At 44.1% G+C, this 119,144-nt stretch overlaps 4 protein-coding genes across 4 annotated transcripts in view; all 4 read right to left on the reverse strand.

Moving 5' to 3' along the window:
* The window catches only part of Ubap1l (ubiquitin associated protein 1 like), a 12,069-nt gene extending 8,821 nt beyond the window's left edge, over positions 1–3,248 (reverse strand). Inside the window, exons 1-2 of the mRNA XM_042687677.1 lie at positions 3,129–3,248; positions 1–177 (exon numbers count right to left, since the gene is read on the reverse strand). The exon at positions 1–177 is cut by the window's left edge and continues 393 nt beyond it. Of these exons, the coding sequence (XP_042543611.1) occupies positions 1–177; positions 3,129–3,248 (297 nt within the window). The remainder of the gene's footprint in view (positions 178–3,128) is intronic.
* Positions 3,249–11,674: 8,426 nt separating this feature from the next.
* On the reverse strand, positions 11,675–21,929 carry Pdcd7 (programmed cell death 7). The gene is made up of 5 exons (XM_042688009.1): positions 21,021–21,929; positions 18,757–18,895; positions 13,645–13,881; positions 13,307–13,394; positions 11,675–12,751 (listed from the first exon to the last, which is right to left on the reverse strand). The coding sequence occupies exons 1-5, from the start codon at positions 21,888–21,890 to the stop codon at positions 12,628–12,630; spliced, it is 1,458 nt and encodes a 485-aa protein (XP_042543943.1). The 5' UTR covers positions 21,891–21,929; the 3' UTR covers positions 11,675–12,627.
* A 4,437-nt stretch (positions 21,930–26,366) lies between these two features.
* Clpx (caseinolytic mitochondrial matrix peptidase chaperone subunit X) lies at positions 26,367–72,063 on the reverse strand. The gene is made up of 14 exons (XM_042687541.1): positions 71,793–72,063; positions 58,901–59,061; positions 57,195–57,312; positions 48,826–48,980; positions 47,567–47,726; positions 46,064–46,105; positions 39,615–39,791; positions 39,053–39,217; positions 38,218–38,306; positions 36,862–37,026; positions 33,907–34,206; positions 32,297–32,389; positions 29,660–29,766; positions 26,367–28,065 (listed from the first exon to the last, which is right to left on the reverse strand). Exons 1-14 carry the CDS (start codon positions 71,872–71,874, stop codon positions 27,975–27,977), a joined length of 1,905 nt encoding a protein of 634 aa, XP_042543475.1. The 5' UTR covers positions 71,875–72,063; the 3' UTR covers positions 26,367–27,974.
* Positions 72,064–90,039: 17,976 nt separating this feature from the next.
* Positions 90,040–112,310, reverse strand: LOC122114702 (cartilage intermediate layer protein). Its single transcript, XM_042688029.1, has 9 exons — positions 112,226–112,310; positions 109,588–109,753; positions 105,667–105,759; positions 102,929–103,198; positions 100,611–100,790; positions 99,927–100,241; positions 98,429–98,537; positions 96,756–96,913; positions 90,040–92,484 (listed from the first exon to the last, which is right to left on the reverse strand). Exons 2-9 carry the CDS (start codon positions 109,646–109,648, stop codon positions 90,128–90,130), a joined length of 3,543 nt encoding a protein of 1,180 aa, XP_042543963.1. The 5' UTR covers positions 109,649–109,753; positions 112,226–112,310; the 3' UTR covers positions 90,040–90,127.
* Between the last annotated feature and the right edge of the window lie 6,834 nt (positions 112,311–119,144).

Here is a 119,144-nt window from a genome sequence, read left to right on the forward strand (position 1 = left end):
GGCCTCCAGGCTTTCCACCGGGGCTGGCACAGGTGCCAGCTCATATTCTGGGCTGACCAGCAGAAGCCAGGCTGGAGGGGCTGATGCTGTCCCCAGGTCACCACACTGCTGTGGGCTAGGTCCCTGGAGGGCAGCCTCTATCCAGAAGAGAGCTTTTCTTTCTAGACTGAAGTCATGCTGGGGAAGAGAACAGGATGTGAGGTCCAGCTGGGACAGGCCGGGATTCTGGGGGTGCTGTGCTAACCATACACCCAGGGAGGCTGTCAGACCAGACTTGCCAGGCTGAGCCAGTTTCTAAGCCAGGACTATAGTTATTTGTTTGTTTATTTGTTTTTGGCCAGTCTTGGGGCTTGAACTCAGGGCTTGGGCACTGTCCCTGAGCTTCTTTTGCTCAAGGCTAACACTCTACCCCTTCTGGCTTTTTCTGCATATGTGGTACTGAGGAATTGAACCCAGGGCTTCATGCATGCTAGGCAAGCACTCTACCACTAAGCCACATTCCCAGCCCCAGGACTATAGTTATTACAGGGGACTCCCTGCATTATGAACAGTAGTTTCAGGGCCAATTCTGGCTTGAGAGACAAAGGGAGAGATGAATTACAGGATGAAACGAGGTAAGATCTACTGTCTAAAACCCACGAGCCAGCTGCTGGTGGCTCATACCTGTAATCCCAACTATTTAAGAGATTGACATCTGAGGATCAAGTTTTGAGGCCAGCCCAAGCAGGAAAGTCTATGAGGTTCTTATCTCCAATGAGTCACTAAAAAGCCAGAAGTGGAGCTGTGGCTCAAGTGATAGTGGGTTAGCCTTGAACACAGGGACAGTGCTTAGGCACCCAGTGCAAGGATCAGCACACACACAAAACAAACAAATAAATGAGTGACTAAATGCCCTTCACATTCCCCATATAACAACAGCTAATTACCTTTTGGAGCTCTCCAAAAAAACATGCTCTCAGTCAAGAAGTTTTCCCTGGTCCCAGAGCCATCTTCCACTGAACAGTCAGCCCTAGAAGCCCCTCTGGCAGTCATCTCTCTTCAAGGAGGAGTAATATCTATCACCCCACACCCTGGCTGCCATCCATGGATACTCGGAGGCTCAGAAAATGTAATAATCTAATCATTGTTGAACTCTTCCTAGTAGGTTCAAGTGTTCTTTCTATTTCCAGATGACAGACATGAAGCTCAAGATTTTTTACTTTTTTGGCTGAGGGTAGATAGGTGGTGAATGGCTGTGCTTGTATTCCTGTCTGTCTGACTGCAGAGTATTCTCTGTTGCTGTCCTGCCTCCTCTAAAAGCAATCTGGTGCTGGCACCTATAAACCTAGATGCTCAGGAGGTTGAGATCTGGAAGACTGTGGTTCAAAGCCAGTCTGTGCAGAAAAGTTTGAGAGGCTCCATTTCTAATTGACCAATAAAAAGTCAGGCTAGAGGTGTGGCTCAAATGGTACAGCACCATCAGTGAACAAGAAAGTTGACAGAGTAAGAGGCTCCTGAATTCAAACCCTGGTAACAACAATAAATAAGATATACTCTATTCACCTTGTTCTTAAAACTTAAATATGGGGGCTGGGAATGTGCCCTAGTGGAGAGTGCTTGCCTAGCATGTATGAAGCACTGGGTTCTCCTCAGTGCCACATAAACAGAAAAAGCCAAAAGTGGCGCTGTGGCTCAAGTGGTAGAGTGATAGCCTTAAGTAAAAGAAGCTCAGGGACAGTGCCTAGGCCCTGAGTTTAAGCCCCAGGACTGGCAAAACAAAAACAACAACAAAAAAGTATGTATTTCCTAAAAGTACAGAAATATGATTTCCTGTAATCATAGTAGTTTTTAGCATTCGTATACTTAACATCAATACAATGGCTCTCTCATTTGATCCAATTAATATCCTTTACCAGGTTTTGGATTTTTTTTGTGTTAAATCAATATTGAATATCACCTTTTAATATTTAATTTGGAATATTTCCACGTCTTTTTTTTTTTTTGGAAGGAGGGGTCACTAATGGGGCTTGAACTTAGGGCACTGTCCTTTAGCTTTTTGGCTCAAAACTAGTGCTCTACCACATTAGCGACAAAGCTCTACTTCAGCTTTTTGGTGGTTAATTGGAGATAAGAATCTCTTGGATTTTTTTTTGCTTGGATTGGCTTTGAACCACTGTCCATTTTTAAATCTCATTCTCTCTGGGCTGGGAAGGTGGCTCAGTGGTAGAGCACTTGCCTTGCATGCATGAGGTCCTGGGTTCAATTCCTCAGCACCACATAAGCAAAAAAAGGAAAAAGCCGGAAGTGGCACTGTGGCTAAAGTGGTAGAGCGCTAGCCTTGACCTGAGGAGCTGAGGGACAGCGCCCAGTGTTCAGGCCACACGACCGGACCCCCCAAAAAAAAAAAAAAAAAATCTCAATCTCTCTGAGTAGCTAAGATTACAGGAGTAAGCCACTAGACAACTGTCTTTTTTTTTTTTTTGCCAGTCCTGGCCTTGAACTCTGGATGTGGGTGCTGTCCCTAAGCTCCTTTTGTTCAAGGCTAGCACTCTATTATTATACCCCATCCTATTGACAGTCTTATTTTATTATTTTTATTTTATTTTAATTCTGCTTTTCCAGTCCTGATGCTTGAACTCTGGGCCTGAGCAATGTCCATGAGCTGCTTTTAGCTCAAGGCTAGCACTCTACCACTTGAGCCACAGAGCTACTTCTGGCTTTTTCTGTTTATGTGGTACTGAGGGATTGAATCTAGGGCTTCATGAATGGGAGGCAAGCACTCTACCACTAAGCCGCATTCCTAGCTACTATTTTTATTTTGAAGTTCATGTGAATTTTGCATTCTACTCAACAATTTTACTATGTTTTCACGTACATGTGGTGGGGTTTTCCCTCTATATCTTCAGGTAAGGAGGAAGCGAAATCACTTTTATCTTGAGGTCACATGACTACCACAGCCTCCCAGCCAGAGTGCATTTAGCAGGGGCCAACTACCCTGAGCTCTTTGGGCACGCTTCCAAACTCCTGGGACAACTCAAGAACAGGCCAAACTGCCTTTTGCAATCAAGGGCCAGGCCCCATGGGGCGCAGCCCCAGACCTGAGCCCCACGGAGGAGGAACTAAAGAGACACACAGAGAAGTACACTTACCATAGATCCTAGCAGAAGCTCCCTGCAGGCGGGAACACTGAGCTCTGGCGCAGGGAGAGGCTGGGTGTCGATCACAAAACCCTTGGGCACTTTGAAAGGGACATTATCGAGGGCATTCATTCTGTCAGTGTGGAGATGGCTCCGTAGGGCTGGGCACGGCACCTGGTGGTAAGGGGGAGGACAGAGTTAAGGAACAGGCTTAGGAATAAAAGGGCCTCAGCTCTCCTGTGTGGTGGCTTAGCTGGGTGACATAGTGGAAAGGGAAAGGTGATGCAGTTAGCACTGTACAGGAGGAATTGAATAAAAACAAGAGCATTCAGATGGATGGTAACTGCCTGTTGCACACCTTAGTCGGGTGCTTCCAAAATATGATTTACAGCATCAATTCTCAAGCATCCCCTCTAAAGAGCTGTCACCCTAGCACTTAAAGAAGAAATAACAGAAACAGACACCAACTCCTACGAAGAAGAAATTGAGCAATACTTCCTAAACCATTCTGCTTTCAGAAAATTCTTGGTACCAAATTTGACAAGAAAATGAGAAGTTACTTTCTTCTGAATATAGCTGCAAAAATGTTAACAAAATTCAGTACAAAGCTGCTATCAGTGGCTCATGCCTGTGATCCTAGCTGCTTAGCAGACTGAGATCTGAAGGATTGAGATTTAAGCTACTCAGGGCAGAAAAATCCTCAAGACTCTATTTTCAATGAACAAGGGAAAATCCAGGCTGAAGGAGTGGCTTACGTGGTAGAAGAACAGCCATTAACAAGAAAACCAAGTGTGAGTGAGAGAGAGGTCCTCAGTTCAAGCCCTGGTACTGGCAAAAAAAAAAAAAAAATCACTATGAATAGAACAATATGGGCTGGGAATGTGGCTTAATGGTAGGTGTGTCTAGCAAGCATGAAGCCCTGAGTTCAATTCTTCAGTACCACATAAACAGAAAAAACTGGAAGGGGCATTATGGCTCAAGTGGTAAATTGCTAGCCTTGAGCAAAAGCAGCTCAGGGACAGTGCCCAAGCTCTGAGTTCAAGCCCAGGCCTGGCACTAAAACAAAAGTCATTTACAGCTGGGGGGAAGCTGGTGGCTCACTCCTGTAATCTTACTCAGGTGGCTGAGATAGGAGGATGGAAGTTCAAAGCCAGGCAGGAAAGTACGAGACTCCAGGGCTGGGAAGGTGGCTCAGTGGTAGAGCGCTTGCCTTGCATGCCTGAGGCCCTGGGTTCGATTCCTCAGCACCACATAAGCAAAAAGAAAAAAGCCGGGAGTGGCGCTGGGCTCAAGTGGTAGAGCGCTAGCCTTGAGCTGAAGAGCTGAGGGATAGCGCCCAGGCCCAGAGTTCAGGCCCCACGACTGGACCCCCCCCCCCCCCAAAAAAAAGAAAGTACGAGACTCCAATTAACCAGCAAAAAACAACAACAACAACAAAAAACTGTTAGTGGAGCTATGGCTCAAGTGGTAGAATGCTAGCTTTGAATGAAAAAAGCTCAGAGACAGTACCTAGGTCCTGAGTTCAAGCTATAGGACTGGCACACACACACACACACACACACACACACACACAAGCCACAGACTCATTTATATATTACTTCTTGGTCTTTAGAATGAGATCAATTGTACTCTGCCCTTGGTTTTATAATACAGGAGGCAGAAATTCAATATAATCTTGAACAAAAATTCAATTCATACTGAATTGAAGCTCTCCATTGCCATCCCCCCACACCTCCCTGCTGCCTGGCACATTGGGAACAACAGGGCTTACTAGAAAGCCTGAACTGGGGTATGTCTGTCTCAACATAAGCTGTCATCCCTGCTAGGATGACGCAAAGCCCTGCTGCCCGGGGTCACGGTGCGGTCATCCCGTCTCCTACAAGACAGCCTCAGGAAAAATGTGGGTACTCATTGTACACAGGTCAAATGAGGGCAGGGTGGCAAATCCCTTAATTCTCTCATCTCCCATCTGTCCATTCTGTGTGTCTTCTGTGCCATGTAGGACTTGCCCTCCCCTAGGAGCCAGAGTCCCTGTACCACAGCTGGAGATGCCTTTGTGTGTGTGTGTGTGTGTGTGTGTGAGTGTTAGTTGTGGTGCTTGAACTCAGGGCCTGGGCCTAGGCCTGGGCTCTGTCCCTAAGCTTCTGTTGAGCCACAGTGCCACTTCTGGCTTTTTCAGAATAGTTTATGGGAAATTTGAATCTCACTGACTCTCCTGCCTGAGATGGCTTTGAACCATGATCCTCAGATCTCAGCCTCCTGGGTAGCTAAGAGTACAGGGATACGATAGCAGCACCCAGCACCTCCCTCATTTTTTTCTTTCTTTCCAGTACTGGGACTTGAACTTTGGACCTGGGCATTGTCCATTAACTTCTTTCACTCAAGACTAGTGCATTATCATTTGAGTCACTGGTTAATTTAGTCATTGGTCAATTTGCTGGTTAGTTAGAGATTAGTCTCACAGACTTTCCTGCCCAGGCTGGCTTTGAACTATGATCCTCAGATTCCAGCCTCCTGAGTAGCTAGGATGACAGGCATTGGTCACTAGTTCCTGACGGGCAGCTTTTATGTTACCTCTAATGGGACAGGATCAGGCAGGTCCAGGTGCAATCAGCAAATTATCTGCTCTATCAGCACAATGACGTCACAGGAGACAAAAAAAATTGGGCAAGTTTTAATATTTTCAGATTTATCATTCACAATCTCAGCCACATCCTACTGAGACTGGAGTGTTAACTTAGCAGGTAGATAGAGAGCATCCTACACCCAGTTCTGCATCTTTTTTTTTTCTTCCAGTCTTGGGGCTTGAACTCAGGGCCTGGGCACTGTCCCTGAGCTGCTTTTGCTCAAGGCTAGAATCACAGTATCAACTTCTAGTTTTTTCTGTGTATGTGGTACTGAGGAATCAAACCCAGGGCTTCATGTATGCTAGGCAAGCACTCTACCACTAATTCACATTCCTAGTCCCAGATCTGCATCTTAATAGCTATTCTCTGCTCAGCCCTACACTTGCTTCTAGGGGGAATGAAGGGTTTATCTGGGAATATCATGAAGAATGGCAAAGACTACAGTATTAGATAAGATTTGGTTAGAGCGTATGCTAAAATGAGGATCACCTTGCTGAATACAAATGAGAGGTGTAGCTCATTAGGTAATGATATTAGGGTGACCTGGAGACACTGGACCCAGGAATACCTCTTGCAAGAGGTATGTCTAGGCTTTATGGGATTTGGGGAAGTTTTGGGAAACAGAAGAGTTTGACCTGTACTCTGGAAGGTGGGGATCAGCCTTTGGACAATTCAGTTACCCCCAGTGATAAACCATTTCCCCAGGTCTCTTCTGAAAAGCAAACTCAAAAAGCACTTTCCTTCAAGGCCCTACAGGCTGTCTCAGAACACAGCATGGCAAGTTGAGCTGTGGCTTCCCCTTGCCCAGCAGATCCTCCTCTCCAGGGCTTTGTCTTATGTGTGTAAACACTGACTCAAAGGTTGAAGATTCACCCCCTGCCCTTCCCTCTCCTTTACTACTGCCTATCTCAAATCCCAATTTCTGAAGTCCAGCCATTTCCAGCTGCTGTCCTGGAAATCCAAGCCCGTTCTTCTCACTTGCTAACAAGACAACTGGTTCTCCATGTGTCCTGTCATGCCCTATTGTAATTCTATTCCATCAGCATGGAAGCAAAAATGATTAACATATACTTAAAAAATGAATGACAGAAGTGAACAACAGGTCCTGTCTGGGGTGTGGGTACCAGTAGGAAAAGTGGACAGAGGGTGAATATGGTCAAAATACTTTCTGTACAGGTGTGAAAAATGGAGCAATGAATCTCGTTGAGATTTGTTTGGGAAGGTGGAGAGGTGAGGGGGTGAGTCTCATCAAGGCACACTGTACATGTATATGGACATGCCCACATGAAAGCCCTTCATATAATTGGTTGATGCTAATCAAAATGAGAGGAAAAGAAGGAATCATTTCAAAATGCAAAACTAAGCCATTGTCTTGCTTAAAACCTTCCCATAGTTCTCAGATGCTTTAAGAATAAAAATTCAAGTCCTCTTGAATCTTGGCAACATCTAGCCAGATTCCTTTCCTCTTCTACTTCAGATATGTGAGCCTTCAACAGCTAAACTCTTAACCCCAAACGCCATCAGGAATAGTGTATAGAGAGGTTCTGTGGCACAGAAACTTCTATGTGCTTCTCTCTCGCAACTACTTAAAAGCTACTCATTTTTCAGAACTCACCTGAAACAATTCCTGGAAAAAAGCTTCTCATGACCTAGACCTCGGTTAGGTCCACCTAGGACAGTGGCTTTCAAGGTTTTTTTTTCAAGCTATGACTCATAGCATACTTTGTGGTATATCATACGTATATGCAGATGGAATAATCGTTACTACCTTAACTACAAGACATTATTTTCTATTATTTTACCCATGTGAACCATGTTTGAAAAAAAAAAAAGCTGTACTTCATAATCTCCTATCACCAGGCCTTTCCTTCAAAGTTCTAAGCACATTTTATACACTTGATTAATAATACTTTCCTTATAATCTAAATTCTCTGTGAGACCAGGAAGTAGTTGGCATTTTGTTTAGCTTCAACAAACTCTTTACAACAATTATTTAGACAATGAAAACTAAATCAACAAGTCTCTATCCTTGTAACACTATCAGTTATAACAAATCACAAAGTATCTGCATGAGCTAATCAATTTCTTTAGATTCAAATTCCAGGAATGAAGGAATCCCAGTTGCTTCTTTGTGTCCATAGCATATAATGTAAAACCTGGAAAATGAGAAACAAATATTTCCCAAAGGGCACAGTTCAAATCCTAATACCCCGATTGTGGGAAGAAAGAATTGGTCAAGGCAAGAGAAGTAGGCTGCCCAGCACAGTTTTGCATTGTAATGCTACCTGCCTCAGACTTCCATCTCTGGCAGACAATGTTAGCAAGTTAATTCCAAAAGGTAAATGGAACCTGCTTGGGAAACAAAGTTATCATAATTAATTGGGATTTGGCAAATCAGGAACTACTGTGGGATTCACCAATATAAGCAGCTCATTATATGGAAATCATTTATTGGCTCTAAGCCTTAAAAAACTAAAATTAGTTGGAAATGTGTAATCTCTGCTCCCTAAAGTAAGTCACTACTGTTATCTCCTAGCATTCACATTCCTTTTACCAACAGCATGTTATAATTATTTAAATGGAATGAGATATATTTTGTGCTTACCTTGTAATTCCCAGGAGAGCTTCTCTGAGGACAAAACACACACGTGAACTTCTACAACAGATGGTGTAAGCCCCGCTAAGCTTCTTGTTCCAAAAGTCACATGGACACAGAAACATGAATAGATTTAGAATGATTACATTGGTTGGCTTGGAGCAGCAAATCCTTGGCTATCATAAAGAGTCTGTAAGACTCTTTATCTCAGCCACTTGGGCTGAATATTTAGTATTTAACTCATCTTTTTCTTCTAATTTTCTCAATCTTTTCTGTGTTTATGTAATTCCTTAAGATAAATATTTCTAGAGTTTTTCCAAAGTTGAGAGTCTCCTCTCCTAGGAAATGAAATATTATTCTTGCATATAGTATATGATAAATTAACAAATAGTGGTTAGTTTTCCAGTTAGTTGTGGAATGGTTTTATTTTTAATTAATTTTGCCAGTCCTGGGGCTTGAACTCAGGGCTTGGGTACTGTCCCTGAGCTTCTTTTGCTCAAAGCTAGCACTCTATCACTTGAACCACAGCGCCACTTCTGGCTTTTTCTGTGTATGTGGTACTAAGGAATTGAGCCCAGGGATTCATGAATGCTAGGCAAGCACTCTACCACTAGCCACATTCCTAGCTTTGGTTTTATTTTTAATTTTCATTTATACATTATATGGAGAATCTAAGTAACAGTAAAAAAAACAAAGACAGGATTTAAAAGGGCTGAAAGCTGGGGGCTGATGGCTTACACCTGTAATCCTAGCTACTCAGGAGGCTGAGATATGAGGATCACAGTTAAAAGCTAGTCAAAGCAGGAAAGGTCCTGTGCCTCTTATCTCCAATTAACCGTCAGAAAACCAGAAGTGGCTCCAAGTGATAGAGTGCTAGCCTTGAGCAAAAGAGGTCAGGGACAGCCCCCAAGCCCTAAATTCAAGCCCCACAACCAACAACAACAACAAAAAAGGTGCTAACGGCTTCACAGAATTGCAGTTCCTGTTGACTGAAAATAATAACAAAAAAGTAGTAACAAGGCAGTCACTCATACATGTAATCCTAGCTACTCAGGAGGCTGGTATCTGAGGATCAAGGCTCAAAGTCAACGTAGGCAGGAAAGTCTGGGATACTAGTTATCTCCAATTAACCAACAAAAAGACAGAACTGGAGGCATGGTTCAAGTGGCAGCCCGAGCAAAACAGCTAAGGATGATCATGAGGCCCCAAGTTCAAGCCCATGACCAGTACACACACACACACACACACACACACACACACACGCCAGCAAATATATCACAGAAAATTAGATCACAATTTTATGGGAACCCATGAGCTAGGATAGACTCCTACTCCACATCAATGGTACAATCAGTCATGATAAGAGTTGAAAAATATTTAGATCCAAGTTCATAATACTTGCAAACAAACCTCATTGGCCACCCATGAGGAACGGCAGGGGACCAACTTGGTATTCTGAAAATAAGCAAATCATTTTCTAGGCACTGGTGGCTCATGCCTATAATCCTAGCAACTCAGGAGACTGAGATCTGAGGATCATTGTCCAAAGCCAGCCAAAGGAGACTCTTATCTCCGATTAACCAACCCTGAGTTCAAGCCCTAATAATGGCACACACACACACACACACACACACACACACACACAAATTGGTTGAGAGTTATTTGAATGATGGATGATGGATACAGAGAAAAAACTGGTTGTACTATCATCTTTTTTTTTTTGGGTCCGGTCCTGGGGCCTGAACTCTGGGCCTGGGCACTGTCCCTCAGCTCTTCAGCTCAAGGTTAGCGCTCTACCACCTGAGCCACAGCACCAGTTCCGGCTTCTTTTTGCTTATGTGGTGCTGAGGAATCGAACCCAGGGCCTCAGGCATGCAAGGCAAGCGCTCTACCACTGAGCCACCTTCCCAGCCCGTACTATCATCTTTACATTGAGGTATATTTGAAAAAAAATTTTTTTTGGGGTGGGGGTCCGGTCGTGGGCCTGAATGCTGTCCCTCAGCTCTTCAGCTCAAGGCTAGATAGAGCTCTACCACTTGAGCCACAGCGCCACTTCTGGCTTTTTTCTTATGTGGTGCTGAGGAATCGAACCCAGGGCCTCATGCATGCAAGGCAAGCAATCTACCACTGAGCCACCTTCCCAGGCCCTATATTTGAAAATTTTCAGAAGTTAAAGAACAGTGGTTGTCGCTATCAGATAGGCAGTAACTTGGGAAAACTTATAAAAACTAAACAAAAATAATGTTCCCTTGATAAAACCTGCACAAGCCTAAGGAGAGAGATGGGTTCTTCTCCATCTGGGGCTAAAGGCCCCCCTATCAGGTTCTGTCACATCAAACTCCCTATCCCATCAACACTGCGGTATCAGGGGAGGGAAGGCTGTTCAGACTCTATGTCTTGTAAGATTTATCTTGTTATTTCTGCTCTTCCCACATCTTATCAGGCAGCAAATGGTGGAGATAATCAAACAAGAAAGCACACGAGACTGTGGGGTTAATCCTACCAGCCTTTAGGGTTTGTGAGCTCAGTGACACTTAGGGAAAGGGCAGTCCTCATTCCCTGTTAACTCTGCAAGCATAACCCATAAATTGAGTACAAACTCAACAGTAGAAAAGGCATTAGTGACAGGCACTGGTGGCTCACACTTATAATCCTAGCCATTCAAGAGGCTGAGACCTGAGGATCACAGTTTGAAGCCAACCCAGGCAGGAAAGTTAGATTCTTATCTCTAATTAACCACCTAAAAGCAGGAAGTAGAGCTGTGATTCAAAGTGGAAGTGTTCCAACCTTGAGCTAAAGGAGCCCAGGGACAGTGCTCAGGCCTAGAATTCAAGCCCCAGAATGGGTTAAAAAAAAAAAAAAAAAGTATCAATGCCTGGCACTGGTGGTGCATGCCTGTAATTGTAGCTAAGTAGGAGGCTGAGATCTGATAATCTTGGTTTAAATCCAAGCAGGATAGCCCACGAGACTCTTATCTCCAATAACCAGAAGTGTCACCGTGGCTCAAGGTGGCAGAGCACCAGCCTTGAGCAAAAAGAGCTCGGGGGATAGCACCCAGGCTGAGTTCAAACTCCATAACCCTCCCCCCCCCCAAAAAAAGGCATTAGTATCCTGTACATTAGTGCTTCCAATTATATAGCATTTCCAAAGTTAATGGTATACTTTATTATTTATCAAGAGTTAGAATTTTGCAAAATCTGGTGTTTATGATTCATTTTCCTATAGCAAATGTCTGTTTATTACATTTGAATTTTAGAGTAAAAATGACTCAGCAATGTGAAGGTGAAGTATGTTCAATGATTTGGGAGCCAACAAATTGGAACAAAGGCTCAAAGTAAAAAACTAAAAATGACATTTATTTAGTTTTTGAAAATTAAATAACAATTTAATTGGCAAAACTCAAAAAGAAAAGAGCTGACATGTTATATGACTGATCAGATCCAAGCACAACATTTATTAATGAATATGAAAAATTTTATTATTTGCTTTTCCCCCCAGTGTTTACTACATAGACATTTCTGGAAACCTGAGTTCCTAAGAAAATTCTACTGCTATACCAGCTCCTATGAGTGAGATTAAGGTCCTACCACCATAGAGAAATACGTTTCTATCCCTGGAGGTTTTGAACCACCAGATACCTAGAAACTTCAAAAACAAGTACTTTCATTAGGATGAGTGTGAGGAAAGTGCAGAACACTGTCCAGTGTGGGTAGGGTGCTCTTCAGGTTCTCTGAATTCTCCACGTGACTACAAGACCAGGCATCATCTTCTCTGGCAGTTCCTCCTGCAGCCACTGCCACGTTCCTAACTATAGCCAAAACATCCCAAAACTGGGATGAATAAAACTGAAGATCAAATTTTCGTCCTTTCACTTTTGGGAACTGAAGGGTCTCTGTGTAGGAAAGGAAGGAGGTTTTGCATGAAGTTTGCCTTCTATCCCGCAATATGAACTGAGTATGTTCGGTGTACTTACCATCAATGTACAAGGAAGCTAAAGAAAATAAACAAGTCACTCTGAACTAAGCCCCTCAAAACAGAGGCAAATTTGGTGAACTAAGGCCACTGCTTATGGTAAAACCACAGGTCACTGTGGTCCTTCGCTGAAGAACTGTGTTAATCTCCTGATTCAGGAGGAACCTCTGGTGAGGACAGAGAATAGAAAGAAAGCTTAACTTCAGGCGAGGCAACACCACATGGAGCATTAGAGTTGTAGTTCAGTCTACAGCATGACATGGAAGCATCACTGACAAGAGCTGGAACACACACACACACTCCTGGAACATCTTCCTTAATGCAGCTTAATGGCGGATGCCCAGATGTCATTGCTGGGGAGCGGAGGAAGGACCCATCCTTGGGGAACAGAATTGCCTTTGGGGTGATCCGATGGTACAAGGTACTGATCCCAATCATGCCTTAATAACAAAAGTATAGAACAACTGTTTATTTCTATTTTTTTTTCCAAGCAAGATGTTCAGCAACTAAATACTTTATTTCTAGGTCTAAGATTTCAAACAACTCATCTTAGTACAAATCTACTATATAACTTGATTACTAGGAATTATACACAAAGTTATTTAGTACTGAGTTTTCTATTGTGTCTCTGTTTATGTGGTACTGAGGAATCAAATCCAGGGCTCCTCAACTTGAGCCACAACCCAACACCTTTGTTTTTGAAGTAGATTTGCTACCCTACCTCAGCCTGGCCTTGAACTTGTAATCTTCTTGCCTTTGCCTTTGCCTCTGCAGTAGCACAGATTACAAGTGTGTTCCAACAGATTTGGCTAAAGACAATGTTTTAAATTAATTTAACAGTTATAGAAAAGGGCAAGTCACAGGCTGAGTTAGTTTCTTTACTGTTATAATGAGACACCTACTTCACAAGGATTAGTGAGGACTGTCAAATAAGACATACAAGGCTCAAAATTCGGTAACAATATAAACCCATAAAAACTTTCCTGCCCTCTGACCTTATCTGGATGAGCGCTGGCAGGGAATGCTCAGCCTGGAGATAATACTGTTGGAAAGGCTGCAGGAGGTGAGCAAGTGGGAACTCGTCTGAAAGAGAAGAGGCACAGGACTATGTCAGTACATGTATCAAGAACACTTCTAAGGCAGTGACTAGGCCTGTGATGACAATTGGTTCAAATGTGTTTCATTTGTAGATGTGGCTTTCACATTACAGCTTAGAATCTTAAATTGTCACCCATCTCTTGGCTGAAGTTGTGAATGAATGAATGCTTAATAATAAAGAGCTGTCAAAAAAGGAGAAATTTTCCTTTTCTGTACTACATATAGAGAAACTTACCTGGATCCCCAAATAGCTTATATTCAATTTCACGTTGCTGAAGTAACATTTTCTCCTTTTCTTTTCTCTGTTTCTTTTCCAATTCTCTTTTCCTCTCTTCCTCTTGTTCTCCCTCCAACATAACTCTGAGGGCTCTCTCTTCAGCTTCATACAATTCAGAACGTTTTTTAATGAGTTTTCTCAGCCGCTGAAGATGATGCTCAAAGGTCTCATCCGCTGACGCCGGAGGACAGACCCCTGAGCAACAACAAACACATGGCATTTCAGACACTTTTTCTTATTCCAGACACACTTTGTAGTGAGTAGACTCCAAGTTCTAACTATAACTATGAACCTGTTTAGAATCCGGAAATCCTACCTTCAATGCTTTTTTTTGGTCCAGTCGTGGGGCCTGAACTCTGGGCCTGGGCGCTGTCCCTTAGCTCTTCAGCTCAAGGCTAGCGCTCTACCATTTGAGCCACAGCACCACTTCCAGCTTTTTTCTTTTTGCTTATGTGGTGCTGAGGAATCAAACCCACGGCCTCATGCATGCAAGGCAAGCGTTCTACCACTGAGCCACCTTTCCAGCCCCCTTCAATGCTGTTCGATGTTTTTTTGTTTTTATTTATTTTGGGCGGGGGTGAAGGGGGTGGAGGGGGAAGGGAGTGAGGCAGGAAATTTTTCCTATCTCCATTTTTCCTAAAACAAATCCTTGCTAAACTTTCACCTTGTGAGACTCTTTTTGTGAAATACTCTGAAAAGCTTTTGATGAGTGGATCTCAAGGACCTATGAGTTTGTGTGGAAACTAAGGAGCAGATGGAAGCCTTCAGAGAAGATTGGGAAGAGGATGTGAATGAAGTAGTCAGGACTAGAGCAAATTAGATCCCAGGAGGCATACATTCAGATTACATTTTGCCTTTTCCAATGGTTTTACTGGGCTTACAACTCAGAGCCTTGCCCTTCTTGCTGGTCAGGTGCTCTAATACTTGAGCAATGGCTCCTGCACAAAATCATCCATTTTGACAAGAATTATAATCTTCACTTTTATGTACTGTGTACTTTTTACTTTAATTGGACATACCCATAGTGAACTTGATTGTGAACAATTCAAATAAGGCCATTCTACTTCTAATGCCTTTCCTCATATTAAAACAAGGGTCAGTGTCACTCACAAAGAAGAGATGATCTTAACACCAACTGAAGCTGCTATTGAAGACACGCAGAAGAAGACAGGTGTCAACATTTGCAACACATCAGGCTGCAACAGAACCTACAAATGATTTAGATGGTACCAAGGATCTATATGTATTACTGTGAATCAGAGACTTCCAAGAAGTTGCCCAGTTCCTCTGAAATACAGTGACTCAAAGCTCTTTGGACATAACAAAATGACTGCTTTAAAGATATTACTAAAAGGGGTGAAGATGCCTTAAGGAAAAATAAATAGTTTATTTGGGCCAGATCAAAAGAAACTAGAGAGAAACTCCTATAGCCTTAGAGGCTTTATAGCTACTGATGAAGAGCTGTACAAAGCAGTATTGCCTGTCACATCACACAGATCCCTTCAGCCAAATGAGTCTTCAGAACACGGATCTCTAAAACAAATGCATTTATTTTACTCATTTGAAAAGAGGCATGTATTCACCACTGACTGTGAAAATAAGATCTACTGAAAAACAGGACTTACATGCTAATTCTGGAGATTATTTTAAGTTATTTTAATGACTCAAAGGTACATTACCATAACTTTAAATTCTGTGTGTGGGGGGGACCTGGGGGGGAGGTGGTGGTAATAACAGTCCTGACCTGGATGCTATCCTTGAGCCTGTTTGCTCAATGCTAATCCTCTACCAATTGAGCCACAGCTGTACTTCTGGATTTTGGGGGAAGATAAGAGTCGCACCAACTTTCCTCCCCAGGCTGGCTTTAAACTGCAATCCTCAAATTTTAGCCTTCTGGGCAGCTAGTATTGTAGGTATGAGCCACTGTGTTGCTTTCTCATAATAAGACTTTGTGTATGTGTGTGTATGTGTGTTTCCTCCATTTCTTTTTGTCTTTCCATAAAGGGTCAGAGAAAGTAATGTTTTGGTTCCTAACAGTCTCTATTGCTACTACTAAACCTGCCGGTTAAGCAAAAATGATACGTTCCACCATCCCAGGATCGTCTCCAGTTCACAGGAACTGTGCAGCCTGCTCCCACCCCAGGCTGCCAGGTCTGGGCGACCCACCCACAGCTCCTTAACCACTCAATGACCACTCCTTAGTGAACGTGACACAGTCCCTAGAAAATGGCACTCTTTACCCAGTATTCATGTAATCAACAAGTATTGGCACCACCTCATTTCTCTGCCTGTTTACTATAAGCTTCCTCATTCTTACAGATCCCAAACACCAATGCTCTGCCTATATTCCTCCCTCTCAGCAATATACACCCTGGGGCCTGGTCCAGTCTTTGAGATCTTGACATGATCAGAAAAAAACTTGCCAGCTCTCAAGTGTAAGCCTGATTATTAACTTAAGACTTCAAGTTTCTTCTAAAGACTGTTAGCTTCACTGGAGCTTCCAGACCTACATATCAGATTCTCTCTTTCTATTCTCCCTCTCCAAAACACATGCATACTTCAGGAAGCAAATTCCAGCAGTTCTATGCTCTCTGCTCAACCATCAGCTGCATATGACTCCTGGAAGAAGCCATGTGAATATGTGGCCAGGTGCCAGTACCTAGGTTTGTCCACTGGACCCATAATAATAGCTGTTACTTCAAAACTTCACTACTCTTCTCTCAGCAAGCCATCTAATCTACTTCCCAGAAAAAATGAACCAGCAAGCAGGAAATGCTCAACTCTCTGTCACCAGTTGCACTCACTTGCTCTATTATCTACACATCCTTGCCTCCTTCCTTTCCATGCCACAGGAAGATGGGCGCTTCTCCACTGGTAATTCTATCTGAGATCCAAATCACCCTACCTTCCAGGAGACGCTGAGCCACAATTATCTCCCCTGCTTCTTTCTTTGCCCCTTCCACTTGTACTCAATTTTTCCCTCAGCATTTAAACATGCTGCTTCCTGTAACACCCAACATACACACTAGGTCATTACCACCCACACCACACACTGCCAGATCCTGAGCTTGTGCTCTCATTTTCCATACAGGCAATCTTTAATAAGTTAATTCTGTTTGCGTTTATCTTTTATGTATTCTCCACTTAGGCGGTCCAGCTTCTACCCCCACCACACCATTGAAATGCTCTGGCATAGGTCTCTGGTGACCTGTTGGGCACTAATTCTCATGAATGTTTCTTTGCCTTTATAGTACTTGGTAATAAAGAGCCCTCTTGTTTGACCTTTCTAGTAATAAAAAGAGATGGTGCCAGGTACCAGTGGCTCATGCCTGTAATCCTAGCTACTCAGGAGGCTGAGATCTGAGGATCACGTCAAAGCTGGCCCAGGCAGTAAACCCAGGAAGATACTTATCTCTAATTAACTACGGGAAAAAAAAACAAACCCTAAAACAAAGAAACAAAAACAGCTGAAAATGGATCTGTGGCTCAAGTGGTAGAGCATTAGCCCTGAGCACAAAAGCTAAGGGACAGCACCCAGGCCCAGAGTTTAGACCCCAGAATCAGCACCAAAAAAAAAAAAAAAAAAAAAAAGCAGGAGGTTAATGCTTAGCACCAGTGGCTCATGTCTGTAATCCTAGCTACTGAAGATTTTGGTTCAAAGCCAGCTGGGGCAGGAAAATTCCAATTAAACACCAAAACTAGCCAGAAGTGGGGCTGTGGCTCAAGCTGTAAGAGCACTAGCCTTGAACAAAAAAAGCTCAAGGACACTACCCAGGAACTGTGTTCAGCTCCAAGATATCTCCCTGTGCCGCCCCCCCCCCCCCCAAGAGATGGTGTACTGTAGCAGATGCTAACTTACCCTGTCTTATAAATGCCCTAAAAGAACCATACTGGGGTCATTTGATTCTAAGGACTAGATGTGGATCAGCTACTCTAATCGCTGGATGCAGGAGGCAGTCACTTAGCTGTGAATGAGCCTGGATAAACGTACAATGGTCCCATCACAATAAAACTTTACTAAAGGTCTAAAAGATTCAGTTCCCATTTATATTTTAAACCACACAGGGGAAACTATTTGGTAAGATTGACACTTATTAGTTTGTGTATTCTGAAATATCCCTGGTGAAAGTGAATGTTTAAGGTCTACCACTCTCTACATTAGGCACAAGTGAGGAGCAGGAGAAACCTCAGTAAATCAGGAAGTATGGAGGAGGGTGCATCTGTACTTAGTTTTGAAGGAAAATGGGATCTTAAAATCGCTAAGGTGGGACTGAGTGCCTCCAGACCAATAGACTGACAAGAGCAAAGATTGAAACAGGCAAATGGAAAAGCACCACTACAGGTAACTCCAAAAACCCAGTATGACTGGGACCTACTTTTGTGAAAAGGCTTCACTGCTTGGCTAGGGTATGTGGTGCATCCTCCAGTGGTAACAGGAGACCGCTGAGGTCTTCTGAGTTCAAAAGTGACATGAAGAAAAACTAGGGACATCTAGACTCCCTGCCCTATTGAACCATTTGTATCTCTTCAAAAGGCAGTAATTCAGACCCGAAATGCATCTGAAGAACATGCTAAATACTTTTTTGAAACAGCAAGAAAGGGTAAGAAAGTTTTCAACTTGTTGGGGCTGGGAAGGTAGCTCAGTGCTTGCCTTGCATGCATGAGGCCCTGGGTTCGATTCCTCAGCACCCCATAAGCAGAAAAAGCCAGAAGTAGTGCTGTAGCTCAAGTGGTAGAGCACTAGCCTTAAGCTGAAAAGCTGAGGAACAAGCACCCAGGCCCAGAGTTCAAGCCCATGACCACCAACAACAACAACAAAAGGAAGTTTTTAACTTGTTGTGTAGACATGTTACGGGTAGAAATAAGGAAGTAAGGGAAAACAGTCAGTAGATTCTCACACCTGCCTTTCTTCTCAACTGGCTGCTTCAAAAGATCTGAGCTACTGCTGACAAGCCCACTTACTTCAGGAATAAAAAGAATGAAATGCAATTATTTTTCTTTAAAAGATAGTTGGAGAGGCACTAGGGTAAAAGGGGAGGAATCCAAGTGGAAATGCAAAGCCATAATTACCTTTCCTTGCTGCAGCCTCTTTCCTCAGTTTCCTCAGTTTCTCCAGAGCTCGAAGAATGTCCACCATTCTTTTGGTGTCACCTTGCTTTTTTCTTACTTCAGATAAGACACCATCAGCAGCAGCTTTGAGTTCTTGTTCCTGGAAGGAAAAAAGAGCCCACAAGATCTTGTATTAGGAACAACTTTCTAGCATAAGTTCCTCTTTAGAGGATCAGTCCCTCAGTGAAGATAGATTCTCTTCTATGTCCCCATTTCTTAGACCTGGTACAACTCTCCTATACAATGGCTCCACCAAGGAATTATCTTCTTCCAGTGATCACACAACCTTCTGTTTTGTTTTTTTGAGGCAAGTTCTCACTGCAGCCCAGGCTAGCCTGGAACTGTCAAGCTTCCAGCTTCAGCCTCCCAAGTAGTGGCATTAATTGGCACATACACCACACCTGGACAATTGTACAACTTTTTTTTTTCCCTTATTTTTTTTTTTTGTGCCAGTCCTGTGGCTTGACCTAGGGGCCTGGGCACTGTCCCTGAACTTTTGTGCTCAAAGCTAGTGCTCTACCACTTTGAGCTACAGCTCCACTTCCAGCTATTTGGGTGATTAATTGGAGATAGTCTCATTGATTTTCTGGTCCAGCCTGACTTTGTACTGTGATCCTCAGATTTCAGCCTACTGAGTAGCTAGGATTACAGGCATCCAGATTGTACAACCTTGCTAAAGGTTCTTCTGCTTGGATTACTCCTTGTGTCTGGAACCCCATCTGCTGCTCTTACTTGGTTTTGACATTTCTCTCCAGGTTCTGCTGAGATGTTCTATCTGGGAAGCCTTTTCTCGAAAGGTTTACATACCCTTCTCTGGGCCCCTTATCACACCTACAGGTGAAATCCTAACACACAACACAGTATACTGTCATGATTCCCCATGAGGATGCAGGCTTTGAGGGACAAGGTCTAGGTCCTATTCATCTTTATTCCTGGTAACACACAGGACCTAAAGGGTCCACATTATATTTCTGCTGAATTGATCCTTATTTCCTCCAGTTTAAGTGTTGCCTCTCCAGCAATGATAGTTCTATGGGTACGAAGACAAAGCTCAACATCAATATATTCAATGGTGAAGTCCTATCAGTATCTTGGGTAGTAGCAGATGCTACTGGACTGTGGACAGAATGGGGGTAGAGGAAACCCCAGAGGCACTCAAAGGAAATAAGAATGCCTTAAATATTTGCCCAATTTCCAGTTTCACCCTGGTCCTGCTCAGAGCTTGAGATGGGTAGGCCTTTTTTGGGGGGGGGGGGGGGGGAAGCATTAATCTGAGACATCAACTCAAGGTCTGGGCACTCTTCCTGAGCTATTTTGCTCAGGGCTAATGTTTTACCACTTGACACAGCCCCACTCTGGCTTTCTGGTGGTTAATTAGAGATGAATCTCAAGTTTTTCCACTGGGCTGACTTCAAACTGTAATTCTCACGTCAGCCTTCTCAGTAGCTACGATTACATATATGAACTACCAGTGCCCAGCTTTTTTTTTTTTTTTAATTTGAAAGTAAAAGGAATTCCAAAAAGTAGCAAGACTCTGTATTCTGAGAGGGGACACCAAATCCCTACACAGGATCTGAAATCAGACACCATGGGTTTAAATCAGAAATATAACTAGTGAAGTGGTTGTGTGATTGTTGGCAAGTTAATCTTTCTATACCTTAATTTCCTACTCTGTAAAGTTTGAATAATTCCTATTTCTCAGGGCTGTTATGAAGATTCAGCACCTCATGTATGAAAGTCAGTCCTCCAAATCGCTGATTTTGTAGGTTATATGGCTTAAAGTAACAAATGGATCTTGTGGATCACTTTTGCTCCTTTAGCCATTTAGGATTTAGGTTGCTTGAGGCAGAGCACCAAGTTCCCAATATTTTGTACAGAGGGCAGGTCAAGTCCTGTCTTCCCAACAATACAATGGTTAATTCTATTTGTGTAATTTGTGCTTACAGGGTTCACTGTACATCCAGAGCTTTTGCTTTCTGTGTATCATTAGTTAGCCAACCGTCCCCAATCCTATCATTTGTGTTCCAAGGACTTCACAGTGCGTCCAGATCTTTTGTTTTGTGTGTGTCATCAACACGCAATTAATACAGAGGTAAGAGGTGTTAAGACGATCCTTCAAGCTATGCTAACCCCTGGCAACCAGTAGCTAAAGCCTCACGCTGCTTCAGCTTCCAACCATCCCAACAACCACCCCAACTCTACATCCAGAGCGTCACGGCTCTCACCCGCTTCTTCTCCTCCACCTCCTGCACGCACTTGACCCTCCAGCGGTCAATCTCTATTTCGCGATCCGCTGCCCGCGCGGCCTCCGCTTCCCGCTCGGTCTCACGTTCCCGGGCTCTCTCACGAAGCCTTAGTCGACGGCGCCGGACCCTCTCCAGCCTCCGCCGCGCCTCACCCACATAGGCGGCCTGGGACAGCGGCTGCAGACGCTCGGCCAGTTCGGCGCGCAGCGGCGCGGCCTGCGCGTGCAGCCGGGCCCAGGCCGCTCCATCAGCCTCGGCCTCGCGTAAGGCCTGCCCCAGGTCGCGCAACCGCCGCACCAGACGCAGGGCCCCGCGCAACCGCGCACGCACTTCGCCCAGGCTGGGCCCGGGAGGTGTGCGCGGGGGCCCCGGGCCGCCCGCCCGCCGGGGGTTCCCGAACACCGCCTCCAGCCACTGCCGGTCGCGCAGGCGCTGCAGGGCCGCGTCCCCGAGCACGTCGGGTGGCGGCGGCCCCTCAGCCCAGCGCGGGCTCCAGGGCGGCCCCGGGCCTGGAGGCGGTGGCCGCGGACGCTCGCCGGAGTCGGTCCCCGGGAAGGCCCGACACTGGGGCGGCGGCGGAGGTAAGGGCGGCGGCGGCACCGGGTAGAAGGCGCTGCCGCCGCCGCCGCCGCCCCGGGAGGCTTCTGCGGGGCCCCGGGGCTGCAGAGTCAGTGGAGGCTGGAGGAAGGGGGCAGAGGCCCCCGGAAAAGGCCCGGGCCGCTGGGGAAGAGGCGGCGGGAAAGCCGGGGAGGGAAGCGGTGGTGGCGGGCAGCCGAAGGGAGTCGGAGGCGGCGGCTGTGGGGGCGGCAGACCCGGGCGACCCGGGGCGAAGAAGGGCGGCAGGGCCATGTCCGCGGCGCGCTCGCAAGCCACGGAAACTCCCGGGCGCTCCTGACAGGCTCCTGGACGGAAATGACGTCTTAGGACGCGCGACAACCGTCCTGATGCTCAGGAAGAAGCGTGGAAGAGTGACGTCATGCCAGGAAGCATAATCCTAAATGGGCATTGGTTCGGCTCTCTGAGCGCTGGGCGCGTGGGAAAGTGTAACAAGTACCTTAGCCAGGTATCGGCGGTGACTCACGTCTGAAGTCCCAGCTAGTCTCCGGGGGGCTGAGATCAAAGGATCGCGGTTCAGAGCCAACCCAGCCCGGAAAGTCAGTGAGACTCTTATCTCCAACTGAACCACAAAAAGCCACAAGTGGAGTTGTGGCTTCAATGGCAGAGTCCTAGCCTAAAGATAGCGCCTAGGCCAAGTTCCAGGACACACACACACACACACACACACACACATTAATCAAGTAATCCTCAATCATATCTAGAAGTAATGATGAGCGTTTGGCTCTAAGAGTTTGAGAACAAAGTTGGTTTAAGGATTTAAGGCTTCAGTCCAAATCTGAAGGCAAAAACAGGAGTTAAAGAAGAGCAGCACAGATCAGATGGTAACAGTGCTAGCAAGTAGCAGTTGCCAGTATTTATGGAGCTCAAAAACCATTAAGTTGAGTCTGGTGATTTTGGGGAGATAGAACTTACAATATTCAATATCTTTTTTCCCCCCAGCACATGTCAATCCTAATTAATGTAAAACAGAACATAAATAGCATCGGGGGGCTGGGAAGGTGGCTCAGTGGTAGAGCGCTTGCCTTGCATGCCTGAGGCCCTGGGTTCGATTCCTCAGCACCACATAAGCAAAAAGAAAAAAAAGCCGCAAGTGGCGCTGTGGCTCAAGTGGTAGAGTGCTAGCCTTGAGCTGAAGAGCTGAGGGACAGTGCCCAGGCCCAGAGTTCAGGCCCCACAACCGGACCCAAAAAAAAAAAAAAAAGAAGAAGAGCAGCACAAATCAGATGGTAACAGTGCTAGCAAGTAGCAGTTGCCAGTATTTATGGAGCTCAAAAACCATTAAGTTGAGTCTGGTGATTTTGGGGAGATAGAACTTATAATATTCAATATCTTTTTTCCCCCCAGCACATGTCAATCCTAATTAATGTAAAACAGAACATAAATAGCATCAAGGACAAAAACCATGTGGCTTTCTCAATAGATGCAGAAAAAAACTACAAAATTCAACATCTCTTCCTAACAAAAGGCCCTGAACCAGCTAGTAATAAGCTGGGCCCTAGGTGGCTCCCAACTCACAACCTTGGTAAGAACAGAACAAAAGAAGTAAGCATGAAAGCCCAGAATTCAGCCCCAGTACTGGGACACACACACATATAAACTACACATGCTAGACATTAACTAGCTAGTTGAAACAGTCCCTCCCCCATTTTTTTCAGTTTAGCAGCACTGGAAAAAGTATCTGGACTTAAATCCTGGTAGTTATTAGTTGTAAGAAGCAACTGAAAAGATTGTTTTGCTGATGGGGCTGGGAAGGTGGCGAGTGGTAGAGCGCTTGCCTTGCATGCATGAGGCCCTGAGTTCGATTCCTTAGCATCACATAACCAGAAAAAAAAAGCCGGAAGTGGTGCTATGGCTCAAGTGGTAGAGTGCTAGCCTTGAGCTGAAGAGCTGAGGGACAGCGCGCAGGCCCAGAGTTCAGGCCCATGACCGGACCAAAAAAAAAGAAAAGATTCTTTTGCTGAGTCCTGTCACTAGAAGTCCATCAACTTGGTTATCTGTGCCCTTCCATCTATTTTCTACTGCAGTTCCTTTACAATCATCCATTTGCAGAAGATTCAATAACCACCTTGTGTTGAAGGCAAATTGAACTTCCAACAGACCTGCCTCTCCTTATTATCTTAAAAACAAACAGCCCAAGGGCTGGGAATGTGGCTTAGTGGTAGAGTGCTTGAAACCCTGGATTTGATTCCTCAGTACCACATAAACAGAAAAAGCTGGAAGTGGTGTTGTGGCTCAAATGGTAGAGTGCTAGCCTTGAGATAAAGAAGCTCAAGGACAGTGCCTTGAGTTCAAGCCCCAGGACTGGCAAAAACAAACAAACAAAACCAAAACAAAACAAAAAAACCAGCCTCTAACTCAGGAGACCACATTACCTTGTTCCTGTTCTGTTCCAGTAATAAAGTGACATCTGGAACTCCTCCAGAGACAAAAGCCGTTAGCTTATACCCATTTTCATTATACATCTTTCTCAAGCAGTACCCCCAGTTCTCCCTATTTAACCTGAAGACAATTTATACCTCTGAAAACAGCTGAAGATATACTATCTTACTGAAGTGCTATCTTCCCATGGCTGCTTTGTAATAAATCTTTCTCTGCCATTCACCATGTCTCTTTATTTGTTATATGGGGGCAAGTGGCTAGACCTAACATACTCCAGGACTTTGGACCTGGTGACTAAAGTACATCCAAGGGATTGTCTTGCCTGTCTTTATTTGGTATTTTTATTGGAATATTAAATTTATAATTTAGGAGAAAGCATTTTTACATTGTGCATTCAAGACCACGGGATAACTCTTGGACTAGTTTGCAAAAGTAACTGCCCATCATATACCACTTCCTCATCGTGGTCCACACATCATCATCTTTACCGTGTGTGTGTGTGTGTGTGTGTGTGTGTGTGTGTGTGTGTGTGTTTGATCTTTTCTGCTTTTACTTAAGGCTATTGCTCTATCACTTAAGCCAAGGCTCCACTTCTAGCTTTTTTGTTGTTAATTGAGAGATGAGTCTCAAGGACTTTCCTCCAAGAGCTGGCTTTGAACTGCAATCCTTAGATCTCAGCCTCCTGAGTACCTAGGATTATAAATGTGAGCCACTGTCACCTGGCAAAGGGCTACTTAAATTATGTGTGGACCACTAAACATATGCACAAAATATAAACAATATGGTAGGTTTGGTCTTCACCCTAATGGACTTACAGTATAGTTGGAAAGATAGCTTGGAGATTTGCTAAAGGACATGTATTTTTGTTGTTTTTGCTGGTCCTGGGGCTTGAACTCAGAGCCTGGGTGCTGTCCCTGAGCTTCTTTGCACTCAACAAGGCTAATGCTCTACCATTTGAGCCACAGTGCCAACTTCCTTTTTTTTTGGTGGTGGTGGGGGTCGGTCCTGGGGCTTGAACTCTGGGCTTGGGAGCTGTCCCTCAGCTACTCAGCTCAAGGCTAGACTCTACCACTTGAGCCACACTGTCACTTTCAGCTTTTTTTTGGTTTATGTGGTGCTGAGGAATCAAACCTAGAGCCTAATGCATGCGAGGCAAGCACTCTACCACTGAGCCACTTTCCCAGCGCCACCACCGCCCCCCCCCTTTTTTTAACCGAATACTTTATTGGAATAAGAGTGTCATGGACTTTTTTCCCCTAGGCTGGCTTCAAACCATGATCCTCAGATCTCGGCCACCTACTGAGTAGCTAGGATGGCAGGCATGAGCCACTGGCACTCAGCATATAGGACATGTTTTAAATGCTACTGAAGCACGGTGCTGGTGGCTCACGCCTGTAATCCTAGCTACTTAGAAGGCTGAGTTCTGAGGATTGTGGTTCAAAGCCAGCCTGGGCAGGAAAGTCTGTGAGGCTCGTATCTCCAATAAACTACCAGAAATCCAGAAGTAGTGGTGTGGCCCAAGTAGTAGAGTGCTAGCCTTGAGCTGAGGGACAGCGCCCAGTCCTAGAGTTCAAGCCCCATGACCAACAAGAACCAAAAGGAAAAAGAAGAAGAGGAGGAGGAGAAGGAGGAGGAGCTGCTGCTACTGGAGCAATTCACAAGACTTAGGTAATTTAATAAAGACGTTAACCAAAGAACTAAGGACCTTGAGAAAGGGAATGGAGGGAACCAGGGCATAAATAGAGTGATTGAGATCTGGTAACAGGGTCCTTCGGTTCTAAAATAGGGAGATTGCAGAATGAGCAGTTCCATCTGTTTCTCAGTGAAACATGAAATAGCATCACCCGGATGCAGGGGAAGAATATAAAAATGACAGTGAAAGCAAGTCACGGTTGTTACCTATTTGACAACTTTGAGTCTCCCTAGTTTTTCATACTGAGATTTTTGATTTCTCATTTTCCTGGAAAATTCCTATTTGTTCCAACCCATCTGCGTTATCAGAGGTACCTACCTTACCTTACTATAATGCACAGAAGGTTTGTTTGTTTCCCCTACAAAACTAGTAATGTTTTTGAAAAGTTTGGTCTGTGTTCCCATTATCAAGTTCTATGTGGGACATTTAAAAATTTTAATATAATCTTTAATAACACGTGGTAGAATCTATAATTAGGAGCACTTACTAGAGGGACACAGAAGTACCAAGGATTAACCAATTCCTAGCACAAAGCCGCTTTTTAAAACATTGCATGGCCCTGCTCTGGCTGGCCCAGCTACTGTTAACACACTGTACTCCTGATCTTTGCAGTATGGACACACTATCACAACAGCTTTCATTTAGCTTTGTTTTATTCAAATGTAAGTTCCAAGATACAAATTGTCGTTATACTCAATTTGTTTGGTTTAAAAACATCAATTAGGTCTTGTTAACAACTTCCAAAACCAAATGTAGTTATGACTAAAATGTCTCCCAGTCTATTTTTCAAAGATTGCTCTTTATTTAGAAACTACTCCAATTTTCACTCTACAAAAAGGAAAATGATGCCATGAGAACAAAGTTATAATCTGAAAGACCTCATGAGAAGAACTTGAACCATTACTAGAGAGAGCTACTATAGTAGTCAGGATTAAACACTGCACAAAGAAATTTCTGGTCCTACCCAGCCATAAAAGAAAGGTACCTCACATGCCTTTTAGCCTATCACAGAAAGTCAAAGTCTTCACCAAGATTTAGAATTTCTTAATAGCTTAAGGGTTTGTTTCCTTTTTTAAAAAATGTGGGCTAAAGGACTAAAGGAAAGCTCAAGACTCCAAAAGAAAAAAAGAAATATACAAAGATATTCTGATTCGAACAATTTCAAACAAGACTTATTGAGCTGAATGAAGAATGTAGAAACTGGTATTACAGAAGGAAAGAGAAATGCTTAAAGGGTACCTGAACAGTTCTTATGGAATCAGATGGTAAAAATTTAAGTTCACCCCCCATTTTTAGTTTTGCTATGTGATGAAGATTAGTGACTTATGTTAGTGTGAACACATTCATTCACTTTAGCTGATGTTAAAAGATTATTTAATGTTCTATGAAGCCAAAGGATTAGACAAATGTCTAGCACCAAGACAAAACAAAAACCAAATTCAATACTTTAGGAAAAGCACACACTATTAGGATATTTTATCTAGTTCTGCATATGGCTCTTGCTATGATCGATACAGCATGCTATTAAAAGAATTAGTTGTTTAGTCTTTTTTCTGAAGATTTCAAATTTTAAGTCCATCTACTCACCCATGGTACTAAAAATGGCTCAAAGTTGTTAATAAATCAGATTAGGTAAGCAAGAGAATGGCTTTTTTTTTCTTTTTTTAACAGGATCACTTGGGAAGTTCATGTCATGCATTTACCAAAGACTTAAGAATATAGGTAAGCAAATAATCAAAATATGGTTCAGGGCATTTTCCATAAAATATTTAAATATGGAACTTCCTGGTCTAATTTTTAAGAGAAATAAGATTCTAAATAGTTTCAGGAAATTAATATGGGTAGAAAAACATAGCACTAAAGAATGGTATATCTCAATATTCGATTTTAAAGAATTTATTTTCCCATTTGTAGAGTAACATTATTGTAAAATCCACAGTTATTGCAATACCTGCATTGCTTAAAGAACTCCTAAGAATTTTGATAAAGCATATTTCTTAAAAAACTGAACCAAGATAATATACATTTTATCTCTAAACATTGTTGTCATTCAAGTCCACGTAATGTCTTCTGTATAAATCAATGTGATGTTATAATATACATGATCTTATTCTTATCCTAAAGGCTTCTGACCATGTATGATATCCAAGATAGATTCAATGCCTTTAATGTCAGACTGTAGAAAGTTATGATCCTAAACAAAAGAAGGAAAAGCTTTATATACAGGACAGGAGTCTGACAGTTTAGCTGTTTGCAGCGTCTGCTTGGCGAGGCCAGCCGTCTTCCTCAACTCCAGAGTCATACTCCTCTTCAGATGATTCTTTTGCTGGAGTTCTAGAATGAAAAGATTATTTCATGTTTGTTTGTTTCTTAAATAAAAATTAGAAGCAAACATGATTTCTACATTCAAATAGTCAATTAATCCCTTAGCTAAACAGCCACCAAAAGAGGGGATATTGCCGGTTGCTGGTAGCTCATGCCTATAACCCTAACTACTCAGGAAGCTGAGATTTGAAGATCCCAGTTTCAAAGCCAGTCCAAGAAAGTCCATGAGACTCTTATCTCTACCAGAAATTCAGAAGTGGCACTGTGGCTCAAGTGGTAGAGTGCTAGCCTTGATCTGAAGAGCTCAGGGACATCGCCCAGGCCCAGAGTTCAAGACCCGCGAATGATGACCAAAAGAAAAAAAAAAAAAAAGATGTAAAAAATAGGGAAAACTAAGATCATTTGGGGTATTCAGATTACTTAGTGATAAAATATGGAGAACTACAGGACAGTGTTACAGGTACATTTCCCAACATTTTCCCTAATAATTTATTTATCAAATAAAATATAACCTACAAATCAAATTCAGTCCACTGTCTGTTTTTAATCAATGCTGATGACATGCTCATCTCCCTACATGTTTTCTGGGGCTGCTTTTGTGCTAAGAAGGATGTTTTTAGTAGTTGAAATAGACCATATGACCCTAATTTTTTTTTTTTTTTTTTTGTCGTGGGGCTCTTCATGTAAGTTTGTTGAGCCCTAGATTAGATAAGTAAAGCAGTGGGAAATAAGTAGAATTTGTTAACTGGTATGATAATATTGAGGAAAAAAATATGGTGAAAAGTTTTGAAAGCCATGAAAAATTCATTTATCAGAAAATTAGCAGCAAAGTTTATTTTATTTTAATGTCTTAATTTTGTGTGTTTGTGTTGGTACTCGGGTTTGAATCAGGATCTCAAGCTCTTACTCTGCTTGCTTGCTCATGGCTGGCACTTCACCACTTGAGCTATGCCTTTAGTTTGACATTTTGCTGGTTAATTGGAGATGGGAGCTGGAAGACTTTTCTGCCCAGGCTGGCTTTGAACTATGATTCTCTAGGTCAAAGCCTATTAAGTAGCTAGAATTACAGGTGTGAACCATGGGTGCTCAGCTTAGTCTATTATTCTATTTTTATGTCTCTTTTGACACTTTCACTTTACAGGAGAAAAACTGGAGGCTAATTTTAAAGATTGCTTTCCAGAAAGCCTCATAAAATACTATTTTTTTATGAACCCAAATTAGATTTTTTTCTATAGAAAATTCATGAGAGTATTACTACTCTTACAATATTATAATTATTATGTATTTTCAAAATGATAGGCCAGGAAACTCTAGTAAGAAGCAATAAGGATTTTGTTTTGTTTTTTTGTTTTTTGTGTCTGGCCGTGTGGCCTGAACTCTGGGCCTGGGCACTGTCCCTCAGCTCTTCAGCTCAAGGCTAGTGCTCTACCACTTGAGCCACAGCGCCACTTTTGGCTTTTTTCTTTTTGCTTATGTGGTGCTGAGGAATCGAACCCAGGGCCTCATGCATGCAAGGCAAGCGCTCTACCACTGAGCCACCTTCTCAGCCCCAGCAATAAGGATCTTAAATTTTAGATCTGTTCTTGCTAGAAATATACCTTACCGAATGTATCCTGGTTCCTTTTTCCCTTCTACTACATCTTTGTCAACTTCCACACACACAATATCAGAATTGGGAACTTCAAACATTGGTTCTAGTAACAGCTTTTCCTAAAAAGGTAAAAATAATCATTAACATGGGAAACACAAATACAAAATACAAAATAAATTTCTATAGGCCAAGAATATGTATTCATCAAGAAATACTGAGCCCGGCCCATGCCTGTAATCTTAGCTACTCAGGAGGCTGAGATCTGAGGATCACCATTTGAAGCCAGTTGAGGCAATAAACTCCATGGGACTCATTTCCAACAAACTACTCAAAAAAAAACAAAAAACAAACAAAACAAAACAACAACAACAAAAAAACTGGAAGAGCTGGGCGCCGATGGCTCAAGCCTATAATCCTAGCTACTCAGGAGGGTGAGGTCTGAGGAACGCTCAGGCAGGAAAGTACCTGAGACTCTATCTCCAATAAACTACTAGAAAACCGGAAGTGGCACTGTGGCTCAAGTGGTACAGTGGCTCAAGTGGTACAGTACTTGCCTTGAGCTGAAGAGCGGACAGTGCCCAAGCCCAGAGTCCAACTCCCACAAGGGGCGGGGAGCATTGTGACTCAAGTGGTAGAGTGCTTGCCTTAAGCAAAAGGGCTGGGAAGGTGGCTCAGTGGTAAAGTGCATGCCTTGCATGCATGAGGCCCTGGGTTCCGTTCATCAGCACTACACACACACAGAAAAAGCCAGAAGCGGTGCTGTGGTTCAAAGTGGTAGAGCACTAGCCTTGAGCTGAAGAGCTGAGGGACAGTGCCCAGGCCCTGAGTTCAGGCCCCATGACCAACCAAAACAAAAGAAAATGAAAACACCAATCGAACTCTAGACACCAATCACAGTCCCAACAGAGCTCTAGGGTTCCCACACAATCTGAGAAAGGGTTCTAGACTTAGTTCAAATCCCATGTAGAACTGCTGCAAATTTTCCTTCCAATGATCCTGATTTTCTCTTCTTGTGTGTTCCTAAAGTTCCTTTTTGTTTTTGATTTTATTTGGTGCTGAGAATTATACTTAGGTTTTTTTGTTTTTGTTTTTTGTTGGTTGTGGGGCTTGAACTCTGGGCTTGGGCGCTGTCCCTATGCTCTTCAGCTCAAGGTGAGCGCTCTACTGCTTGAGCCACAGCGTCACTTCCAGTTTTCTGGTAGCTCATTGGAGTTAAGAGTCTCACAGACTTCCTGCCCAGGCTGGCTTTGAACCACGAGATCCTCAGATCTCAGCCTCCTGAGTAACTAGGAATTCAGGCATGAACCACGGCACCCAGCTTGTACTCAGGTTTTAATGTATGTGAAGCACATTCTCACCATTTACCCACCAACTCTAGCTACAAAACACCTTTTAAAAAAAAAAAAAAAAAGGAAAAATAAAATCGGTGAGAATCCCTATGCCCCTTCACTACCACACCAAAAAAAAAAAAAAAAAAATCACAAAAATTAAAAAGCTTTAAGTCAACTATCTTTTTTCTTTTTGTCAGTTGTGGGGCCTGAACTCTGGGCCTGGGCGCTGTCCCTCAGCTCTTCAGCTCAAGGCAGGCACTCTGCCACTTGAGCCACAGAGCCACTTCCAGTTTTCTGGTAGTTAACTGGAGATAAGAGTCTCACAGACTTTTCTGCCCAGGCTGGCTTTGAAACAATCCTCTAATCTCAGCCTCGTGAGTAGCTAGGATTACAGGCATGAGCCACCGGGCGCCTGGCTTCATATTTCTAAAAGAAAAACAGGGCTGGGTGCAGGTGGCTCATCCCTATAATCCTAGCTACTAGGCAGTCTGAGGTCTGATGATCATGGGTCAGAGCCAACACAGGCAGGAAAGTAGATGAGATTCTTATTTCCAATTAATCACCCAAAAAGCCAGAAGTGGAAGTGTGTCTCAAGTGGTAAAGCACTCATCTAAGCACAAAAAGCTCAGGGACAGGGCCCAGGCCCTGAGTTTAAGCCCAGGACCAGCACGAAACAAAACAAAACCACCAAGGGAGCTTAATATTCTCAAAATTCACCCCAAGAAATAGCCTACTTCTGGGGAAGACTGATAGGAATACGTTGTACATGTGTAGAAATTTATCTACATGAATGAAATGAATGAAATCCCTCCTTGTACAGCTGAAACAGCATAGGTTTTGATTTTTGTTTTAAAAGAATAATGCCAGGAGCCGAGCGCCGGTGGCTCATGCCTGTAATCCTAACTACTCAGGAGGCTGAGATCTGAGGATCATGGTTCAAAGCCAGCCTAGGCAGGAAAGCCCGTGAAACTCTTACCTCCAATAAACCACTAGAAAACTGGAAGTGGTGCTGTGGCTCAAGCAGTAGAATGCTCACCTTGAGCTGAAGAGTGCAAGGATGGTGCCCAAACCTAGAGTTCAAGCCCCACAACCAACAAAAAAAAAGAAAAAGGGTAATGCCAGGGCTGGGAATGTGGCTCAGTGGCAGAGTGCTTGCCTCCCATGCATGAGGCTCTGGGTTCAATTCCTTAGCACCACATAAGTAGAAAAGGCTGGAAGTGGCCTTGAACTGATAAGTTGAGGGACAGTGCCCAGGCCCAGAGTTCAGGCCCCACAACTGACCTCCCCCACCAAAAAAAAGAAAGTAATGCCAACTTACCATTATGGACCGAAGGCCTCGTGCACCTGTTTTTCGTTCTAGTGCCAATTTAGCTATGGCTTTCAAAGCATCTTCAGTAACATTCAGTTCACACTACAGAGAGATTGAGAAGAAACTCAGATAATGCCTGATTATTTTCCTTATATAATCATACAACATCTACTAACTACAGCCACCTATCATCATCATTACTCCTCTTAGACACATAATTTTACAATTAAAATGTGGGGAAAAAGGCCCAACTTCACAGATAAGTTAGTTTAGAGTGTTAAAGTGATTCGGTGATTCTTGACACACAGGCAAGCCCAACATCTGTGTGTCTTGACTGGTCCTATGCTGTCTCTCTGTGGAGACAGAGTATCACTGACCTGGTACAACAAAGGTAAATTCAAGTAAGTCTCTCTTAATTACTACAAATTTCCAAACACTAGTGTTCAAATAGTAAGGTAATTATTTCTTATGATGTCTTAGAACCCTGCCTTCAAGAAACCTTCTTTTTTTAATCAATTAAACCATGACAGTACCAGTCTTATGAATCACAAGTTTGTTTGTAGTCTTTGAAGAGGTTTTCTGGGTTGAGATGTTCTTCTTTCAACATTTGCTGAACCCTTACATATTAAGAGCCCAGTGCATGCCCCTGGTGTCCAGGATCAGTGACGTGATTATCTAAGTAAGATTCAGAGCCACTGAAGGATTTTAAGCAAGAGAGTAAAAGAATCAGCCTGTGTAGATAGGCACTGGTGGCTCACTCCTGTAATCCTAGCTACTCAGGAGGCTGAGATCTGAAGATGATGGTTCAAAGCCAGACTGGGCAGGAAAGTTTGTGAGACTCTTATCTCCAATAAACCACCAGGAAACCAGAAGTGGTGCTGTGGCTCAAGTGGTAGAGTGCTTGCCTTGAGCCAAAGAGCTCAGGGACAGCACCCAGGGCCCAGAGTTCAAGACCCATGACCAACAAAACAAAAGAAAAAAAAAAAAGAATCAGCCTATGTACACTCATTGAATAAACATCAAGAACTTAATATGTGATCAATACTAAAAAATGATTCACTGTGAATGTATAGAAGGTAGTATTTTGGTGGTGGTGGTCAGAGACAGGCTTAAGAAGGGAAACTTATCAGGATAAAATGCATGGGCTGAGGTGAAAAATGATAAGATGAATAACTTGATGTAGTGGCAACAGAGAGAAGAAAACTGATATTTGAAGATGCTAACCCAAACGTGTTGTTTGGATGTGTTTACGAGGACAGAAATGTGGGAACTAATAAAACCTTAATTAGATGAAAGTGTATGAATGTGCACATAGTATGTCGCAGTAAAAGCATTTACAATACCAAGGTTCAAAGGACAATCCTGTGTATTGGGCATGGAGAGGAAGAGGTAAGTTAATGATTCCACGCATGCGCACATGCACACACACGTCCTTGCATTTTATGTTCTAATGATGATTTTAATTCAGAAAGCTCTCAAATGCTTAATGTAACATAGTATGCCTTTCTTGGTATTACAGATAAACAGGATTCTTTTAGGATTCTTTTTAATCTATGAAACTAATTTATGTAGCATTTCAACAGTGAGAAAAAACATAAATATGAAAAATGAAACCTAACCTTATCCATGCTGAATAAGGCCTGGTACTGAGGAATAACGGCATTCCGTGGCTCAGTTAGTATTTGTACAAGTGTTTTCTCATCTAGGCTATGCAAAGGAACCACCACGGGCAACCGTCCCACAAACTCAGGAATCATGCCAAACTCGATAAGATCTCTGGCTTCCACATGACGTAATAACCGATCTTTTTCTTCAATATCTTGATGAGTATTTGATTCCCCACTTCGATTAGCAAGGTCTGCAGCCGCTGCAGCCCTCCTGCCTTTTCCCAGATTAGATGGTGTTCCAAATCCAAGATACTGCCAAAGAAATGATGCATGTGATAAGGATGCTTATTATATATAGTAGAAGGAAGTTATATTACTTGAAGTACATATCTCATGTACGCTCTGCAAGAACTCTACAAGTTCCATTATAATTCACATTAGAAAAGCATAAAACAGTTCTTGAAGCTTAGTATATAAGCCCTGTTTGTTTTTTTTCCGGTCATGGGGTTTGAACTCTGGAACTGGGCGCTGTTCCTCAGCTCTTCAGCTCAAGGCTAGCGCTCTACCACTTGAGCCACAGCACCACTTCTGGCTTTTTTTGCTTATGTGGTGCTGAGGAATCGAACCCAGGGCCTCATGCATGCAAGGCAAGCACTCTACCACTTGAGCCACTGCAACACTTCCAGTTTTCTGAGTGGTTTATTGGAGATAAGGGTCTCATGAACTTTTCCTGCCTGGGCTGGCTTTGAACTGAGAACCTTAGTTCTCAGCCTTCTGAGTAGCTAGGATTATAGGCTTGAGCTACCTGCAACTGGCTCCTAACTACTTTAAGTAGCAAATCCAAGATCTGAACACTCAGGTCTGTCTGAGATTTATCACTATTTTTCATTAAGAAATTCACGGTTAAGTGGAGTGATTTAATTTCCATTAGATCAAAATTATGACTTTTCTTTTTTCTTTGGCTGTGGGGTCCGAACTCTGGACAGAGGCGCTATCCCTCAGCTCTTCAGCTCAAGGCTAGTGTTCTACCACTTGAGCCACAGTGCCACTTCCAGCTTTTTCTGCTTATGTGGTGCTGAGGAATCAATCCCAGGGCCTCATGCATGCAAGGCAAGCACTCTACCACTGAGCCACCTTCCCAGCCCTACTTTTCTTTTTTTTTTTATTTATTATTTTTGTTGGTCGTGGGGTTTGAACTCTGGGCCTGGGCACTGTCCCTCAGCTCTTCAGCGTGCTCTACCACTTGAGCTACAGTGCCACTTTCAGCTTTTTCTGTGTATGTGGTGCTGAGGAATCAAACCCAGGGCCTCATGCATACAAGGTAAGCACTCTACCATTGAACCACTTTTCCAGCCCTCTTTCTCTTTAAAAACAGTACTAGAAGCTGGGCATTGGTGGCTCACATCTGTAATCCTAGCTACTCAGGAGGCTGAGATCTGAGGGTCTTAGTTCAAAGCCAGCCCGGGCAGGAAAAGTCCATGAGACTCTTATCTCCAATAAACCACCAGAAAACTAGAAGTGGCGCTGTGGCTCAAGTGGTAGAGAGCTTGCCTTGAGCTCTCTACCCATAACCGACCAAAAAAACAAAACAAAAACAAAAAAACAAAACAGTACTAGAGATTGAACTCAGGAAACTGATCACTTTGCAAATGCTCTACCATGAACCACACCATCCAGCACCCAAATTTCCCTTCTATGCTACTGATTAATTCTCTTGTTCTTTAGGTTTCTAGTATCAACTCCTATTTGAAAGTATTAATTATAAATTAGTATCAGGGGGCTGGGAATGTGGCTTAAAGGTAGTGCTTGCCTAGCATGCATGAAGCCGTGGGTTCCATTGATTCCTCAGTACCACATAAACAGAAAAAAACAGAAGTGGTGCTGTGGCTCAAGTGGTAGAGTGCTAGCCTTGAACAAAAGAAGCTCAAGTACAGTGCCCAGGCCCTGAGTTCAAGCCCCAGGACTGGCAAAAATAAACTAATTTAATTTAAAAAATCAATGCTTATAGCTAGGCAGAGTAATAATGTAATCCTAGCTACTCAGGAGCCTGAGATCAAAAGAATTGAAGATCAAGGCCACCTAGGCAAAAAATTTTTTTGAGAATTCATCTTAATCAATAAAATCTGGGCATGATGGTGTGTGCCTATCATCCAGCTAAGTGAGAAACATAAAAATAGGAGGGCCACTGTCCAGAATAAAAGAGACCCTGAGTAAGAATCTATTAGAAAAATAAAAGTAAAAAGAGCTAGGGGCCAGGCAGCAGAGTACCTGTCTAACAAGTTCTAAGCCCTGAATTCAAACCAAAGTACCACCAGAAATATATCAGGGTTTGTTAGAATGCATAATGAAACGTAAGGAAAAGACTCCAGCCCTTCCTTCTACTCGTAAATGCTAGATATGATTTAAGACATAATCCAAGGCTATTTACTGAACTCTGTTGAAATGGGCAGACAGAATGAACAAGCCTGTGTGATAGCAATTTCAAATAACAAAACAGAACTTGTTAGACAAAATGTACAACTGATATATTTACACTTTAAGAATGTTCATACATGAAGACATTTTTAAATCCTTTAATTTACTGATCTAAAATGAAAACAACTAGGAATGTTTCTGATATGATCTAAGAAAATATAATGACTGGATGGGCACTGGTAGCTCATGCCTGAAATCCTAGCTACTCAGGAGGCTGAGGTCTGAGGATCGTGGATCAAAGCCAACCCAGGCATGAAAGTCCATGAGACTCTTATCTCCATTAAACTACCAAAAGAAGCCAGTATTGGAGCTGTGGCTCAAGTGATAGAGTGCTAGCATTGAACAAAAGAAGCTTACCAAGGCAGAGTTCAAGCCCCAAGACCAGCCAAGAAAAATTAATAAACAGATAATAATAATAATGACTGGATCCAAGAATAAAAGCTGAATATCCATTCTCTTTAAATGTTTTGCAAAAGCCCTCAGAAAATTTACCTTTTCATTTTTCCTTCTGCTGATAATTCTGTCTAAGCCATTGAAAGCACCAGATGCAACAAATAGGACATTTGTTGTGTCAACTTGAACTGTTTCGCCACGTAGCTTTCGGGAATTCTTTTCTGGAACATTGACTATTGTGCCTTCTAGTAGTTTTAATAAGCCCTGAATAAAGAATGAATAATTTGTTAACATCAGTATAAAAGTATATTAATTACCATACTTTAGGTAATGGGATTCAACGGGAGGAAGATAATATGTAGTTATGGTTAATAATATTTAATGGAAACTCCCGCATTTCTACAACTAACATGAAAATCAGATTCATTTAGCACATTAATAATTCATGAATTATTTGAAATATGAACTTATTTGAAATAATCTGATATATTGTAACCCAGGAAACAGTCTTAGAAGTGTTTTTGATGGTAAAATCCTAGTTCTGATGTAAAGACAGAATAAACATGACAAAAACATTCAAAATTTGGAAAAAAATATCTTTCACATAAAATTCTATCCTACTATGTTAAATTTTGAAAATATCTGTATTTTGAGATGCCTTCACAGAAAAATTTCCCAGCAAAATTTTTAAGTGTGATCACTTTTCTATGTCTGTCAAAAAAAATTGATGCAATTTTTTTCAGTCTTTAGTTTATCATAATTAGTTGCCATTAAAAGGTTAAGTTGGCCAAAAAGACCATTGTGACTTTAATTATGACTCTGCAGGGAGTGAAACACTGTTTTATATCCATCTTCTAACTAAATGGGAGGAGTGAGAAATAGGTATGGATCATTCATGTCTAGCTGGAATCAGAACTTCCTTCAAGAGTCTAGAAATGTTTACTGGGCCTTTGAGGAATAAAAACAACAAAGATGCCAAGAGCTGGTGGCTGTAATTCCAGCTACTTGGGAGGCTGACATCCAGAGGATGACAGTTCAAGGCCAACACAGGCAGAAAAATCTGTGAGACTGCATCTCCAAAATAACCAACAAAAAGTTGGGCTGGTGGCATGACTTAGTGATAGAATGCCAGCCAGGCAAGCAAGCCAATCAAGTTCAAGGCCCTGAGTTTTAATCCCAATACTGACAAACAAACAAACGAAAAACCCCAAGGATTAATTTTCACTTGTTCTGTTCTTTAAAACATTTTTAATTTCCTAAGAAAGGAAATTTGCTATTTAAAATCATCAATAATTTTCTTTGAGGATCTGAGCTACTTTACAACAGTATGTGAAGTTTAGGCTAGGAGAAATGAAGCAGAATCTAGCTGAATGTGAAACCAAACGTACAATATTTGGGAGGTTTGATGTATTCCCTTCCTTTTAGTGGGCTTGAACAAAATATTCAACTGCTTACTTGCTGAACGCCTTCTCCACCTACATCCCGTAACTGATGAATGCCTGGCACACTGCCAATCTTATCTACTTCATCCAGAAAGACAATTCCTATAATTTAAGGAGGATTCTATTTATAATATGAAAAAGGTAAGACACAAGATAGTCTCAGTTTTAAAACACTACTAGATGGCTACAGAGCAAGGTTATTCAGTTTTTCATACTTAACATATGCTTGATAGTTTTAAAATACTACTATTATCTCTTATGATTTTGTGCATCTAGTTATTCCATTCCATATCATTTGAGTATGATAACGAAAAATTTTGACAATAGTTATTTACCCTTCTAATGTATCCCTGTTTTTTTATTATGGGAAGCTAAGTAGAAGCATGAGGTATGAGGGGAATATATATTTCTGACACTAACAAAACTTTAGCTCACTTTTTCCCACCCATGTTCTTATGAAGAAATTTGGACAGAAAGTTGTTGAGCTCTTCACATAAGTAAGCACAGAGGACAGAGGAGAAATGCAGCACCCTGACTCATCCATTCTGCACTCTTCTATATTTACCACTCTCCACCCTTTCCCTAAACCCAGCATTAGGAGTCTAGAAGGGAGTTAGAACAAGCAAAGCAACAACAGCATTAAGGACATAATGGAATAGTAACTTGGTGTTTTCACTCTAGCAGCAGCCATCTTAGTCACAAGACAAAACAGACTTATGGCTCTCAGTTGGTATACTAAAAAAGTATGTGACAGACACTTTTATGTAACAATGGAATATCAGCCCTTGACTCAAAATACTTCTTTGCTAATAAAGTAAATCTGGGGACAAACCGCACTTAAGACATACCTTGTTGTGCTTTTTCCACATTATAGTTGGCATCTTGGAGCAGTTTGGCAATCACAGATTCAATATCTTCACCTACATATCCAGCCTGAGTCAATGTCGTACAGTCACAGATAGCAAAAGGAACATCAAGGCATTTAGCCAGCGTTTGTGCCAGCAGGGTTTTACCTACAAACAGTAATTAAAAGGTATATGATACATACTATTTTTACAAAAATGAAAAAAACAAGTGTGTACTGGACAAGTTAAATGTTGTATCTTTTCTCTATTATTATTCAGATCTAACTGTATCTTATTTATTTCACAATTCCTTCTAAGAATTTAGTTAATATATTGTCTTGTTAGGGATAGTCCTGAAGGGAAACACAGCAACGTTTCGAATTTACCTTGAGGTTAAACAGGGAACACTGACAATATATCCCATCTAAAACCATCAATCTTAAGATTTTTTTTCACTCCTTTATGAGTCACAACTCACATTTACAAGATATAAGCTACAGAACCATCAGAATCATTTATTGCTGTTTTTTTTAATGAGTTGTGAAATTCCCAGAAAGTTATTTACCTGACCCAGTTGGTCCAAGCAGCAAAATATTACTTTTTTCAAGTTTTATGTCATCATGAGAAGAATCCAATACTTCACCTCCTCGTTTTTCCTGAGGTATTTGTTGATTTACTTGTTGCTGCATGGATGCTCCTAAAGCATTACCATGAGGACTAATTCCAGCAATCTGAAGCAATTCTGAAAGAGTAACAAAAGAATTATTCTAGTTGTGCCCTGTAAAACCCTACATCTAAAACAAGCACCTCATTAGAGAAATCTGAATATTTAAATATTTCTTACCTAAAAAGAAAAGCATCAATTATCTAGTGACAAATTTATAACCTATGATTATAATACAAAGAACCTCAAGGAATGGGAGCCTCTTCACCCTCATCTATGTAATGTACAAGAATGAGGCTATGTCACACAGAGGCAGACAGCATGTTGGGAAGCTCAGCAGTAGGAGTCAGAAGCTCTAGCTATCTTTTGTTTCCAACTGAGCAAGTCATGTAATCTTTCTGATTCTATTTCCTAACCTATGAAATAGCAATACCACCTGTTCTATCAATTTCAAACACACAGCTAAAGTAGAAGGCTACTGATAAGGAGGTATTTTGAAAGATAAAAAAAACTATTACTTGTCTTTGGTACAAATAAAAAGGAGAGAAAGAGGAAAACAATGTCCTGAGAGAAGTTGAGTTCTAGTCCAGCATTGTTGCTTCCTGGTTATGGGGGCCAAGAAAGTCACAACTTTCTTGGAACTACTTCCTCACCTACAATGAAAACACTGAGATACGTGTCCTTTTCAGTCTCTTCCGCATCTATGAGTATGCCATGAAAGGCACGGGTGGTAAACCTTACCATTCCTAGTGCAATCTGAACCCCTGACTTTATTGGCTCTCAACTGGACTGCTCTAGCTCTTTCAATATAGACACAATGCCTAACTAGGTGGGATTGAATCTGCTGGCAAAGTACCAGTTTATCAGCTGGGTCCCCGCAAAAAAGCGTATACTTGCTTTATTGGCTAATTTTATCAGTGTTTTCTAATGACTATTTTAAATCCAATCAACAAAATAATGGTTCAGTAAATATACCTATTATTATAGTCCTAATTCCAACTAGATGTTTCTTTTACACTGTCTTCATACTTAAGTAAAGAGTTATTCTGATTAATAAAACTACCAGGTGTTCAACAAATAATACTTGAGTTTAAGTCATGCTCCACTTGAAAGTTAATGACAGGTGAATAATTCACTGTTATGCCTCATTATAATGCACATTAAATAAGGAAGCCCCATTTCCTATTGGAGTTCCATTAAGTTGTCACTAGCAAAGTAGTTTTTGTTTTTTTTAGGGGGGTGGTAGAAGGAGTTGTTTCCATTTTTAATTTCAGCAAAATCTAGTTAGAAATTATGATACCATGGGAATGGACCTGGCTTTAATTTACCTTTGATCCATGGGGAAAATAATTTAGATGAATCATCTGAACAAAATTACAAGAGAAAACTACAGTGGAACAACATGAGTTTTTTTGTTTGTTTGTTTTTTGTGCTGGTCCTGAGGCTTGAACCGAGGGTCTGGGCGCTATCCCTGAGCTTCTTTTGCTCAAGGCTAGTGCTCTATCACTTGAGTTATAGCTTCATTTCCCACTTTTTTGGTAGTTTAGTGGAGATAAGTCCCATGGACTTTCCTTCATGGGCTGGCTTTGAACTGTGATCCTTAGATCTCAGCCTCCTGAATAGCTAGGTTTATTGGAGTGAGCTACTATCATCTGGCAAAGTTTAAAAAGGAGGAATAACAAATAGTAAGGTGATGTCTATCATTCCATTATGAGTATCCATCAGATGACCCAGGTTCTGTCAGTAAGTCTCCATCCCTGTCTATCACTATAGAAATTTCTTTATCATGGGAACTATGAGTAAGGAATCTAGGATAATGGTTAACACATGGAGCTCATCAGCTATTTTTCCAAGTGTCTAATTATTCATTTAATATAGTCCTTATGTGCAAGCTAAGAAGTTCATGTGGCACTCAGATTAGGAAAGAGTACTAAGTTTCAATGATGGAGAAACCAATTATATCAGTCTAAGAAATGTGATTTCCAAAGGGCCTTATGAAAATAATTTTGTGGGCTGGGAAGATAGCTCAGTGGTAGAGCGCTTGCCCTGCATGCCTGAGGCCCTGGGTTCAATTCCTCAGCACCACATAAGCAAAATGAAAAAAGCCGGAAGTGGCATTGTGGCTCAAGTGGTAGAGCCTTGAGCTGAAGAGCTGAGGGACAGCGCCCAGGCCCAGAGTTCAGGCCCCACAACCGGACCCAAAAAAAAAAATAATAATAATAATTTTGTTAGATATAGCTTTGGTCATAATGCCCTAACTTTAGGACCTAAAATCCTATGTAGGATACAACTAAGTTGTACACAGTAATAAATTATATTTAAGCTTTTGAAATACTTGTTTCTAGCTGGGCAACAGTATCTCATGCCTATCATCCTAACTACTCAGAAGGCTAAGATCTGAGAACCGCTGTTCACAGCCAGCCTGGGCAGGAAAGTCTATAGACTTGTATCTCCAATAAACCACCAGAAAACTGGCAGTGGCACTGTGGCTCAATTGGTAGAGTGCTAGCCTTGAGCTGAAGAGCTGAGGGACAGTGCCCAGGCCCAGAGTTTAAGTCCCATGATGATTTAAAAAAAAAAAAAAAGTAATCACATTTAGGAACTTAAGTAAAGGCAATTTATAATTATATTGAATAGAAACTTTTTTTTTTTTGGTCAGTCTCAGGGACTTTCCTGCCCCGGCTGGCTTTGAACCTCAATCCTCCTATCTCAGCCTCCTGAGTAGCTAATATTACAGGTATGAGCCACCGGCACCCAGCAATATGATTACCTTTTTTTCGTCAGTTGTGGGGCTTGAACTCTGGGCTTTGGCACTGTCCCTGAGCTCTTCAGCTCAAGGCAAGCACTCTACTGCTTGAGCCACAGCGCCACTTCCGCTAGCGGTTTATTGGAGATAAGAGTCTCATGGACTTTCCTGCCTGGGCTAGCTTTGAACTGTGATCCTCAGATCTCAGCCTCCTGAGTAGCTAGGATTACAGGCATGAGCCACCGGCGCCCGGCTTATGATTACTTTTTTTAACATTTAAATTACATTGAACCATTAATAGGTCAATATTAACTACAGACTTTACTACTAGTTTCACTAGCTGCCAAACCAAATTTATAACAATACAGATAGCATATTTGATTGTATTTTGGGGTTATGAAATGTAAGTAATACATACATGTAAAGTTTATTTGGATTTTATATCCCTTCCCCCCCGCCCCCCCCAAGTCCTGGGGCTTGAACTCAGGGCCTGGGTACTATCCCTGAGCTTCTTTTGCTCAAGTGGTGACTTGAGCCACAGAGCCACCTTCCCAGCCCTCTTCCTTTTTTTTTTTTGATTTTTGTTTTTTTGGTTTTTTTTGGTCCAGTTGTGGGGCCTGAACTCTGGGCCTTGCCGCTGTCCCTCAGCTCTTCAGCTCAAGGCTAGCGCTCTACCACTTGAACCACAGCGCCACTTCTGGCTTTTTTCTTTTTGCTTATCTGGTGCTGAGGAATTGAACCCAGGGCCTCATGCATGCAAGGCAAGTGCTCTACTACTGAGCCACCTTCCCAGCCCTTTTTTTATTTTTATTTTTATTTTTAATTTTATTTTATTTGTGAACATACTGTACAGAGGGGTTACAATTACATGGGCAGGATAATGCGTACATTTCTTACCAAGCATTGCAGCCTCCTCCTTTGGTTTACCCTTCACATCCCTTCCCAGCCTCCCCCCTCCCCTGCAATCCGAATCCTTCTCCTTCCCCCCCGCCCCCCCCAGCCCTTTTTTTTTTGAGACAGTATCTTGCTATGTAGTTGAGATTAGCTTTGAACTTGGGATCTTCTTACACCTCTGTTTTTATCTCCTGAGAACTGGGATTACATTCATGTGCCACTAAACCTGGCTTAAAACTTACACACACACACACATACACACACACGAGAGATGGAGGGAGAAAGGGGGAAGAAAGACAGAGACAGGGACAGAGAGAGATTTTTATTCTTTTGTGGCACTAGGGTTTGAACTCAGGACCTTGCACTTACTGGTTGTGGCGTAGGCATTCTATCACTTGATTCAAGTCCCCAACCCTTTCTCTTTTTTTTTAATATTTCACTTTTATGCCCAGGTTAGCCTCAGATTCTCAGATTTCCATCTTGCTATTTACATTTCTTGTACCTGAGATGACAGACACACCCACCATGTCCAGTTTTTATTGGCTGAGATGAAGTCCTATAAACTTTTTGCCTGGGCAGGCCTGGCCCCATGACCCTCCAAATCTCCACCTCTCAAGTAGGATGACAGGCATGAGTCACTGCATCCAGCGACAATTTTCTTAAATGTAATAAATGTCATGTTGGAAGTGGTAAACGAGTTATATTATCATGACTCACCCACTTGTAGCACACTTCAAACACATATATACTATTTGATTCAAAGGCAAACTAAAATTTCAAATAATCTGGGTACTGGTGGCTCAGGCCTATAATCCTAGCTACTCAGGAGGCTGAGATCTGAGGATCACTGTTCAAAGCCAGCCCTAGCCGAAAAGTCCGTGAGACTCTATCTCTAATAAACTAGTTAGAAAAAACCAGTTAGAAAAAGCCAGAAGTGGTGCTGTGGCTCAAGTGGTAGGTAGAGTATTAACCTTGAGCACAAAGAGGCTCAGGGATATCGCCCAAGCCCCAGGACCAGCAAAAAAAAGAAAAAAGAGAAAAATCTCTGTGAACTTTATTATCACAGAACTATCTATCTCCAAAGGAATGGCTATAAGACATCAGAATGGTCCTTGGTATATTAGGTCCTTCCACACATACCATCTCCTTTAGACCATCTGATGCTTACAGGAGCAATCAAGAACTGGAAACAGTAACTAGAACTTACTCATAATATGCAATACTAAATTAAGTTTCATAAACACTTAAAAAAAAAAAAGCTGTGTTTCTGCAAAGAGTAGCTCAAAGATAATCTACCTCCACTAGAGTGTTAATTTCCAGTATGTTTAAAAGTATGTGTATATATATGTGTGCATGTGTGTGTATGTATGTATGTATGTATATGTAACAGCAAACTATAGCTTTAAAAATGCAATTCGTATAATATGTATGCAGTAATAGAGGTAAACTACAGCATTTTTTGTTGTTGTTGTTGGTTGTGGGGCTTGAATTCTGGATCTGGGAGCTGTCCCTCAGCTCTTCCGCTCAAGGCAAGCGCTCTACCACTTGAGCTACAGTGCCACTTCTGGTTTTCTGGTGGTTCATTGGAGATAAAAGTGTCATGGAGGGGCTGGGAAGGTGGCCCTGGGTTTGATTCCTCAGCATCACATAAGCAAAAAAGAAAAAAGCCGGAAGTGGCGCTGTGGCTCAAGTGGTAGAGCGCTAGCCTTGAGCTGAAGAGCTGAGGGATAGCACCCAGGCCCAGAGTTAAGGCCCCACAACTGGACCCCCCTCCCCCCCCGAAAAAATAAAAAAGTGTCATGGACAGGCCTGGCGCTGGTGGCTCACGCCTGTAATCCTAGCTATTCAGGAGGCTGAGATCTGAGGATCACGGTTCAAAGCCAGCCTGGGCAGGAAAGTCTGTGAGACTCCTATCTCCAATAAACCACTAGAAAACTGGAAGTGGTGCTGTGGCTTAAGCGGTAGAGCGCTTGCCTTGAGCTGAAGAGCACAGGGACAGCGCCCAAACCCAGAGTTCAAGCCCCAAGACCGACAAAAAAAAAAAAGTCTTATGGACTTTCCTTCTCTGGGCTGGCTTTGAACCATGATCCTCAGATCTCAGCTACTCCTCCTGAGTAGCTAGGATTACAGGTGTGAGCCACTGCCCCCCAGCAACTACAGCATTTTATATTTCTCTAAATTATGCTTTAAGATGTATCACAACAGCCAGGCATCAGTAGCTCACACTTATAATCTTAGCTACTCTGGAGGCTAAGATCTGAGAATCAAGCTTTGAAGCCACCCTGGGCAGGAAAGTCCACCATACTTATCTCCAGCTAATCACCAAAACAAAAAAAAAGGCCAGAAGTAGAGCTGTGGCTCACATGCGCAAACACACACACACACACACACACACACACACACACACACACACACACACACACACACACACACACACACACACACACACACACACACACACACACACACACACACACACACACACACACACACACACACACACACACACACACACCTAAAATAATCCAACCAGACAAATTAGTTACGAAAAATTGTCCTGAAAGTATATAAAAGCATGTATGATAAACAATCCTAGATAATATACATCTTTCTTGGTCATATGCAAGCAATACTCAATTACACCTAACCAAGTCAAGTCTCCAAAGGAATGGAGGTCACAGAGAACCTGATTTGTACAGAGGTCACTTACTTGTAAATCTGTATTCATCTTCCCGTCTTCTTATTTCTAACTCTAAGAAAGAAAATGAAAACAGCAACATGAAAATATTGCTTATTTGTTTAGTTTGGAGAAACAATGATTATCCCATATTCCTGCCCACTCCTAAATGTATTTAAAAGAATGTGTTCATTGTTTTCAGCTTTTCACATTATATAAGTTATTTATACACTGCATCCTTTCAATAATAAACAAAATAAAACCAGGCTTAATAATGGCTGTTCAGTTGCTAGTATTCACATAAATCAGATAAAAATTACTTATTTTAAGAAAAGAATGCAATAATTTAAGTCTAGTAAGAGTTACAATCCTTCATACTATAAATATAATAAAACAGTTGTACTTCCAGCACATAGAACAACTGAAACATTAATTTAGTGACAGAAGCAACAAGAAAAATTTTGCTCCTAGACTACACAGTGCTGTGTGGACTTCATACAAATGAAGGTTCCAAGTCTCCACTACTTATGGCTTATGCTTTCTAAAAATAAAGTAACTGATACCACCACATAACTATATTTTGCAGTTAAGTTCAACATGTCATCATTGAAGTCAGTTACACATATACTAGATACTAAAGATAATCAAAAGGTATTATTGATAAAGTATTTAGCAGAACTTCCTCAAACTGTACAATAATGACTAAAAAGAACCTAAAATGATGATCTAAATCAGAACTAGTGCTCTCTGGACAACAAAACAAAAACTTAGATTTACATTTAACTCTATTCATAGTACTTTTAAGTAAAATTATTAATATAACCTGCTTCACTATCCACAGTAAGTTGAGATTGTACAATACACTGTATATTAGAATCTAAAATTAATAGGAATTGCACTTAGAATCACTTACAAATTTGCCCTTAACCTGGCACTCTGTAGCTGGGGCCCAAAGAAGAAAGAGTACTGGATATGCTGTATTAACAGTTATCATCTCCACATATCTCTGACTTAGGCAAATGAAATTCTGTATCCTGAACCCAAAAGAGAAGAACTCAGAGTTGTACAGAGCATTGCAATGATCTGTTCATGATGAACTAGTTGAGGTGAAGTCAACGGTTCAAAAGCAACAACTCAATCTCTACCCCAGTGACCTGCAAACTTGTTTGTTTGTTTTGTGGTGCTGGGGACTGAGGCTATGGCTCCGTGCAAGCTAGGCAAGCACTCTACCATTCAGCTACATTCCCACTCAAACATTTTTATGGAGACTCTCAAAAAGATATTCATTTTGTGATTCTGAATTTCAAGAAATAATACTGACCTTACCTACAAATTAATGTACTTCGGTATTTTCTATTCACATCTATTTTTTAAATTAATGTTATTGGCAATGATTTTATGATCCACTAAAGTAAAAGTATTTTGAAAATTGCTGCACTGTACTAAAAAACATTTCAAGGTGAAATCAAGGAGTTACAAATCACGATGTTTTCTAAGCATATAATCTATTTTGGTCAATTACCAAAAAATACTAACCTCTGGGTGTTAATGATGTCTGCTTCTCCACCTCTGCTTGCTGTCTCAGATTAGCTGGGATATTATTATATATTCTCTTATAATGATTATACACAGCAACTGAAAGGACTTTCTTAGCAAACGATTGGCCAACAACATACTTGTCGAGGTAGTTATAAATCTGAAAAATGATTAGGTATGAACAATTTACTATAAGCTATTGTAAGGCTATATACATTAAGTTACTTAGTTGCTTCAAGTTTTAAATTTGAACATTTTTATGAAAGTAAAATGCTAAGAGCATGATACATTATGTAGCTAAGATTATAGGCATGATTCCCCTGGCATCTTGCAAATTGTTATATATTTTATATCATTTCTGAAATCTTTCTCATTGCTCTTAAGTTATATTCATGAATTACTAAACCTGCCATAGATTTAGATAGAGACACACACTGGCATGTAAACCCAGGGAAAGAAGGGCACAGAGGCAGGAGGCAAGAGAGTAAGAAACAATGGAAGTATTCAGACAACCCGGGTCCTGGTGACTCATACCTAAAAGCCTAGCTACTCAGGAGGCTGAAATCTGAGGATCGAGGTTCAAAGCCAGCCTGGGCAGAAAAGTCCTTGAGACTCTTTTTTTTCCCCCCCTGAGACTCTTATCTCCAATAAACCACCAGAAAGCCAGAGGTAGATCTATCGCTCAAAGTCGTAGAGCTAGCCTTGGGCAAAGCAGTTGGAAGACAGTGCTTAGGCCCTGAGCTCAAATCCCATGACTGATGACAACAACAACAACAACAACAACAACAAAAGTATGCTAATACATGACAGAACAGAGAATACAAGGCCAGGGAGACAAGGACCCTGGTTCTCTCTATGGACCTAGAAGTGCTAGTGTGCACTCTGCTCACATTGTTAAAACTAGAAACTGTTTTACTGTAAGAGACAAATTTAAGAGGAATAACTGCAGATTGGTGTTAGAGCCCCAAAATAACAAAATAAACCCATAGATAGATTTTGATACAATTACTGGTGCTATTTCAAATTATCGTGGTACTAATCATTTTAATTATCCTCCAATTATATTTGATATTAAATTTAGTAAACATGACAAAGGGACAAGCAATAAGTTCTATAAGTCCAAATATCAAACAGCAATAACAATTTAGCAAGATAGACTATTTAGAGCTTACAGTACTTAGACTACTACTGTTAAGATTCACAATAAACTGAGAAGCAAGGAAATGTTTTCAAGATAAAAATGTTTATTAGACCTATACCTTCTTGGGGGGAGGGGGTGGTTTCTGTTGGAATGCCAATTTTACAGCTTCTGCTGCTGATTCAGGTTCTTTAATTATGCTTTTCTTTGAATCGGCTTCAGACAGCACAACAAAAAAGTGATGACATTTTTCACACTTGACAAAACGGGTAGATGCTGAAATGAAAAAGAAACAAGAGGTCAGCAGAAGAAAAAAGGAAAAAAAAAATCCCAATAGAGTCTGTCTTAACAACTCACTGTAGGGAAGAGTGTAGATCAATGACAGGGTACTTATTTGGCCACCATGCTGGAGGCATGGTTTAATCTGCAGTACCGTAAAAATAAATGAATAAATACAAAGTCTGACTATAAGTGAAGTTAAGCACTGACAAAGTGTAGATTATAGTTCACTCCCCTGCAGAGCAAAGCCAGCCTAGCTTACACACAGGAGATGTGCTCAGTACACGCTCTTCTGTTCACTTCCACTGGGTTTCTGTCAAGCCCAAAGAGAGAATTTTAAAACCACTGTACTAAAATAGTTGAATGAATTGTGAAAAAGTACTAATAGATGGATGTATCTAACATTTTATTATGAAAAATTTCAAACATCCCAAAAAGTTGAGAGGTAAATCTATTTTAATCTCTAAAAATAAAAAAAAGATACACACTAATATATCTGAGTTAGAATAGTTTATTATGTTAGACCAATGAGATTATTCTATTTTCCTTTCTCTCTCTTTAAAATATGGCTATAGAAGAGATAGATAGATAGATAGATAGATAGATAGATAGATAGATAGATAGATAGATAGATAGATAGATAGATAGGTAGATAGATAGATAGATAGATAGAGATATATACATACTCAGCCTTTTCGGTGCCTAGCTCTATACATGGTAAGCAGGGACCTCAGCAATATATATAGTAAAACATCTCATACAAATACAGATAAAACAGAGCTGGTGTGCCAAGATAATACTTTTTTTTTTGCCAGTCCTAGGGCTTGAACTCAGGGCCTGAGCACTCCCTATGAGCTTCTTTTGCTCAAGGCTAGCACTCTACCACTTGAGTAAGTGCCACTTTTTCTGTGTATGTGGTACTGAGGACTTGAACCCAGGGCTCTATGCATGCCAGGCAAGCACTCTACCACTAAGCCACATTCCTAACCAACATAGTATATCTCTTATAGAGTTATTTGTAATCCAAATAGACAGGCAAGCTGGGCGCCTGTGGCTCACACCTGTAATCCTAGCTATTCAAGAGGCTGAGGTCTATAGGTCATGTCAAAGCCAGGCTAGGCAGGAAAGTTTGTGAGACTCTTATCTCACCCATCAGAAAACCTGAAGGTGAGCTGGAGATCAAAGTAGGAGAGCACTAGCCTTGAGTGAAAGAGCTCAGGGACAGTGCCCTGGCCCTGAGTTCAAAGTCCTACAACACCCCTACCAGCCTGCGCCAAGGCAGGGAAAAAGATAGGCAAAACTGCATAGGAAAGAAATATTTTAAAAACTAAAGGAAGTTTTTTCATTTGGGAAAATTATAAATATAAATACCTACCATGGCTTACTAGCAAGTAAGGTAGAAAAACTAGCAAGTATGCCTATCTCTAGAAAATACTCTAAATGAAAAACAGAACTAATTCCCCATTAATAAACTTCATTACTCGGAAGTGGTGCTGTGGCTCAAGTGGTAGAGTGCTTGCCTTGAGCTGAAGAACTGAGGGACAGCACTCAGGCCAAGAGTTCAAGCCCTACGACAGACCAAAAACAAAAACCAAAAAAACTCAAAAAAACAAAAACCTTCATTACTAATTCAATCAGTTGAATTGTTTTGTTTCATTCTTAAACACAAGGGCAATTAAGAAAAATTCTTTATGAACTCCAGCAGCAAATTAAACAAGGGGGCTGATTTATGTTTTCTATTCACTGATCAATTATGTTTACCTTAAAAAAAAAAGATCAAGGCATTCCAACTACCTGCAATTAACATCAGCATAAATACTAATGAGAATGCAGTGAATGCTTTTATTTTATGATGAGGCACCAGTTTACAAATGTTGCTAATGGTAAACAAGTACAAGGATTAAAGGGCAGAAAAGATTGATCTAGTTCAGGCTGTATGACAGAAAAATCTGGCCTAAGAACACAAGATCAAAATATTTCCCTAAGAAATTAGGTCACAGGGAAAGAGATTAAACATCAACACATTTCATCTCTAATTACCGTTTAAGGGCTGCTTAAATTTGACTTGAATACTGTATTTGACACAAGCTTACAGTGAAGCATGTTCAATGTATTTCCAAGTTCATAGGTTCAATTTTATTTGCTAAAATGCTCTTTAGAGACTTTGATTAGTGGTTTTGACAAAATTAGGATAGATCAGGTGAGCTTGTGGCCAACTTGTGAGACTCTGCCTTAAGCCAGCAAGGGGGAAAACAAACCAAAAAATACGGGACACAGCCATGAGCTGGTGGCTCAAGCTTGCAATCTTATCTACTGAGGAGGTTGAGATCTGAGGATCACAGTTCAAATTCAGCCCAGGCAGGAAAGTTCCTGAGAACCTTATTTTCAATTAACCACCAGAAAACTCTACCACTTTGAGCCAGTGTTCAAAGTGGTAGAGCACTAATATTGAGCAAAAAAGCTCAGGGACAGCCCCTAACCCCTGAGTTCAAGTCCCAGGACTGGGGTTGTGGTTTTTGTTTGCCAGTCCTGGGGCTTGAACTCAGGTCTGGGCACTGTCCTTGAGCTTCCTGTTTTTTTGTATTTTTGTTTTTTGCTAGTCCTGGGGCTTGAACTCAGGGCTTGAGCACTGTCCCTAATGCTTCTGTTTGCTCAAGGCTAGCACTCTACCACTTGAGCCACAGCACCACTTCCGGCTTTTTCTGTGTATGTGGTAGTGAGAAATCCAATGTGGGGCTTCATGCACGCTAGGCAAGCACTCTACCACTAAGCCACATTCCCAACCCCATAATTCTTTTTTTTTCCTTTCGGTCATGGGGCTTGAACTCTGGGCTTGGGCACTGTCGCTCAGCTCTTCAGCTCAAGGCTAGCACTCTAAACTACAGCGCCACTTCCGGTTTTCTGGTGGTTTATTGGAAACGAGTCTCACAGTCTCCTGTCCGGGTTGGCTTTGAACCGTGATCCTCAGATCTTAGGCTCCTCAGATTTCAGCCTCCGGAGTAACTAGGATTACAGGTGTGAGCCACTGGTGCCTGGCCCCAACCCCATAAATCTTTTGAAGGCTTATTGTACTCATATGTCTCGCTGGGTAAGAATTAAACATTTTTACAGTGGTTTGGGGTTTTTATTTTGGACTCAGCTTTTCAGCTCAAGGCTAGCGATCTACCACTTGACCCACAGCACCACTTCCATCTTTTTCTGCTTATGTGGTGCTGAGGAATCGAACCCACGGCCTCATACATGCAAGGCAAGCACTCTACCACTGAGCCACCTTCCAGCCCCATGAAAAACTTTCATTTAAACAAATTTCTCAGAGCTGGGAGTAGCTCAGGGGTAAAGAATACTTGCTTAGCATTGGGTAAAGCTATGGGTTGGATTTTCCAGTACACAAAGAGAGACAGACAGACAGAGATAGAAAAAGAGAAAGAGAAAGAGAGAGAAGGAAAGAGAAAGGAAGGGAAGAAAGGAGAGGGAGGGAAGAACGGAAGAGGAGGAGGAAGGGGGAAGAAGGAGAAAAGTCTCCCAAACAGACTTTTGCTAAAGTAGTCTTCTTTTTCTTTAGCAAATCACACAACGGTGTTTAATGGGGGCAATATTTTAAAGTAAAGAATAAAGTGATCATTTAAAGTAAAAAGCATTTATTCCCAAGTAAGTTAACAAAATTAGATATTTGTTCTTTTTTTGTGGGTTCCTTTTTGTCTCTCTCACAGACACACATACAAAAAAAATACAAGGCCGGGGCTGGGAAGGTGGCTCAGTGGTAGAGCGCTTACCTTGCATGCATGAGGCCCTGGGTTCGATTCCTCAGCACCACATGAGCAAAAAGGAAAAAGCTGGAAGTGGTGCTGTGGCTCAAGTGGTACAGTGCTAGTCTTGAGCTGAAGAGCTGAGGGACAGCGCCCAGGCCCAGAGTTCAGGCCCCACAACCGGACACCCCCCCAAAAAAAAATACAAGGCCCTATTTGAAAAATAATTAAAGCAAAAAGCTGATAGAGTGTCTGCCTAGCAAGCACTGGGGTTTGTATCACACATACAAAAAGAACATGAGATCCTCATAACTTGCTGGCTGCACTGTAAAATGAAACAACTGTTTTAGAAAACTAGAAATTCTGTAAAATCTAAAGTTACTATCTGACCTACCAATCTACTCCTACCTACCAAGAAGTAAAATATATGACCATGCAGAAACTTACACATAAGCCAGATGCTGGTAATGAGGTATTAAGGAGTCTGAGACCTAGAGGATCATGGTTCAAAGCCAACTTAAACAGAAAATCCAGCAAGACTCTACCTCCAAATACCCAACAAGACTGCTAGACTATTGATGGTTGTTAGGCTAGTAGTAACTGTTATAGGCTATATGTTCAAGGTTAGAGATGGTTATGTAATAGCAACATACCCTATTAAATTATACACTTTAAAATGTGATTTGCATCATATATGAATGAATCAAAATTAAATTTTCAGCTGGGTGCTGGTGGCTCATGCCTGTAATTCTACTCAGGAGGCTGAGATCTGAGGACAGCAGTTCAAAGCCAGCCTGGGCAGGAAAGTCCGTGAGACTCTTATCTCCAATTAACCACCAGAAAATCGGAAGTGGAGCTGGAGCTTGACTTGAGCTAGAGAGCTCAAATATAGCACCCAGGCCCAGAGTTCAAGCCCCACAACCAACAAAATTAATTAATTAATTAAATTTCAAAAGGAAACAGCAGACCCAATAGATATTAATATACGGGCTTCTTAAGAGCAACTCTTTACTGCTATGTGATCTTGAATAATGTAGATAAACTTGCTAAGTTTCAGCTTCTTCATTTAGAAAGTAATACTTTTCCCTAACAAAAATAAAGCTAAGCCAGGAGCTGGTGGCTCGTTCCTATACTCTTAGCTACTCAGGAGACTGAGATCTAAGGATTCTGGTTCAAAGCCAGCCTGGGCAGAAAAGTCTATGAGACTCTTATCTCCAATTAACCACCAGAACACCAGAAGTGGTGCTGTGGCTCAAATGGTAGAGCACTAGCCTTGAGCTGAAGAGCTGAGGGACAGTGCCTAGGACAGAGTTCAAGCCCCATGACTGACCAAAAAAATAAAATATAGATATAAGAATCATTTTACACATGTTGCCTTTACAAAATTTAATTTCTCTTCTACCCTAAAAATTATCTTTATGTCTGTTAATATTAGGTCTGCTCTGAAGGAAAAAAATAAAATCTTCCTAATTAAAATATATATTGCAGGGTGCTGGTGGTTCACCTCTGTAATTCTAGCTACTGAGGAGGATGAAATTAGAGGATCAAGGTTCAAAGCCAGCCTGGGCAGGAAAGTCTGTGAGACTCTACCTCCAATAAACTACTCAAAAAAGCCAGAAGCAGAGCTGTGGCTCAAGTGGTAGAATGCTAGCCTTGAGCAAAAAAAGCTCAGGGACAGTGCCTAAGCCCTGAATTCAAGCTCCAGGACCATCACACACACGCGCGCGCATGCACATGCACACACACACACACACACACACACACACACACACACACACACACCATATATATATATATATATATATATATATATATATATATATATATATATATATATATTTGGGGGTGGGGTGGGGGGAAGGGATTGGTCGTGGGGTTTGAACTCTGGGTATAGGAGCTGTTCCTGAGCTCTTCAGCTCAAGGCAAACATTGTACCATTTGAGCCACAGAGCCACTTCTGGTTTTCTGGTGGTTTATCGGGGATGAGTCTCATGGCCTTTCCTGCCCAGGCTGGCTTTGAACCACGATCCTCAGATCTCAGCTTCCTGAGTAGCTAGGAAAACAGGTGCGAACCACTGGCACCCTGCTTGTGAGATTCTTACAGACATGAGTAACATTTTTTTTTTTTTTGGTCGGTCATGGGGCTTGAACTCTGGACCTGGGCGCTGTCCCTCAGCTCTTCAGCTCAAGGCGAGTGCTCTAACACTTTACAGCACCACTTTCAGTTTTCTAATGGTTTCTTGGAGATAGGAGTCTCACGGTCTCTCCTGCCTGGGCTGGCTTTGAACCGCGATCCTCAGATCTCAGCCTCCTGAGTAGCTAGGATTACAGGCGTGAGCCACCGGCGCCCGGCCCACTTTTTTTTCTTATAACAGCAATTCTCAGACTCTAGAATTTTATATCATACCAGATTTGTTTAGGAAGTTTATCGTTCAATCATATTACATTCTTCTAATATTCTGATCCAAATTACATTTCATGTAGGCAGAACCAGGAAAATGATTTCTCATATTCCAGTTACAGAATATGTAAACGTCTTTTTTTTTTCTTTTTTTGCTGGACCTGTAGCTTGAACTCAGGAACTCAGGGCCTGGGCTCTGTCCCTGAGTCTCTCCTTACTCTAGACTAGTTAGTGCTCTACCACTTGAGCCACAGTGCCACTGGCTTTTTCAGATTAGTTTATTGGAGATAAGGGTCTTCCAGACTTTCCTGCCAGGGCTTTGAACTGTGATCCTTAGATCTCAGCCTCCTGAGTAGCTAGGATTACAGGTGTGAGCCACCAGTGACCAGCCGTAAAAATCTTTCTAAAACTGTAGACAAGTACAAATACTCTTTTATATGGTAGCCAATTAATACTAGTGGTAAATGTAACATTACAAAGTCAATGTTAGGGTTAGAATACTGAGATCCTTGTCTAAGTAATAATTAGAAACTGAAAGTCCTAGCTTGGCATGGTGATATAACTCCTCTAAACTCAGCACTCTGAAGGCTGAGGCAGGAGGACCAAGTTCAAGGATAGCCTGGGCTACACAGTAAGACCCTGTCCAAAAAAAAAAAAAAACCCAGATAGGGAGGAAGGAAAGGTAGACAGGAGGGAGGGAGGAAGGAAGGAAGTCCAAGTTCTATCAAACTGAGCCACATCAGCCTTTTTACAATGACTGTGTAGGAAGAGGAACATGGTGGTATAATGTCATTTACCTATGATTACTTCTCATTCACACAATCATACTGGCAGTGAGCTGTGTGATTTGAAGCAGGCAAGAAAATATATGAAGTAGCATCTTTGCATTTAAGACTATCCGCAAAGTGCTCCAGTTGTTTTCCTTCTCTGTGTCTTAATCATAAATAATTCTCAGATGCTTTCTAGAACTGAGGGCTTACCTCTTCTGCTAGGTATAAGAAAGGGGCAGGATGTTTTTTTTTTTAGGTCCGGTCATGGGGCCTGAACTCTGGGTCTGGGCGCTGTCCCTCAGCTCTTCAGCTCAAGGCGAGCACTCTACCACTTCAGCCACAGCACCACTTCCGGCTTTTTTCTTTTTGCTTATGTGGTGCTGAGGGATAGAACCCAGGGCCTCAGGCATGCAAGGCAAGCACTCTACCACTGAGCCACCTTCCCAGCCCAGGGACAGGATCTTAACATTGGAAGTGGTCTTCCTACTCACATGAAATATTCAGTTGGAGCTGGGTGCCGGTGGCTCATGCCTGTGATCCTAGTTTCTCAGGAGGCTGAGGATCATGGTTCAAAACCAGCCCAAAGCCAGCCCGGACAAGAAAGTCCCTGAGACTCTTATCTCCAATAAACCACTAGAAAACCGGAAGTGGTGCTGTGGCTCAAGCAGTAGACCGCTCACCTTGAGCTGAAGAGCTGATGGATAGCGCCCAAGCCCAGAGAGTTCAAGCCCCACAACCAACCAAACGAAAGAAAAAAAAAAGAAATACTTGGTATTTTATTTGTTTTTGTTTTTTGGGTTTTTTTGTTGGTCATGGGGCTTGAACTCTGGGCCTGGGCGCTGTCCCTCAGCTTTTCAGCTCAAGACGAACACTCTACCACTTGAACCACAGTGCTACTTCCAGCTTTCTCTATGTATGTGGTACTGAGGAATTGAACCCAGGGCTTCATGCATGCTAGGCAAGCACTCTACCACTAATCCACAGTTGGTATTTTTAAAATATAGAAATATAAAATGTCTTCCTTCTCCTATAACCCAGTGATTACACACATGACAAAGATCACAAAATCCAAAGTTGAAATAAACTCAGAAACAAAATAAACAAAAATATGTTTTTCTTAAATTCTCTCTTATAATGCACAGAAGACACCACCAGACTAGAAAAATGTAATAGCTGGTGAAAATTTACAGAATCATCTAGACTCAGGATGAAAATTACTGTTTTACATAACTGATATATTTCTATATCTCTAACAACTTATAGAAAAGAAAAAGAAGAACACTACAATACTTACACACAAAAGTCTCTACGTGTGTACACAAGTCACCACATTTAGGACAGCGCAGCTGGTTTCCTCCTTTCCCAGAATTCCCAGAGCCCGATTTCTTACTGCCTCCTTCACTGACTGATTTCTAAGGGAGCAGGAAGGAGAAAAAGACAGAGTATCAATGATTAGTTATAGGCACAGTTTATATATAGCTTAAAAGTAAACCACATGGCATACAATTAATATTTAAATTTTATAAATTCCAGATGCAATTAGTTGTACAGTTTATAACTGTTACCATGATGTCCTATTTATCACAAAAGTCAAATCAATTCTAGTACACATATTTTCATCTGAAATCCCTTCTTATGATAAAGTGTTTTCTTTCAATGACTCAGTAAGTCCAAGGGTGAAAAATAAATTTACTACAGGGAAAAAACTGCCACTCAGCAATGGAGGCATGGCTCAAATGGTAGAGCACCAACCTAGCAAGCACGGGCCCTGAGTTCAAAACCTACTGCCAAAATAAAACAAACACCTTTTCAGTGGAATTGAATCAAGTTATCATAGCAGGAATATATACAGATAACATTCTTACTTTTCCCATCCTTTATATGCTTTATCCCATCTTTAAATTATTCCACCTGTTTCAGAGTTGCTGCAAGGATTTTTTTTTTTGGGGGGGGGGGGGGGGGGGGGTCCAGTCATTGAGGCCTGAACTCTGGGCCTGGGCGCTGTCCCTCAGCTCTTCAGCTCAAGGCTAGCACTCTACCACTTGAGCCACAGCACCACTTCCGGCTTTTTTCTTTTTGCTTATGTGGTGCCGAGGAATCAAACCCAGGGCCTTAGGCATCCAAGGCAAGCACTCTACCACTGAGCCACCTTCCCAGCCCAGTTGCTGCAAGGATTAAGCAAGGATATGAGTGTTTAGCACTTTGTCTGAATACAATGACTTGTACCTATAGAGTAGCCCCAAAATACAAGATTTTTAGGTATAATATAAAGTACAGCTTACAGCATCGTGAGTCATTTGGTATGAGATATAGTATTATATCACAAATTAAATGAAACTAGAAATAATGGCTATTTCTAATTCAACCCTCAAGAATGCTCAAACACTTTTCTTTCAATTCTGAGGAGACTTGAACTCAGGGCCCTGTGTTGCTAGGCAACACCCTCTACCAATTGAGCCAGACCTCAAGTCCCTAACAGATTATTTCATGACACTTCTCCATTACTTTCATATTTCAGAAATTTTTATGACCGCCCACTAATATAAATAATGTTTACAAAAGTACTTCATGGTTCAAATTAAAACATAAAATAAGCTGGGTATGGTGGCATATTCCTGAACCCAACACTCAGGAGGCTAAGGCAAAAAGATCATGAGGAAGAGGCCAGCCTGGGCTAATGAAAAGTGCCAGGCTAGCCTAATGTGAATGGCAAGACTGTCCCCACTAAATTTAAATAAATAAATTTTACAAACATTGAATTACATCAACTTTGTCAGATCATTTTATATATCTCATAATTCCTAAAGAGAATATACGCCAAAGGAATGCATAGTATTTTTTTTCTTACTTAACTGTTGAAAAGAGGCAACTAGAGACTGGGCAGTATAGCTAAGTGGTAGAGGCTTGCTTAACATGCACAAGGCCCTGGATTAGATACCCAGCCCCACAGAAAAAGAGGGGTTCAATATGGGTTTAAATGCCAATAAATATTCAAATAACCTTATTTCCATCTCCAGAGCCATCTTTATTTGTTCCATCTTTTGCGGCAAAGTATGCTGGTGTTTCTGAGAAGGTTCTAAGAGGGGCTCTGCGCAGAATCTGAGTTTCAAAGGTCCCAAGCCTTCCTAAAACCGGTATATGAATGCGGCTACAAGAAATACCTGAAACAAACAGAAATCTATTAGTCTACACACTAAATATTGACATGTCTCAATACATTTCTTGGAAACAAAGCCCTCCAAACATGATGAAGATTGAAAAAAGCTAGTTTTCACAGCAGCAGTATACAGTGAGCAAGAAGACAATGAATGATACCATAGGAGCAAAGTTCTCTCAGAAACAAGCAGGCCAAGGCCTCTGAGTGATTCAAGGTAAACAAAATTTTCCAGTTCTATTCTTTCAAAGTGAGGCAAGATCAACCAGATCATAACAAGCTAAGGCTCCTTTAAAATGTGAGAGTTGATGCCACATGCCTATATTCTAGCTACTTAGGAGGTAGAGACAGGAAGATCACGGCTTGAGAATAGTCTGGGGGAGTAAGTGAGACTATCTTAAAAACAAGCCAAGTACGGTGGCTCACTACTACAGTCCTACCCACTCCAGAAGAGGAAAGAAGACTATAACCTATATGAAATTAGTGCAAGACCCTATCAGAAAAACAAACTGAAGACACACAAGGATTGTGAGCATGGGCCCAAGCACAAGAACCTGAGTTCAATCCTCAGTACTGCAAAATGTGAGTTCACCATCTGGTACATCTGCAGATTTTTGGAAAAGGCCATACAATATCTGGTTTTTCTTTATTCAATGTCTACCAATGAGAATAAGCAGCCAAGAAGTACTCTTGTCTGTCTCTTTGGCTATATGAGGGTAGTATTTGTAACAATGGAACAAAGTTCCAGTGTTCTTTGTTTTTCCACTTAAGCAATGTAGTTGGTAGAAAAACTCAGACACAGTGAGTGGAAGGTGCTGCTGGGGGAGAGGGGTACTGATTGGTAAAAGGTTTCAGTTCTACAAGTTGGAGTAACTAATGGAGATGGTGGTCAGTGACTTTTTGGTAGTTAAGAGATAAGAGTCTCATAGACTTTCTTGCCAGGCTGGCTTTGAACCATGATTCTCAGATCTCTGCTTCCTGAATAGCTAGTATTAAAGGTGTGAGCCACTGGTACCTGGCTATCAATGTTCTTAATACCATGGAAAAATACATTTAAAAGTGGCCAAGAGTGGGGCAATGGTGGCTCATGCCTGTAATCCTAGCTACTGAGGAGGCTGAGATCTGAGGATCATAGTTCAAAGCCAGCCCAGGCAGGAAAGTCCGTGAAACTCTTATCTCCAATAAACCACCAGAAAACCGGAAGTGCGCTGTGGCTCAAGCTGCAGAGCACTCACCTTAAGCTGAAGAGCTCAGGGACAGCACCCAAACCCAGAGTTCAAGCCCCACAACCAACAAAAAAAAAAAGTGGCCAAGACAGTGTTAAAGTGTATTTTACAGAAATAATTAAAAAATTGGGCTGGGTGCCGGTGGCTCACACCTGTAATCCTAGCTACTCAGGAGGCTGAGATCTGAGGATCATGGTTCAAAGCCAGCCTGGGCAGGAAAGTTCATGAGACTCTTATCTCCAATAAACCACTAGAAAACCGGAAGTGGCACTGTGGCTCAAGCGGTATTCACCTTGAGCTGAAAAGCGCAGAGACAGCGCCCAAGCCCAGAGTTCAAGCCCTATGACCAACAACAACAACAAAAAAATGGATGGGGCTAGGAAGTTGGCTCAGTGGTAGAATGCTTGCCTCTCATGCACAGGCCCTTAGTTCGATTCCTTCGCACCATATAAGCAGAAAAAGCTGGAAGTGGCACTGTTGCTCAAGTGGTAGAACACTAGCCTTGAGTTGAAGAGCTCAGGGACAGCGCCCAGGCTCAGACAGAGTTCAAGGCCCACAACTGACCAAAAAAAAAAAAATTGGAGAAACAAATTTATGTAGTCTAAATACATTGTAATAAAATAGTTCAATCTTACAGAAAAAATTCAATAAATAACATACAATCACCAATCTGATTTCAAATGCTTTAAACTTGCCACATTTGAAATTAATATTCTTTTTTGTTGTTGTTATTGTCAGTCATGGGCCTGAACTCTGGGTCTGGGCGCTGTCCCTCAGCTCTTCAGCTCAAAGCTAGTGTTCTACCACTTGAGCTACAGCGCCACTTCCAGCTTTTTCTGCTTTATGTGGCACTGAGGAATCGAACCCAGGGCCTCATGCATGCAAAGCAAGCACTCTACCACTAAGCCATCTTCCCAGCCCCTGAAATTAATATTCTTAAAAGGGAGATATACTAAAGAGTTAACCTACAGCTTTTTGTGTAAAGGACTGGAGCAGTAAATACCATCTGCCGTGCAGACCATGCACTTAGTTCCAACTACTGTGCTACTGCATGCAGCAGGAAAGCAAACCCAAACTAGGCAAATGCATGTGGCCAAATTTGGTCCACTGGGTCTCTGCTACCTCTTGATTATTCTCATATAGATTCAAAGTAAGCCACAACATCAACTATAGTCAATGGTCAGGGGGCTAAAACAGGGAGACCATAGATTTAAGGCTAATCTAAGCTATGAAGACAGTGTAAGAGCCGTATTATATACTATACAGCACCATTCCCCAGGCTGGTCGGTATGAGTTCTCAGTGCAGCATTAAGTGGCCTCAGGTAAAACAACATTATATACATTTCATAATGATAGTGTGTGTATGTGTGTGCACGGGTGCACACAGCCTACATATAGTACCAGGGCTCAAACTTGAGGCTTTGTGCTCTCGATCAGCTTTCTTGCTCATGGTTGGTGCTCTATTATGTGAATCATGCCTCCAGCCTGGCTTTTTGATGTTTAATTGGAGATGGGAGTCTCATAGACTTTCTCTTTGGGCTGACTTCAAACCTTATCTTCAAGATGTGTGTTTCCTGAATGAAGGGCTAAAGATGTGAGTCACTAGCACCCAGTTTGCCAAGGAACTTTGTCAGCAGTTACCAGAGTTAGATAATAAGTAAACAAACAAACAAAAAAGATGGACTAGGGATGTGGCTTAGTGGTGAAGTGCTTGCCTAGCATGCATGAATCCCTGGGTTTGATTCCTCAGTACCACATAAACAGATAAAGCCAGAAGTGGCACTATAGCTCAAGTGGTAACCGTTCTAGCTTTGAGCAAAAAGAAGCTCAGGGACAGTGTCCAGGCCCTGAGTTCAAGCCCCAGGACTGGCAAAAAAAAAAAAAAAACAACGGAATGGGGAAGGGGTGACCAGTTAATAGTTAATATTTAAATAAAATAGCCAGGTAATGGTGGCTTATAGCTATAATCCAAGCTACTCAGGAGGCTGAGATGGCAGTTCAAAGCCAGCCTGAAGCCAGTCCAGGAAAGAAAATCTATGAGACTCTTATTTCCAATAAACTACTCAGAAAAATGGAAGTGATGCTGTGGTAGTGGTAGAGCGTTAGTCTTGAGCACAAAGAGACTCAGGGACAGTACCCAAGCCTAAGTTCAAGCCCCAGGCCCAGCAAACGTAAATAAATAAATAAATAAATAAGTTTGAAAAACTGATTTTGTCTCTTCTACTTTATTCTCTACAAAATTCAAATTCTGGCTTTAAATTTTTATTTGTATATGGTTGAGCCTCTTAAAAAATCGTACACAATGCCAGCCTGGCACTGGTGGCTATTCAGGAAGCTGAGAGCTAAGGATCATGGTTCAAAGCCATTCTGGGTCAGGAAAGTCCATAAAACTCTTTATCTCCAATTAACCACCAGAAAACCAGAAGTGGAGCTGTGGCTCAATGTGGTAGAGCACAAGCCTTGGGCAGAAAAACTCAGAGAACAGTGCCAGGTCCTGAGTTCAAGCCCACAACCAAAAAAAAAAAAAAAAACTAAAGAAATCCCACACAAGTATATACATTGCATCCAAATACAAAAATACAAAAAACAGTGTGTGTGTGTGTGTATACTGGGGCTTGACAGAGGGGCCTAGACACTGTCCCTGAGCTTTTTTGCTCACTGATATCAATCCACTACTTGAGCCACAGCTCCACTTCTAGCTTTTCTTTGAGGGGGGAGGGGGGAAGGACAGCGAGGGAGGAAGGGGAGAGAGGGTGGTTAATTGAGAGATAAGAGTCTCACCTACTTTCCTGCCTAGGCTGGCTTCAAATCCAATCCTCAGATCTTGGCCTATACAAGTAGCTAGGATAACAGGTGTGAGCTACTCACACCCAGCCAAAAAATGGTTTTGTTTATCTTGCAATTAAAGAATAAATGTTTAGCTACAGAAGTGATTAATGAACTCATTTTTTTAGGTATTTTGTGTGCCTGTTGGATCAACTAAGAGTTTCTTTGGTTATTTCATACTAGGCCATCCATTCCACTCCACAAAGTACAAAAATTAACCCAACAAACTTCTGTAAAGATACAAATAAGAGGAACCCAAATCTCCCATCACTAAATAAAATCTGAAAAAAACAACTAAAGGGAATTGACCATTGTTAATGGTTAATGGTTTAATAATCTAGCTCTATTCTCTAGACTAAAAATTCTGCTCAACACTTCTAAATTTGAACAGTAATCTTAGTTTTTATTTTTATTTATTTCTGACAATCGAGTCTTGAACTCAGGGCCTGGGCACTGTCCCTGAGCTTCTTTTGTTCAAGGTTAGCACTGTACCACTTGAGCATGTGGTACTGAGGAGTCGAACCCAGGGCTTCATGCATGCTAGGTATGCATTCTACAACTAAGCACATTCCCAGCCCATAAACAGTAATTAAAAAAAAAATAAACTATAGTTGATGTTTTCCTTTAGGGATTTTTTTTTTTTTTTTGGCCAGTCCTGGGGCTTGACTCAGGGTCTGATCAGTCCCTAATCCTCTGTGCTCAAGGTTAGCACTCTACCACTTGAACCACAAGGCCACTTCCAGCTTTTTCTATTACGTGGTACTAAGGAATTAAACCCAGGGCTTCATGCATGCTAGGCAGCACTCGACCACGAAGCCACATTCCCAGCCCAAGGATTGTTTTTAAAATGGAAAAAAAAAAAGAATATTTTCATAATATTCCAAATTTTCTCATGTAGCTCATCTGTTTTGTTCACAACCTTGGCATTTTAATTTGAATGAGTTTTCATTACGTTTAAGCTAAACATTATATAAGCAAATGACATGATTTAAAGATCAGGCCAGGGCTGGAAATGTAGCCTAAGATGTACAAGGCCTTGGCTTTGTCCTCTCCCCACAGTATAAAAGCAAACATATAAACAGTATGTCAACCTAAAAAGTCTAGAAACAATCGATATGAGAGAGATAGAGGGAGCCAAGAATGTAGAAAATGAACAGTTAAGGAGGCTCATGATATGTTCCAGTTCATCACTCTAGATGTCTTGTAAAAACTTCCATTAAGTTAAAATACAAAAAACTATGAAGAGCTAGGGGCCGGTGGCTCATGCCTGTAATGCTAGCTACTCAGGAGGCTGAGATCTGAAGATTGCAGTTCAAAGCCAGCCCAGGCAAGAAAGTCTGTGAGACTCTTATCTCCAATAAACCACCAGAAAACCGGAAGTGGTGCTGTAGCTCAAGTGGTAGAGCGCTCGCCTTGAGCTGAAGAGCTGAGGGACAGTACTCAGGCCCAGAGTTCAAGCCCCACGACCAAGAAAAAAAAAAAACAACTATGAAAAAAAAAAAAAAAAACTATGAAGGCAGCACTAACAAAATAACTTAATAGTTTCTGCTATAAATATACCTTCTCACAAAACCATTTTAATGTACTCATGAAGCAAATTACAGCCTGGTGCCTGTGGCTCACGTCTGTAATCCTAGCTACTCAGGAGGCTGAGATCTGAGGATCAGTTCTCAGCCAACCCCAGGCAGGAAAGTCCATGAGACTCTTATCTCCAATAAACCACTCAGAAAACTGGAAGTGGTGCAGGGCCTTGAGCTGAAGAGTTGAGGGACTGCAACCAGGCCCAGAGTTCAAGTTCCATGACAGACAAAAAAAACTACAATTATCAATAACCCTTATGGGAAGTTCTTTGTACTTCGAGGCTAAGAACAAATTTAAACTTCAAGTACCACCTAGTATACTACTTTCATTTACCCTACAATATCATTTATAATGTTGAAAATTTTACAATATCTAATGGTATTAGGAAACATGCTGAAGGAAATAATTATCTTCAGGAACCTAAGAGAAAAATTATAAAAATGATTCATTTAAATTGTACTTGAATTGAAAGAAAAAGAAGCCTTTATATAACTTTGCTTCAATTATCAAGTAACATACAAAACCAGTACAATCACACACAGTCACCACAGAATATACTACATGAAAAATATATTCATGTCATTTAATCTTCTAAACTTAAGAATTTCTTTGCTGGGCCTAATGGTTTAATTTAAAAATGCTATAATCTCTGAGTACCAACAGGATGATATTCACATATTAGACCAGGGTTTATCAAACTATGCATCAAAATCACTTGGAGAGTTTATTAAAACATGGATGTCTATGGGGACAGTGACTCACACCTGCAATCTCTGCTACTCAGATGGTAAAGATTAGAGAACTGAAGTTTAAGGCCAGCCCAGGCAAGAAGTTAACAAGATGGCTATCTCAGCTGGCCAACAAACTGGGCATGGTGGTACCTAACTATAATCACAGCCACTGGAGAGGCACAGGTAAGAGGACTAAGGTAGGGCTGGGAATGTGGCTTAGTGGTGGAGTGCTTGCCTAGCATGAAGCCCTGGATTTGATTCCTCAGTACCACATACACAGGAAAAGTTGGACGTGGGGCTGGGAAGTTGGCTCTGTGGTAGAGCACTTGCCTCACATGCATGAGGCTCTGGGTTCGATTCCTCAGCACCATATAAGCAGAAAAAAGCTGGACGTGGTGCTGTAGCTCAAGTGGTAGAATACTAGCCTTCAGCTGAAGAGCTGAGGGACAGCGCCTAGGCCCAGAGTTCAGTCCCCACGACAAAAAAAAAACAACAAAAAAAAACTTTCTGAACAATTAAAATGACTATTTACGGTCATAAAATCTTTGTAGATTTTGGGCTCAGAATGTGGCTCAGTGGTAGAGTGCTTGCCTCACATGCATGAAGCCCTGGGTTCCATTCCTCAGTACTACACAGAAAAAGCTGGAAGCGGCGCTGAGACTCAAGTGGTAGAATGCTAAGCCTTGAGCAAAAAGAAGCTCAAGGACAGTGCCCAGGCCCTGAGTTCAAGCCCCAGGACTGGCAAAAAACAAACAAAAATCTTCATAGATTTTAATATAAGTACAAGACACTATAAAGAAAAACACTACAGCTAACTTATCAAGGGTTTTAGCTCCTTTTGTGCCATAAGCCCCTTTTGGAGGCCTGGTAAAGCATCTGGACAGATCTCTTTAGAATGTTTTTTTTTGTGTCTGTGTGTATGCACACATGCATACTCACACTCCTAGGTCCTTGAACTCAGGACCTGGGCATTGTCCCTTAGTTTTATCCACTCAAGGCTAGCTCTTTACCATCTGAGCCATATCTCCACTAGACTTTTTTTTTTTTTTTTTGGGGGGGGGGTCAGTTTTGAGGCTTGAACTCAGGGCCTGGGCACTGTCCCCCAGCCTCACTGTGCTCAAGACTAGCACTCTACCACTTGAGCCACTGTACTACTTCTGGTTTTTGAGTGGTTAATTAAATAAGAGTCTGACAGAGATTTTTCTGCCCAGACTGGCTTCAAATGGGGATGCTCAGATCTCAGCCTCGAGAGTAGCTAGGATTATAGATGTTAACCATGGGCACCCAACTCCACTGGGCTTTTTTTTTTCCTTTGGGGGGGGGGTCCAGTCATGGGGCCTGAACTCTGGGCCTGGGTGCTGTCCCTCAGCACTTCAGCTCAAGGCTAGCGCTCTACCACTTGAGCCACAGCGCCACTTCCGGCTTTTTTCTTTTTTGCTTATGTGGTGCTGAGGAATCGAACCCAGGGCCTTGAGCATGCAAGGCAAGTGCTCTACCACTGAGCCACCTTCCCAGCCTCTCCACTGGGCTTTTTAATAGCTAACTGGAGGTAGGAGTCTCAGGTACTTAGCTACATGATCCAACTTCAAATTCAGATTTCAGCCTCCTGAGTAGCTAGGACTAGTCAAGAGCTACTGGCCTCCAGCTCTCAGAATGTTTTTTAATGTATAGGAAAAAATACATTAACAAAGGAAATCAATTATATTAGTTAAAATATTTTTAGGGCTTGTGATTTGGCTCAATGGTATATGGGATTTGGCTCAATAGTATAGTGCTTGCTTAGCATGCACAAAGCCTAGGTTGGATTTACATAGCTACACACAAAAACTGTTGGGGGGGAAGGGGGCGCAGGAGTTGGTGCTGGTCCTGAGGCTTGAACTCAGGGCCTCTGGATGTTGTCCCTGAGCTTCTTTTTTTTTTTTGGTCGGCTGTGGGGCTTGAACTCTGGGCCTGGGCGTTGTCCTTCAGCTCTTCAGCTCAAGGCGAGCGCTCTACCACTTGAGCTACAGCGCCACTATCCCTGAGCTTCTTTTGCTCAAAGCTAGCATTCTACCCACTTGAACCACAGCTCCACTTCCAGCTTTTTGGTGGTTAATTAAGAGTCTCACAGACTACTGCCTGGGCTGGCTTCAAATAGCAATCCTCAAATCTCAGCCTCCTGAGTGGCTAGGATTATAGGTTTGAGCCATCCACACCAAGCGACAATTTTGACTCTTTATTAACAAAAATAAGATCAAAATAATTCTTAACTGTTCTAAGATTATGTGCCTTGTTGCCTACATTCACAACTCAGGAAATGCTGTATTTCAATTAGAGATTAGTGAAAATAAAGCTCACATAACCTCTAAATTCTATCCATAGACCCGTAGGGTACATGAACTTCAGGTAAAGAACTCCTGAAATTCAGAAAAGGGAAGTAGGTGCTGGGAAGGTGGCTCAGTGGTAGAGCGCTTGCCTTGCATGCATGAGGCCCTGGGTTTGATTCCTCAGCACCACATAAGTAAAAAGAAAAAAAAAGCCGGAAGTGGCGCTGTGGCTCAAGTGGTAGAGTGCTAGCCGTGAGCTGAAGAGCTGAGGGACAGCGCCCAGGCCCAGAGTTCAGGCCCCACGACCGGACCCAAAAAAAAAAAAAAAAACCAGAAAAGGGAAGTATTTCTATATGATGTATTTTGCAAGACTATTTGGCAGCAATTATAAAAGCTAGTTAAAAGTTAAGCTAGAGAGAGACTGAGGGAAAGCATGATATTGTCCAAAAAAGAAATGTACTCATTACCTGAGTTATGTAACTGTAACTTCTCTATGTTACCTTTATAATTAAAAAAAAAATTAAAATTAAAAAAATTAAGCTATCTCCAAAACTTCTGTCATATAAAGTTTTCTAAGATTCAGAGCAGCTGTTTTTAAAAATTAATATTGGAACAAAATATATCTATTTAGGACTATTAAAAAGCAGGAAGGGCTAAGTGCCAGAGGCTCACACCTATAATCCTACCTACTCAAGAGGCTGAGAGCTGACGGTCAGATCTGGAAGCCAGACCCAGCAGAAAAGTCCCCGTATGAGATTTTATCTCCGAATTATCACTTAAAGAAAAAAAAAGCAGAAGTAGAGCTATGGCTCAAAGTGGTACAGTCTAGTCTTGAGCAAAAAGAGCTCAGGGACAGCACCAAGGCCCTGAGTTCAAGCCCCATGACTGACAGAAAGAAAAAAAAGAAGCGGCAGCAGCAAGAGGGTCTGGGTGTTGGTGGCTTATGCCTGTAATCCTAGCTACTCAGAAGGCTGAGATCTGATAATCAAGGTTTGAAGCCTGGCAGGGCAGGAAAGTCCTTGAGACTCCAATTAACCAACAAAAACCCAGAAGTGGAGGTGTGGATCAAGTGGTTGAGCCCTAGCCTTGAGTGAAAAAGCTAAGGGAAAGAAGCCCTGAGTTTAAGCCCCAGTAAGGGGGGAACAAACACACAAAATAACTAGCATGAAAGAATGCTGGAGGATGGACCAGTGGACCAATGGTAAAATATCTGCCTGGCAAGAGAGGTCCTGAGTTCAAACCCCACTACCACATACACAAAAAAAGTTGTGATACCAGAAATAAAGATGTTTCTCCGTTTATTCACTTTGCCTTATTTTGTGGATGTGTGTGTGTGAAAGAGTAGGGGGGGATGATTTAAAATGGTTAAGGTAGACACATTATGTAACTCTCATGAAAAGGAAAGACATAAACACATTTAAGCTCTTCATTTATGCCCTTATGAGGTGATACCTCTAAATGGATACAGACTGAAAACAGGCAGAAACCAAAGAAATCAACACTAAGTCCACATTTCTTACAGCCAAATTCAGATAAGCATTGTTGTTTAGGACTTTTTAAATGGATTCAAGCATTTCTTAATGTACATATTTTGAATATAAAGTATTCTCATGTTTGCAAAGTATACTTAACAATTTGGTAGGAAATTTAAAGTTTTTATTTTACTACAGTTTCATATCCAAAGAGAATAGTGTTGAAAAACACATTAAATTTGATACACATAAAAATTGATACATATAACTCATCAGGAGAAGAAAACAGATCCAGTGTCTAGTATGACAAATTACTAAGTTACTTTCAAAGTTCCATTTCAGTTTAGCATAAGTGACAGGGCAATGGACAGACAACTATTTCTAACTTCTGAAGTTGCCTCTTAATTCATTACACTGAGAATTCCCCACCTCATTAGAAATGTTGTATTTTGATAAGAAATTCTTAATGTTTATAATAATAAACTAAACAAAGTTCAATTCTGAATCTTTCTCCCACCCTTCTTCTTTCCAAGAATCCAAAATAAAAACAAATCTCTTAGCAATAAAACCCTTTCTTGCAGGCTTATGCACAGACTTTCTACTATAAAAATAGCAAGGTGTGGTGGCAAACAACTGTAGTCCCAGCACTCAGGAGACCAGGGCAGGGGACAAGCTTTGGTTAGGAGCTGGAGATAAGTCTGGGCAACTTAGGGAGACTCATCTTGAAAAAGGAAGAAGAAATAAGAGAGAAGGGGAAGGGAAGAAGAAGGAGAAGGGGAAGAGAAGGAAAAAAGAAAAGGAAATGATAATCCTGTATTTTCAAAGGCCTCTGGCAAACATACTAGTACAAAAATAGATAATAAATAAGCCATTAATTTATGTTTGTTTTTTGCCAGTCCTGGGGCTTGAACTCAGGGCCTGAACACTGTTCCTGAGCTTATTTTGCTCAAGGCTAGCACCTTGCCACTTGAGCCTACAGTGCCACTTCCAGCCTTTTCTGTTTATGTGGTACTGAAGAATCGAACCCAGGGGTTCATGCATGCTAGGCAAGCACTCTAACACTAAGCCACATTTCCAGCCCCATTAATTTATGTTGACTTGCTTAGTGATTGGTATGTCTAAATATAATATGTTTTGAAATTAATAACTGCTCAATAGCTATAAAATAATTTTCAGGGATTAACTAGAAAAGATCAAGAACTTTCTCAAACAAGGCTTCCTGCCCCATAGAAACATGATTATTTTATCCACCCATAGAAACGTGATTATTCTTCAAGTCTACTAGACTAAATTCAAGCATTAAGTTCACTCATTACCTCTAGCACACAAAATGGCTTGGCCTTGAAGGCCTTCAACAAATGGATGTCAAATAAATGGGTTATAAGTATTGGTCACAGTCAAGTGTTTACAAATCAAGTTTCTGGACTTGGGACATCTTGTTGAAGACTAAATTCTCTCACATGACCTCCATTTAATACCTTCCTGTGTACTAAATAAACTGCCAAGATATACATTTAGTAAGTAATGAGGATTTCAACGTGAACATAAAAACAATTAAGAAAACAAGTTGCTGTTAAAAAAAAAAAAATACCCAAGGGTCATAAACTGAGCAAACCACAGGAATTCATGCACAAGTTTGGGGTGTTAGAAGATCTAGATCTAGGCACCCAAGTCTACTAGTCATAGATTTGGGGGAAGGGAGGGAAAAAAAAAAAGGTTTCTTTTCCGGACTCTCCTGGCCTGGAGTGACACTGTCACAGGTCCTGATAAGCAGAGTGGAAAGGCAAACAACAGCCACTTTGGCAGGACACCAGCTAGACTGTCAAGTTGGGCAGCTGGCAAACAACTGACGATCTGCCTGAGTATTTCAAAAAAAAGGATTCCAGCGGTAGTTTGCCCACGGTTTTCCTGGGTGACTCCGACGCCAGAAGTACCAGGAGCCCCGTTTGCGTCCCAGTGGTGGTAGACGGCCACACACAATGACAGTGACACTTCCAGTGTTGCGCGGCCTGTGTGTCCCGAGCCGGTCAGAGACACCCAAAGGCTTAGGGTGGGTGGGTGGGTGAGGGACCCCCCCCCTAAAGTGACAGCCACTTAGCTTAACTTTCCCAGGAGGCCCCCCCAACCTCTCCGACAGGCCCGACGGGTTACTCGGCCAGCCCCCGAAAGAAGTCGAGGCCCCAGGAAGCGCGGAGCCTTCCTGGGGGGGGGGGGGGGGAATCTGTGGACACTTTTAACTTCGGGGGGGGGTGTGGAGGGAGGAGGAGGAAACCCTGAGCGCCTCTTGCAGACTCTCTACGAGGGGTGATCACATCCCTTGGCGCCAGATTCGGGAGGAAGGGGAGGCAGGTCAGCCCAGCGCACGAGATCCTAAGGTGGCGGGGTGTCTTCCCAATTTGGGGAACAACAGCTGCTTCGGGGGATTGGCAGAGCCCCCCCCCCACACCCCCGCCAGCCCCCGTCGGGCCGGACGCCTCCCATCCCACTGCTCCGCCCCCCCCCCGCACACACTCCTCGGGGGGGAAGGATGGGGTCCCCCCCCTCCCCATCCCAACCCTCCAGGGCTGAGGGCTCAGGCCCGGGACTACTACGTTACCTCTCGGCGCGGAGGTGAACGAGGTGGTGAGCAGCCGGGCGGCCGCCGCCGCCCCGCAGGTACAAGCACCGCAGCTGGGCATCTCCGCGCGGCCTAGGCCGGGGCTGCGCCCCCTGGCTGACTTCGGGGTGGGGTGGAGGGGGGGGGGTCTCAGCGGTCCGACTCGTGAGCGCGGACGGGGTTCCGGACCCTCCTCCCGCCGGCCCCGGGCCGGTGCGTCGCTCACCAGCTAAGCAGCCGGACCCCTCGGGGCTAACGAGTGCCGCCGCCGTCAGCCTCCGGGACGGGAGGCCGCGCTACCTCCCCGCCCTCCTCTCCCCTCCCTCCTACCCCCCCTCCCCTCCCCCCGCCTACCGGGCCCCGCGAGCGAGCGTGCGCGCGCGTGCGTCCTAGGCCCCCCGAAGAGGGCGTGGGCACGCGCCGCGCGTGCGTGCGTGAGGCGAGCGGAAAAGAGGGGCGGTAACCTGGGCACCAATGAGCGCGCTACGGCAAGCGGCGAGACCAAACTGCCTCGGTACGCATTGTTGTTTTTTGATCGCTTCTGTGGTTGCGACTTGGAAGTTTTAGGCCCGGAGAGATGCATGCTGGGAGTTGTCTGGACCCAGCGCAGTCCCTTAACTCTTCTTTCGATCGTTTTCAGTGGTGGCAAAGGAGTCAAAGCGAGGAAAGAGGTTTAGATGGTCTCAAAAAAGGTTGATTTTTTTTTTTTTGCTTTGTTTTTGTGGTTTTTTTTTTTTTTTGCTTTTTAAAATATAATTTTATTATTGTTAAGATTTGTACAAACCGGTCGCAGGTGGCTCATGCCTGTCATCCTAGCTACTCAGGAGGCTGAGATCTGAGGATCGCGGTTCAAAGCCAGCCTGGGCAGGAAAAGCCATGAGACTCATCTCCAATAAAACATCAGAAAACCGGAAGTGGTGCTGTGGCTCAAGTGGTAGAGTGCTCGCCTTGAGCTGAAGAGCTGAGGGACAGTGCCCAGAGTTCAAGCCCCACGACCAACAACAACAACAACAAAATGTTGTACAAAGGTACAAAAGCTTTACCATTTCATAAGTCAGGTAATGAATACATTTTCTTTCCCTCACTTTCCCCTTCCTGTCCTTGCCCACAAGTTGCATGGTTCATTTTCCACATCATTTTTACTGAATACCAAGATGGGTTTTGTTTTTGGGTTTGTTTTTTTTTTTTGGGCTGCTCCTGGGGCTTGAACTCGGGGTCTGGGCGCTGTCCCTTGAGTTTTCTTGAGTTTTCAGCTCCACTTCTGTCTTTTTGGTGGTTAATTAGCGGTAAGTCTTACTGACTATTGTGTTCGGTTGGCTTTGAAGCATGATCTTCAAATCTCAGCCTCCTGACTAACTAGGATTTCAGGCAGGAGCCACCAGTGCCCAGCTCCGTATCTCCTCTTCATTGTGTGATTCTGAGTTTAAGATATAGTGAGGGGCTGGGAACGTGGCTTAGTGGTAGAGTGCATGCCTAGCATGCATGATGCCCTGGATTCGATTCCTTGGCACCACATAAACAGAAAAAGCTGAAAGTAGTTCTGTGGCTCAAGTGGTAGAACCTCAAGGGATAGATCTCAGGCCCTGAGTTCAAACCCCAGGATTGACAAAAAATAATAATAATAATAAGATTTTTAAATGTGCTATCCTCTGGAATAATTTTAAAAATATGGAAATTCTTCATGGGTGGGTCAAGATAGAATGTGTACAGGAGTCCTGAGGTTACCTGTGTTTTGGGTGGACCTCACATCTTACCCAATCTATTGTCTAAGGATTAGGAGTTGTTAGACTGACTAGACTATATGTATTTGCTGAGCTCAAAACATATACAAGCTACCAATAGGAACATTTCCTAAATAGAGAGCAAAAAATACTTTTTCTGTTTCATTACTTTAGTATAATATATACTACCATTACATCAAAATTAATCCTTGCTAAAGCTTTCCCCTTGTAAGACTCTCCTTTTTATGAGACACCCTGAAATATGCAGATTTTTTTTTGGGGGGGGGGTGTCCAGTCGTGGGGCCTGAACTCTGGGCCTGGGCGCTGTCCCTCAGCTCTTCAGCTCAAGGCTAGCGCTTTACCACTTGAGTCACAGCGCCACTTCCAGCTTTTTTCTTTTTGCTTATGTAGTGCTGAGGAATCGAACCCAGGGCCTCAGGCATGCAAGGCAAGCGCTCTACCGCTCTACCACTAAGCCACCTTCCCAGCCCTGCAGATCTTAATGACCTGTGATTTTGTGTGCAAATGGGAAAGTTGTTCCTCCAATGACAGAATGCCGGATAGCCCAGGATAGCCTCAAACTTAAAATTGTCCTGCATAAGCCCCCAAATGCTGGGATTACAGAAAAGTCCCTAAGACCCTTATCTCCAATTCACTACAAAAAAAAAAAAAATGCCAGAACTAAAGCTGTGGCTCAAGTGTCAGAGCATCAGTCTGGAATGAAAAGCTTAGAAACAGTATCCAGGCCCTGAGTTTGAGCCCTAGTACCCAACCACACACACACATACACTAAAACTTATTTTTATCATAACTTGTTAAACAAGGTGTTTACATGTTCTGAATATTGCCCTTCGAGCCCTCCAGTTGACCTACTTCCTCTGGACAGGTTAAAGCAGACAGACTAGCTGTGCAAAGTTCAGGATAATGACAAATCAATGATTCATATTTGTCTTCCATCTAGGCAGTGCCAGACTAATAATTTGGCTTGTGTTGGAGTTTAATTAACTCTGAGTCCCAGATTAATTGTCAGGTGAGTATGAATGTCTTTGGTTCTGAGTTTGGGGGAGGGAGTCTGGAGAGAGTCAACCCAGGTTGAATTCCAGGTCACACAAGTTACTGGCCATCCACAGTCTCCAACAAGAATTGTGATTTCTAGTGGTCTGCCTGTAAGAGCCACTGGCCTTGGATTACATCACATAGTTCTTTCTCTCTTGGGAAATTATACTTGGTACTTCTGAAGCTTAAAGTCACAGAGACCAAGCCAGGCACCAGTGGCTCACACCTGTAATCTTAGCTACTCAGCAGGCTGAGATCTTAGGATCGTGGTTCCAAGCCAGCCTCAGCAGGAAAGTCCATCAGACTCTGAACTCCAATTAACCACCAGAAAAACCAGATGTGCAGCTGTGGCTCAAAGTAGTTGAGTGGTATCCTTAAGCAAAAAGAGCTCAGAGACTGTGCCCAGGCCCAATCACCAGAATAGAAAGAATTTTTTTGTTCTTTTGTTTGTTTTTTTGTCGGTCAGGGGGCTTGAACTCTGGGCTTGGGCACTGTCCCTGCGCTCTTCAGCCCTGAGCTCTCTACTGCTAGAGCCATAGCACCACTTCCGGTTTTTTAGTGGTTTATTGGAGGTAAGAGTCTCATGGACTTTCCTGTCTGGGCTGGCTTTGAACTGAGATCCTCAGATCTCAGCCTCCTGAGTAGCTAGGATTACAGGCATGAGCCACTGGTGCCTGGCAGAAAGAAATTTTGAGAACCGAGATTCCAAAGTTCACTGAATTCAATGTTTTCAAGAAGCTATTTCTTTTTTTTTTTTTTTTTTTTGGTGGGGGGGTCTGGTCATGGGGCCTGAACTCTGGGCCTGGGCGCTGTCCCTCAGCTCTTCAGCTCAAGACTAGCGCTCTACCACTTGAGCCACAGCGCCACTTCTGGCTTTTTTCTTTTTGCTTATGTGGTGCTGAGGAATCAAACCCAGGGCCTCAGACATGCAAGGCAAGCGCTCTACCACTGAGCCACCTTCCCAGCCTCAAGAAGCTATTTCTAGAATCTCTCAGAAACTGTTAACTATATGGCCCCAGTCAAAGAATCAAGATTGTGGGCCTCCTCTATCAATAAGCTGAAATGGTCACAGGGGTTCTAACTTCCAACTTAAGTTCTTTCCATCCCACCTCACCTTCTACTAAAACACATTTCCCTCTTATTATAGAAATAAAAGAGAGGTTAACATTTATATTTGCTATGAAATACGCTAAGTAAAAATATAGTCAGGTCATGCTCGCCAGAGACATCACAGCTCCAGCAATCCTTCCCTTTGTTCTTTACACTTGATTTCATTCAATCAACAAACATTTAATGAGCAGCAGTTACATTCCAGGGGGTGTGGGGAGTAGTGAAGAAAGGAAAATGTTCGCTCATGGCACATCCATTCTAATGGGACAAGTAGTAGAAGAAGAAAAAGATGTGCCAGTAATGTGCAGTGATATGATGGTATAGGGATAGTCTTTTTTTTTACTCGTGGGGTTTGAACTCTGGGCCTGGGCGCTGTCCCTCCGCTCCATAGCACCACTTCTGGTGTTCTAGTGGTTAATTGGAGATAAGAGTCTCACCGATTGTCCTGCCCAGGCTGGCTTTGAACCTTGATCCTCAGATCTCAGCCTCCTAAGTAGCTAGGATTACAGGCACAAACCACTGGCCCCCAGCAAATATCCTTATTTTTGTGTAACATATCCCTCTGTGTCAGTGTGTGTTCTAACGCCAGTAATGGTGTTTGAACTCAGGGCCTCCTGCTGTCAGTTGGCTTTTTCACTCAAGGCTGGCGCTCTATCACTTGAGCCGCACCTCTACTTCTGTTTTTTTGGTGATTGAATGAACAGTCTTCTGGACTTTCCTTCCCTGGCTGACTTTGGACTGTGATCCTCAGATCTCAGTCTCTTGACTAGCTAGGATTACAGGCAGCCACTGGAGCCAGGCTTTGTTGAAACTTTAGACTTTTTTCTTTTTCTTTTGTCAGTCATGGGTCTTGAACTCTGGGCTTGGGCGCTGTCCCTTAGCTCTTCAGCTCAGGGCTAGCACTCTACCACTTGAGCCACAGCACCACTTCCTGTTTTCTGAGTGGTTTATTGGAGATAAGAGTCTCTCGAACTTTCCTGCCGAGGCTAGCTCTGAACCACAATCCTCAGATCTCTTCCTTCTGAGTAGCTAGGATTAAAGGCATGAGCCACCATCGCCTGGCTGAAGAATTAGTCTTTAGGAACTACGTGGTTCTTTGACAATGGAGCATGGTACTGTGTTCCAAGTAAGCATTCCCTTACCTGAAATTCACAGGTTGGGACAGGTCCTTGTCCTAGAGTGTGATGCAGTAGCCTTGAGATGGGGACAGAGCTTAGAGTCTGGAGACAGGAGGGATGTATTGAGACTTTTTTCTAACTTTTTACTGAATAGATAATGTCCAGTTGCTGTCAGGGCATCCTCTCAATATCTAGACTTAGAAGCACAGGAGGAGCTGGCTCATACTTTTAATCCTAGCTCCTCAGAAGACTGAGGTCAGAGTTTAGTGGTTCAAAGCCAGCCTGGGGAAGAATAGTCCTTAAGACTCTTATCTCCAATTAACTATCCAAAAAAAAAAAAAAAGCCAGAAGTGGAGCTGTGTGTTAACCGATAAAGTGCTAGCTTTAAGCATAAGAGGTCAGGGACAGTGCCCAGGCCTTGAGTGCAAGGCCTAAGACTGGCACCAAAAAAGAAAGATTGCATAGGACTATTTGAGTGTTTCACTGTGATAAAAATGAGACTGATCAGGAGTGTGATGGCAAATTCCAGTGGTCACATCATATCAGCTTTTTGAAACAGAGACGTTCCATATCTCATCTGTTCTTAGTTATTTTTTCTGACAGGTTAATGATGCTTAAAAAAAGGAAGTCAAGTCCAATTTTCTAGATCAAATAGTTGCAGTGAAAGGACTCCATGGCTTGAGTTATTTACCTTTGGTGAAAAACATAGCATGAAGGGCATAGCTTTTTTTTTTCTTTTCTTTTTTGTCAGTCATGGGGGCTGAACTCTGGGCCTGAACCATGTCCCTCAGCTCTTCAGCTCAAGGCTAGCGCTCTACCACTTGAGCCACAGCACCACCTCCGACTTTTTTCTGCTTAAGTGGTGCTGAGGAATTGAACCCAGGGTCTCATGGATGTGAGGCAAGCACTCTACCACTGAGCCACCTTCCCAGCCCAAGGGCATAGCTTTTTATGTCTTCATTTTATGTAAGACTAGTTTTTTTTTTTTTTTTTTTTTTTTTTTGGGTCCGGTCGAGGGGCCTGAACTCTGGGCCTGGGCGCTGTCCCTCAGCTCTTCAGCTCAAGGCTAGCGCTCTACCACTTGAGCCACAGCACCACTTCCGGCTTTTTTCTTTTTGCTTATGTGGTGCTGAGGAATCGAACCCAGGGCCTCATGCATGCAAGGCAAGCGCTTTACCACTGAGCCAACTTCCCAGCCCCGTAAGACTAGTTTTTTTTTTCCTGTTTGATTCCTGGCATTGTGAATATTGTGAGTTGCTGATGAGGAGAGGCAAGAGATAAAAGTGTTTGTTTGTTTGTTTTTCTCTTTTACCAGTCTCAGGACTTGAACTTGGGCTCTAAGGACTATCCCTGAGCTTCTTTTGCTCAAGGCTAGCACTCCCAATACTTGAGCCACAGCTCTACTTCCAGCTTTTTTGGTAATTAATTGAAGATAAGAGTCTTCATGGACCGGGCACTGGTGGCTCATGCCATTGGTGAGGCAGAGATCTGATGATCACAGTTCAAAGCCAGCCTGGGCAGGAAAGTCCGAGAGATTCTTATCTCCAGTTAACTACCAGAAAACAGGAAGTGGTGTTGTGGTTCAAATGTCAGAGCGCTTGCCTTGAGCTGAAAAGTTCAGGGGCAGTGCCCAAGCCCGGTGTTCAAGCCCCATGACCACCACCAACAACAACAAAAAGTCTGGTGGACTTTATTGCCCAGGCTGGCCTTTGAACCTCAATCCTCAGATCTCAGCCTCCTGAGTAGTCAGGATCACAAGTGTGAGCTATGAGCACCCAGCTAAAACTTTTTATAGATTTGAGCCAGGAAATCATCCTGGCTTAGGAATCTTTTTGTTGCCAGAGTTGTGATTTGTTAAACATTATCTGCAGAGCCGAGTGCCAGTGCCTCACGCCTGTAATCCTAGCTACTCAAGGAGGCTGAGATCTGAGGATTGCAGTTCAAAGCCAGCCTGGGCAGGAAAGGCCATGAGACTCTTATCTCCAATAAACCACTCAGAAAACCCGAAGTGGTGCTGTGGCTCCAGTGGTAGTGCGTTCACCTGGAGCTAAAGAGCTGAGGGACAGCGCCCAGGCCCAGAGTTCAAGCCCCATGACTGAAAAAAAAAAGAGAAAGAAGGAAGGAAGGAAAGGTGTTTATTAGCATAATGTCACATATAACTCAATCATTTCTGCAGATAATCTTTTTGTTGTTGTTGTTGGTCATGGGGCTTGAACTCTGGGCCTAGGTGCTGCCCCACAGCTCTTCAGCTCAAAGCTAGCGCTCTACCACTTGAGCCACAGTGCCACTTCCGGCTTTTTCTGTTTATGTGGTGCTAAGGAATCAAACCTAGAGCCTCATGCATGTGAAGCAAGCACTCTACCATGAGCAACCTTCCCAGACCCCCAACACCTTTGTGTTTTTAGATCGCAATCTTAGTCTATTATTTCCATAGTGTGCCATTGCCCAACCTTGTATTGTGGGGAAATCAAGGAGACTACAAGGAGATGCTCACTATTCTCTTGCATTTGCACTTGGTCATGACCTCACATGGGTGGGTGGGTTAGGGAGATGGTCAGCAGATGGCGCTAACTCACCATGGCTTCCATCTGAATCTTTGGCAGAGGAGCAGTGTTTTTTTGTGTATAGACCCTTGAAGACAGTGCTAGAAAATATTTGATGATGATGAATGGTTTGATGTGCTTATAAGGACACTGGGATTTGAACTCAGAACATTTTATTTGCTGGCCTTGTTTGCTCAACTAGTATTCTAGCACTTGTGCCACACCACTGGTCCTGATTTTGCTCTCTAGGAGATGGCCTTAAATCTCAATTCTCCAGATCTCAGTCTCCGGAGTAACTGGACTAGCAAGTGTGATTATACATTTTTTTTTTTTTTTGGTCGGTCATGGGGCTTGAACTCTGGGCCTGGGCGCTGGCCCTCAGCTCTTCAGCTCAAGGCGAGCGCTCTACCACTTGAGCTACAGCGCCACTTCCAGTTTTCTAGTGGTTTATTGGAGATAAGAGTCTCACAAACTTTCCTGCCCTGGCTGGCTTTGAACCATGATCCTCAGATTTCAGCCTCATGAGTAGTTAGGATTATAGGTGTGAGCCACTGGTGCCCAGCCTTGTTTTTGTTTTTTTGTTGTTTTTTTTTTGTCAGTCGTGGGGCTTGAACTCTGGGCCTGGGCACTGTCCCTGTGCTCTTCAGTTCAAGGCTAGCACTCTACCACTTGAGCTACAGTGCCACTTCCGGATTTCTGGTGGTTTATTGGAAATAAGAGTTTCTCGGACTTTCCTGTCCAGGCTGTCTTTGAACTGCAATCCTCAGATCTCAGCCTCCTGAGTAGCTAGGATTACAGGCGTGAGCCATTGGTGCCCGGCTGTTTTTTGTTGTTGTTGTTGTTGTTTTTAAGTGGGAGATTCTTGACCTTCTAGTATTAATAGTGGAAATAAATAAATATTAAATAAATAAATATTAAAATAAATGTTTAAAATATTATAAAAATAAATATTAAGATATTAAATATTAAAATAGGAAATAAATCCTTTGGCCCATAACACATTGTAGGTACCTTTATTTTTTTTTAATTTATTTTATTTTATTTTTTTGCCAGTCATGGGGCTTGAACTCTGGGCCTGGGCGCTGTCCCTCAGCTCTTCAGCTCAAGGCTAGCACTCTACCACTTGAGCCACAGCGCCACTTCTGGCCTTTTCTGTTTATGTGGTGTTGAGGAATCGAACCCAGGGCCTCCTGCATGCAGGGCAAGCACTCTACCACTGAACCACCTTCCCAGCCCTATAGGTACCTTTATAAACAATGAAAACATTTTTTCCCTGTGCAGTGTTATGATTTATGACCTTTTCTTTATGACTTTTAGAATTTTTGGGGGGGAGGGGTCCGGTCGTGGGGCTTGAACTCTGGGCCTGGGCGCTGTCCCTCAGCTCTTCAGCTCAAGGCTAGTGCTCTACCAGTTGAGCCACAGCGCCACTTCCGGCTTTTTTCTTTTTGCTCATGTGGTGCTGAGGAATTGAACCCAGGGCCTCATGCATGCAAGGCAAGCGCTCTACCACTGAGCCACCTTCCCAGTCCCTCTTTATGACTTTTAAAAAATCCTTTTTACAGCTAAGCTCCAGTGGCTCACACTTAGCAACTTAGGAGGCTGAGATCTGGGATAGCAAGGCTTGAAGCCAGCCCAAGCAGAAAAGCAAATGTGACCCTTGTCTCTAAAATAACCAGCACACAGGCAGGCTGGAGGTGTGGCTCAACTAGTAGAGTACCAGCTGTGAGCATGCAAACTGAGCAAGTACAAGAGGCCAAGTTCAAACTCACATGCGACAAAATCAAAACAACAAAAGAATTTTGTTAACATTATATAAAACAAGATTAGTTCAAAGATTAAAAAACACTCCTAAAGAATAGGTAGAAGTGAAAGTTCTGTTTAACTGTGAGTCTGTTAAAATAAGCATGTTTATAGTAAAAATTCAAACAGGAAAAATGTAAAACTTCTAATCAACAGAAGGAAAAACAAATAAGAAAAAATATTACTAAAACTAGCAGCTGATAGGAAAAGAAAAAATGATATGAAAAATAGAAATCATTGAGGAAGATGGAAAAAACAAGCCCAAATATATTCATGAATTCCATATGTGTTCACTAAACTTGGCAGATAAAAGGTAGATGGTTGGAGCTGGGAAGGTAGCTCAGTGGTAGAGTGCTTGCCTTGCATGCATGAGGCCCTGGGTTCGATTCCTCAGCACCACATAAGCAAAAAGAAAAAAGCCGGAAGTGGCGCTATGGCTCAAGTGGTAGAGCACTAGCCTTGAGCTGAAGAGCTGAGGGACAGCGCCCAGGCCCAGAGTTCAGGCCCCACGACCGCCCCCCCCCCCCCAAAAAAAAAGAAAGGTAGATTGTCAGGTTGAATAGAATAAAGGTAAACTCCAGCTGTAATGCTTTTAATAGAATAAAGGTAAACTCCAGCTGTAATGCTTTTAAAGAAACATCTTTTAAAAGGCAAAAAAGATGAGAAGTAAGCTGGGAACTTGTGTCTCATGCCTGTAATCCTACCTACTCAGGAGGCTGAGATATGAGGATCTCAGTTCAAAGCCAGTCTGGGAAAGAAAGGCCATATGACTCTTATCTCCTAAGTTAATCACCAGAAAGCCAGAAGTTGTGCTGTGGAGCAAAGTGGTAGAAGAACAGAGAGAGTGATGGCCTGAATTCTGTATCCAGAATCCATGAGGCTCAACAGTTTCTGGTTCTGATCTTTCCTGAAGTTAGCTGGGTGCTGATGCTCAGACCTGTAATCCTAACTACTCAGGAGGATGAGATCTAAGGATCATGGTTCAAAGTCAGCCTGGAAAGAAAAGTCCTGGATATACTATCTCCAATTAATCAGCAAAATGAACCTGGTAACACACACACACACACACACACACACACACACACACACACACACACACACACACACACACACACACACACACACACACACACACACACACACACACACACACACACACACCCCCACACACACCCACACCCTCTTCCCCCAATGTACTTAGCCTATCTCTGCCTGAAACACTCATGAGCTTTGTCCAACTTTGCTAGTTCTGGGGCTTGAACTCAGGGCTTGGGCATTGTCCCTGAGCTTCTTTTGCTCAAGGCTCCTACTCTACCACTTGAGCCAAGCACCACTTCCAGCTTTTTCTGTGTATGTTTTACTGAGGAATCAAACCTAGGGCTTCCTGCATGCTAGGCAAGTACTCTACCACTAAGCCACATTCCCATCCATTCTACTGTTTTTTGTTTTTTTTTGTCGGTCATGGGGCTTGAACTCTGGGCCTGGGCGCTGTCCCTCAGCTCTTCAGCTCAAGGCAAGCGCTCTACCACTTGAGCTACAGCGCCACTTCCAGTTTTCTGGTGGTTTATTGGAGATAGGAGTCTCACGGTCTCTCCTGCCTGGGCTGGCTTTGAACCGCCATCCTCAGATCTCAGCCTCCTGACTAGCTAGGATTACAGGCGTGAGCCACCAGCGCCCGGCTATTCTACTGTTTTTATCTGGACACTGTGATGATGCTTTTCTCTTACCTCAGCTGCAAGAACTCTCCAAACTCCTATTTGTAAGCAGAAGCAGCCTGGTTGGCTCTTCTATATAGCTTTCTGCCTGTGCCTTTCCTCTCTGCCAGCCAATATTCATCCTGACACAATTCAAACTAAGGTAACAAGGTGATCAGCCAGAATATAGTGGCCTGAGGCTTTTCTGAGATCAATGTTTGGTCCAGCAAGAGTATAGTATTCACAAAGGAAGAAATATAATTGCATGCCTTCATACATCAGTAGCAGTTTCTGGGAACCAAAGGCATCTTGGGATTTGTGCTCTTCACATTTTTTTTTGTCAGTCATGGGGATTGAACTCAGGGCCTGGGCTCTGTCCTGAGCTGCTTTTGCACCCTACCACTTGAGCCACTGTGCCACTTCTGAGTTTTTCTGTGGTCAATTGGAGATGAAAGTTTCATGGACTTTCTTACCTAGGCTGGCTTTGAACCATGATCCTCAGATCTCAGCCTGCTGAGGAGCTAGAATTACAGGAAGCGTGAGTTGCTGGCACCTCACATGGAAAAGGACTTTAGAGCTGGTTTAGATCCTAATCTAAATCAGCCCCTTCACTTACTGAAGAGGAAATTGAGGTCCAGGGGAAAGTTACACAGCTGGCAAGGATCAAATCTGGTTTTGAAAGTGAGACGTTAAAGAATTAGTTGTTATGAGCTCAACTAGACAGTATTTCCTTGTCTGAGAAAAAAAGGTTTCTTTCTTCCAACCTCTCCCAGCCTCTGCCCTCTCTTTGTACAAATTGTGTTCTGCTTGTGTCCCTTGTTGGTGACGGCCTTACCATCAGCAAGCTACAGCCTACCTATCATTCAGACATCAAATTAGCTATCACCTCCTGATAAAACCTCTTGAACTACCACCCTCTCTGAGTCAGGTACCCCTACCTGTAGGATATTTCATGCTATCTCCTGAAGGATTTACCTCTCCCCTCTGAATCCAATCTTCCTGGGCACTGTCCCTGAGCTCTTCAACTCAAGGAGAGAGCTCTACCACTTGAGCTACAGTGCCACTTCCAGTTTTCTGGTGGTTTATTGGAGATAAGAGTCTCATGGACTTTCCTGGACTTTCCTGCCCAGGCTGGCTTTGAGCCGTGATCCTCAGATCTCCTGAGTAGCCAGGCATGAGCCACCAGCGCCCAGCACCCAATCTTTTTTTTTTTTTTTAATGTATCTAAAAATGGAATGTTAAGATTGATTATCTGCTGGCAGGTCACCCCCACCTTGACTTAACTGAAAGCCCCACCCCCCCAGATGGAGCATAGTGTCTTGGTCCTGGCCAAGGGCAGTGCCCTCGGCCCCTAAGAGACCATAGCCAATCTTTTTCTGCTCCTGTGTTAAGATCTAGGGGCTGGGAAGGTGGCTCAGTGGTAGAGCGCTTGCCTTGCATGCCTGAGGCCCTGGGTTCGATTCCTCAGCATCACATAAGCAAAAAAGAAAAAAGCCAGAAGTGGTGCTGTGGCTTAAGTGGTAGAGTACTAGCCTTGAGCTGAAGAGCTGAGGGACAGTGCCCAGGCCCAGAGTTCAGGCCCCACTACCAGCCCCCCCCCCCAAAAAAAAGATCCATATAAGCCTGACCCCAAATCCACCCCCTTGCACAACCTCCATACTCTGGGGAAGATCTGTGTCCCTCCTGCTCTTCAATAAACAGTCCTCACCATCCAGGAACTGTTGACTCAAGCCTGAAATCCTAACTACTCAAGAGGCTAAGATCTAAGGATTGCAGTTCAAAGCCAGCCCGGGCAGGAAAGTCTGTGAGACTCTTATCTCCAGTTAACCACCAGAAAGAAAAAAAATGGAAGTGGTGCTATGGCTCAAGTGGTAGAGCACTAGCCTTGAGCAAAATTGCTCAGGGACAGTGCCCAGGCCCAGAGTTCAAGCCTCATGACTGACAAAATAAATAAATAATAAAAATAAAAACAACACCAACCAAAAAAAAACAGTCCTCTTTCCTGTGGAAGATACAGCCTGGCCTATTTCCTTCCTTTCGCCTCCATTTTCCTAACATATGGTGCCAAAACCCAGAACCTTTCACATGTCAGGTGAGAATTCTACTCCTTAGGCGACCTAGTATACCATCTCCCACACCCTCGCTCCCTCCCAGGAGGTCACCATATTGATACCAAACTTGGTGGGAACACCCGATCATCGACATAGCATAGCCCAGAACTCCTGGACTCAAGCCATCCTCTGGGCGCAGTCTACCAAGTATCTAGGATTACAGGTATGTACCACCCCGTCTGGCCTGTGAGCGGTGCTGGCTCCCCTGGAAGGACAAATCTGGTGTGGACACATAGGGCTGCCTGGGGGGAAAGGGCACTGCAGCGATCCAGGGGGACTTCAGAGTTGCCTTCAAGCAGGGCTTCAAAGACAACCTCCCTTCCCGAGGGAAGATCTGTGCCCCTCCCTGCTCTTCAATCAACAGTTCTTGCTTGTGGAAGATCCAGTCCAGCCTGTTTCCTTCTTTTCTCCTCCATTTTTCTAACATCTCCTAAAAGCTCCATGGCCTGGTTATCCAGCAAGCATTCAATACATGTTTGGGGGAAGTGGAGGTATGGCTCAAGAGACAGAGTGCCAACCTTGAATGAAAAAGCCAAGTGTAAAATACGAGGCCCTGAGTTCAACCCCCCAGTAACAGAACAACAGCACATTAAAGGAGGAGGAGTTAGGCGCTAGGATCAAATAATCATCCTTTGAGAATATTAAGGGAGGGGAGACACACAAAGACACACACACACACACACACACTCTGGTCCAGCCAGCCCATTGAGGGCAAAAGTGAAGTCTGAAGAGAGGTCAAGTTGCTATCAGAAAGCCACTAAGCCCCAGCCTTAACCCAATTTTTTTTTTCTTTTTGTTGGCTGAGGGGCTTGAACTCTGGGCTAGGGCGCTGTCCCTCAGCTCTTCAGCTCAAGGCAAGCGCTCTACCACTTGAGCCACAACGCCACTTCTGGTTTTCTGATGGTTAATTGAAGATGAGTCTGGCAGACTTTCCTTGCTTGGACTGGCTTTGACCTGCGATCCTCAGATCTCAGCCTTCTGAGTAGCTAGGATTACAGGCGTGAGCCACCAGCACACTGCTTTTTGTTTTTTAGAGTTTATTATTATAGAAGCGATATACAGAGAGGTTATATTTACAAGTGTCAGGTAATGAGTACATTTCCTTTTGTACAGTTTTTATCTGTTCCCTCATTCTCTCCCAATCCCTCCCTCCCATCTCCACCCACTTTCATCAATGTTCCATGTGATTTACTTTTTCACTCTTTTTCTTTGGATTCTGTGCCCTCCCTGCCCCCTTGTTTGATTTCTTAGTGTCTTGGGGACTCAGCCAGAAATATTTCTAATTGATTATGAACAACTCCCATGGGCACCAGTGGTTCATACCTGTAATCTTAGCTACTCAGGAGACTGAGATTTGAGGATCATCATTTGAAGCCTGCCAGGGCAGAAAAGTCTGTGAGACTCATTTCCAATGAACCAACAAAAAGTGTAATCTTTTGCTAGTGTGATCTCTAGCAAAAAAAAGCTAAGGGATGATGCTTAGGCCCTGAGTTTAAACACAATAATAAACTAAATTTTAAACAACTGAATTGAACACCCAGGAATTGGACAGATGCTCATCTAACAAGATAGATTCACATAGTACACAGGGCTGGCCAAAGGCTCAGGGAAAGCTTTTTGTCTTGATTGTAAATAATCTTGTCTCCCCCTCCCCAGCCCCCCTCTCCTACTTCTCTCCAGACAGTTCTAGAACAATTGGGAGAGGGGCAGCTGAGTGCACCCCACCCTCTCCCCTAATCCCAGTCAGTTGATGTGCTAAGATTATTCGACACCACCCACTTTGCCTCTGACTTACTATTTTAAACCAAATACCATTTTCCAAAACCCAAACCCTATCCATTTTGGACCAGTTGGTTTAATCCCAGAGACAGAAGCTGTAATAACCCAGACCTGGTGTGTCTGGAAAATCTGGGTGTCTATAAAGAGCTTCGGAGAAATAAGGCGGGGAGGGAGCGGAAAGAAAAAGAGGGAAGAGGAAGAGAAAGCAGGAAGGCATTATTTGGAGCAAGGTCAGCCAGCCCAGCTGGAAAAGGCAATAGACTTGGGGAAAGCCCAAAGTACCACTTAGCCAGATTGCCAGATCTTGAGCAAGCTATTGTATAATTACCACCCCAAATGGAAAGAAAGAAAAGACAAAAATTGGGACATATTTTTGGTCTTGCTCAGGAGCCCAGAACATGCTCATAACTCCAGGAATCTCTGCTCTTCCCTGCAGATGGAAAATATGATCCATGAGAATGAACTTGAACATTGGAGTATGTGTCTCTTTGCCTGACCTTGTAATGGGGACAGGACCTCGTGACTGCTTCCCAGAGACCCTGTGCTCCGAGCAGCTAGCTCCTTTTGATGGTCAAAATAATAAGATGGTGGCTTCAGAGTCAAACTCCAGAAAGTGCATTTATTGACATCTGCCCTGGGCTACACTAAGCCTGTAAGTAAGAACAAAGCAGATACATAGGGAAGCAAAACATCATTGACAACACAATGTAATTATGTATGTGGGGGATGCTCTTTCCAGGCTTCATAAAGGAACTATGAAGCCAGGTGCCAGTGACTCACACCTGTAATCTTAGCTACTCAGGAGACTGAGGATCACAGTTTGAAGCCAGCCTGGGCAGGAAACTCCATGAGACTTATCTCCAATAAACTACTCAAAAAAGCTAGAAGTGGCACTGTGGCTCAAGTGGTAGAGTGCTCACCTTGAGCAAAAGAAGCTCAGAGACAGAACCCAGGCCTGTGGGGGGGGGGGGAGGGGGAGAAGGGGGAGGAACTATGATTGTAAAAGACAACTCAGAAGATACTCTTGAGGGGCTGGGAAGGTGGCTCAGTGGTAGAGTGCTTGCCTTGCATGCATGAGGCCCTGGGTTCGATTCCTTGGCACTACATAAGCAGAAAAAAAAAAAAAAAGCCAGAAGTGGCGCTATGGCTCAAGTGGTAGAGTGCTAGCCTTGAGCTGAAGAGCTGAGGGACAGCGCCCAGGCCCAGAGTTCAGGCCCATGACCGGACCAAAAAAAAAAAGAAGATATTCTTGGTGGGTCCTGTGAATTAACTAAAAGTCTCCCCAACTTTGCACCCTTTGATCAGAACTATTCTCCTCTGCAAGTCCCTTTGCAATCACGCAGTTGCAGGAGGAAAGAAAAGACTCACAGATAACTATCTTGTATCCTCAAACAAGCACTGTTTCCTATCTTTTTTTTTTGTTGTTGTTATGGGGTTTGAACTCTGGGCCTGGGCACTGTCCCTAAGCTCTTCAGCTCAAGGCGAGCACTCTACCACTTGAGTCACAACGCCACTTTCCGGTTTTCTGGTGGTTAACTGGAGATAAAAGTCTCACGGACTTTCCTGCCCAGGGTGGCTTTGAACTGCGATCTTCAGATTTCAGCCTAAGTAGCTAGGATTACAGGTGTGAGCTACCAGTGCCTGCGTCTATCATCTTAAGACCCCTTTAAAAAAAAAAACAAAAAACAGCCATTCTAGAAACCATTTAGTTCCTGTTCTGTTCCAGTAGTACAGCAATAACTTCTCTGGAATTCTCCCAGGGACAAAGACTGAGCTAATGGTCCATCAGGCCTCACCTGTGATTTGAGATTGTTTTAACTCAGCATACTTTCCTCATCCCTGCCGTCAATTCTCCCTGTTTAACCTAAAGCCAATGCGTGAATCCCTTAAGATGGCTGAAGATGTACTGCAGTGCTGTCTTCCCATGATTACCATATAATCAATCTGCATTCCCTATGCCCTGCACCATGTTTGTTTATTTAGCATATGGAGGTGAGTGACTTGGGACTTCTGGACTTTGGGCCTGGGGTCTTAAAACCTGACATCACGATTACCTTATATCCAATATCTTAACTTGGCATACTAGAGTTCCAAATTGAGTAAAAAAAAATAAATAATTTGCATTTCAAGTAAAAATATTGTTTATTTCTTTTATTTCACCACCATTTATACTTATAAACTGTGATAGACACCTTGCATATATCTTATGGAGCAGGACCAGAAATATGCTTTATATTGGTTATTTAATTTTTAGCATCAGATTATCATTATTGTAGAGGTGGGCAAAACCATGCAAAAAGAAAAAGAAGTACATTTGCATTCATGTCACAATAGGAACAAACAGTCCAAGCTGTGGGGTTTTACCAGTGGCCAATTTCTTGTGTCTGTCCTTCCTTCCTTCCTACCTTCCTTCCTCCCTCATTCCCTCCCTCCTTCCCTCCTTCTTTCCCTTCCTCCTCCTTTTCTTCCTCCTCTCCGTTCTTCTCTTTCTCTTCCTCCTCCACCTCCTTCTCCTCTGTTTCTTTCTCTCTTTCTCTTTCTTTTTTTTTTTGGTCGGCCGTGGGGCTTGAACTCTGGGCCTGGGCGCTGTCCCTCAGCTCTTCAGCTCAAGGCTAGCGCTGTACCACTTGAGCTACAGCGCCACTTCCGGTTTTCTGGTGGTTTATTGGAGATAGGAGTCTCACGGTCTCTCCTGCCTGGGCTGGCTTTGAACCGTGATCCTCAGATCTCAGCCTCCTGAGTAGCTAGGATTACAGGCGTGAGCCACCAGCGCCCGGCTCTTTTTCTTTCTTTCTTTCTTTCTTTCTTTCTTTCTTTCTTTCTTTCTTTCTTTCCTTTCTTTCTTTCTTTCTTTCTTTCTTTCTTTCTTTCTTCCTTTCGTTCTTTCTTTCTTTCCTTTTTTTCCTTCTTTTTTTGGTGCCAGAACAGGGCTTGAACTCAGGACCTTAGGTTATCACCTGAGGTTTTTGTTTGTTCTTTGCTTAAGCTGGCCTCTACTGTATAACCACAACTCCACTTCTGGCTTTTTTGCTGGTTAATTGGAAATAAGCATCTTGGAGAGTTTCCTGTCTGGGCTAGGCTCAAACTACAATCCTCAAATCTGAGCCTCTAGAGTAGCTAGGATTATGGGTGTGAGCATCAGTGCCCAACTTTTGTGTTTCTCTTTGAAAAAAAAAAAGGCACAAAGGGTCTTTATTTTGTGTTCTTGTTATTTTGTGCCAATCAGAACCAAGAGACAAGGACAGTAAGTAATGAGATGCGAGGGGAAAAAAAAACAAAAAAAAACAAAACCAAGAAGCAAATCGCACCAAAACAGATGAGTTTAAATTAAGGCGCTGTCCATCAATCTCACATGAGGTGGGGTGGGGGTGGGGGCATGAGGAGGATGAAGAAACCACAATGCTTAGTTGTTCAGAGGCTGCTGAGCAACTCCAGAAAATCTCAGGGAAGACACCCCTCCTCGCCGGCGCTGGCCACCCCTGCTTGCCCGCTGTTGCCTCCTGGAAGAGGGCACTCTTCCTTGGCTGGTGCCTGCAGCCGGGGGCTGGAGGTACTGAAAGGCACTCTGGCGGCCCACCTGCCTCTCCACACAGTTAAAGGTGAGGGCCACGCCCACGTTGCTCTTCATGATTCTGGAGGAGCCATCAGACGTGCCATCGAAACACCGGCCAAGTGCAATCTCCTTGGCCACGCGAGGGTCCTGATCGGTGACGGTATAGATGCCATAGTTATGGCCCAGTGGATCCAGGGGTGCCAGCATGGTGTATTCACTGGTGTCATTGTTGACCGCCAATGGAAGATGGTTGACCAGGTACTCATGCAGCATGGAGTTCACACTGGCTCGACGGCAGCTGCCCTGGGGAATGACCTTGACCAGTGTGCGGTCCACACGGTCCTGGTCATAGAGCATCCCACTACACTTGAACTCTAGACAGGCGGATGAGACATTCGGCTGGTCCCTGTCTCTTGTACTCTTCACATCTCGGATTCCATACAGCTTCCCTACTGTCTGCCGGTGGGTGCCCCCCATGTTTCGAGATCGGACATTCACCTCCAGGGGTCCTACAATCTTCACCTTGATATAGCACGCCCTGAATTCCATTGGCTTGGGCCACCATGCCAGATAGTCTTCAGTCCAGCTCATGGGGTCATCTTCATTGAAAGGGACGGTGTTATAATCATACCGATCTCCCTCGATCTGGTAGAAGCGGAAGTGGGCTGCACTAGGGGGTGCCTCTTCACAGGCCCGGAGGTTCTCAAAGGCATAGATGGGTCCATTGCTCTCCTCAGCAGAGTTGGGCCTTGGCTTCGCCATGCTGATCTGGAAAGCTGTCTTTTTAACCCTTGGATCTTCGTGGTCCGTCCGGCGGTACTTGAGCTTGTGAAGGTAGGGCTGAGGGACACCGATCGCGTTGGGGTTGAATTTAGGAGAAGATTCCACTGCTTCTAGTTCCTCCCCAGCCAGGCTTGCCAGGACATAGGCAGAATAAGCATCTGGGGTTTGGTCATCACAGAAGGCAGGCAGACAGGCTCCATTGGGGCCTGTAATGACACTGTCAAAGCGACCCCAGGCCCTGGGGTTGGATGAGAAGCCAGTTTGGGGCTCCAGATTGATCACGGAGACGACGACACCCTGAATTTGCTCACTGGGCAAGAACCTCTCACTCCGATAGGCTCTCACTTTAATGAAGCATCTTCGGCTTTCTGGGACGTCCAGGTTAAAGAGGCGTCTCTCACGTATCTCCATGTTGCCCACCAAGAAAGTTCTCTCTTCCCTTTTGTGCCTCCTTTGGCTTTCAAATTTGAAATCCCCTTCCTCCTCCCACAGCCCCGTGTCTGGGTTGAGCGACCACAGTTTCATGGTGGGCACGTGCTGCGGCATCTTGACCTGGGTGGAGTCCAGGTGCACCTTGACTTTGCCAGCATTAAGTGACTCAGCTGTGATCTCATCTCTGAAGTCCACGGAGAACATGCCGTATGTACGAAGGGGCAGCGTGTCCCCTTCATCCGTGACAAAGTTCAGATCGCTCTGGGCAGCTGTGGCTGTGGAAATATTCCTGGGGTCCAGGAAGGTCACGCTGGCCTGCACTTTGCCCGTATAGGGCTCCCCGTTCTGTCGGTAGAAAGCCCCCGATGGGATTTCCAGTTCAGCCACGGGGTCTTCGCCCACCACCTCTCCCAGGGGGATGATGTTGGTCTCCATCGCATCCAAAGTGATGGGTTCCTTCCGGCGAAGCATCTTGATTTCATGGAATACAGCACTCCCCTTCCGGTTGAAGGGGAGCACTTTGGTCGTATTGACAAACTTCTGCAACCTGTCGACGAACGTGAGCACCAGCCTCTCCGTGTCTTGGGGGACATGGAGGGTGAAGGTGCCCTTGTAGCCCGTCATGCTCACACGATGGCCCCCCAGGTACACGTGGCCAAAGCGCATGGGCTCGCCATTGTCCGCAGCACTGACCCGGCCCCTCACGATGCTCCGGGTCTCTGCACACCGTTGGCAGCTGCACTCCGTGGCCACCTTGGTGGGCAGTGTGTACCCATGGCACTGGATCTCCCGCTCTTCCATTCTGGAGATGCCACAGCAGTTCTCCACTGCATCCCGACACCGGATGCCGTTATCCTGATGCCCCGCACACGTCTTCACAGGACAGCGGCCCACATCGTAGTAGAAGGAGTTGGTGGCATTCTGGAAGCAGTCATGGGGCAGCCGGATGAGGTAGCTCTCAGGGATTGGGTTGCAAGGAGGCTCATCAGGTGCTGAGGAGGAAAGTGGGGGGGGGGGGGTGGTAGCATGTAAGTTTATGTCTTCCACAGAGTACCTCTCTGTCACTCTACCCTCTCCCTACCCCCCCTTTGTTTTGGTGCTGAACTCAGGACTTGGGTACTGTCCCTGAGTTTTTTCTGCTCAAGGCTCATGCTCAACCACTTGATCCATGCCCCCCACTCTGGCTTTTTAGTGATTAATTGGATATTCGAATCTCACAGATTTGCCTGCCTGGGTTGTCTTCAAATCCTGATCCTCAGATCTCAGCCTCCTGAGTAACTAGGATTACAGGGGTGAGCAACTTGGTGCCTAGCCTTTTGTGTGTGTGTGTGTGTGTGTGTGTGTGTGTGTGTGTGTGTGTGTGTGGTGCTGGAGGTCAAACTTGGGACATCATACTTCCTAGGAAATTACTCTACTGTGTCACATTGCTAACCTTCAATGTCACCTCTCTGGGGTTTTATTTGGTTAGTAATTGTGCCTATACTGGGGCTTGAACTCCAGCCTGAATGTTTGTTAGTTATTTTGGGAATAGAGTCTCATAGATTTGTCTGCCTAGGCTGACTTTGAACCTGGATCTTCAGATCTCAGTTTGTTAAGTTGTTAGGATTATAGGTATGAGCCACTGGTACCCAGCTTCGCTTACCCATTTGTTTGGGGTTGTTTTTTTTAACTATTTTTTTTGTCTTTTCTTTTTTGGTACTGGGGATCGAACCCAGGACGTTGCACTTGCTAGGCAAGCGCTTTGCCACTGAGCTACATCCCAGCCCATCGCTTACCCATTTGGATTGCTGTGCCAAAGCATGTAGATATTGAACTAATACTAATTTGCATTTAAATTATTTTCTTATTTTATTAGATTGGTTAATTTGCTTTTATTTTAAACTTAAATTTATTTCTCCTTTATGCTATAGTTAGGGCCATATATATAAAATATATATAATATATTATGTAAAATATAATGTTATATAGTAAGTATATAATCTACAATAATATATTAAATATAATATATAATATATTATATACAACATGTAGTTTTTACTGGGTGCTGGTGGCTCATACTTGTAATTATAGCTACTACTCAGGAGGCTGAGATCTGAGGATCACAGTTCAAAGCCCTGGCAGAAAAGTCCCTGTGATCCTCTTATCTCCAATTAAGCACCAAAAAAAATTGGAAGAGAAGCTGTGGCTTAAAGTGGTAGAGCATTAACCTTGAGTACAAAATCTTAGGGACAGTGCTCAGGCCCTAAGTTCAAGTTCCACAACTGACAAAAAAAAAAAAATCACTAGTAGCTCACACCTGTGATCCTAGCTACTCAGAAGACTCAGATCAGAGAATTGCGCTTCAATCCAGTCAGGCAGAAAAGTCCCAGTGAGACTCTTACCTCAAATTAACCACCCCAAAAATGGAACTATGGTTGCAATGGTAGACAATTAATCTTGAGCAAAACAGCTCAGGGTTATTGCCCAGGCTCTGAGTTCAAGTCCTAGTCCTAGGACCAACACCAAAAAAAAAAAAGAAAAGAAAAGAAAGAAATCATTGTGCCATGGAGGGGAATGATGTAAGAAGTATCACTGATGAAAACATAAACTGATCTGTTGAATTAAAACTCCTTCGTACAACTATTTAAAGATTATAAAATAAATCTTTAAAAATTACTGTACCAGCGGGGTGCCAGTGGCTCACGCCTGTAATCCTAGCTACTCAGGAGGCTGAGATCTGAGGATCACGGTTCAAAGTCAGCCCGGGCAGGAAAGTCCATGAGACTCTTATCTCCAATAAATCATTAGAAAAGTGGAAATGGTGCTGTGGCTCAAGCGGTAGAGCACTCGCCTTGAGCTGAAGAGCGCAGGGACAGTGCCCAGGCCCAGAGTTCAAGCCTCACGACCGAGCAAAAAAAAAAAAAAATAATAATAATAATAAAATCACTGTACCATCTGAACACCAGTGGCTTGTGCCTATAATCCTAGCTACACAAGAGGCTGAGATCTGAGGATCATGGTTCAAAGCCAGCCTGGGCAGAAAAGTCTGTTAAGTCTCCACTTAACTACCAAGAAAGCCAGAAGTAAAGCTGTGGCTCAAGTGGTAGAGCAATAACCTTGAGCAAAAGAAGCTTAGGGACAGTGCCCAGGCACTGAGTTAAAGCCCCAGGAACTGGCACCAAAGAAAGAAAGAAAGAAAGAAAAGCAAGCAAGCAAGGAAGGAAAGAAGGAAGGAAGGAGGAAGAAAAAGAAAGGAAGAAAAAGGAAGGAAGGAAGGAAGGAAGGAAGGAAGGAAGGAAGGAAGGAAGGAAGGAAGGAAGGAAGGAAGGAGAAAGAAAACAATTACTGTGTTAAACAGGGCTCATTCGTGGGATGGGTTGGGAATCAATGCTGGGGTGGAAGGGAGGCTCTACAATTCTGCTGTGACCCCAAATCTAGTTTTTTGTGGTCTGACATCTGTTGCTCAACTTTCTTGGAGCCTGGGTAATATCCATTAATTCTTGCAATATATTTTCTCTTTCTCTGCTTTTTGTTTTGTTTTGTTATGCTTTGTTTGAGCCAATTACTAAGATAATTCTTCTTCCCTCTCAGTTTCCAAAGACAAGCTTCTGATAGGTCTTTTGGCCTTTGTCTCTTCCCCTCCCCCAAAGTTCTCTACTAGAAGCATCTGGGTCACCCTTTCATATAAAGTCCCGTCCATCCCCCACTTTTGTACCTTTGCCCACTCCAGCCCCTAAATTTGCAGCATCTCCACCTCCACACACAGGTTCTCCCTATTCTCTGGGATTAAGTACTGGAGCCTGAACCCAAGACCTCACACTCCCTCCACTTTATTGCTCAGTTGGCACTCTACCACTTGAGTCAAACCTCCCATGCAGCTTTTTTTTTGCTGGTTAATTGAAGATGGTGTCTGCAGATTTTTCTGCCCAGACTGTATTCAAATGGCTATTCTCTAGGTCACAGTGTCCTGAGTAGCAAGGATTACAGGCATGAGCCATAGCACTCAGTGTATAAGGGGTTTAAATTCAACAAGTCAGATTATGAGTACAATGCATCTTGATTGATGTCACCTTTCTATTGTCTCCCCCATTTCTCCCAATCCCGTCCATACTCATCAAGTGGAGCTGCTCTTACCCAGAAATCTCAAAGCCCAGACTCCAAACCCCAGTAAAAAAAAAAAAAAATCACCTTGGGGCTGGGAAGGTGGCTCAGTGGTAGAGTGCTTGCCTTGCATGCATGAGGCCCTGAGTTTAATTCCTCAGCACCACAAACGCAGAAAAAGCCAGAAGCAGTGCTGTGGCTCAAGTGCTAGAGTGCTAGACTTGAACTGAAGAGCTGAGGGACAGCACCCAGGCCCACAGTTCAGGCCCCACAACCAACCAAAAAAAAAAAAAAAATCACCTTCTGGGGTTGGGAATGTGGCTCAGTGGTAGAGTATTTGCCTAATATGAATGAAGCCCTGGGTTCTATTCCTCAGTACCACATAAACATGGGCTGGGAAGGTGGCTCAGTGGTAGAGCGCTTGCCTTGCAAGCATGAGGCCCTGGGTTTGATTCCTCAGCACCACATAAACAGAAAAAGCCGGAAGTGGCGCTGTGGCTCCAGTGGTAGAGTGCTAGCCTTGAGCTGAAGAGCTGAGGGGCAGTGCCCAGGCCCAGAGTTCAGGCCCCATGACTGGTAAAAAAAGAAAAAAGAAAAAAAAACACATAAACAGAAAAAGCCAAAAGTGGTACTGTGGCTCAAGTAGTAGAGTGCTAGCCTTGAACAAAAAAAAAGCTCAGGGACAGTGTCCAGGCCCTGAGTTCAAGCCCCAGGACTGGCCAAAAAAAATTACCTTCTGGCCAGGTGTCAGTGGCTCACGCCCATAATTCTAGCTAATCCAGAGGTTGAGATCTGAGGATCACAATTCAAAGTCAGGCCAGGCAGGAAATTCCTTGAGACTCTTACCTTCAATTAATCACCCAAAATCCAAGTGTGGCTCAAGTGGTTGAGCGCTAGCCTTGAGCACAAAAGCTCAAGGACAGTGCCCAGGGCCCAGGCCCTGAGTTCAAGCCTAGGATCAATACACACACACACACACACACACACACACACACACACACACGTATGCACAAACCCTACCCTCCTCTCCTTCCCCCCCCCCCCCCCCGCTGCCAAAAAAAAGCCCACATCCCTTGACTTCTGTGCTATCTCTGTGTCCCTGAGGGCATACCACAGAAAACCCTGAGTTTTCACCACCAGTCCTGTGGCAGGCCCAGGATCCCTGGGAACCAGATAGGCTTACCTATGACCGTGAGCTGAGCAACGTGGGACTTTGCAGCCCCAGCATCACTCTGTGCCTTACAAAAGTACTCCCCAGCCTGGTCCTGCTGCAGACCTCTCAGTACCAGCTTGCTCTCGTGCTTGTAGAGGGAGGGATCCAGTAGCGTGTCATTGTGATACCTGCAAGAATGGAGAGGTCAAGCCTGAGTAAGCTGCGCATGTTGGGGGGTGGGGAGAGGGTATCCATGGGGACAGTGCCAGGACCAAACAGCTAGGAAGATGGATGGAGGATGAGTTCCTGCAGATCTCAGCATCACTTGTGACATGGCTCACCTAAGAATATTGATTGCACTGGGAGTGGAGTAATTGGGTCTCCCTAGTCCTCCCTCTCCCCCCTCCACACACACTTAACTGGCTGTGCATCCTTGGATGTATCATCTCACCTCTCTGATTTACAAAACAAGAGGAATGAAGCCAGGCAGTGGGTCTATGCCTGTAATCCTAGCTACTCAGGAGGCTAAGATCTATGGGATTGAGGTTCAAAGTCAGAGCAGGCAGAAAAGTTTGCTTGACTCTATCTCCAAAATAACTATTAAAAAGCAGGACTGGCAAGGCACTGTCTTACACCAGTAATCCTACTACTCAGATGCTGAGATCTGAGGATCACAGTTCAAAGCCAGACTTGGGCAGGAAAGTCCCTGAGACTCTTATCTCTAATTAACCACAAAAAAGCTGGAAGTGGAGCTGTGGCTCAAGTGATAGAGCATGAGCCTTGAATATAAAAGCTGAGGGACAGTGTCTAAGCCTTGAATTCAAGCCCTTAGGACTAGCATTAAAAATAAAAATTTAAAAAAGGCAGGCTTAGCCAGGTATTGGTGGCTCTTGCCTATAACCCTACCTACTTAGGAGCCTGAGATCTGAGGACCACAGGACAAAGCCGGCCCACATAGGAAAGTCTGTGAGACTCTTACCTCCAATTAACCACCAGAAAATCAGAAGTGGAACTGTGACTCAAACTGGTAGAACACCAGCCTTGAACAAAAAAAAAGCTCAGGGACAGCTGGCGCCAGTAGCTCATGCCTGTAATCCCAGCTACTCAGGAGGCTGAGATTTGAGGATCATAGTTCAAAGCCAGCCTGGGCAGGGAAGTCTGTGAGACTCTTATCTCCAATAAACCACCAGAAAACCGGATGCACTGTAGCTCAAGTGGTAGAGCACTAGCCTTGAGCTGAAGAGCTGAGGGACAGGACCCAGGCCCAGAGTTCAAGCCCCACAACTGACCTCCCCCCCCACCAAAAAAAAAAAAGTTCAGGGACAGTACTTAGTCCCTAAGTTCAAGCCCCATGACCGACCAAAAAAAAAAAAAAAAGCAGGACTCATAGCACTGGGGTATTCTGGCCTTGTCTGTCTTTGATACAGAAGCATGAAAACTGGAGAAATCTTGTTCTGGGTGTGCAGGTCAGATCCCTGTGAGCAGAGATAGTCTGGAAGACCCCAGCATTGAGATGCCAGTGTGCTTACTGGTGTAGTTTGGGCAGCCTCTATCCCCATTTAAAAGTGAGCATATCCAGGCCAGACCCCAGGGCTTGACTGCTAACACTTGTCTGTTGGTTATTATTATTATTATTTAGACTCAGTGGAAGCAAGCTGATTTCCAAGAAGAGAACTGAGCAGGGCGGCTGGCAGCATACACACCAGAAGTACTTGTCTGGACTGGGCTTGCCCGTGGCCTTGCAGCACAGGGAAACACTCTGCCCGGCTCTCCGTGCTTTGCTCGCAGGGTTCATCACAATGTAGGGAGTCTCTGCGACAGAAGATGGGAAACATTTATTTATTTGTGCTTTGTTTATTTGTTTGTTTAATAACAGGTTCTATAGAGTTGTTCTCTCAGGTATTTGTTGGTGCTTAAGTTGAATAGCTTCACCCCACTCTGAGTGTTTCCTTTCTTTCTCTTTCCTTTCTTTCCCTTTCCGTTCCTTTCCTTTCTTTTCCTTTTCTTCCTTTCTTTCCTTTCTTCCTTCCTTCCTCTCCCTTTCTTTCTTCTTCTTTCTTTTCTTCCTTCCTTCCTTCCTTCCTTCTTTCCCTCCATCCTTCCCCCCCCTTTCTTTTCTTTTTTATGCCAATATTAAGGCTTGAACTCAAGGCATTGCACTGTGGCTTGGCTTTTTTTAACTCAAGGCTGGTGCTCTACCACTTAAACCACATCTCCACTTCCACCTTTTCTTTATTTCTTTTCTTTTTTTTTTTTTTTGAGGGGGAGGGGGTTGTTAATTGGAGGTAAGAATCCCACAGACTTTCCTGTCTTGACTGGTTTCAAATCTCAATCCTCAGATCTCAGCCTTCTGAATAGCTAGGATTATAGGTGTGAGCTGTGGGTGCCCAGTTTGAGCTTGTTTCTAGAGGAACTAGATTGGAATGGAGTTTTCCCCATCACACCTTATCTCAGAACCTGTTTGTGGGGCTTCTCAGGCATAAACTGAGTGGGACAATGGGGAATCCAAGAAACCTTGTGTCAGCCATGATTCCTGGGACAGAAATGGCTGTTTGAATAATGTCATATTCATGTTTGATTGTTCCTAGCAGAGTTTTTGGCCAGTCAGTGCCAGTTTGATCTCCCAACCCCCCTCTCTCCATGATCTCCAAACCTCCTAAAGATAAGTTGACAGCAAGGGAGCAGGGGGAAGTAGTGGCTCATGCTTGTAATCCTAGCTACTCAGAAGGCTGAAATCTAAGGATTATAGTTCAAAGCCCCAAGCAGGAAAGTCAGTGCTATTCTAATTGCCAATGAGCCAGCAAAAAGCTGAAGGTGGAGGTGTGTTTCAAGAGGTAAAGCATCAGCCTTGAGCAAGAAAGCTATGGGAAAGCATCTAGCGCACACGTATGCACACAAGTGTCCACACACATACACAAAGTGACTAGGGAAGAGCTCATCCTTTAGGGAGCCAGACCTATCAATGTATGGGGGAAGAACACGCCATCCAAAATATACACAGCAAGTGCAAAGGCCCAGAGACAGCTATATTTGCAGAAAAGTTAGGAGGCATTGTGGCTGGAGTAGAGTGGCTGCATGTTGGGGGGAATGTAGGAACAATGAGGGAGCCCCCAATGATCTAGGGCCTATGGACGATAGTAAAGATTTGGGTTTTCTTGGCATAAGCTGATAAAGCTAGCACTGAGCACACCACAGAGTTACCTGCCCTGGTGAATTCTGCGTTGACAGTGGCTGTCTTCAGGCTGGTCTTTGGCATGGTGAGCACAATAGGGGCAAACTTGACCTTGGTGACCTTCAGGAGGCTTTTGCCATCTGGACACAAGCCGGGGACTTGGAACCTGCCATCACTGTCTGTCCGGGTGAGCATCTTGGGTGTCTTGGTCAGCAGGTAGACGGTAGCCCCTGAGGTAGGGGCCCCCCCAGGGAGGGAGATAACCCCATGAAGCATGAAATCCTGGCACATGCAGGCATCACAGTCAGCATTCGCCTGCCCCATGGAGCAGGTCAGGTCACATGCTGTTGGACAAAGAGCCACGTCAGCTAGGCTTTATGGATTCTGACCCAGTCCTCCACCCACATTCCAGACTCCACATCCTCTCCCTTCCTCCTTAAGCCTTTGTAACCCTCCTTTGCTTGCCTGGGTGACTAATTCCTGCCCATCCATCCAACTTAGCTCAGGATACCTCCTCCAGCAGGTCTTCCTGGATTTCTCCAAGCTACAATCTCTGACCCAGCTCTGTGTTCCTATGCTACCCTCATTATCTTCCATCACAGCCTCTGATGATATATGCTGAATTAAGACTAGGTGAGAGTGAATAATTGGATTCAGGCTAACCCTCTAACCCACCACCCTTCCTTGTCCAGTGATAGGAGGGGGCAGGGTACCTCTGCAGGCCTGGCTCACGCAGAGCTGGCCCTCTTCTGTGGCCTCAGTGCACATTGACACGGTCTCTGCCAGGCAGGTGCGTGTGCGGGTCTGGACTCCGGTGTGACCACAAGCCGCTGAGCACTTGCTCCAGGGAGACCAAGGGCTCCAGATGCGCTCCACGTCTCCACGCAGGGACCCTGAAAAGTGGAATTGACAGAGAGATGTGGCTTCCTTTCCCTCCCTAAGGGACTGGGTAGGGAAGTCTGAGCCAGAAGCTGGTGAGGAGAGACAGGATTTCCATTTCCATCATGGATGACATTGAGAGTTATCTTTATCTCAGTGATCCTCCCCAAATAGAGAAGTCCAGAGCTTCCAGAAGCAGCATCAACTCTAGACACTATGTGGAAAAGAACTTTTTGGGTGAGGATGGGAAGGAAAGACTGGGAGAGAGCGAGGGAAGGAGTAATAACCAAAAAGAAATGTACTCGTCACCTGACTTATGTAATTGTAACCCCTCTGTACATCACCTTTACAATCACAATATTTTTTTTAAAAGGAGAAGCAGAGTCTCTAATTTGCACAAAGGAAGATAGACACTAGTGGCTCATTGCCTGCAATCCTAAATATACAGGAGGCTGAGATCTGAGGATTGAGATTCAAGGCCAACCTGGACTAAAAAGTTTATGAGACTCATGCCTATAATCCTAGCTACTCAGGAGGCTGAGATCTGAGGATCGAGGTTCAAAGCCAGCACAGGCAGGAAAGGCCGTGAGACTCCTATCTCCAATAAACCACTAGAAAACTGAAAGTGGCACTGTGGCTCACGCAGTAGAGTACTTGCCTTGAGATGAAGAGCTGAGGGACAGTGCCCAAGCCCAGAGTTCAAGCCCATGACCAAAAAAAAAAAAAAAAGAAAGAAACAGTTTATAAGACTCTTATCTTTCATTAGCCACCAAAAAGACAGAAGTGGAGCTGTGGCTCAGTGGTAGAGCACTAACCTTGAAGGAAAAAGCTAAGCAAGGGTAAAAAGCCCTGAATTCAAGCCTCAGTGCCAACACACACACACACACACACACACACACACACACACACACACACACAGAACCTATGAAGATTTACTATTACCTCTGTTTTACTTGTGAGAAATCTGAAGTTATGGGAGCTTGAGAAAACATGTCTAAGAACACAGTAGGATGTACAGTAGGATGGAGATTCGAACCCCAACAGCTCGGCCCTATCCAGATTCTGTGGCCCTTCCAACTGCCTTACTCCAACTCAGCACAGCAGGCTGGCGGAGAAAACCCATGAAGGCTCACAGTCTAAGGATACTACTTGGGTTTCTTTTGTTTTGTTTTTCTTTCTTTTTTTGTCAGCCCTAGGGCTTGAACTCAAGGCCTGGGCAATGTCCCTGAGCTTCTTTTGCTCAAGGCTAGCACTCTACCACTTAAGCCACAGTGCCACTTCTGGCTTTTTCTGTTTATGTGGTACTGAGGAACTGAGCCCAGGGCTTCATGCATGTTAGGCAAGCACTCTACCATTAAGCCACATTCCCAGTCCTCCTCTTCTTCCTCCTCTTCCTTCTCTCCCCCCTCCTACCCCCTTCCTCCTCTTTCCCTCTCCTCCTCCTCCTCCCCCTTCCTCCTCCTCTTCCTGCTCCTCTTCTTCTTTCTCCTCCTCCTCCTCCTCCTCCTCCTCCTCCTCCTCCTCCTCCTCCTCCTCCTCCTCCTCCTCCTCCTCCCTCTACTTGTACTAGTCCTGGGGCTTGAACTCGAATCCTGGGCATTGTTGTCCCTGAGCTCTTTTGCTCAAGACTAGCACCCTCCCACTTGAGCCATATTTCTACTTTCTTTTTTTTGGGGGGGGGGATCCGGTCGTGGGGCCTGAACTCTGAGCCTGGGCGCTGTCCCTCAGCTCTTCAGCTCAAGGCTAGCGCTCTACCACTTGAGGCACAGCACCACTTCCGGCTTTTTTCTTTTTTCTTTTTGCTTATGTGGTGCTGAGGAATCGAACCCAGGGCTTCAGGCATGCAAGGCAAGTGCTCTACCACTGAGCCAACTTCCCAGCCCCCATATTTCTACTTTCTGCATTTGTTTTCTTGGTAATTGGGGATAAAAGTCTTAGGAACATCCCTGCCTGGGCTGGCTTCGAACTAGGAAACTCAAATCTCTACTCTCTGATTAGCTAGGATGACTGAGCTATCGGTGCCCGGCTACCACTTGGATTGCATTGCAGAGTCAAATGCGTGCCTGGGAGTCATGTTCAGGTCCAGGTTAGGCCCATCTAAGGTTGGAGGGGGGCCGAGATGGGGTGGGGTGAGGGGGAGTCCCACACTCACCTGGTGGACAGAGGAAGCGCACAGTGTAATTGGAGCAGTTCTGGCCAGGCCTCTGTTCCTGGTTGAGGCACCAGAAGCCCTCTCGGGGATTGCCATGGACCACTTGGCCATTGCTGCCTGCAGGCATCCAGTCAGTGGTCCGGGCCTCCAGCCGGAGGGGCCGGGCACACACTCGGTCCCCGTAGTAGAAGCGAATGGCGTCCAGGCGCTCATAGTCACCCTTCCCGCCTGGGTGGTCGATGTTAAACCACGCTGTCCACTCACCAGGACCTGATGGGACAGATTGGGGGAGAAGCCATTGCTGGAGTGACAAGTGACAGCCGGTCCTCCTTTCCTGTTTGATCCTTTGAGAATCTTCCCTGGACCTGCTCATCACCCCTCCCCATCTCTTTTGGGTTTTTTTTTTTTTTTTTTTTTTATTGATTGACTGATTAATTGATTTTTTTTGTCACTCATGGAGTCTGAATTCTGGGCCTAGATGCTGTCCCTCAGCTCTTCAGCTCAAGGCTAGCACTCTACCACTTGAACCACTGCACCACTTCCAGCTTTTTCTGCTTATGTGATGCTGAGGAATCGAACCCAGGGCCTCATGCATGCAAGGCAAGCACTCTACCACTGAGCCACTTTCCCAGCCCCTCTTTTGTTTTTTAGTTGGTCATGGAGCTTTTTTTTCTTTTTTTGCTCAAGACTAACGCTCTACCACTTTGAACCACAATTCCACTTCCAGTTTTCTAGTGGTTAATTAGAGATAAGAGTCTCAAGGAGCTGGGTGCCAGTGGCTCACACCTGTAATCCTAGCTACTCAGGAGTCTGAGATCTGAGGATCATGGTTCAAAGCCAGCCTGGGCAGGAAAGTCCATGAGACTTTTTTTTTAATTGGTTGTGGGGCTTGAACTCTGGGCCTCCATGCTGTCCCTCAGCTCTTCAGCTCAAGGCTAGCACTCTACCACTTGAGCCACAGTGTCACTTCTGGTTTTCTGAATGGTTTATTGGAGATAAGCGTCTCATGGACTTTTCCTGCTTGGGCTGGCTTTGAACCATGATCCTCAGATCTCAGCCTCCTAAGGAACTAGGATTACAGGTGTGAGCTACCAGCACCTGGCTTTGGAACACTTAAATCCAATTAACTATTAAAAAAGCTGGAAGTGGACCTGTGGCTCAAGTGGTAGACTGCCAGCCTTGAGCAAAAAATCTAAGGGACAGTGCAAAGGCCCTGAGTTCAAATCCCAGGATGGGGACCAAAAAAAAAAAGTCAGGTCTGCTCTGGGACACAGTTGGGCATCTGCTTTCAGATATAGCAATGGCCTTCTGACTAGAAGCTGTGCGATTGATTTTTTGTTTGTTTGTTGGTTGGTGTGGTGCCTGAACTCATGACCTGGATGCTGTCCCTGAATTCTTTTACTCAAGACTAGTGCTCTACCACTTTGAACCACAATTCCACTTCCAGTTTTCTGGTAGTTAATTAGAGATAAAAGTCTCATAGACTTTCCTACCCAGGCTGGCTTTTGAACTGCGCTCCTCAGATCTCAGCCTGCTGAGTAGCTATGATTACAGGTGTGAGCCACCAGCACCTGGTTTCACCAGCCATTTCTCTAAGGTGACTTGTCCTGTACAATGCCAACTCCTCCTTTCAAGTCCTCATGGTCCTGGAAGAACTGGTAGCAATTTCCTGGCTGGTTTCTACCTCAAGTCTCCTCATTACCCCATCCTCACCCCTCCCAGACAGTATATTCTTTTGCCATACAACTTGGAACACGCCACTTCCCAGTGTAATTTGTATGTGTGCATGTGTGCACATGCGCACGCATAAACACGTGCATGTGCATGTGTGTGTGGTCTTGGGGCTTGAACTCAGAGTCTAAGCACTGTCCCTTAGCTTCGTCACTCAAGGACAATGCTCTACCACTTGAGCCACAGCTCCACTTCTGGTTTATTAGTGGTCAATTGGAGATAAGAGTCTCATAGACTTTTCTGCCCGGGCTGGCTTTAAATCATGAGCCACCAGTGCCAAGCCATAAAATTTCTTGTTTTTTCTTTTTGTTGTTGTTGTTTGTTTTTTTGTCAGTTGTGGGTCTTGAACTCTGGGCCTGGGTTCTGTTCCTGAGCATTTCAGCTCAAAGTGAGAAAGCCATAAAACTTCTTAGCAAGGACACAGGGTACTGGGGATCTGAGCCCTGCTGGTCTCTCCTTCCTCAGACCCTTCCCTCCCCACCAGCTTGGGCTCCAGGTCCTAGCAAGCTCTGTAGCTTTCCTGGAGTATGTTAGACACTTACTGATTCTGAGCTGTCTACTGAGTCTCTCTGCCTGGACAAAGATGGAGGCCTAATGCCCTGTATAAAAGTGGGTTTCTGCCCAGTCACACCTGTAATCCTAGCTACTCAGGAGGCTGAGATCTGAGGATCACAGTTCAAAGCCAACCCGGGCAGGAAAGTCCATGAGTCCACTCTTATCTCCAGTTAACCAGCACAAAGCTAGAAAAGGAACCGTGGCTCACTAAAGTGATAGAGAATAAAAGCTCAGAGACATTGCCCAGGCCTTGAATTCAAGCCCAGGACCAGCTGCAGATAGAGAGATAGAGAGATAGATAGATAGATAGATAGATAGATAGATAGATAGATAGATAGATAGATAGATATAATAAAAGTGGGTTTTCCCTGGCTTTAGAGACTCACTTAGCAAGTGTAGTAAAGCACCCCCCCATCCCTTGCCAAGACCTCCCTACTCCAGGGAGAACTCACTCTCTGGGGGCTCAGCAGGCTTGACAAAGGTGTTGGAGGTCCTCTTTCCAGGCTGGATTCTTCTCACCAACGGATTGAGCATCATCTGCCTCCCTGAGAGCCAGAAGAAGAAGCTGAGTAAGAATCTGGGACTAATCAGAGGTGTTGCATGATGAGGGGATACAGTATGGTATGGAGATGAAACCTGAGTTCAAATCCCCACTCTGCCACTTCCTGCCCCTGTGCAATCTCAGAAAGGCTTTATCCTTCTGAGTCTTTTCCCCTACAAAATCAGGATGCATTAGCAGTCACTGTTTCATCCGGTCTGAGGCAACCCCCAGGGTGATAATTAACGGAAAGAGACCTGACATAAAGCCACCAGGTACATGTATGATGAATGGTCCCCTTGTCAATCTCACTCTGGAAATGAATCACCAGTTACTACTGGACTGGCATTCTTGCTTTGGTCTAGGTCTATTCTTCTGGGCCCAACAGAGCCTTATCTGTAAAATGCAGAAGATAACCCCACCCCCTAAGGATGATTGGCAGGAGGATCCCATGAGATGGATGTGAACATCTCTGAAGTGTAGAAAAGTAAGGTTGTGAGATCTGCAGGCTTTGCCCCTTCCTCCCTGTGGAACCTGGGGCTAGCTAGCTACTTAACCACCTGGCCCACCATTCTCCCAGACCCTGTGAGGACCAGGATACCTCTGGCCTAAAAGGATTGTGGGAATTACAAAGGCTCATTCATGAAACCAACTTAAAACAATGCCTATCACTGGTGGCACACACCTATAATCCTAGCTACTCAAATCTGAGGATCCTGGTTCAAAGTCAGACACATCCAGGGCTGGGAAGGTAGCTCAGTGGTAGAGCACTTGCCTTGCATGCATGAGGCCCTGGGTTTGATTCCTCAGCACCACATAAGCAAAAAGAAGAAAAGCTGGAAGTAGCGCTGTGGCTCAAGTGGTAGAGCGCTAGCCTTGAGCTGAAGAGCTGAGGGACAGCGCCCAGGCCCGGAGTTCAGGCCCCACGACTAACCCCCGTCCCCCCCAAAAAAAGTCAGACACATCCGTGATATTCTCCCCTTTTCTTTTTTTTGCTCACTTGTGGGGTTTGAACTGTGGGTCTGGGCACTGTCCCTCAGCTCTTCAGCTCAAGGTGAATGCTCTATCACTTGAGTCACAGCATCATGTCCAGTTTTCTGTTGGTTAATTAGAGAAAAGAGTCTCATGGACTTTCCTGCCTGGGCTGGCTTTGAACTGCAATCCTCAGATCTCAGCTTCCTGAGTAGCTAGGATCACAGGCATGAGCCACTGGTGCCTGGCTACATCTGTGATATTCTTATTTCCAGTTAATCAGAAAAAAGCCAGAAGTAGAGCTGTAACTTAAGTAGTGGAGAGCCAGTCTTGAGGGGGGAAAAAATCCCTAAGGGACAGCACCCAGATCCTGAGTTCAAGCCAAATAAAAATAAAAATAAAAATACATGAATATGGCTGGGGATGTGGCTTAGCGGTAGAGTGCTTGCCTAGCATGCATTGAAGCCTTGGGTTCCTCAGTACCACATAAACAGAAAAAGCCAAAAGTGGCAGCGTGGCTCAAGTGGTAGAGTGCTAGCAATGAGCAAAAGAAGCTCAGAGACAGTGCCCAGACCCTAAAGAACAACAACAACAATATCTAGCAGCTGGGAGCTTGTGGTGCATGCCTGTAATCCTAGCTATTCAGGAGGTGAAGATCTAAGGATCATGGTTCTAAGCCAGCCCCAGCAGGAAACTCTATGAGACTCTTATCGCCAATTAATCACAGAAGTGGTGCTGTGGCTCAAGTGATAGAACACTAGCCTTGAGCAAAAAGGAGCTCAGAAAAAAAAAAGCCTAGCAAAGAGCCCATGCTGAATGCATTAGCACCCCCTTCACCTCAATATTAGGTACAACAAGTGTTCACTTCTCTTCCCTTGGCAGTTGTCTGGCATTGAGCATTGAGACCTACCCTTCTGAGAAGGGCTCAGAGTCTTAGCACAGGGTCCCAAGGCCCAGGGAAACTACAGCCCTACTTCATGGGAGGAAAGCTGCAGAGAGCTTAGTGGACAATAAACTCCCAGGCAAGAAGCCAAACCAGAATTCTCGGTGCTGCTTAATTAGGGTGATAGGAGCTCTTTTAATCAACCTAATCCGATTTCCCTTCAGATCGCTGAATGGTAATCATCATCATCCACAGCAGCTGGCAGGGGAGAAAATGAGACAGTGGCAGGCACATACAGAGCTCAGAAGCCTTTGTCTCTGCAGCTGAGCCCGCCCCCCCGCCCCAAGCCTATAAGGCAAACAGCTTTAAGAAAGGCTTGTGAGCATGTTTTGCATTATCTAAGTGTGTGCTTGGAAATCAGGAGAGGGAGGTGAGGTGGGAAAGTCATCTTTCCACCTGGCAGATTCTATTTGTTCTTTCTAGACTTCAGCATTATTACCAGAGCGGGGTGAGGGCAAGGACCCCGAAGGTATTCCGATCTGTCTGGGAAATTTGACTGTAAGGTCTATAATGAGACTGAGCTTTAGGCCAGAAGAATTTTTATTAAACTAAAAACAGACCAAGCCCCAAACCTGCTTCCAAGAACTCAGTGGTCCCCTATAATTCTCTTTTGCTTTGGCTGCCTGGAAGCTTAGAGTTAAATTTATTTCTCCTGGGTGATAATCTTCCTATGGTTCCACCTCACCCCCCTTCCCGCCCCCCCCCCCAATGATTGTTCATTCCTCTCTTTATTTAAAACATTCTGTTCTGTGAATTTGAATATTGGGAATTCAGATTTAGGGTACAAACATTGTATAAATCTATCCCATAGTTTGATGCCAGTGGCTCACACCTGTCACCCTAGCTACTCAGCAGGCTGAGATCTGAGGATCGAGGTTCAATGTTAGCTCAAAAAGGAAAGTCCCTGTAAGACTCTAATCTCTAATTAATCATCAGAAAACTGGACATGGAGCTGTGGCTCACAGTAGTACTAGCCTTGAGCAAAAGAACTCAGGGACAGCCGGGCGCCGGTGGCTCACACCTGTAATCCTAGCTACTCAGAGGGCTGAGATCTGAGGATCACGGTTCAAAGCCAGCCCGGGCAGGAAAGTCCGTGAGACTTATCTCCAATAAACCACTAGAAAACCGGAAGTGGCGCTGTGGCTCAAGTGGTAGAGCGCTCACCCTGAGCTGAAGAGCGCAGGGACAGCACCTAAGCCCAGAATTCAAGCCCCATGACCAACAACAATAACAAAAAAAAAAAAAAAAAGAACTCAGGGACAGCACCCAGGTCCTGAGTTCAAGCCCCACACCAACAAACAAAAAATCAATCCCACAGCCTCTAGTCAGAAGGCCATTGCTATATCTGAAAAGAGAGGTAAACTGGGTCCCAGAGCAGACCAGACTTTTTTCTTTTTTCGGTGCCCATCCTGGGACTTGAACTCAGGGCCTTTGGACTGTCCCTTAGCTTTTTTATTTTGCTCAAGGCTGGCACTCTACCACTTGAGCCACAGGTCTACTTTCAACTTTTTTAGTAGTTAATTGGAAATAAGTGTTCCATAGCCCAGCGCTGGTGACACACACCTGTAATCCTCACTACTCAGGAAGCTGAAGTCTAAGGATCATGGTTGAAAGCCAACCCAGGCTGAAAAGTTCCTGTGAGACTCATCTCTACTGAACTACCAGAAAACGGGAAGTGGAACTGTGGCTTCAAGTGATAGAATACTAGCTAGGGACAGCACCCAGGCTCCCAGCACAAGCCCAACAACTGACAAAAGAGTCTCATGAACTTTCATACTCAGGCTGTCTTTGAACTCTGATCCTCAGAGTTCAGCCTCCTGAGTAGCTAAGATTACAGGCTTGAGCCACCAGTGCCCAGCCAGACATGACTTCACTGTAATAAGTGGAAGGGAGGAGAGACAACAAATATTTAGCCTGTACCCAACACCGAGGTGACTTCCAGGACCAGGAAGGATAACATCCAGGCTTTGGTTCCCCCCATCTTCCTCTCAGGTCCTGTGGAGACGTGGCAGGAGATGGGCAAGAGTGCTTCACAGAGGCAGCTGTCTCTAGAACATTCCCTGGGAAGTTTCTCAGATCCAGTGACCTGCAAAGAAGCAAAGCTTGTCAGATCCCCCATTTCAGAGTTACAGCTCATGGCTCAAGCAGAAATATCTCTTCGCCTGTCAAGGATGGGCGGGCCACACTCGAGTCTTGTGAAAGCGACATTTGCTTGAGTTGCAAGATATAGGCTCAGAGTCTGAGTTCAAACATGTTCGATCCAGGTTCCATCCCTGGGCCCAACAAGCTCCAATATGGAACAGGGGCATAAGGGAGAGGGGAGGGGAGGGGGAAGGAGGGGAAGGGAGAGAGGAAAAGAGGAAGGGAGGGAAGAGGAAGAAGGCAAAGAAGAGAAAAGAGGAGAACAGAAGGAAGGGGAGGAAGGAGTAGAGGGGAAAAGAGGAGAAAAAGGAAAGAAGAGGGGAGAAGAGGGAAAGGGAAGAAAGAAGAAGGGAGGAAAGGGGAAGGGAAAGGAGGGGCAGGGAGGGGAAGAGACGAGGGGAGAGGAGAGGGGTAAAGAGGAGGTTCTTTACCAATGAAAGAGAACAGGGTTCCCTCCTCACAGCCTCTAAATGGCTTAATGACTTTTAAGATTCCACTTGGGGAGCTTTTGCTTTGTGTTTCCCCATCTTTATTGTTTTGTCAGTGGTAGGGCTTGAATTCTGGGCCTAGGCACTGTCCCTGAGCTCTTTGGCTCAAGGCTAGCACTCTACCACTTTGAGCCACAGCCCCACTGCCAATTTTCTGGTGGTTAATTGGAGATCAAGAGTCTCACAGACTTTCCTGCCCAGGCTAGCTTTGAACTGCTATCCTCAGATCTCAACCTCCTGAGTAGGTAGGATTACAGGCGTGAACACCCAGCTTGGAACTCACCATTTTACACGGAAGGGGGATGTATATGAAAGCTATGCAGCCCTGTCACCTTCTCACCCCCCACAGTGGCCCTTCCTAGGACAGACAGGCTTGGGAAGTGCAAATATAGCCACACTCACTCCAAGAACACATTCCCAGATGTGCACGGGCCGCAGCTGGAACACATTCTGGTTTGTTTGGGGCCTGGCTGAGTCTTCCATGGCCAGGAGCCAGTGGAGGGAAAGCAGACAGGGTGCACTGTGAGACGCCTGAGCCCCCCAATAACTAAGCATGATATTCGGGGTGCAGGGATGCAGGGAGAATACCAGGCCGGGTAATAGGGTGGCCCAGGCACACACTTTGCTGCACATTTCTTTTTTTTTTGGGTCCGGTCGTGGGGCCTGAACGTTGGGCCTGAGCGCTGTCCCTCAGCTCTTCAGCTCAAGGCTAGCGCTTGAGCCACAGCGCCACTTCCGGCTTTTTTCTTTTTGCTTATGTGGTGCTGAGGAATCGAACCCAGGGCCTTATGCATGCAAGGCAAGCGCTCTACCACTGAGCCACCTTCCCAGCCCTTGCTGCACACTTTTAATTCTTCCCCCCTCCCTGAAAGCTCTGGCCACCCCAGAATTGAACCCATTCTTGGAGATTCAAGATTCAGCACCTTTGCCGGGTGCTGGTGACTCACACCTATAATCCTAGCTATTTAGGAGACTGAGATCTGAGGATCATGGTTCAAAGTCAGGCCAGGCAAACAAATCCCAGAGACTTTTATCTCCGTGTAACCATGAAAAAGCCAGAAGTGGAGCTCAAGTGGTAGAGCACTAGCCTTGTGCAAAAAAAAAAAGAAGAAAAAACCCAAAACAAAGCTCAGGGATAGCTTCTAGTGTCTGAGTTCAAGCCCCAGTGCTGGCACAAAAAATAAAAAATTTTAAAAATTCCCTTCAATCCCCAAAGTCCAGGGTGTGGTAGAAAAGAGGAAGAATTCTCCTTTCTGGAAAAAGATCCAAAAGCACTTGGGACAAAGGAAGATCAAAGCAACCCCACATTGCATATTCCTTGGCCCTAAAGCCACTACAATCTCCCCCATCCACCCCCTCCCCACACGCCCGTTTCTCAGCCAAGGAAGTAGCACCCTCCGCTAGCACAGGGGTCTCCCCTCCAAGTCCGATCTCTGAGCAGGGAGCAAACTGGGGATCCTCAGCCTGGATAGCCCTCAGCCTCATGCTTCTGCAGGGCTGAGAGGTCAGAGTGAACCCTAAAAAGTTTCTGGAAAAACCATTTCCCATCTGGCAGCACATGGAGAGCTTTCTCCACATCCCGTTATTCCTGCACTTCGTTCCCCAACGCAAACTCCTTAAGGGGGACTCTTGAACAATGTACACGCACACGGACTGGCTCACTCACATGGGAAATGCAGGACCCCCTGAGGTATGAAGATCCAAAGTGAGGGCCATTTGGGGTTTGCGAGGGTTGGGGGGGGAAATGTCTTGATCTCTAGTGGGGTAGAAAGAGAACTTCAGGCGAATGGAGAGAAAGAACACTCCAAAGCACAAAGTGGAAATAAGGAGTAGGGAAAGGGGGAAGGTCAAAGAAACGGGGTGTCAGGAGCAGCTGAGCCAGGCAGTGAAGAGGAAGGATGAGGAGAGGGACTAGAAGTGGGGCTCACCAGGTCCTGAGCACGACTTGGCAGCGGAGGGGGTCCAAGCTTTCTCCTGTCCTGCCGCCCGGGCAGCGGGCCTTATATAGCACAGCTGGTGGCTCAGCCCGTGGCAGTTAGCCACAGGAAACAGCGCAGAAATCAGAGCTGAGTGTGAGCTTCCCTCCCCTTCCCGTGGTGTCCCCTGCAGCCCTTACAGGCCATATTTCCCATCCAGACCCTGGGGGTGTGGGGATGGAGATTCTGCAGAGCCTGGAGGTGGCCCCAGGTGGGCGGCTGCCTGGGGCTCCACACACCAAGCCAGGGAAACAGGGATCAGAAGGTGGGCATGGCCCTCTGGGAAAAGGCCAAGGGAATTCTACATCTGGGCAGCATTTCATGGCTCAGGCATAGTATGTCCTTGCCTAAGCTTTGCTTGCTGACTGCCCCCCATTCCCCTGGCCCCTATTCTCCCTTGTGGATAAAGGGCTGCGTGTGTGTGTGTGTGTGTGTGTGTGTGTGTGTGTGTGTGTGTACTCCAACTCTTTCAGGCTACTTTGACCTCATGGATGGTGTGTATTCAGCCTCTCTGGCCTCTGAGCTAGCGATCAGGGAACCTCAGAAGGAATAAAGGACAAAAAAGATGGATTAGATCTACCTTGCACCCTACCCACTTCCATCCAGGTGCCTTCCTATATCCAGAGGGACCACAGAACCTCAGGATATGGATTTCCAAGACTCTGCCATATGCTCATCTATGTGCCCAGGAGTCAGTATGTGTCTGACTTCAGCCTTTCCCCACAGGGAGCCTGAGCAGTGCCCTGTGCTGCCAGGCTGCCAGGTCTCTCTCTTGACCCAAGCATGAGGCTACCTGTGTCCTGGGTCGCAGATCTCTAATCTTAGCATGCATTAGAATCACTAGAGAGCTGTTAAAATACAGACTTTTGGATTCCACTCCGAGTTTCTGATGCAATGAAGCTTGAGATTTTTCTTCCCTCCCCTCCCCTCCACTTCCCTTCCCTCCCTTCTCCCCCCACCTCCCTTCCTTTCCCTTCCACACAGTACTTGGATTTGAAGTTAAGGATTTGTGCTTGCTACACAAGTCTTCCATCACTTCCAGCCATTTTTTGTTTTAGTTATTTGGGGGGATGGTCTTATTTTTGTTTTGTTGCCAGTCCTGGGACTTGAACTCAGGGCTTGGGTGCTGTCACTGAGCTTTTGTGCTCAAGGCTAGCACTCTACCAATTCAGCCACACCTCCGCTTGGGTTGGGGGGGTTGTTTTGTTTTGTTTTGTTTTTTACTGGTTAATTGGTGATTATTGATTGTAGAATAGAGGCCCCAGTTGGAAGCAAAGGATGAAAAGGGAATGCACTAGGGACCAGAGTGGGAACATCTTGGTCCACAGGTTCAACCAACAAGGCCTAAGCTTCCTGCCTTGTATCTGCTCCTAGAGGTAGAGGCCTGGGCCTATGGCCCAGAGGACCACTCTTTCCACATACCCTCACTGAGCTCCTTTTCAGGGCAAGCAGGGTTAAGGCTGGGCACTGGAAAACCATCAGAAGAGAGATATACCTGAACTCAGAGGAAACATCATCCCATGGCAACAATCCCATCACACAACAGGGCTAGAGATCCTCATGCACATGTGCTTGTACCAGGGCCTTCTGGGTCTATGCATCCAGTATATGTACAAACAGGGGATTAGGAACTCTGTCTTCTCTGAGCATTGGTCGCCCTGGACAGAAGTAGCTGGAGAAAGGATGATGAGTAGCACCTGGCTCCGAGCAGACCCAGGGCACAGATCTGCTTTGCTTTCTTTCCTAAAGCGTGGCCTCCTTTCCAAGCCACCAGCCCTTGGCCACCAGGCCTGGAATTGGCTCCAGCCTCGTCCAACTTGTCAGAGTGAAGTCACCAGTGCAAAGCTGTGGCTTTGACACAGATGTCTGAGTTGACTGAGGCTTACGGGAGCTCTGCTGGTTTGAGGATGACACAGACAGACAGACAGAGAGACAGACAGCAGACAGACAGACAGACAGACAGGCTGAACCACAAGAGCCAGAACAAAAGGACAGGAGAAAAACAGAAACTTGGAAATCAGCCTTCTAGTTCTAGCTCTGTTACATTACTGATTCTTCATTTTTCTCTTTCTTTCTTTCTTTCCTTTTTTCTTTCTTTCTTCCTTTCTTTCTTTCTTTCTTTCTTTCTTTCTTTCTTTCTTTCTTTTTTTCTTTCTTTCTTTCTTTCTTTCTTCCTTTCTTTCTTTCTTTCTTTCTTTCTTTCTTTCTTTCTTTCTTTCTTTCTTTCTTTCTTTCTTTCTTTTATTTTTGTCAGTCATGGGGCTTGAACTCTGGGCCTGGGCACTCTGGTCCTTCAGCTCTTCAGCTCAAGGCTAGTGCTCTACCACTTGCCACAGTACCACTTCCTCTTTCTCTCTCCTTCCTTCCTCTTTCCTTCCTTCCTTCCTTCTTTTCTTTGTTCCTTCCTTCCTTCTTCCTTCCTTTCACTGATCCTAGGGCTTGAACTCAGGACCTAGACTCTGTGTCTGAGCATCTTTTGTTCAAGGCTAGCCCTCTTGAGCTACTTCTGGCTATATTCTTTTTTGTAATTTTTTTTTTTTTTTTAGTGGAGATAAGAATTTCAGGTTGGGGGCTGGGAAGGTGGCTCAGTGGTAGAGCGCTTGCCTTGCATGCCAGAGGCCCTGGGTTCGATTCCTCAGCACCACATAAGCAAAAAGAAAAAAGCCGGAAGTGGCACTGTGGCTCAAGTGGTAGAGCACTAGCCTTGAGCTGAAGAGCTGAGGGACAGCGCCCAGGCCCAGAGTTCAGGCCCCACGACTGGACCCCCCCCCCCAAAAAAAAAAAGAATTTCAGGTTGGGGGGCTGGGAAGGTGGCTCAGTGGTAGAGCACTTGCCTTGCATGCATGAGGCCATGGGTTCGATTCCTCAGCACCACAGAAGCAAAAAGAAAAAAGCCGGAAGTGGCACTGTGGCTCAACTGGTAGAGCGCTAGCGTTGAGCAAAAGCAGCTCAGGGACAGCACCCAGCCTGAGCTAAAGCTCCAGGACCAACAAAATATAAAAATACAAAAGAGTCTCACAGATTTTTCTGCCAGGCTGGCTTTGAACCTTGATCTTCAGCTCTCAGCTTCCTCAGTAGGTAAGATTATAGGTGTGAGCCACCAGTGCCCAGCAGGTAACTGATTCTGATGTGCAATTTGGACTAGCAACCACCCAAGTAATCCTGGACTCAGTGTCCCCAGATGTACAATAGGAGTTTGGGCTGAGTGAGCTCATAGATCCTTCTACTCTGGAATTGCAAAGTTTGCTAATATACTGAAAACAAACACAGCACACAGAAGAGAAAAGAAGGAACCATAGTTCCATGGAATTAGACAAGGAAAGACCATGGAGGCTGGAAAGACCATGGAAGCCAAGTGCAGTGGTTTAAGTATGTAATTCTAGCTACTTGGGAGACAGAGATTAGGGAATCATGGTCCAAGGCCAGTCCAAGCATTAAATTTTGAGAAGCTTCATCTCAACTAATGGCTGGGTATGGCAGTACACACCTGTTATCCCCAGCAATTCAGGGTCACAGTCCAGGTGGGCAGGATATAAAGCAAGACCTAGATAAAAATAACCAAGGCAAAACAACAACAACAACAACAACAAAACAGCTGGAGGCGTGACTCAAATGGTAGAGTACTTGCTTAGTAGGCTTAAAGTCCTGAGTTCAATACTCAGTACTAGAAAAAAAAAAATCTGGGTCCCAGTGCCTCATGCTTGTAATCCTAACTACGCAGGAGGCTAGATCTGAGAATCACAGTTCAAAGCCAGCCCAGCCAGGAAATTCTATGAGACATCTTCAATGAACGCCCCCCAAAACCAGAAATAGAGCTGTGGCTCAAGTGATAGAACCTTTAGGAGATTAAAAAATAAAATCAATTTTAAAAACAGCTCAGAGATAGCACCCATACCCTGAGTTCAAGTTCCTTCCTCTCAAAAAAAAAAAGCTGGGCGCCAGTGGCTCAAGCCTGTAATCCTAGCTACTCAGGAGGCTGAGATCTGAGGATCGAGGTTCAAAGCCAGCCAGGGCAGGAAAGGCTAGGAGACGCTAATCTCCAATGAACCACTCAGAAAACCGGAAGTGATGCTGTGGCTCAAGTGGTAGAGCGCTCTCCTTGAGCTGAAGAACTGAGGGACAGCGCCCAGGCACTGAGTTCAAGCCCCATGACCAATAAAAAATAAATAAATAAAAAAGAGTTCTGCCCCCATTCAATAGCCAGATGTGACACCATCTTACTTTTCCTCCCTAGCAGTCATGTGGGTGGTAGAGCATCAGCTAAGCAAGCAAGCTTAGCCAAGCATGTTCAAACGCTGGTACAGAGACTTGCATTCTCCATGAGTTACTATAGTACATTCTCCATGAGTTACTATAGTACATCCTGCTGCTGCTGGTGAGCTCCCTTTTTACCCCTCAGTAGAGGAGTAGCAGGACTGGGTTCCTGGAGAATAGACTCTGGGACTAGCAGGAACCCCCAAACAAGGTCAAATAGAGCTCTCCACCCCCTGCATAACATGCTTACAGTGGCCCCCACAGAATATCCCCTGAGCTTAAGACAGGAGTCCCCACCAGGCACCAGGGATGCTAGCTGCAATCCTAGCCACTCAGGAGGCTGAAATCTAAGAATCAAGTTTGGAAGCCCAGCCGGAGCAAGAAAGTCCATGAGACACTTATTTTCAATGAACCAGCAAAAAAGCCAGCAGTAGAGGTGTGGCTCAAATGGTAGAGTACCAGCCTTGAGTGAAAAAAGCCAAGCAAGAGCATAAGACCAGTTCCAGTCGCAGTACTGGCGCATGCGTGACACATACACACACACACACACACACACACACACACACACACACACACACACACCTCCAAAAACCAATTAAACAATGACCTCAGTGTCCTGTGGTGTGTCCACATATAAACAGTCACATAGCAGAGGTCTGAGCATGCTCACTGATGGCTGAAATTCTCCCTCCGTCACCATGATGTCCAGCTAGACTCACAGCCAATGGCGTTGCAGTGTTAACCACAGGAGCAGGTGACTTCATCCCCTGTAGGTATGTGGGTGTCACCATGTCCCCCTACATTCTCACTAACATCTCATTAACATCACACAAAGTGCCACCTGTAACCATTCACAAGTGTACCTACCAGGCACACTTCCTGGCTCTATGTGTGACCCCTCTGAGCGGGCCCCCCTCCCCAATAGCTCTGAGGGGCCTGTATCTTCAAAAGCTCTCTACGATTCTGGCAGCCCAGCAACAAGAGGCAGCTTTGCTCAGAAATTGAGGAGTAGAGATTTGGGTCAGTAATTTTGCTCATTGTATATTCTCTAGTCATGTGATTGGGTTTTTTTGTTGTTTCTTTTTGTGGTCATGGGGCTTGAACTCAGGGCCTGGACACTGTTTCTGAGCTCTTTTCCTTAAGGCTAGCAGTTTTCTGGTGGTTAATTGCAGAGGAGAGTCGAGTCTCACAGACTTTCCTTCCCAGGCTGGCTTTGAACCTCGTGTGTGTGTGTGTGTGTGTGTGTGTGTGTGTGTGTGTGTGTGTGTGTGTGTGTGTGTGTGTGTGTGTGTGCTGTGGGGCTTGAACTCAGGGCCTGGGTGCTGTCCCTGAGCCTCTTTGTGCTCAAAGCTAGCACTCTCCTACGTGAGCCACAGTGACACTTCCGGCTTTTTCTGTTTATGTGGTACTGAGGAATCGAACCCAGGGCTTCATGTGTGCTAGGCAAGCACTCTACCACTGAGCCACATTCCCAGGCCTGGCTTTTATTTTCTTATTATTGAGTTTTAAGTATATATACCCAGGATACACATCCTTCATAAAATATGTGTTTGGAAATTTTTTTTCAGTCTCTGGCTTTATCTTTTCTAATCTACTATCTGGGTGTGGGTGTGCGCATGCATGCATGCACAAGAATGCTGGTCCATTGCTGGTCCTGGGGCTTAAATTCAGGGCCTAGGTGCTGTCTTGAGCTTTTTTTTTTTTTTTTTTTTTGCTCCAGGCTAATGCTCTACCATTTGAGCCACTTCTGGCTTTTTCTGGTAGTTTATTGGAGATAAGAGTCTCATAACTTTACTGCTTTGGATGGCTTCCACTATAATCCTCAGATGTCAGCTTCCTAAGCAGTTAGGATTACAGACGTGAGTCACCAGTGTCGGTCAATCTACTATTTTTTATTAGCCTACATTAGCTATACATGGGGGTGGGGAGATTCATTGTGACATTTCCACTCATATTTACAATGCATTCCAATCTCCCCCACTCTATCGCTCTCCTTTCCCTCCTTCTCATTCCTTAAAATAAGTTCAGTAGGGCTGAAAATGTGGCTTAGGAGTGCTTGCCTAGCAAGCATGAAGCCCTGGGTTCGATTCCTCAGTACATAAATAGAAAAAGCTGGAAGTGGCACTGTGGCTCAAGTGGTAGGTGCTAGCCTTGAGCAAAAGAAGCTCAGGCTCTGAGTTCTAGTGCTAGGACTGGCAAAAAAAAAATGAATGAATGAACAAATAAATAAATAAATTCAACGGGTTTCATTGTTGTATTTTCATACATGCTGACCATCTATTTCAGCCACATCCATCATCATTCACCCGCATTACATTTTTTTTTGGGGGGGGGGGGTCCAGTCGTGGGGTCTGAACTCTGGGCTGGGCGCTGTCCCTCAGCTCTTCAGCTCAAGGCTAGCGCTCTACCACTTGAGCCACAGTGCCACTTCCGGCTTTTTTCTTTTTGCTTATGTGGTGCTGAGGAATCGAACCCAGGGCCTCGAGCATGCAAGGCAAACGCTCTACCACTGAGCCGCCTTCCCAGCCCCGCATTACATTTTTTTAAATTGGTGTAAGACCTAGGAAATCTTTGCTGAGCCCAGTTGCAAATATTTTCTCCTGTTATTTTTTTTCTA

Source organism: Dipodomys spectabilis, unplaced genomic scaffold (assembly GCF_019054845.1).
Source record: "Dipodomys spectabilis isolate Male_0828 unplaced genomic scaffold, ASM1905484v1 ptg000108l, whole genome shotgun sequence".
NCBI classification, from domain to species: Eukaryota; Metazoa; Chordata; class Mammalia; order Rodentia; family Heteromyidae; genus Dipodomys; species Dipodomys spectabilis.

Bases quoted from the DNA above. Each gene is read 5' to 3' on its own strand.
- Pdcd7 (XM_042688009.1), bottom strand. From the start codon at position 21,890: ATGGCCCTGCCGCCCTTCTTCGCCCCGGGTCGCCCGGGTCTGCCGCCC. The intron at 13,882-18,756 runs GTAATTATGGCT...GTTGTTGCTCAG, and splicing joins AGAGGCTGCAGCAAGGAAAG to GGGTCTGTCCTCCGGCGTCA. The intron at 12,752-13,306 runs GTCAGAGGGCAG...TTTGTTATTAAG, and splicing joins CCAGCGCTCATCCAGATAAG to GCATGATTGGGATCAGTACC.
- Clpx (XM_042687541.1), bottom strand. From the start codon at position 71,874: ATGCCCAGCTGCGGTGCTTGTACCTGCGGGGCGGCGGCGGCCGCCCGG. The intron at 46,106-47,566 runs GTTAGTATTTTT...TTTCTTTCTTAG, and splicing joins GACATCATTAACACCCAGAG to AGTTAGAAATAAGAAGACGG. The intron at 38,307-39,052 runs GTATGTCTTAAG...CTTAAATTATAG, and splicing joins TGTGGAAAAAGCACAACAAG to GAATTGTCTTTCTGGATGAA.
- LOC122114702 (XM_042688029.1), bottom strand. From the start codon at position 109,648: ATGGGGGGAACCAAAGCCTGGATGTTATCCTTCCTGGTCCTGGAAGTC. The intron at 100,242-100,610 runs GTACCCTGCCCC...TTTGTCCAACAG, and splicing joins CGTGAGCCAGGCCTGCAGAG to CATGTGACCTGACCTGCTCC. The intron at 96,914-98,428 runs GTGTGTATGCTG...CCATTCTTGCAG, and splicing joins AGTCCAGACAAGTACTTCTG to GTATCACAATGACACGCTAC.